The 144,179-nt window shown below is 43.7% G+C and overlaps 1 protein-coding gene and 1 non-coding gene across 2 annotated transcripts; both read left to right on the forward strand.

Moving 5' to 3' along the window:
* The first annotated feature begins 497 nt into the window (after positions 1–497).
* On the forward strand, positions 498–90,898 carry PLPP3 (phospholipid phosphatase 3). Its single transcript, XM_061121789.1, has 6 exons — positions 498–1,202; positions 46,832–46,989; positions 62,619–62,899; positions 63,302–63,359; positions 74,626–74,802; positions 88,947–90,898. The coding sequence occupies exons 1-6, from the start codon at positions 1,064–1,066 to the stop codon at positions 89,070–89,072; spliced, it is 939 nt and encodes a 312-aa protein (XP_060977772.1). The 5' UTR covers positions 498–1,063; the 3' UTR covers positions 89,073–90,898.
* Positions 90,899–123,828: 32,930 nt separating this feature from the next.
* TRNAW-CCA (transfer RNA tryptophan (anticodon CCA)) lies at positions 123,829–123,901 on the forward strand. Its single transcript has one exon. It is a non-coding gene; the product is annotated as a tRNA-Trp (tRNA).
* The last annotated feature ends 20,278 nt before the right edge of the window (positions 123,902–144,179 follow it).

Genomic DNA, 144,179 nt, shown 5'->3' on the forward strand with positions numbered 1-144,179 from the left:
TTCCATGGACAGAGGAGCCTGGCGGCTACAGTCCTGGGGTCCATACAGTCACAAAGAGTCAGACTCGATTGAGCACACATACACACACACACCCTCAGATTTTACCCGAGTAAAAAATCTGGTGCTGGGTGTCAAGATCTTAAAAACAATTTTAAAAAAAGATTTTTTTTCCTTTGAATATTTTTGGGATAATACGATTCAAATCAAAATAAAGGCATGAAAGCCCCAAACGTGTCATGGAGAAGAAACGCTTTTGAGCTGTACAGTCTAAACTTTTGCCTGACCCAAGGCCGGCAAGAAAATGTTTCTTTTTATGCTTTTTCCCCCTCTCCTTTTGTGACAGTTCAGTATTTCTGAACGCTAGGGGCTCCCGGATTCTCTGGTTTGAGAGTAACTTTTCCTTTTAGGATTTTTTTTTTTTTTTTGGAAGGGGGTGGGGGAAAATGTGGCCTTAATTATCCTACGTCTTAGGCTGCTTAAGGAAGGGGCTGTGCTTTCAGAATCCCTTCTGAGCCAAGTAAGGAGGTCCCTCTCTTTCCCTCTCTCTTTTTTAAAAGGACCTCGTGCAATAAAAGTGCTGAAAACAAACCCTGGTGATCACAGCGGCAGCCGCGGCGGCAGCAGCAGCAGCAGCAGAAAGAGGAGGAGGAGGAGAAAAGTTGGAGTCGCGGCAGCGCTCCGGGGTGGCTGGGCTCCGCTCAGCTCCGCTCCGCGCAGCTCCCATTCATTAAGCAACCAGGCGCGGAGGAAGGTGGCCGAGCGCCCGGGCTGCCCACTCGCGGCTTTGCGCACAGACACGCCAGCTCTGCGCGTTGCAACCAGCGCAGAGCTGCAGAACTTTCCCCTCGAGAAGTTGGCTCTTTTCACCCCGGACTTTCGAACGATTCGGGGTTGAGACAGGAAAAGCAGAGGAGCCTCAGGGGGAGCAGAAAGCACCACCGCCTGCCTTTGGAAGCGGGCAGCGGGACGGCACTCTCCCGCCGCGCCCCGAGCAGCCTCGGCCGGGAGGCGATCCGAGCGTCTGGGCGTGTGGTTGCTGTCGCCGGGCGTCTTGACCAGCGCCATGCAAAACTACAAGTACGACAAGGCGATCGTCGCGGAAAGCAAGAACGGCGGCAGCCCGGCGCTCAACAACAACCCGAGGAAGGGCGGCAGCAAGCGGGTGCTGCTCATCTGCCTGGACCTCTTCTGCCTCTTCATGGGTGAGCCCGGCCCCTCTGTCCCTCGGGCCCTCGGCGCCCGGCGTGCGTCCCAGCTCGACTCGGGCTGCGCGCGGGGCGGCGTCTCCCGGACGCGCCGCGCAGTCCGCCTCGGGGGCCCCTGCAGGCTTCTCGGGGAGCCTTCGTGCGGCTCTCGGCCCCGGGGTCCCCGCCCTCTCGGTTCCCGCCGCCTCCCCGGCCTGTGGAGGAGTGTCGGCGGCGCTGCGCTGTAAGCTTTCGCGGGCCACTTGGACACAGAGCCCTAAAAGCCGAGCCGCAGTTGGAAGCCCGGGCAGAATCCCACGAAAAGAGTGGGCTCGTCCCGTTAGGAAAGGGGAAGTCGATGGAACCGGGACCAGGAGCCGGCGTAGAGCTGGCTGGACATCCATCCAAGTAAGATGGATCTCCTGGAGCGCCGGGCTCCCGCCTGGAGAGCGCTGCCTTCTCCGGGCCGAATGTAAACATCCAGCCCTTCCGCTGAGACTGCCCTGGGCTTTTCACTTGCTGCTCTCCTGAACGCCCCCCAGGGGTTGGGAGGGTGCTCTCGAAGGGCTTGAAGCTTGGTGCCGACCCAACAGTCACTTTGAAAGCGTCTACTGTGTACCAGGTGATAGTTTTTACTGGCCCTCTCTGTGACTCGGTGCAGTACAAGCGAGGAGGTCCATTTCAGGGAGGAAACTGAGGCACTGGGAAAACTAGCCACTGTCCTGAATTGGGACCAGGATTAATTGTACTCCCGAAAAGTTGAGGCAGTAGCTTGCTTCTGTTTTCCAAACTCTTTGGAAGTTACAGCTAGGAGTATAGGCAGTGGAGTGGGAGGGTCAGGAGGATTTATGAACTGCCCCCGGGGCGAGGGGTGGATATTGACAAGAATCTACAGGAGTTCCAAGGTTGAAGTCAGCTTAGTTTTTTGTTTGTTTGTGTTTGTTTTAAAGCGAATCCTGGTGAAATGGAAAGCGTGCAGGACTTGTCATCGGAACAGGGCCTCTCTGCCATTTGCTGAGTGTGCCACCTAACTGCCTCTTTGGCCTCAGTTTCCTTATCAACTGAGTGAGTGGGTTGAACTAGTTGCTCTCTGAGGCCCCTTCCTGCATTAAGAACTCGGATTTGGTCCAGGGGCTGTTCTGCCAACTCTGCTAACTGAAGAAACATCTGTGTTCCCAATTTCGTTCCCTTAAAATAGAACTCCTGCGCAGAAGGTTCAAGTCCCCTTTGAATTGGATTTGTGCACGCAGAGTGTGCAAACCAGAGACTTCTCGGGCTGGAGTCCCAGGTCCCTGTGTTCATGACTCTGTAGCAGGGTCCTTAGTGAGGTCCATCTGTCTTGAGGTCGATTTGGCTTGACTGTCCATAGTGAATTTTCAGAGTCAAAGAAAGAAGAGACTCTTGGAGTTTAAATAGAAGAATGGCCTTTAGATACCGGAGACAGCTGAAGGTCAGTTGTGCTCTGTGGAAGGGAAGAAAGGTGCCTGTGGTTCAGGTGGCAAATCCCATTCTCACCTCTTCATGTAAATTCAACGTTAAGATGTTATGTAAAGGAGTTGTCACTGGGGGGCCCACCTTCCTGAAGGCAACTGACTTATGCACAGTGGGGAGATTAGCGCTTAAAGTCTCCTTGCCAAGCTATTGAATTTTTAAGAGATCCTCCCTGGTCCTGGGGGAGTACCTGGAACCCAGAAACACACTGAAGCTGTTTGCTGTAAACTTATCTGGGGGCTTCCAGTCTTCACTGGTGTGTTTTGTTGGTGGAAGGGTGAACTCTTTCTAGACTGTCTGTTGCCATGTACCCTCCTATCTCCTACTTGGTGGTTAGGGAAGCAGAGCTCAGACAGTTTTGTTACTCTTCCCTCTGCTTTCCACTGATTTCAGAAGGCAATCCCAAGAGATGGTGTGTCTTATCAAAGGAAAAAGTGTGAAGGAATTTGCAGAAAGACACACCTATCAGCTATAGGTTAGCCAGGGACACACAAATCCCAAGATACTGATATGCATCAAAGGTATGAGTAAGGTGTACATTTGTGCATTTCAGCTATTCATCTGCCCCAACTCTCCCTGTGTCCCTTCCAAAGCTAATATTCTATACCTAGCTGTTTGTTAAGTTTATTCACTCTTGGCCTGTTCCAGCAAATGGTTTTGTTTACTGTCAAAAATGTTTATAAGATAATAGGATCTTTTATTTTACCATAAGAATCATACAGCTATCCATTTTAAGGGTACATGCCTTGCCATTAACATCATGTCAACCAAGTCATTTAAAAAGTGTCTCCCCTGTGCATAGACCAAATGACAATATCACTAATTTGATGCCTCTTGGCCTTCTTTAATAGGAAACACTGCAAGTTAAACATTTATTTGAGAAATTTATACAGGAGAACTCCCTTTGACATCCAAAAGAAAATTATTAACACAACATGTGATTTTAATACTCCACACATCACAGTCCTAAAAAATTGTTTATACTTGGTTCACTTTTTGCCTGGGACTGTCAGTCATGATTTAATTTTTATATAGTCTATTGATCATGTGGTCCGGATTACAAAGCCCTAATATATGAAAAAGGGAGACACAGTTTCTGTTTATTCTCTCACAGGAATGTACACTAAGATTCCCCTCCTTGTGTCTGGAAAAAAATAAGAGGCAACGTGCAACATATGTGTTGTTACCTTTTTGGAATGTAAAATTCTTGGTGAAACAATAGAAGTCCACTTGCCTTTGAGGGCAAAAGGAATCTGGTGTCAGAGAATCACCTGTGGGAGTTTATATCGCAGAAAATAGCTATCTTTGTCAATTATTGCTTATAAATATGGTTATGAATCTTTGCATAGTAGTTTTTCTGAAATCTATTTTGTTTTCCTTTTGGTTGCATAATATGGATGGCCTTCTGTTTTTTTAATGCAATGCTTTTGCTGTACCAGATTACAAGAGAGCAGCAGAGACCATTCCTATGCAAGGAGGAAGGAGCATCTTTTCTTTCTAAGCTCTATTAGACTCTTTGTCAAGTAAATTAGTTACGTACTTTTCACTGCAACTGATGAAGAGACTATCTCCATTTTATAAATGAGAAAACTGAGATTCACACAAATCAATTTGAGTTGATCCCTAATCTTCAGCAGGCATGACTGGAGTTCATCCCCCTTCCCTCATCAGAAGAATCCTAAAACTCAGATTATTAGAAAATTTTTAAAGCTCTGTTGGCAGAAAGCCAGGATTTCTCTGGTGGTTCAGTTAATAAAGAATCTGCCTGCAATGCAGGAGACCAGGGTTTGATCCCTGGGCTGGAAAGATCCCCTGGAGAAGAAAATGTCAACCCACTCCAGTATTCTTGAGTGGGAAATCTCATGGACAGAAGGAGCCTGGTGAGCTACAGTCTATGGGGTTGCAAAAAGTTGGACACAGTGAGCAACTAACACACACACACACACACACACACACACACACTGCCCGTCCACATCTTCCAGCTAATTATTAGCAATGAAGCAGGTGGAGAAAGGTGGTTCAGCTCTTCTGGTCAATGAGATGGTCTCGTTGCCCTAAGGCATTGCTTTGATTTGGGGCTGTTCTAACACTGAGTAATTACCAAATTTTGAGGGTGCTTTTTTACCCCATGAGACAGTGGTTCCAAAGAAAGCACAAACAGCAGTGCATAACTGTAGTGCAGATGTGCGAATCTGGTAAATCTATGTGGAGCTTCTCTGCTTCATCTCATCTTTTCCATGTCTCTCTCCCCAGGTATTTACTGACTGCCTCCTCCCAGTCCGTGCATTTTGATAGGTGGGCAGAATCAGGTCTAGCTTTTTGTCACGGAGAAGGCAAAGGCACCCCACTCCAGTACTCTTGCCTGGTAAATCCCATGGACGGAGGAGCCTGGTAGGCTGCAGTCCACAGGGTCGCTAAGAGTCGGACACAACTGAACGACTTCACTTTCATTTTTCACTTTCATGCATTGGAGAAGGAAATGGCAACCTACTCCAGTATTCTTGCCTGGGGAATCCCAGGGACAGGGGAGCCTGGTGGGCTGCCGTCTATGGGGTCGCACAGAGTCGGACACGACTGAAGTGACTTAAGCAGTAGCAGTAGCAATAGCTTTTTGTCAAGGGCTCTGTTCAAGGTCCTTCATCTTCTGAGGTCAGTGAGCCCATCTGTGAGATGATGATCAGAGTAGCCACTCCATTATGTTACCATGAGCATCAGAGAAATATTGGATGTGAAAATTATTTGTCATCTCTCAATACTCGTGCAAATGCAAAGGATTTACGACCCAGACCCCTAGATGAACCTTTCGTGGCTATGTTTATATGCTGTGTTTGAGGATCATAGGTAGATGAGACCATGAAACAAAAACTCAATAACAATATTATATTGTTATTTGCTATAATAACAATATTATAACAAAGACCACAAAGCATCCACGTCCAAAAGGAGAAGTTCACACTGGCCTAGTAGGTTGAAGACAGATGATTTTCATTCGTTGTTGATCTAAACTTTAGCTGAGAACGCGACCCCTAAAATTTAGCAGTATTTTGAGCCATCACATGTTCATAGTATATTCTGATCATGCTTTAGAGAAGGTTCTTGGTTCATAATTTTGAGCATTACTTTGCTAGCAGGTGAAATGAGTGCAGTTATGCGGTAGTTTGAAGACTGTTCCTCCTTGGACTTTTGATACTAGAAGGTGGGGTAACTGAGTTTGTGGTGGGGGTGGGAGATCTTTGAAGGAGCAGGTGTGAAGACTGTGCCTCCTTTGACTTTTGATACTAGAAGGTGGGGTAACTGAGTTTATGGTGGGGGTGGGAGATCTTTGAAGGAGCAGGTGTGAAGACTGTTCCTCCTTTGACTTTTGATACTAGAAGGTGGGGTAACTGAGTTTATGGTGGGGGTGGGAGATCTTTGAAGGAGCAGGTGCTCAGGCAGGTTTGGTTTGAAAGGCTTGGCTCCTCTGCCATTCCTCACCAGGAAACATGGTTAGTGAGGCAAAGAGAAAGAAACTCAAATGGGTAAAAATAGAGAATTTGGATAGTCAGCAACTATGCTCTTAACTTAGTGGTTCTAGAATGTTTTTGGACATTTCTGGATTTGCAGATAAATGGCTGAAATAAAATTCTAGAACTGGCTCAGTCCATGGGATAAATAAAATTATCATGTATTATTAAACTCTTCTCTTTTAATAGTGAAAGGGAGGCAATGTGATGTAGTGAAGAGGATGGGAGACTTGGAGCCAGAAGTTCAGGTTCCAGGGTGGCCAGTGCCAGCAGCTAGTTGTGTGGTTGTGGCAAGTTACTTTTTAATGGGTCTCAGTTTTTTCCGACAGTGAAATGACTGGTTGGGCGGGATGATGTCTAATGTCAAAAGCTGTCTTGTGACATTCCAGGACCGATTTCTAGTAGAGAAGAATGACACTTGGGTTTATTGAATGTCTACCTGGTACCTGATACTTGTGCTCTACTTAGCTCTTGGTTGTATATTAGCTCAGGAAGTCACAAGAATAAGGGTCTAGGAATAGGAGCTCTGGTCTTTTACGGCTGTGTTGCTGTGTGACTTTGATAACCTTCCCTTGACTTTTGTGGGCTTGATTTCTTGATTATGATCACAAAAGAAAGGGATTAGATTATCTCTCAGACCCCTACTAGCACTAACGATTTTATGAATCTGTGCTGATAGATAACTGGTGTAGAAACCCAGAAACTGCTTCTCATAGATTATTTATCAACAGTTGAATTTTTATGTTTTTGTATCAAAGTATTGCTGACAATTAGCTTGAACTGGGGTTCATTCTGGAGGGATAAAGAGCATTATCTTTTCTTAGAGTTCATCCAATATGCTGAGAAACTGGCTAGTTTTTTTCCTGGCCAGATGCGTCCTTTCACCTGCTTCCTAAAATTTATAGGAATTACAAGCAAACAAGGAAGCAAGCCCAACAGGTTTTTCCTTCTATTTTTTTTTTTTTAACTCTGCTGTTATAGTCACTAAGTGTGTGCTTTTAATAATGCAGCAGATTTTGATAACTTAATCTACTACATGAACCAAAGAATTTAGAAATAGATTTTCACTTAATAACTAGTGAACCTTCTAGCCAAGAAGCATCCTGCACTGATTGGAATGAGAAGGGAGCCTCCATTTCGCAGGTAAGCCCTGCTGACTCTTCCAGGACAGTTGAAAACCTCTATATCTTCATTGTCTGGATTGGCTAGTTTTTTTTTTTTTTTTTCTCTTAGCTCTTTCATCCCTTTTTCTTGTACTTGATATATACTATAGGGGTATAGCTGTCTTTGTAGGAGACTGTTAAATTTAGAATTGGTGGCCTCTTCCACTTTTGATTTCCTGTCAATTTGAGATTCTTTCTTTTCCACTTCCCGTGCAGTTGTTTGGGCTGGCAAGCCCTGTTGTGCATCGCATGATGCTAATAGTGCCAAACCCCTGGGGCTACTTCCCTGTTTAAAAAGTTTTATTAATGGAGACTCGCTACCCTGGGTGTCAGTTCAACATGGTACACATTATTTGGGGAGTGATAACTGTCAGGATTCCTGCTATATCAGTACTTCATAGCCTCAGCTAATAAGGACACCTGTCTGGTGTGAAATATAGATTCTCAGGCTTCTTTCCAGAAGATTCAAATTCAGTATGCTCTGGACCACAGCCTAGGATTCTGTGTTTCATAAAAGCTTCTAGTGATTCTTATCAGGCTAGATTTGAGAATCACTATTGTTTAATAGCTAGTGTCTTAATGGTGATTGAGAAAAAGCTATTGGTTCATAGAGAAGGATTAAATGTTCTGGCACTTTTTAAATTGTTAGGTTGTTTTGTTTTTTTTTCTTTGTGGCCAGTACACCTGTCTTTTCCAATAAAAATGTTTAAGACGCCTAGAGATGATCATACTACGTGAAGTGAGTCACTAAATAACATATGATAGTTCTCAAATGTGGAATCTAATTTTAAAAAATGATACAAATGAACTTCTTGACAAAACAGAGACAAACTTGCAGATGTTGAAAACAAACTTACCAAAGGGGAACTGTCTGGGCAGCAGAAGGCAGGACAAATCAGGAGCTTGGGATGAACCTATACACACACTATAATATATGAGATAGATAACCAACAAGGACCAACTATATAGCACAGGAAACTCTACTCAATATTCTGTGATAACCTACATAAGAAAAGAGTCTAAAAAATGAATATGTATATATGTATAACTGAATCACTTTGCTGTACATCTGAAACTAGCACAATATTGTAAATCAACTATACTCCAATAAAATTAAGAAAAAGATATTCAAGATTTTTAGAATTCTTTCAAAAGGAAAAATTACCACTGGGTGCTTGCCTGAAAGTCTCCTGTGAATTTTAGTGCAAGGACTTGGTGAATGTGAAAGTGTCCAAGTCTATGCAACCCTATGGACTGTAGCCCACCAGGCTCCTCTGTCCATGGGCTTCTCCAGCAAGAGTACTGGAGTGGGTTGTCATTTCCTAATTTGGGGAATCTTCCCCATCCAGGGCTTGGTGGTGTCTCCTAATTGCTGAGAATCTTGGATTTTTACTTATTTTTAAACTGAGTTCTCTGTAGTGTACTTATTGAAGGCCAAGTAACCACTTTGGATAAATGAAGTGTAAACTCTATAAATATTTTCTTTTGAGATATTTAAGTTCGTTGTGTGTGAGTAAAAAGTAAAATGAATGAATTAGATTTCTAAAGAGAGCCTTTAAAAAATCAAAGTTGGCTTGGCAGAGTACTGGAGAAACAGTGCAAGCTTTGGATTCACCCAGAGCTGGGTGACAGAATCCTGACAGAATGTCATCTGCACATGTGACTTGGACAAAAACTGTTTAATCTTTCAGGCCTTAGTTTCCTTATCTGTAAAATACAAAAGCAAACCTCATGACACTCGTGTATGGTGCAGCTTAGATGATATCATAAATCTGAAACTACTTGGAAAAGTTTAAAAGCACTAAATCATTATTGGGTAGTATGTGGCTATTATTATTCATAGTAATAGAATTTTCCTTTTCTTCCCACTGTTCTTACTCCTCAATAGTTCTATGAAATCTTCTTTAATGTTTTGGTTGCAAAGTTGCCTGAAATATATTAGTGGAAACAATTGTGAAGAGAATCTAAGAAAAAGCCAGACAGGGAATACAAGTGTTTTCTATTAGCCAGAGGAGAGCAGTGGCAGGTTTGGGGAAAGTCAGTGTGTGGGAACCTCAAGAGCCTTTGGTGGTTACTTTCTTCTCCTCTGGAAGTGACATGGCCATATCACTTTAAGGGAAAGACAGATACACCTTAGGAAGGCTGGGACGAAGTTTGGACAAAGGGTCTGTTTTAGGGTTAACTCTTATATGTGTCTTTTGAAAGCCCAGGGGGGGAAAATCTAACTAAAAATAGCAGCTGTGTTTGAAAATAATAGAAATGCTTGTCGTCCAGGGCACTCTCCATGTCTCTTGAGGAAGGGAATAACTGTGATAATGATTATATTTATTGTTCATGCCAACCATGTGCTATAGATATTAGATACTTTTAGAAAGGAGGAAACTGCAGTTCAGAGAAGTTAAGTAACTTGAACAAGAGCACCCAGCTAAAAAGGAGTCACTAAATTTTCCAGAACTCTTGTCAGCTTACCTTGTTGCCCACTTTCCAATGCAGTTTATGCAATGAAGGCTCCCTCTTTCTATTCCATTCCATTTCATTTATGTCCATTTTATTGGGTCCACATATGTGCAAATGTGTTCTGCAGGCCCAATATTGCTTCTGTTTTATGTCTTAGTTCTTCAACCAGAAGGCATGTGGGATCTTATCTCCCCAACCAAGGACTGAACCTGTACCCTCTGCATTGGGAGGCAAAGCCTTAACCACTGGACCACCAGGGAAGTCCCAATATAGGACACAAATATGAGTCTTAATGCAAGGATCATGTTGGGCAGCAAAGAAGACAGAGTTATATAGAGATAGCTGCTGAACAGCTTGGCGTATGCTGACAAGCCTGTCTGTGGACATAAAGAAAATTCCATCAGAGCAATTTTTCAGTGCCTAGATTTGTGGACACTTTAGAATTTGAAAGTACCTTGAGGATTTCATTATCAACAATACTGAGATCATTTTTCTGTCTCAGTCAGAAAAATAGGCCTCTTTGAACAGGGGACAGGTAGGAGATCTGAGGAGGAAGCACAGGCTCTGGAGACAGACAGGTGGGAGAGTGCTTATGGTTATAAGCTGTACACCCTTGGGCAAGTTGTGACTGTCTCTGAGGTCTCTGCTTTCTCACCTGTGAATGGGATAGTATGCCCTGGGGACCTGCGAGGGGATGCCTGCTATAGTGCATGGCGCTGGGCACTCACAGCTGCGGTTGTCATTGTCACCACGTCCCAGTCAGTGCTCTTCACATAGGAAGACTTGGAGGCTTGGACTGGTTAGTAGTCGTGCAGTGAAGGAGCAGGGCCTGGAACCAGTGCCTTTTTACCATTTTGCTTTTCTTGTGTGTCCTTGTCAATTTGAAACTTGATATCATCTATGAGGTAGTTCTTCAGAGAGCTCTATTCTCATTTTTCTCTTCCCTGGGTCAATTAAAAGAGGAACAAGACAAACAGGTTTAACTTTTTAATCCAAATCAGAGGATGATAGTTGAGTGAGGCTAGAGACACGTGGTGCAGATTTGAAGGACTAGGCAATTTTTTTTTTTTTCATATATCACTTTTCTTCAAACTGGCCCTTGTTCTAGAAAGTGCTTATTACCAAAGATCACTGCTGACTGATTTGGGCTTGAACAGGCACCGTCTTTTTCAAATGATGTGTCTCAGGAAAGGAGAAAGAGAAGCCAATGTTTTCAAAGTGTTTGCTTTTGACTGAGGAGGAAACTGAGTCTCTGATGAAATAATTTCCTCAAGGTCATGCATGAGTTGATGGTCCCCACATTCAAAAGAAGGCTAGGTCAGTTTCTCTGACATCCTTGTAAAACTATTCTTCCCTTAAGTCCAAGTTAAATTATAAATGATCTGCATTAAAATTCCCAAATTTAAAACAAACTGAACCAAACAACACACATAAGATCCAACTGGCGACTTATGAAAGGAACTTGATGATTTCTGTGTGCTTTTAAACTATACATTGCAATCAGAGTATTGGTGGGAAGTGTGTTTTTGAGGTTTGTCACAAATTAACAAAATTATATGCCTAGAGAGTTTTACAGAGAAATGCAAATCAGTGTAAGCGCCTTGTCATAATAAGCAGTATGCTTTGGTTCCTGTTTATGTGTCCTTAAAGCATATAATACACGATTATTGACATGAAGGAAGCTGTTCTCATTGACGGTTTCTTTATATCTGGCCCCCAAATTAGTTTGTGGCATCAATCTGTATAATTTCTAGAGAACCTATTTAATTTTTCTGTTTATACTTGTCTTTCAAGTATGTCTTATCTTCTGCAGTTGTTTTCTGAGCATCCACTATGTGCAACCCCCCTCAGTCCCTTCTTCCTCTTGGTTTGGGTCAGGTAGTAGGGTTCCTTGCACTTCAAAAATTCCCAGATTGGGAATGAGTACAGACTTTTTCATAATTTCACACATTTAGTGCCACTGGCTTGGGAGTGGTAAGGGTGGGGCTATAGCTGCACAAGGAAAAGCAATGAATTTGCCTGAGGGCATGGAGCTGGGTCTTGCTAGAGAAATAATAGCTCACATTATACAGAGTAGAGAAGGAAATGGCAAAACCCACTCCAGTATTCTTGCCTGGAAAATCCCATGGACTGAGGAGCCTGGTGGGCTACAGTCCATGGGGTTGCAGAATTGGCCACAACTCAGTGACTGAGCACACATAGAGTGGGAGAGAGTAGCAGGGGAAGCAACGGATGCTGAGACTTGTTAACAGGAACATGTTTGGGAAGGGTGAGTGGTTGCAGGACAGAATGTAAGTGGTGTGTACTTGCATTGAGTTAGGGGAATAGAGGATGTTGGGGATGAGGCTGGAGAGATGGTTAGGAGCCAGATTAAAAAGGAGAGTTATAAATGGCAGGCTGCTAAAGGACTTGAACTTTATTTTGGAGGACCAGCAAATGAAGTCATATTTTTGTTTTCATTTTCTTTTTATTGTGGAAAATTTCATATAGAAGCCAAATTCAGTATATACCTAGGATCTGGGTCATAGGGCAACTCCATGTTTAACTTTTTAAGGACCTGCCAAACTGCTTTTCCATAGTAGCTGCATCAATTTAGAAGTATTGTAAGGTTAGTTAAAATGTGTAAGGAAAAAAAATTGCAAAAGTTTTACAGGCAACCTTTGGAATTAACATATTCATGAACAGTTTTTAAGAGGGGGTGAATTTACTCTGATTTGTGTTTGAGATCTTTGGATTTGAGGAGAGGGAAACTGGAGGCCAAGGAGGGAGATCAATTGAGAGACAGATGAATCTGAGTTACTGGGGACAGAGAGGAGAAGGACGGGTGAAGAAGGAGATTAAAGGAAATTGGGGAGGGGTAAGGTGGAAGGGGTGGGAGGATGGTGGTGGGGTTCCTGATCTCCTGGTTGGGAGCCTCTGAACCATGATAATGCCCCTCCCTCCACAAACACTTTAAATGCAGTGGTTGTAGAAGACTTATGAAGCCCATATTTTAATAGGATTAGTAAATGCTTCTTTATATTCATAGCCTTATTAAAAAGATGAGGCTATAAGATATATATATATATATATATATATAATTTTATTTATCTATTTGCTCTGGAATTTTTAAATTTCTCAAATGCCCCTTAAAGTAAATAGATCATTAGAAATCCTCTTGGTTTAGGGAAACAGTTTTCCATGGGTTATGTGGTATTTTTAAAAGTTTTACTGAGACCCAATTTACATACCATAACATTAATTCATTTAAAGTGTTCAATTCACTGGCTTTTAGTGTATATTCACAGAGTTAAGCAACCATCACCACAATAAATTTTAGAAATTTTTTTAAATCACTGCCACAAGAAACAAAAACTGTACCTGTTAGCTGTCACTCCACATTTACCCTCCTCCTTCCTCATCCCATAGCAACTGCTTATCAACTTTCTATTTCTTTGCCTTTCACTCAGCATAATATTTTCAAGGTTCATCCATATAGTGGCGTGTATGTTCAGCTTATATCAGTACTTCATCTACTTTTATTACCAAGTAACATTCCATTATATGGACATACCGCATTTGGTTTATACATCTGTTGGTTGCTGGAGCATTGGGTTATTTACCCTTTTTGGCTATTATGAATAGAGCTGTTATAAACATTCATATACAGATTTTTGTATAGACACAGAATTTCAATATTCATGGGTAAATGTACCTGGGAATAGATATGCAGGATGATACGGTAACTCTGTGTTTAACTTTTTGAGGAGCTGCCAAACTATTTTCCATAGTGGCTGTACCATTTTATCAATAGAGGTGTCTTAAGATTAATTAAGATATATATGGGAAAAAATGCAAACGTTTTACTGAAGACCTTTGGAATTAACATATTTATGAAAACCCTATAATGTTGCTTTGTATGTCAGAGAATTTTTCACAAAGTTTTCAACCAGTTTAGCAGTGTCACTGGTTTTAAGATGAGTGAATGAAGAATAATAAAACTGCTTGAGGAATAGCTGGGTGGTCAGCTAGACCCATTCACCCACTGAGTAACATACTTCCAGAAACTAGAGTGTGACAAGCAGATTCCTGCTTCAGTAAAATGAAAAGCAGCCTTGGATCTTCAGAGTACCCTGAAAACAGTTAAAAGTACAAATATTGAAATCTATATATTCCTTGGATTTGCTTTATGATATTTTTAGGACCATGAAATAGAACTGTAGGTCCTGATAAGACTGATTTCTTTTTTCCCATCCTTTCCCCACTGGAGATACAGCTGTATATGTGATTGTCTCTCAGAAACTAAAATTACAGTCCATCTTTTAGATTTATGTGCTGGACACTGGGTGATATTAGAGTATAAGACACAAGGACAAATCTTTAGAAATTGGTTGGAATTGAAAATTACAGTGCAGATTAAGCTATAAGTTAATAAAAAATTAAACCACATACAATTCAAAAGGGTGAGGAAAAGGCACTCAACCTTTAATATTAGGAACTTTAGATGGTATTTCACTTGATCTTTCCAATCACAGAATAAGGTAGATGTCAATAACTGGTTTTGCAACTCAGAGAGGGTAAATGATTTGCCCAAGTTCACACAACTAATATGTGTTAGACTTGGGGTTTGGACTCAAGCCTGACTAAATAATGACAGTTGCTAACATTTACTGAGTGGAAGTATGTACCTCTCACTGGGCTATGCAGGGTGCAGGCATTCTCTTATTTAATCCTCCCAGTATGCCTATGAAGTCTTTATTACTATTATCTGCATTCACAGAATTGAGGTTCAGAGATATTAGAAATAACTTAACAAAAGTTATGAGCAGATGAGTTTGAGTTGGGGTCAGACCTGAGAAGTCCACCTCATGAGGCCATTCTTAAACAATAGGTTCTCCTGCTTTTGTTCTTCTATTTCTGAAGCTCAAGTTTCCCCCACTGTTCCCTGCCAACTTTCATGTCAGTAACACATGAAGAATTGTCCAAAATGAATTAGTCTTGTGATCCTTACCCTGGGTTCTCTGGACCCGTCAAGGTCAATTAGGGCAATCACAGGGCATCTCGTGCTCTTTTCAGAACTTCAAAAATATCTAACATGTACTGCACATGTTTTTCAATGATTAACTTGCCTAGGTTAACTGAGAGCATTGGCCTCTGCCTGGACTGGTCAAAGCACTGGCTTTCTGTGCTTGTGATTTGAGTGTGGAATGACACCTGGCAGATCACTCTGGTCTTGTTGGTTATTTCCACTCTTTAGGAGATGTGATTGGCACTTCCCACGCTTTAATTAACAGAAGTAGAGAAATGACTTAAATGTAGTTTACCTGGTAAATAAGATGTCATAGAGAGTCATGGAAGAATGGCAAGGGATCTTTGGTGGTGAAAATGTTGAACATTCTAGAATGGACAGGCAGCTCTGTGGATAGTGGACACTGATTAAATGCCAGGTGTCTTCTTTTGAAGCAGCCGTTTGTATTGCTATCAGAGGGAGGAACTTCTGGCAGGCTGGGATTTTAAAATATTTCCAAAGGTGTCACCAACTTATAGTAGTCCTCCCTTAATCTGCTGTTTCCTTTTCCATGTTTTCGGTTACCCTTGGTCTGAAAATATTAAGTGGAAAATTCCAGAAATAACTCAAAAGTTTCAACTTGCACACAGTTTGAGTAGTGTGATCAAATCTCTCACTAGGATCCCCAGCTGTCAACATGGGCTGCTACTGACCTCCAGCCATTCATGTTGTTATGTCTTGATGATCCACAATCACCTGACGCAGATGGTCCTGCTCCTGACGTAAGACCAGAAGGTCAATAGTAGCTTAATACTGTGTCAAACTTTATCTTATCATGTAGGTGTTGTATCATCTTACATCATTGCAAGAAAAAGGGTGTCTACAGTACAAGCAGATATTTTGAGAGAGAGAGACCACATTCACATAACTTTTATTGTAATATATTATCATAATTGTTCTATTTTATTATGTTATTGTTGTTAATCTCGTCCTGTGCAAAATTTATAAATTAAACTTTCTCATAGCAAGGTATATACAGGAAAATTCATAGTACTTATATTATTCAGTACTGTCCACAGTTTCAGGGACCCACTGGACCATGCTAAATCGCTTCAGTTGTGTCTGACTCTTTGTGACCCTATGGACTGTAGCCCGCCAGGCTCCTCTGTCCATGGTTGCCATGCCCTTCTCCAGGGGATCTCCCCAACCCAGGGATCAAACCCAGGCCTCCCACATCGCAAGCAGACTCTTTACCCTCTGAGCCACCAGGGAAGCCCCAGAGGTCTCAGAAGTCTCCCCCCAAAATAGGAAGGCTACTGTACTGGAATCTTGTGTTAAGCAGGCTTCTCATTTAAATCTCTTTAAAGAGAGTGGCTTCAATGACACAGAAGGAGAGATGATGGTCCCACTCTTTGGATCATCTGTACTCTAGGCATGGCGTGAATGCAGACTTCTCTGGGGCCGGCTGGGAAATTAAAGTATACTTCTCGGGTCAAAGCATTCAAAATACAGAGTTTTCAATCTCAGGGGAAAATAAGCCCTCTTGATTTTAGGTTTAATTTTCCAAAGGCCAACTGATGGAGTTGAAGAACCTTTAATTATAATTTTGCTTTACATTTGTTTTTTGTAGTTGTGTTGGCCTCAGCTGTGAAATCCAAACATTTATTGTTAATTAATAATACCTTTCACTGAATAGTGCTACGAAATGATAATATGTGCATTAGATAATTTGAATGTAAATATTCTTTTTTGCCTCAGTTCATTTTTCTTTTTCTAGCTCTTAAGCTCCCCAGCCCTGTAAAGCCCACAGAAAAATATACCCAAACCACCCTACTGAGGAGGTCATTTTCCAGATGTCAACATGAAAAAGGCTGGGAAAGGAACATTTTTGAACCTTTCCACTATAGTCAGGCACATTCCCATATCTCATCAAAGTCTGCAATGGTGAAGGGAAGATATTACTGTAACTGATTTTACAGATGTGGCAGTTGCCCTTGGGAAAGGTCGAGGAGTTTGTTGGGGATCCTGTATTTAGAAAATGGTGGAACACCTGGGATAAGAACCAACCAACACCTATGTGGACTCTTTCCTCCTGTGGTGAAGACTGGCACTGAAATTTGCACTGGCTGCTATTTTCAATAATAAGCATATGAAGAGCCCACAAACCGGCCAGAAAGTTTTAAAGTGAAATGACCAGGCCTTGTGAAGTATTCAAGTATATTTGGGGGTTAAAACATTTTGCCCATTTTACTATTGTTTGTTTCTTTGTAAATTCCTGTAGAGATTAGACTCAAAAACCTCTGGGCTGGAAGTGGGAAGGGCATGAACTAAGAACATCTATCTCCATTGCAGGCAGTCATGCAAGGGGCTGGTTAACCTGCTTGAATTTCACAGCAGCCTATGGAGGAGGGTGTCGGAGTTCATTTCAGTTTTCTCAGAACCTGGTTAGCCCTACCTGTCTCAACTCTTTTTGGTGGGTGGTATATTAATAATTCAGCTAGTTCATCACTAGTGGAGATTGTTTACTGAGATTCCAGGGGAACTGCTTTGCTAGAATCTACTTGGAGCTGGTAGCTTGGACCATGTATCCACTTTGATTGAAAATATGTCACAGAGCATCCCAACTCCAGTTCTGCAGAACTTGTGACGAAAAGGGGAAAAGCCGTGGCAGGGGAATACTTTGCTGATTTTGTATAGGAAGGGAATGACTTTTCTTCATGCAGAGGGATAGGAACCTCAGATGATATTGTTAATTCTTCTTATTGGCCTTCTGCAAAGGAGTTAAAAAGGCCGAGAAATGCAACATTTTGAGTGCAGCAGCTTACACTTGGGTTAGAGGCTCTGTGTATTTCCCAGGCTATTGTAGGGCTCCTATTCAGCTGGGATTTGAATGGAGTGTGATTTGCATGAGAGCAAGTGTATAAAGTAGGTCTTTTTTTCCCTTTCCTCAAAGAAGTTTTGTGGCATTTCTTTTTCTGACAGAGTTGGCATGAAGCTTTGACAAACACAGAGCCATGGAAAAGTTAAACAGGACTGAGAGCAAGCCCATTTTGTACAGATCCTTCACACTTAGAATGCAGAGCAGCAGGCAGGAGGCAGCTCAGATCATAGGAGGCATGGCAGGGGCTGATCGACTGCTGTGAACTGGTGATGAATGGGAAGCGCTCGTAGGACCAATGGGAAAATGGATCATTGCCTATTTACCATTCTTTATGGTTGGGGTAAGCTACAGATGAGAACATTCCTGGGACTCAGCTGGCTATCTTATCTATCCTTCAGTATTTATTGAGATAAATACAAAGAGATAACAAAGAAATACTAAGAGGCGGATCCTGCCCTCAAGGGGTAGGTAAGAAGATGAGAAGGGAGACACACATTCATTCTTGGGGAATACATGACCAGTTGTCTTGAGCTGATCATTAAATGAAAGTTTAAAAATAGGAGGTCTATGAGGCAGCTCCATGCTGATCCTGGGCTGTGTTCCCAGCTTTGCTGTATTAGTTGGGTGATAGAATGGAGATGATGATTCATTCCTTGCCTACTTCATGAAGCTCTTGAGACCAGGAGTATGGTATCATGTTTATATAAGGAAAATGCTTTGAAACTGTAAAGTCATATTTGTACAATGGATATAAATGTATGTGCATGTGGCTTCCCTGGTGGCTCAGACAGGGAAACGTGGGTTCAACCCCTGGATTGGGAAGATCCCCTGGAGAAGGAAATGGCAACCCATAGTCTGAATCTGCTGTCCTCTATTCTCCCTGTTTCTATCCCATTTTATCTTTAATTAAAAAAAATATTTATTTGGCTGTTCTGGATCTTACTTGCACCATATGGGATCTAGTTTCCCAATCAGGGATCAAACCTGTGCCCTCTGCATTGGTAGTGCAGTCTTAGCCACTGAAACAGCAGGGAAGTCCCTATTCCATTTTAAATGAATTCCTTCACACACCTAGATATGAAAACATTCCTTTACAGGTTTTATTTCTGTACAAAGTGCTATGATCGCCTAAAGAAGAACAAATTCTGCCCAGAGGAAATTAGAAAGGGCTTCACAGATTGGCTCTCCCATATATTATTTATGCATTAACTATAAAGGAATAATTTCTCAAAACTGCAGTTTTAATCACATAGGTCCTTCTCTTCGGGATTTCTTTGACCACCACCGCCCCCCTGCCCCCAACCCCGGTTGACTATACTAAGACTCCTTAGTATATTTGAGACTCTTTAGAATCTGACCCCAACCAACCTGCTATTCCCTTTCTTCCCATCCTCCCCAATCCCCACTTCATGGCTTTGCCCAGATGTTTCCATTCTGTGACTATTCCAGGAACTTTCCCACCAAATCATTCTGTTTGTTCCATACATGTTATTCGCCTCTTATAATCAATTCAAGTGCCACCCAATCTGTGAAGCCCTTTCTGATTTCCTCTGGGCAGAATTTGTTGTTTTTTAGGTGATCATAGCACTTTGTATTGACCTTTCTTATGTCAGAATTTTTGGTTTGTTTTATAGTTTAGTACAGGTCTGTCTTAATAGACTATGACTCCCTTGTATAGAACAAATGCTTGAAAATTTTTATTAAAGTCGACACATTGAAGAAAGTGTCAATAAAAGGCTGTTTTGGTAAATATAAACAAGAAGCAAACAAAAATACAATTTTGTTGCCTATACTACACAATCTTAAAGCAGCTACTGGTACAATATCTCTTCTTTCTATAAATAGCTGAATTATTATTAAGTATAATTATAAAGCTAAACACTGGGTGCTTAATACATACTTCCTGCAAATCAGTGTGATGAAATGGAAAAAACCTTCACTTGCTAGAGTTTGTAATAGCCTATAATAAAGTATTAATTAACCTGAGAGATTGGGAGTATGTACTTAACTAAAGTCAGCTAGATATTTTAAGTTCAATTTTTACATTTATATAGTGTTTTGAACTTGGTCAACAGACTGAATTTGTACTAACCATGATAGCTTCCATTAAAAAAAAAAAAAAAGTCAAAGTTACCCTAAAAGCTAGGGCTATATTTTAGGATGATTGGTTTTTTTCCATCCTAGTCCTGCCCTATGGAGAGGCTCTGTGAATGAGCAGAGCAGAAGCCTCCTATCATAGAAAGATGCCCAAGCGGAAAGTTAAGAAATCTGGGTTTATGTTCTAACTTTCTTGTTAACTTACTGGATCACTTTAGCCAAACAACTTTCCTTCTCTGTGACTCTGTTGCCTCATCTGTGAAATGGGGCATGGAGAATTCTCTGGGCATTTCCTCTGAAATCTCTCTCTGTTCCATAAAATACCATGAAGTTCACATTGAAGGAAGAAGGGAAGACTTTTTTCCTCCTTTCAACTCTTTTCTGTTTTTTCATATTACTGTTCTGTTTATTTCTTCTGTCACATCAACAGTATTTGATTCATTGTTTTTACCCACTGGAAAAACTTTTAAAAACAATCTCTTAATATCCTAAGATACCACAATTTGTATGTTAGGTTACCTTTTTAGATATTTATCTGGGTTAATCTTGCTTCTCATAATTCTGAGAAGGCTGAGATTGAAGTACCAAAATGTCTGATTCAGAAGAGAAAGGAACTCATAGAACAGAGCACCTGATATGTTTTATTCAATCCTTATGATATCCTTGTGTAATGGATTATCACTCGAATTTTACAGATGATAAAACTGAGGCATGAAGAGGTTAGGTACTAGGAAGTAACCCCAGTATCTACCTTCCTATAATTTTAACCCAGCATCGGCTATGTTTGATTGTCATGCTGGTAAGTCATTATTAATGTTAATAATAATATCAATCAGTTTTATAATTAGAAGCCCCTGACTAATTGGTGGTGATGCATCACTTCAACCCACCTCCGTTGAGCACCTTTCATGTACCAAGTATGGTGCTTGCTGTCGACATCTAATGATGAATTGGATGTAGTCTTCTAAAGTCTTCTAGAATGGACACGGGGCAGTAGTCGTTCTAGAAATTCAACCTGGACACTGTATAGAGGTAGCAGAATGGAGCTGGGGGGGGTCTGGGGGCAGTAACATCACCACTTGTTTGGATGGTCAATTCAGGAGAATGCTCTTGTGCACTGTTGTTGAAAACGGCATTGCACTGAAGAACTTCATTGAGCTGAGTGATTCCTCTGCCTAAGTTCTAACCACTGGTACAGTGACCATCCTCCAGAATAATCTTAGAATGCAGGAATGGAGGGGCCCAAGGATCAACAGTTTCCCTTTGCCCACTCCCATCCCATAGGTGGGGAAACTAGGCTCAGAGAAGTTTACTCTCTTAAGAAAATGAGTAAAATCCAGAGCAAATAAAACCTTTACCTTGTGCAGGTTCAAGTTTAAATCCAATAAATACCTTATTTTAAAGCACCCCTTTATACCATGGATTTGGTTATTCTGTAAATCAGATAATGGTCCCATGTGTCATAATCTACAAAACCTTTCAAACCTTAACATAACATCCCAAAGCACAGTAATGCACTCTTATAGTAAAAATATTCCAAAAATATGATTATGTTAAAAGGGGATAACCCTCTCACTATCCCTCCAAATTCCATTCCCTGGAGGCATTACTGTTAACAGTTTGTAGTTCCTGCCAACCTTATTTTGAATGCACAGGTATTCTCAGTGGCATCCACCTTCATCCACATTGGTCTCATTTTTTTTTTCCTTGACACACCCCACAGATGTCTGCCTTCTGGTCTTGGATCATGTCTTTGCTCTTCAAAGCACCCTCCCCTTCTTCTCTGCCTATGGGAAACAGTATCCATCTCTAGGCTGGTTTCTGCACATCTCATGCCCTCACTAGTCCGACCTTAGGGAACTTTCACCTCCTCATTTAAGTGCTTCCAGCTGAAACTCTAGGTAGTGACCTTCAATCACTTATGTTCTATTGGTCTTTCCTTTCCTAAATAATGGGACAGGTGAGTGAGATGATCTTTAAGCTTTGCTGAGTTCATCAAATATAAAGGACTCCACATTTAGTACAGTGCTTCCTGCTTGGATATCTTGATCCATGTTGAATTGCTGAATCCTATCAGAGGGTTACGACATAAGAGGAGAGATGAAGAGAGTCACCCTCAGAAGTTCCCACAGTTTAAACTCAAGTCAGAAAGTTTTAAACTTTCGGAGGCCCCATGACATAATGGAAAGAGAATGTGTCCTTGGGGACAGTTCTGAACTCAAATCTTGGCTCCTCCATTTGCTAGCTTATAAGTGGAGGCCAGGGTTGTCACCTCTCTGAACTTCAGTTTCATCATGTGTAAAATGGGAAGAACAATTCCTGTCTGACAGAGCACCCCAAGATCAGGAGATACAGACAGTAGGCTCTTCCACATTAATCTCTACCCTCCTTCCTAAAATCTTTTTGTTTGGAAACTCTTATCTGTCAGAGTTGGCAAGCTTCACAAGGAATACGAGAGAGCGTTACCTGGATGTATAGCATATGCAGTGTACAGAGAATGGATGAGATGCAGTTTACCTGATCTGTGAAAAGTAAAACTTTGGAGTCCTTCCAGGGAGTCATCAAGCAGCTGCAGAGATGTAGTTACCTTTCCATCCGTGCTTGCTGAAGGAAGGTGTTTTCCCATTTGGAGAGAGCCTGTTGGAAATGTGTCTTTAATGCATTCCACTGTTCTGAGGCAAAACTTCCCAAGAGATTGAGCAGAGCCTATGAACCAATATCATTGAAAGTTGATTAAAACTATCTTCTTAATTAAATACAAGGGAACAAGAAGTTCTCAGTATTCTGGTAGCAATTAAAGACTAAAGAGTCAATTTGAAGTTGTTTTTGCAACTCTTAAAATAATACTCCCTCTCCCCCACCCCCCATGAAAAGAGTTTTTAGCTATAGACATGCCCTCACATTGAGGTTTTTGAAAGCTGTGAGGACCACAAACCTGCTGGCAAAGCCTTCTGCTGCCAAGACATCGAAGTTCTCAAAAGCAAGAGGGTTCAAGCTCAGGATACGCTGATTTGGAAAGAGAGTCCAAACAAAGGGCCTTTTGAGGCAGGAAACTGGGCTTCGGCTTCAGCACAGAGCAATGTGGGATTGGAAAAGTGCCCTGGGACTTGCTGAGGAGGAGAGGGACTATGAGATCGATGGAGGAAGTATAAAGTTTCTCCATACAGTGAGAGTTTCTTTCCAAACCCTCGAAAGTTGGTTTCAGAAGCTGTTATCTTTCCTCTGTCAGCTTCATCTGCATGCCTTTAAAATGTGGACTTCACAACATGGTATGTCTTTGAACAGAAAAGGGAAATGAGTCTCAAAGGTACTTGTGGATGTTCCCATTTTAGCATGACGCCTGACCTAAAGGCCAGTGGCTTTCTGTGAAAACCCAAAGCAACCACATTCATGAATTCATTCATTCACTCACTTAATTGCAGTATTTTCTGATCACCTGCTACATGCTAGGTTGATGGGGCTATAAAGTTAAATGGCACAATTCCTACTCACGAAGCTCAACATCTAATTAACCAAAACTTGAAGTATGTCCCACTGTGTTCCGTACACATGACTCTCCTCCCCTCCATCACCCAAATAGGGTTTTACGTGTGACCTTTCCTGAGGTGAAACTTGTAATGCTCACCTTTACAGGTGTTCTAAATAGCAGCACATTGACCAACAGGGCCAGTCCAGGCAGAGGTGCGCTATAAGCACAGGGGAAGGCTCAATGATGGAGATGAGGGAAGAAAAAATAAATTCTGATGGATTCTAGTCTTCATTTTTTTTTCCTGTTTTTCATTTTTATATGTCTAGATTCACCTGTCAACTGCTTGGTAAGATGGAGGGAGGGGAGTGGAAACAGAACAGTAGGAACAACAGAAGGAAAAGAGGTGGATTTGGAAGAACCACTGGCAAGAGAACTTGGTCTGGAGAGGCTGTCCGTGGAGTCTGTCCATCATTGTAGAAGAACAGTGACTTTGGATTATACATTTGGAAAACTGAGTTTTCCAGAGGACACAGAGGACTCAAAGATTTAAGGCAAAAAGGGATGACCTTTCATGTATTAGCGATCTTAAATGTTTACTCTGTGACCCAAATGTGTATTGATAACGTAGCCCATGCTTATGTGTCTTCCAAGAATCAAGTCTCCAAGCTTACCCAGTCTCTGCCTGGTAATGTTATGTGCCAGGTTACTATTAATTGTTTCTAAACAGTAGTTTTACCAACATATGCTCGATCAACAAACGCAAACATGCTTAAATTCGGAAGTGTAAGGGCCTTGAATTTGAGTAGAGGTTACCCTAATATTAGATGTTGTCCTGTGATATAGGGATGTCTTGATTCCTACTACAAGTGGTGCTTTTGATTACTGGACTTAATAAGAGAAGTTACAATGGCTGGTCAGTTGATTGAACAAGATTTAGGAGAAAACTTTCTGGTATGTTTGTCAGCCCTGGACCACACACATGGCTTTTCTCTTGCTCTTTGAATTAGAGCATTTGTATGGTAGATTAAAATTTTGGGAAAATACTGTCTTCCCTATGTACATGGAGAAATATAAAGAATAAGTGGGTTTATGTAGAACCTTGACAGTGAAATCTGAGGTGGGGACCTTCTTTTTCTTACTTTTCTATTTCTAGTGCCTAACTCAGGCCTGTACATATAAGTTGTTCAGTAAAAATTGAACAAAATAGAAAAACCCAAGTCAGTTTTGACACTCACATAAGTTCTATAGCCTTTTTTCTAAAGGTAAATTTGTCTGTCAACATTGATATGTTAAACTACATCACCTAAAATTTAGGAAAAAGAGGGAAGATCATGTATAATTCACCAACTTACACAAACATTATTACCGTTGGGCATAATTCCCTTTTAATCATTTTTTATTTAATTTTCTTTCAGTTACTTAGATTATTTCTGTGTTGCTAATAGTCACCATAATGTAAGTTGTTTTGTCTTTGCTTGATTGTATGACCCTTTACAATCATTCAGAATTAAGCATCATCCTTTAATCACACAAATTTCTCTTTTACCCTCTTTCTTTTTCCCTCATCCTGCTCCCTTAGACCAAAACTCTATTGGGGGAGGCACTATTGCCCCCAGTTTGCTTGGATGCCTGTGACAGTACCACACACTGGATGCCTTAAACAGCAGAAATATATTGTCAAGAGATATGGAGATAGAAGTCTGAAATCAGAGTGGTGCAGGGGATTCTTCCTGGGGGCCATGCAGGAGGGATCTGCTCCCAACCTCTCTCTTGCTTGTGGATGACTGTCTTCATGTTCACATGGCATTCTCCCTGTGTACCCAGTGTGCGTCTCTGGATCCAAATATCCCTTTTCCCGCAGGTCACCAATCATATTGGATTAGGACCCACCCTGCTGCTGTCGTTGTAACTTGATTTACCTCTCTAAAGACCCCCTTTCCAAATAAGACCACACTTGGAGATCCTGGGAGGTTAGAAATCCAATATATGAAATTTAGGGGAAGGCACAATTCAATCTCTAACACCTCCCATTTATATGTGAGAAAATTGAGGCCCAAGCCAAGTAGCTGGAGATTTGATTTTAGGCCTAAATGACTCTGAGATCATGTGCTATCATCACATCCTGTTTTCTCACCATGAATTGAGAATATCATGAAGAAAGAGGGAAAAAAAAAATCTTCCTTTATTTGAATTTATTTATCATGAGATAAGTTTGATGGTTATTAACTGATAAATTTAACTGAGTTTGACCAGTTGAAACTTGTATAAATCATGTTATTTAAAAATAAAGTCAAGTATAGCACATTATGCTTAGTTAAAATGTTTTATTGCTCTGAAGCATCTGCTAACCCTTTACACAGATTCTTCTGTTCTTATTTGAAAATACCAGGGAATACAATGACTGGTAGGCTTTATAGCATCCCAGTAATTGTCTGGCAATTGGACCACACTTTATAGCAAAATCAATCAATATTAGATATGGATCACCAATTTTTATCTTGTTTGTCTATCTTTTCTTTAGATTCCTTTTAGGTTTTTTATTTTCCTTCTCCTGGGTTAGTGACTTTGGCAAGCTACATGCGAACACACACAGACACACACACACACACACACACACACACACACACACAAGACACAAGTAGGCCCCACGGAAAACTAGGACCAGCATAACAATGATCAGCTAATGTAGCCCATCATGGTGCAGTTGGTCAGTGCATGGACACCTGTGTCCATTGAATGCACTTAGGCAAGTCACTACTACTCTTAATTTCCTCACATGAATTAAAAACAAACAACAAACACTTTGACTTAATGATCACTACATCACCCCAGTTGCTGTTTTCTGTGCTTTGTTCACTGTAGGTGCATAAAAATATTTACTGGGCAAAAATGATTGAAAAGAAAGTGAACGCATAGTCTCAATAGATGTGAACCAAGGAGGATCCAAGTGGCATTCCATACAAACCAGCATGAACTGCTGAGAAAATCCCGTTATTTTCTTTTAGCTGGAAATAATAAAACATTGAAAAGACATTGGTGTTTTAGAAAACTCTGCATATGCTGATGGTCTTGCCTGCTTTAAAGGAAAGTAAAGCTTGGAGAAGGCAATGGCACCCCACTCCAGTACTCTTGCCTGGAAAATCCCATGGACGGAGGAGCCTGGTAGGCTGCAGTCCATGGGGTTGGGAAGAGTCAGACATGACTGAGCGATTCACTTTCACTTTTCACTTTTATGCATTGGAGAAAGAAATGGCAACCCACTCCAGAATCCCAGGGATGGGGTCGCACAGAGTCGGACACGACTGAAGTGACTTAGCAGCAGCAGTAGCAGAGCTCCTACATAGAGACATAGGGCTACCCTCATCATCTTTCTTCGTTCTAATGTATTTTGTGGGGAGACCATGGGAATAACCATAGCTTCATGAATTGAGTGTACTCTGAGATGGTACTGTACCTCCAAACTTCACAGTAACCCCTCTACTGATCCCATTTTGCAGATTCCCTGGAGAGGTTAGCAGCTTATCCAGTGTCACAGGACTGAACAGAGACAGAGCTGAGCTTCAAATCTATTTGACCATAAACCCTGTGCTTTTCTTGATCATCTGTATTGTCAGTTACCCACCCCCATCTCATAAAAAAACCAGAGGCTTGGTGATTTTAAGATTCATGTTCAGTAACTGTATGTGAAGTGCATAATGCATTTAAAAAAATATTTATTTATTAATTTAGCTGAGCTGGGTCTTAGTTGCAGCACATGGAATCTTCAATCTTTGTTGTGGCACATAGGATCTTTAGTTGCAGCTTGTGGGACCTAGTTCCCTGACCAGGGATTGAACCCGGGTCCCCTGCACTGGGAGAGTAGAGCCTTAGGCACTGGACCACCAAAGTCCTCATAATGGATTTCTTAATGGGCCCAGGTGACACCTGTCTCGCTCCTTCTTAGAGAAGACACACCATCCCATATTCGTGATACCAGTAATATTAATTGAGCATTTTGGTGTGCCTGGCATTATATGAAGCATCTTTGCATATCATATCTTTTTCATGTCATATCCCTATGGAGAGTTAACTGACGTGTTTAAGGTAGAGGCAGGACTCAGGTGTGTCTGACTCCTAAATCCACACCATGCTACTCTTTGCCATGTTCTTCAGTAGCCAACAGATGGATTGGCACTCCCTTTAGCTGCATACTTCTTGTCTATACCTAGTTTTGTTCCTGAATAGTGCTGTGTGTTAAGATAACCTGAGAGAGTGATACTAGCAGTGAGTTTCATAGAGGTGTAGGAAACAAGGAGGGAAACGGCCCTGGCCACTCCTGGAGAGAAGGCAGTGATTATTTGGGTTGTGCTGTCTAGGACCTAGCTTGGCGTCAAGGCTTTAGTATCTCTTTTTAAGGGCTAATGGAGATGTGTTTAGAAAATACAGATTTTTCCTTGGGAAGATGCTGGGTCTTGGTCTAAAGCAGGGAGCTTTAGATATGAAGTCCTATGCTTCAACCCCTCTTCCCTGTGGCCACCAGGTGCTCTTTCTCAAACACAGCCTGGCCATGCTGTCTACCCCACACCTATCCCCTTATTTTGAGTCTCTGCAGTGCACCCAGCACTATATGATTGAATAGCATTACTGACTAATAGGATAGGATTAAAAAAATACTAATAAGATAAATAAAAAACACCATCCCTGATGGCTAGGAAATCAGTCTCATTTGAAAGCCATACCCTTAAAACATCATTTTGGAGCTGGTTAGAGATCATTCAGGCTAGCTTTTCTTAGAGAGGGCTCTGCAGAACTCTGGTTCTTCTAGGTTGTACATTTCCCTGTTGAAACTCAAAAGTGAACTCTGATGAAAGCTCCAAGGAAAACAGTTTGTGCCAAATATGCTTTGAGATATAACTGAGCAGTGCAGCCTCCTCTCCTTAATAGAAAAGGAGGCTTGGCGAAGAAAAGGGACTTTCTGAAGTCATGGAGGTATCCAATGTTGGACTCCAAGACCCAGCCCTGGGCTGCTTCTGCACAGAGCCCGCCTAACATTACTCTCCACTCTGTTTCTGTCTTTAGACCAGGCAGTCCTAAAGTATGTATTTTCTCTTGTATCTTGAAACCATATGTTTCTTAGGTTTTTTTCCTCCCCTCCCTTCCTAAGATAAGCCTCTGATGTTTGGTGTGTGAAATCATTCTGGGTTTTTTTCGGAGCCATTTCAGCAAAAACATTAGAAAGCTAGGTTTATGATGCGGCAGAAGAGAATGTGAGAGGAGGATTGCAGGTGTGGATTCTCCCAGGAGCTCTAGTAGGAAAGACAGGGTTTCTATGGGAATGTTGCTGCTGCTGCTAAGTCGCTTCAGTCGTGTCCGACTCTGTGCGACCCCAGAGACGGCAGCCCACCAGGCTCCGCCGTCCCTGGGATTCTCCAGGCAAGAACACTGGAGGGGGAATGTTACCGGCCCCCTAAATAGAGAGCTGACTGAGGGCAGGAACCCTGCTTTACTTGTTGTGATATTTCCCAGCCCCAGCACAGAACAGGTGCTCAGTAAACCTTTGATATTCGATATGGTTTAAAATTTTGTTTATGCTTTTTAGAGTAGTGATTCCCAGATTGCCTTGGGATAGAATCATCTTGAGGTCCTATTAATAAGGGGAACTTTCAGGCCCTTGCCCCTAGAAAGTCTGATTGAGTTATCAAGTGGGTTCTAGGCCGTGCCCAGAATGTGTTTTTTAATAAGTGTCCCTGATGGTTTGGATGATTGACCAAATCTGAGAGTCACTATCCAGAAGACAATCTTGTTTGATCCTCCATGTCATTCTTAAAGACAGACACGGAAATAAGCACTGACCTTCAGGCCTGGAACCTTCAAACAAACACACCCACAGAGAGGTGTGTGCAGAGGAATATGGAAAGGATGTATGCAGAACAATTGGCCAGTATAGCCTGGGTCAGATGAAGAGGGGCGATGGGCAGAAATGATTTGCAAGCCTAATTAGACCTGCTCCCCAGTTCTCAAACCTGCAGCTCTAAGCCTCCTGCTAATTGGCAGTCCCTTAATAGATTAGGACTTGGCATCAGGTCTGCATGTTATTATAAACCACACACAGAAAAACCCAGTGGCTGAGGAACTCCTGCCAAACCCAGGCCTGGGTTTTTTGTGAGGCTTTTGAAGTGCGCTGGCCTTTCAGTATTCTGTATAGTCCGTGTACTAAAAGGCATCCAACCATTCCTTTGGATGGGATTTGTGAAGGGCGAGTCTGTTGAATAATTAATTCCCCAAGACCCATTCTGTCACCTTGATGGACAGGCCAGAGCCCACATACACAGCTCTGCTCCGAGGTCCTTGGAGCACGATAGGAGAGACGATTTCCCACAGATCCCGTCCTTAGGAATCTGTCCCCCTCCCCTTTGTGCGCTTGCAGGATGGGGAAAAAGAAACATTAAGAGCCCATCTGCTGGAACCGGGCTGTGTGACACACCATCTCAGGAAATCCTCACAGCGGCCCTTCCGAACTGCCTCATCTGTTCTGCCAGGGAGGACGCAGATGTCCTGAGAACTCACGAGTCCAGGGTCACACTGCCACATGTGTCAGAGAGGGGTGGGACTCCTACCTGAGTCTGCTCCCTCCAAACTGCCACCAGACCACACCAAAGCCTGAAGACCCTTTTTATTTTTCTTGGTGTTCAGCTGGTTAATCTGGGCAGTGAAGGAAACTTTTCTGCAATTTACAGCACCTGCAGGCATACCTGTTTGCATACCTGGATAATATATGTCCTCTAAGTCCTCCCCTCCCCCCTCATGTTAGAGAGAGAATAGGGTCCCTGCCCAGAGGCGTGGTGCCTTTACACGGTGCCATGTTGTGCAGAGGGGCACAGTGGACAGAGAGGGGCTTTGCTGGAGTGCGAAGGCCTCCTACGGGCTGCCAAAGGCACACTCAAGTATTCCTGGGGCCTCCAAGCCATTCCATGGATCTTGCCCTCTGCTCTTGTCTGCCCAATTAGGTTTCTGTGGGGGCTCCTTCCATTTTTTTCCAAGTCCACTTCCACAAAGGGTGAGCTGTAGTGGAGGCTGAGATTTCCATGAAAACCTTCCATTTTTCAGGCAAACATACCAGGCAGCTCTCATGGCAGTACCATGGTGAAGGAGAATAATGTGATTTGGCATTTCGCCCTTTTAAGAAAGTGTATGTGTGTGTGTGTGTGTGTGTGGGGTGGTACAGCGGGGTGGGAGGGGGCGTGGGGTGTGTGTTGGGGGGACAGGCTGGGGGGGGAGGATGGGCAGAGAGAACAGTGGGGGCTTTGTAATTGACTGCAATAGAGAGGTCAGGTGGGCAGGGTCATGAGGAGAAGAGGGGAGCAGAGAAGGCCTGAACGCCCCACAACCCTTGGGCTTCAATACTCTCTACTCCCCCTTTTCCTGATACATTTTGAAAGGTTGTAAAGGGGACATTGACGAGTTCTTTTTATGTTTTTCTTTGGAAGAAGGACTCTAGACATTCTGTCCCTCTGAGAGAAGCTGGCTCCTTGCTGCTTTGCAAGGATTAAGGGCCTGGCTTCCAGAACCGTTGAAGAAACATCCCAGGAGCTACCCTTTTCTCTTCACAGCTGAAAAATGCATCATGGAGCAGTGGCTTCCTGGAGAGTTTTGGCACAAGAGCTTCCCTCTGGAACAATAGAGTTCCTATAGCAAGCCACCTAGGAGTTCTTTACTGCTGCTGGCTCTCCCACGTGTATCTGAATGCCCACATTTTGTTTCCCTGATCCTGGTGGGGGTGGGGATGGGGTGGGGCCAGAGCAGCGGAGGGTGGCCCCAGAGCACAAGGATTTCTAGCTGAGGAGGGCTGACCAGTTTATGAGAAGTACCCCTTTAGAGGTCCAGTCAAAGTCACCTATACATAGGAAATATGACGGCTGCAGGGCAGTGTGCAAAGCGCTTGACCCGGCAGCTTTCCTGCATTGCTGCTCTGTGGACTTCTCATCTTCAATTCCGGCCCTTGCAAAATCAAGCGGGTACTGTTTACTGGAGAGGATTATTGGATGAGTTAGATGGCTCAGACAGAAAAGAACCTGCCTACAATGCTGAGGACTCAGGTTCGATCCCTGGGTTGGGAAGATCCCCTGGAGAAGGAAATGGCAACCCACTCTGGTATTCTTTCTTGGAGAATTCCATGGACAGAGGAGCCTGGTGGGCTACAGTCCATGGGGCTGCAGACAGTTGGACACAATTGAGCAACTAACACTTTCACTTTCACAAATGAGAGGCAGCTCAAACTGCCCAGAATGGTATCCAGTTTGCAGGAGTAACTGATGCTAATTCCCCCCTCCTCTAACCCGCACTGAAATGTTGTGGATATCCACTTCTTTTACTGAGCCAAGAGCTGCCCATCTTGAGTTTGGTTTGTATCTGAAGATCGGCAGATTTGGGGATGTTTTCTGAGACTCTTTATTTTTATAAATGAGCATCTTTGAACCTTCACAAACTTAAAATAGCCTGGTCCCCAGTGACCCCAACTGGGATAATGGACAGGAGGTGATGCCCACCTGCTCTGTGAGGATGCCATGGGAACAAAGCCTTTGGTTTCTTAAAAAAATGCCTTGCACTCCTTGGATAAAGGTGACAGCTCCGGAAGGTCCATTAGACACCTGGTAGGACCACCTCTTTCATTTTACACTAGATATTGCATGCCTGTTGGCTGCCAAGTCATCTTCCATGCTCCCTGAATATTTTAGAAATGCCTCCGTCGAAGTTCCCATGAAGAAATAGAACCCAAGTGAGCTGAAGTGTGATGATATACAGTCAGCAGCAGAGTTAGTACTGATGAGTACAAGTTTTTATTGTTAGTTATCATTTGTTAGTATTTGTTTTTAAGGTGTTTTGAGCCTTAGCTGTGGCTCAAATGGTAAAGAATCCACCTGTGATACTGGAGACCCAGTTTTGATCTCTCAGTTGGGAAGATTCCCTGAAGATGGGAATGGCTACCCACTGCAGTATTCTTGCCTAGAGAATTCCATGGACAGAAGAACCTGGAGGGCTACAGTCCATAGGGTTGCAGAGAGTTGGATATGACTAAGCGACTACCACTTTAGCTAGAGAAACTTAAATTCACTTTTGCTGTCTTTTTACTACCAGGCATTACTCCACTGAATTGAAAACTAGTGTGGAGATCATTTTCCTTCCAGGATATTGGTCGAGCTGAGCCAGCTCAGACTACTCTAGACTCCTCCTTGCTCAGTAGGTGAAATTTACTCAGTAGGTTAATTTATTAGAACAGACACAAAGCTGAATGACTCTAATATACTGATCTACCTTCAACTTACTACAGTTTATAGTGATCCTAGTGATGAGAAGGAGGAGAAGGGGATGACAGAGTATGAGATGGTTGGATGGCATCACCGGCTCGATGGACATGAGTTTGAGTAAGCTCTGGGAGTTGGTGATAGACAGGGAAGTCTGGCGTGCTGCAGTCCATGGGGTCGCAAAGAGTCGGACGTGACTGAGCGACTGAACTGAACTAAACTGAGTGATGTTTAAGTTAGAAGCCTTTTTCCTCCAAGGAAGAGATTTTTTTCTGGAATGAATAACATTTTTAATTCTGTTTTTTCTCTTTTTGCATCTTTTCAGTATCTGAGTTTTAGGAATTAGGTGGGTTCCCTCACACTACTTTTCTCATTTTTTCTCAAGGGTAAAAGGTGGGTAGGAGATGTGGGTGAAACACTGAAGCAGTTTGTGGGGAGTGGGAGAGGCTTTCCTGTTCTGGATTTTTCTTTTCTTTTCTTTTTTGTATTGCCTTAAGTACGAAATTGGCATTGGAATGACAGCAAGGAATCTTTGAAATGCATTGACTGAGCTAGTCAATAAACCGGTATTACGTGCCTATTGGCTGCCAAGTCATGTGCTAAAGGGCGTCTCCCAAGCTCCCTGAATATTTTAGAAATGCCTCCGTGGAAGTTCCCGTCACGTGGCATCACGGGTAGTTGTCCCCAGAGTATGCCTTCTTAGAGGGCAGAGACCACTTCTTATTAATTTCTGTAGCTCATAATTCTCTCAGTGAGAAGTTCCCTCCTTCAAAGCAGGCTTTTTCTCCTTCACTTTCTTGCCACCCAGTGCAATTTGGAGAACTCAGTGAGGCGTGCACCAAGCCTCAGATGTCTGCGAGAGAAGTTTGACTTTACTTTAATCAGGTGTTGTGTAATGCCATTCACTCCCTGGATACGTCTAAAACGAAAATAGAGCCTAGAAGGACAGCACAGAGAGAGGAAATAAACTACAAATTAAAAAGTGATTAGTGAGTGTTTAGGCAGAAGGTCAAAGGGATTATTTTGGACTTCAAACTTTTCAGCTTTCAGGGCTTGTATTCAGTTACAAAATTACATCCTTGAATTATTTGTGCAGGTGGCAGCTGTCAGATTTGAAGAAGGTTTCTGTGTTTTACAAAAGGAACATTGACAGGGCCAGGAGTGGGGAGGGTGCTCCTGGGGTGAGGGCTGTCTTCTCAGCCACGCACTGGAATTGCTGTCATCTTGGGCAACCTGTGTGACAGTCCTTGTCTGAGCTGACACAGCCCTGTCCAGGTTAGTCCGGCCACCTTCTGGGGGAAACCAGTCAAGCTGGTTAATTGGTATCATGGAAACAGCCAGAGAGTAGATTTTTAGGACTGTGTTAAATATGAAGGTACATTTAATAAATACCTTTATTAAATATGGTATTTCATCCTCATGGCTCTTCAAAGTGGCTCTTGGCGTCCTTTTCTTTTTTTATAACTGGGCCTCAGCGAAGTTAAGCAATTTGCTGAAGATTGCGTAGATGATAAGTAGCAAAACTGGTTTTCAAATCCAGGTCTGTTGCTTTCCTGAAATCTGTGCTCTTCCTCTTACTGGGAACTTTCTTCAGGGCAGAAATTCCCAAGATCAGAGCAAATGGGTTAGGCCAAGGTGTGCTGAAGTTGATCCCTTAGCCCTGGCGGGGCAGGGTGGGCCAAGTGCTGAACCAGAGCAGCAGCCTGCTCACTTTACCCCTTCCCAGTATTTTCTGATCATTTAAGGCGTGAAACATCTGGGAAACTCCAAAGACTAATTGTCTTAAAGATTATCCAGTCTTATCACCCATCTGGTACTTGAAGCTGGTTAGGTTCTCCATAATTTATTCCTGGTACAGTCATCTGCACTTTATGAGGGTACTGTGTTGCTTTGGGAGATTGTGTTCAAAAAACAGGATTTAGGGATATGAAAGAGATTAGATTAAGTTCAGAAGCAAGAGAGCATGGGGGGCAGGGAGGATTCACAGATTATAAAGTGTGTTAGGGGTGGAGTCATTTCTTCTGAATTTTAGTCTGTTTCCCATACATCTATTCAGTACACGTTTGGTGAGCACCCACCAAGTGCCAGAAATTATTCTTTGTGCTGAGGATACAGAGATAAATAAAATAAGGACCCTTTTCTGAAGATATTTCCCAGAAAGGAGTAATGATGATGCTAGGGTGTGGTGGGTCTCAGTATTCCCATCTAGTAAATGGAATATACTATAAAGAAAGTTGAGCCCTGAAGAATTGATGCTTTTGAACGGTGGTATTGGAGAAGACTCTTGAGAGTACCTTGGACTGCAAGCAGATCCAACCAGTCCATCCTAAAGGAAATGAGTCCTGAATATTCATTGGAAGGACTGATACTGAAGCTGAAACTCCAATACTTTGGTCACCTGATGCAAAGAACTGACTCATTTGAAAAGGCCCTGATGCTGAGAAAGATTGAGGGTGGGAGTAGAAGGGGACAACAGAGGATGAGATGGTTGGATGGCATCACTGACTCAATGGACATGAGTTTGAGTAAACTCCTGGAGTTGGTGATGGACAGGGAGGCCTGGCGTGCTGCGATTCATGGGGTCGCGAACAGTCGGACACGACCGAGCGACTGAACTGAACTGAAATGGAATAACTGACGCCTTGGATCTCTTGTAGGTTCAAAACTTTATCAGCATATTACTGTAATGTTCCTGACTCCACTAGAGTAAGATTTGTAATTACCAGCAACTATTTGGTGGATTTTTATTTGTAAATTCCTTCTCACTTGGCTTTTACTTTTTAGAATGAATGAGCTTCTAATCAGAAAGAGGCTTTTTCTTTTTTTAAACACTATCACTTTGAAAAATAGAACTCTGATAACTTCACTTAGTACATCACATAGACATGTATAAGTTGTGTTTACTTCTTTCTTCTGAAGCATAACCATGTAATTTATTAACATGTACACATTGTTTAACTGACCAGTAAGGCAGATGCATTCTGGCTCCACTGCCACCCTCATTGAATAAACTTGCAAAGAACTTTGTTGTTCAACAAGCTTTGGCTTCCTACCTCATTCCTTTTACTCACCATGAGATCTTTGGCAAATCACTTAGCTTCTGAACTTCAGTTTCCTTATGTCTAACATGAAGATATTATTAACTGCCTTACAGTGGTGACTTGACACAATGCTTGGCTTTGAAAACATTGATAGGAGGCACAGTCTTTGGTTAAGTCTTTGACATACCCACGCACATACCCATCTACATGGGTCTAATATGGCCATCACTTACATGGAGGAGATGATAAGTTGAATCAAGTGTTCATTGTTTCTATTTTTATGGGTTCAACTAAGGACTTTATATTCTTGAGAGCAGGGATGGAAAAACCACACATCTCCAGGGATCCAATATTACTACTAACATAAATGACTGAAGTAGACCAGTTATAGGAAGACTGACAGTACAAACTCAGTGGGAATGGAACCAAGATGTAGCCTTGGTATCAGGGAGACAGAAGGGCATGGTAGTGCTTTGGAGAATCTGTGTAGCTAGTTACCACTACCTACATTGATTGCCACTGGACAGTAGAGCTGGCTTAAGATGCTGAAATCTGGGACTTCCTGGTGATCCAGTGGTTGGGGGTCTGCTGGCCAATGCAGGGGACACAGGTTCAGTTCCTGGTTGGGGAAGATTCCACATGCCGTGGAGCAACTAAGCCCATGAGCCACAACTACTGAGCCCTCGCGCCCCTAGATCCCATGCTCCTCAACAAGAGAAGCCAAGGCAGTGAGAAGCCTGAGCACCACAACTGGAGAAAACCCTTGTGCAGAATGAAGACCCAGTGAAGCCATAAATAAATAAATAAATAAATAAAAGAAGCTGAAATCTGAGTGTTGCGTAAGACTTCCTGTTATTAAATATTAATAATGAATTTTAAAATATCTTAAAAACGGGGTGGGCCAAACAGAACATCTGTGAAGGCTAGATTTGGCCTTGGGCTGCCAGTGTGTCAACCTTGACCTAGAACTTGGTAGGACTGTGTAGCTTGATGAGTTGGCTTGGAGTGCCCTGATGGCCTTGGGTTACCTGCCAGCATGTTTTTGTTCTTGCAAGGCCTCCAATAATGCTTCAGTTCTTCATTGTTGGCACTGCATCTGGCTCCAGCCTTGCTTTCTGACTATCTCTAACGTGTCTGACGTCCTGCCAGTCCCCATGCTGTTTATTGTACCACCTCGTGAACCTGGTGTTTGTATACACCTGCATAGCATGACTCTGATGAGAGCACACTGCTGACGAATGTATGTTTAACTGCTGGAAAAATAAGAAATGTTTTTCACCCTTATTACACCTCCCATTCAGCCTCCTGTGATCTTCAAGAATGTGGGGCAGGATGCCTGCTGTGATATTTTTTCTCTGTGTCAGGATGCCAGGTCCCGCTAACCCCTTCTGTTTACACAATCCCAAGAAGTCCATGGAATTAAAGGATTTTATGAGCATGCTTTTCCCGTGGGATCAGATTGCATTGGGAAAAGGGCTGGTGGGGCTGTGGTTCTTGACAGAACTCTGATCATATCTTGTCCCTGCTTAAAAGCTTTCTGTGGCTTTCTATCACATACAGAAGCAAGAAGTAACATTTACAGAGCCAAGTGACTACTGGATGCTTTATATATTGTCTCAGTTAGTCTTCCCAATCCACTCTGTATGTTAAGAACTATTGCACGATGATGGAAATGGAGTTCAGAGAGGTCAAGTGACATGCCCAAGGTCATACAGTAAGCATGATGGGTGATAGAAGAAGAATCCTGTCTGCCTGATTCCAAAATTTCTGGTTAAATTTGAAAAAAGTAACTCTGCCAGAGTGGGTTACATGGCTAAGTGGCTCCTTTGTAGAAAAGATATTCAGGTCTTGAATCAGAGTTTGCCAGTGATACTTTAATCCAGATGTTAAAAACATTACTTTCCAGAATTGTCAGGAAGATCAGAGGTGATCATTTACCTAAGAACTGTGAAACCACGCATGTGATTCTTACCATGTCCTAGTTCTGGGCAGTATATTGCAAATGAACATCTCATAAGAGAGACTGAGATAGGAGAGTAGCTGGATCTGTACAAATGCATCTCAACATCTAAGGCTTTACTTTTTAACCCTTGTTCAAGGTCAACCTCCACTTTCCAGAGTTTTGTAGCTTTGCAAATCATCTGCATAGACAGAGTTCATGTGTACTTAAGGGCAGGCTCACTGGCCCCATCTCTGAATGAACTTTAGAGTCAAAGTATTTGGTTACATACTCTGGTTACACCTCTTATCAGCAAAGTGGACACTGAGGCAAATTATGATCTCTGACCTTCTGTGCTTTGGTAATTAACTGATAATTTAGAGGATTGTTTTGAGAGTTAAACTAGTTTATATATCCAAACCTCCTGGCACACAATAAGTGCCCAATGAGTGTACGTGGACTCCCACCCTTATTTAAAGAGGCATCAAAAGAGAGAAAGGAGGTCTTGACCTATTTTTACCTGGAGGAGAGGAATCGTAAGTCCTTTGTGTAGTAGTAGAAATAAAGTATCCCATTTGTGAAATATGTAATGGCAACAAAAGAGGTCTGGAATTCTCTCAGTGAGAGGTATAATCACTGACTGTTGGTTGACCTGTTTTGTTTTTTTTTTTACTTCTTGGTGGATATGGCAGCCCTTTAAAATTCCAACTGCAAAAGCCAAAACTGCTAGAGCTAAGATGTTTAAGGTGGCTGATATTTATTCTAAAGGATAAGATGCTTTTATAATACTTTCAGTTCAGTTCAGTTCAGTTCAGTCGCTCAGTCGTGTCCGACTCTTTGCGACCCCATGAATCGCAGCACGCCAGGCACTTTAAGCACTTTCAAATACTTTAAGCACTTTCAAATTAGAAAGACCATTCAAAGTCCCTTTTCATACCCACAAAAAGACTAAGTCAGGCGTCTCTTTGTCATGGAACCTGAGACTTTCTGATGTTAAAGAACCCAAAAACAGTGCCCAGTGCTCAGGAACTGTCCATATGTGCTTGTGGAATCCAATTAAAGACCCAGGATTTAGACTCAAGAAACCCAGGATCCAGGGCTGGACCTGCCATTCCTTTCTTCATTTCTACCATGTGGTTGCTCTGGGTTCTGACAATCTTCTTTTTGTGAAAAAAAGGCCTGAACTTTCCAGGACCAAAGAATTGAGCATTTGTCAAAGAGAACCTCTAGACCAGAATACTGAATGTTCACACCAGCCAACAGCAAGTGTTTTTCATGGCAGCCTCTTTCAAAGGTGGGAAACGCCTTCATAGTAAACTTAGTTTTGTCTCATCTGGATTGTGTCCAGTCTAAAAATCTGGACAAATATCGTAAACCAAAGAAAGTTTGCACACTTCTAAGACCAGTAGCAATTAATTACTTTAAATAGAAACCCTGTCACTTACAAGCAACATAAATATTTGTATTTTGAACCTCTAAGTAGTAGTTGGGTTGACCATTCTGGCCTTAAGTGATTAAAAAAAAATCAGTTGGTCATATTTTAACAGGGAAGACATTTATAAAGAAAGGGAGGGTCAGGTCATGGAGTAAGAAAACATGAGCCAAAAGAAAGACAGACCTGAGTTCAAATCCCAGTGACCAGTTGACTCACTTGGGAACCTTGGCCACGTTATAAAAGTTCTGGCTTTAGTTTTCTGTTGGGTAAAAATGAAAATAAGAGCCTGTAAGTTTTCAGAGCTGTTGTGGAGATTAAAATACATTAATTCCTAATTAGGTTCTAAACTCTTTGAAATCAGAAACCTGGTGTGGTCCATTTGTATTTTTCTTCCTTTTTCTTAATATTTATTTATTTTGGGCTGCATTGGTCTTAGTTGTAGCAGCAGGATCTTTCGTTGTGGTGTGTGGGCTTCTCTCTTGTTGGGGCATGCAGGCTTCAGAGCACATGGGCTTTGTAGTTGGGACACACACTTTGCTGCCCCGTGGCATGTGGGATCTTAATTCCAGGACCAAAGATCCATCCTGTGTCCCCTGAGTTGACAGGTGGATTCTTTACTACTGGAAGTCCCCTGTCGCGCTCTACTTCTATGCTAGTCTGAATTGGTGCCATTTGCTCACTTTGACTTCAGATGAGCTTCTTAACCTTTCTGAGCCTTAATTTTCCATTTGCAAAGGGAGTAAAGCAATAAAATTGATAGAACTCTATACCCTAGCTAAGATGTATAAATTCCTGTCACAGAAGCATTAAACAACTAGACTTCACATGGGCTCTTTATCCAGTATTATTTTTTGATTTTCTGCAGGCATTAGTTGAATTAGTACTCGCACAGATGCTAGACTTGGCTCATTTTAGGGTGACTACAGTTTGGGTAAAGTGGAAAGTTGGACAGTTCTGGAAAAGGTCTACAGGAGTGATGGGAAAATCTCTCCCTGATGCTCTGATTTTGGTCATGCAAAAGTGCAAAAATTTCTCATTCACCCTCCCACCCCCACTCTTCTCCTACCCTCACAAACGCTTTCTAAAAATCACTTTGAGAACAGGAGGCTGTGTTTAATTTTGCACAAACTTGAAGCTGTTGCTGGAGGGAGCAGGGCTCTGGGGTTGGGTCACTTTGGTAACACTTCCCACATGACTTTATCAATGGGTGGGCCACGAAAACTTATCCCATGTTTTTTTACACCCCACCCCCAAACCGCCCAACCTGCCCAAGTGTTAGTTTTTCAAAGCCCAAGAACTTTCAAAGGCTGAACCCAACACAGGGGCTTTTCTTCATGCTTTGATTTTCTGCCCATTAAGTGTTTGTCAGTGAGTTCGTATTTCGCCTCCCCTGCAGCCTACACATCCCAAGAGGTCCCTGGAGGTTTAGGAAGTTAATTGATCCTTGATTAAAAGAAGGAGAAATGCTTGAGTCCAAGGTCTTAGAATCACCAGATGGGGGATGTGCGTGCGTGTGTGTGTGTGTGTGTGTGTGTGTGTATTCACTTACATTTTCATTCTGCTTTGCAAAAAGCTTATAACGTACCTTTCAGTATAGATAAATTTAATTCCAGGATATTGGCCTCAGAGTTTTAATAATATTAGATACTAACGTGTGTAGTACACGGTGAATGTTCAGGGAACAGGAGCCAGTGCTGTTGCCTTGACTGTTCCAAACAAAAAACTTTCTTCAAAGACCATGAGATTTGCTGAGCTTCAATTAATGCATTAATGCTCATAGCTGCTTCCTTCCCTCTATTTTAAGTGACTCATTTACTTTAGAATGTGCCCAGGAGTCAGAGCATTTGAACCCGTCTACCTCCACGGCTTTTCTGATCCAGTGACTCTGGTAAGTCACTTTAATCCCTTTGAACCTTAGGGTGACTTAATGTGTTAGCTTTTATGACTGCTTCTCCTATTGGCCTTTGGGCCACTGGAAGGCTGGGACTCCAACTCAGTAGTTCCATCAGTACTGAGAACTGAGAAAAGGCAGCAGGTTTGTCTGCCTTGCTGGTTTATGTGGGGATCCTCTGCACCTCGTGTATTTCTCCCAACCCTGTAGCCAGATTTAAAGTTGTATTTTCATCATAGCAGTGACCCTCATTTTGTTGATAGCCTATTGCAGTCCTTGTGCTCTCTGCTCGGTTGCTTAGTTGTATCTGACTCTTTGTGACCCCATGGATTGTAGCCCTCCCAGACTCCTCTGTCCATGGGATTTTCCAGGCAAGAATTCTGGCACTGTTTACCATTTCCTCCTCCAGAGGATTTTTCCTGACCCAGGGACGGAGCCTGTGTCTCTTGAGTCTCCTGCATTGGTAGACAGATTCTTTACCACTAGTGCCACCTAGGAAGCCCTATTGCAATCCCTAAGCTACACTGTTTTTATGAGTGTATTTAGGACCCCAGGGAGAAGGAAATAGCAACCCACTCCAGTATTCTTGCCTAGAAAACTCTGTGGACAGAGGAGCCTGGTGGGCTGCTGTCCTTGGGGTCGCACAGAGTCGGACATGACTGAAGTGAGTTGGCGTGTATTCCTGCATTAGGACCCCAGAAACCTACTCACATAAGTGTCAAACTAAACCTCCCCTCTGGACCATCTTTAGTGTCCCCTGTAGCGTGCTCTTTTGTGTGTTCATTGTACTTTCTACATCTGTCAGTCCTCACACTGTAAAAATATTTTAGTGCACTTGTTTTCATGACTTTTTTTACAACACCATGAGCTTCTTGAGGCCAGGTACTTTGATGTACTCTCACCTCAATTTCCAGTACCTATCACTAGGAATTTTCTTGGAATGAAACAGCCAGGAAATATAGTGATTGGTAATAAAGATAATGCCAACATTGGAAATGGACAGCCTGCTTTGGATTAGAATGGCCTCATCTCTGTGTCCTGGAGAGGCAAGGCATCATGTCACTTGAGGACTGGCTGCCCCATTGAGGGAGACATATTTACGCTTTTCCCATCAACTGAAGGGAATCTGAGGTTATTCTTTTCCTGGAGCCAAGTCAAGACTCGACTGGCATCACCCCCAATCATGCCACAAGTCTGTAGGGGAGACAGAAAAGGCCATTGGGTTTTCTCAATGCTGTCTCCATGCCTTTCAAGAAAATAAAACGAACCATATTCAGATCCAACTTCTTGTCTGCTTGTGGTCATCATCCATATTATTGGAACCGGAAACCCTCCCCAAGCCTTGGACAGGAAGGAAGGAAGAGGGTTTGGATGGCTCCCAGGGTGAGTGCAGAACTGACCAGACAGATCTTCTTTCCTAACCTTCTCTGTGGGACTTTCCCTTCCTTCTTCCTTACAGCATTTTTGAGTGTCCACGTGTGCACCGGACTCTCTGCTGACCCTTCCCCATGCTCTTGCCTGGTTTCTTCCAACTAAAACAACTGCCTGTACTGATTTCATTCCATGATCTGTGTCTTCCCCTACTAGACGATAAGCTTCCTGAGGGCAGGACTTATGTCATCTCTGTACTCCTTGTACTTCGTAGGCATATTTGAGACTCAATAAATACTTGTTGAATGAGTGAGTGAATGCATTAATGTATTATACCATCCCATCAATCTCAAAGCAAGTCTTCATCTTCCCATTGAGCAGATGAGAAGAGGGTCATGAGATGGGAAGTAACTTGCTCAAGTAGTGGTGCGCAGAGTTGAAATCATTAACCGAGTTCGGTCTGACTCCACAGCTCTTTTATATGTGTTTTATTGTCCTTAGAAACATATGTTTTACAGGCCTATCATGTGAACATTATTAAAAATAGAAGCTGGAGGCCTAAGAGTGGAGCACAAATGTAAGGAACTGGGGGTCTGTTCCCTTCCTGAGTTTATTAGCAACGCTTTGGCTCCTCGGCACCACAGAGGCTGTGGCCAGGCTCAGATGCGAAGCTAACAGTGTTGATCACGATGTGTGGAACTTTAAAAGCGGACTATTAATATCATACTGCTGGCTTTGCAGCTCCTTTTCATAGCCAACTTGGCCACATTTCAAAGTGTTCAGGCAGTGGAATGAAGATGGCTCAGGCCCACAGGATATCTTCTCTCTCCTAGCCCCCAACCCAAGAGGATCAGCTAACTGCACTTGCCACCACTAAGCCAGAACATGCATTCACTGTCTCCCCTTCCTCCTCCTTTTCTCCATCCTCGCAGAGACAGAATTTCAAGAGCTGTTGGTGATTGCCTTCCAGGGCCCCTCTGTGTTTACTTTCTGAAGGTCAGGCACAATGCTGTGGTGTGTGGCTGGGCTTTCTTTTCAAAGCACCAGTATGAATTTGGTAAAGTAAATTGTTGTTCTAGCAGGAAGCAGTTAGGGGTCACAAAATAAATAGCTGTAGAATTCAAATAAATCCGAAGAATAAAACCAAATAAATCCATGTGTGTATGCATAGTGATACATAAATACACTTTTTAGAAAGTGAGCATTTTTATCACTGCTGGCCTGGACCAGAGTCATTGAAAAACTGTGGTACTTTTTTTTTTTAAAGGCAGTCTAGGCCTTTGAGCAACATGACGTGAGCTTAATTCTTTTGGAAAAACATGAAAGTGGAATCTTATCTTTTAAATGGCTGCTTATCGTATTTTTTTCCCCCACTAATGAAATTCCTATATGGATGAAACCAATTTGTAAAGTTAAATTGGGGATTTAGGCACTTTGGAGGTGGACGAAGAGACGCTGAGTGAGCTAAACAGTCATTCTGAGCCTCTCTTTTCTCTACTGGGAGATGAGTGATAGTAATGCTTATGTGATTTTTAAATGACCACTCAGGGTTGTTGGAGGGTTCAATGCAAAAATGGATGCAAAGTGTCTTATACATTGTTGGCGCACATCAGCAGTGACTGTTATCATTGACCAGATGTTTTTCATGGTCTTCCTTAATCTAGACATGCATTGGCTCACTTTTCACTTTTTTTTAACCTTTTCCTCATCTTGGTGAGGTGGCAGTGGTGATTGGTGTTGAACTTGGAGCTGGGGGAGGAAGTGTCTTTCCAGCTTAAGAGGAGAGCATGAACTAAGACAGAGGTCCCGTGTCCCGTTTTGCTGGAGTGTGTATCAAGGAGGTTCGGGTTGTGGGGACTCCGGAGGTTGGACTTAGGGACGTCATCTTGTCCTCTGTGGTGGGGAACCATTGACAAACCTTGAGCATGGCCGTGACATGCTCGTGCTCAGGAAGTAAACGGGTGGGTGTGTGTAAGAGGCACAGAAGGCCAGGAGACCAATCTGGAGGCTGCTGCCTGGTCCAAGCAAGAGAGACTGTGGGCCTTCACTTTTTGCTTCAGGCTTATAAGGGCCTTTCCTGGCAGGTGATGAAATCTGTTTTCCATGACCTTTAAGAAAATGGCATCTGAACTGGACGCTGATAAACTAGCAGCAGCTGCGAGAGTGCCTTGCGGTGCTCCTGATGCCCTTGGGCTCTGCTCCAGGTCTGCAGGCAGCAGGGCCCAGCTCAGCTCTCCTCAGTCTTGTCAATGACTTGTTGAACAGTGAAAGAAAAGAATTGGAAATGCCGTTCACTGAGCAGCTTCTGTGTGCCAGCACTCTGCTGGGAGTTTTGAATGCTTTGATCCCTTTAGGCATCAGTACAACTAATTTGTGAGGGAACTGAGGCTCAGGAAGATGGAGAAAGAAGCAGAAGTCTCATTGCTAGGAAGTGGTGGATCTGGGGGTTCAAATTTAGGTTATCTTACTCCAGGGTCTTCAGAATTCCATGCCTGAGTGCCTTGAGGTGAGCTTTTCGAAGGGGAAATGGTTGGCTTAAGAGAGAAAGGCACTTGGAGGCATCATGAGACATCATTAGATTTGGAACTTTGTTAGTGATAATTATAAATTGTGCTGTGTCTTTAGCAGGATGACGTAAAGTAGTGGAAAAGCTCCTGCCCTGGTGCTTGCACTGTCTCCCTCTGTGCTCTTGGTCAAGACAAGAGGATCATTCTACACCTTCTTAGTCATGAGTAAAGGCAGGAAGGGGGTGCACATAGAGAAGGTTTTGTTGTTGTATAGTCACTTAGTCAGTGTTGTCCGACTCTTTTGCGACCCATGGACTGTAGCCCGCCAGGCTTCTCTGTCTATGGGATTTCCTAGGCAAGAATCCTGGAGTGAGCTGCCATTTCCTTCTTCGGGAGATTGTCCCAACCCAGGGATGGAACCCTGTCTCTCCTGCATTATAGTCGGATTCTTTACCACTGAGCCACCTGGGAAGCCCCAGAGAAGGCTGTTCAGTTCAGTTCAGTTCAGTCGCTCAGTCATGTCTGACTCTCTGCGACCCCATGAATGGCAGCACGCCAGGCCTCCCTGTCCATCACAAACTCCTGGAGTCTACTCAGACTCATGCCCATCAAGTCAGTGATGCCATCCAGCCATCTCATCCTCTGTCGTCCCCTTCCCCTCCTGCCCCCAATTCCTTCCAGGATCAAGGTCTTTTCCAATGAGTCAACTCTTTGCATGAGGTGGCCAAAGTATTGGAGTTTCAGCTTCAGCATCAGTCCTTCCAATGAACACCCAGGACTGATCTCCTTTAGGATGGACTGGTTGTATCTCTTTGCAGTCCAAGGGACTCTCAAGAGTCTTCTCCAACACCATAGTTCAAAAGCATCAATTTTTCGGTGCTCAGCTTTCTTCACAGTCCAACTCTCACATCCATACATGACCACTGGAAAAACCATAGCCTTTGACTAGACAGACCTTTGTTGGCAAAGTAATGTCTCTGCTTTTAAATATGCTATCTAGGTTGGTCATAACTTTCCTTCCAAGGAGTAAGCAAGCGTCTTTTAATTTCATGGCTGCAGTCACCATCTGCAGTGATTTTGGAGCCCCCCAAAATAAAATCTGACACTGTTTCCACTGTCTCCCATGAGGTAATGGGACCAGATGCCATGATCTTAGTTTTCTGAATGTTGAGTTTGAAGCCAACTTTTTCACTCTTCTCTTTCACTTTCATCAAGAGGCTTTTTAGTTCCTCTTCACTTTCTGCCATAAGGGTGGTGTCATCGGCATATCTGAGGTTATTGATATTTCTCCTGGCAATCTTGATTCCAGCTTGTGCTTCTTCCAGCCCAGCATTTCTCATGATGTACTCTGTATATAAGTTAAATATGCAGGGTGACACTATGCAGCCTTGACGTACTCCTTTTCCTATTTGGAACTAGTCTGTTGTTCCATGTCCAGTTCTAACTGTTGCTTCCTGACCTGCATACAGGTTTCTCAAGAGGCTGGTCAGGTGGTCTGGTATTCCCATCTCTTTCAGAATTTTCCACAGTTTATTGTCATCCACACAGTTGAAGGCTTTGGTGTAGTCAATAAAGCAGAAATAGATGTTTTTCTGGAACTCTCTAGCTTTTTTGATGATCCAGCAGATATTGGCAATTGAACTCTGGTTCCTCTGCCTTTTCTAAAACCAGCTTGAACATCTGGAAGTTCTTGGTTCACGTATTGCTGGAGCCTGGCTTGGAGAATTTTGAGCATTACTTTACTAGCGTGTGAGATGAGTGCAAATGTGCGGTAGTTTGAGCAATCTTTGGGATTGCCTTTCTTTGGGACTGGAATGAAAACTGACCTTTTCCAGTCCTGTGGCCACTGCTGAGTTTTCTAAATTTGCTGGCATATTGAGTGTGGCACTTTCACAGCATCATCTTTCAGGATTTGAAATAGCTCAACTGGAATTCCATCACATCCACTAGCTTTGTTCGTAGTGATACAGAAGGCTGTAGGTCACTACAAAGGCAAGGAATTGACATCACTATCGATGCTGTTATCTGGGGTGGTGTTTGCTGTAGGGCCTTCTTCTTTGACCTCTGCACTGATGTTTTCCCTCTGTCTTGTTTTCTCCCCTGTATATGGTGATGATGGTTCCATCTTGACCAGCGGGCCTACCTTTCATCATCATCGAGACAAGCACCATCAAGCCTTACCAACGGGGGTTTTACTGCAATGATGAGAGCATCAAGTATCCGCTGAAAACCGGGGAGACAATCAACGACGCTGTGCTCTGCGCTGTGGGGATTGTTATTGCCATCCTCGCGGTAAGCGCCCAGACTGTGGTGGGCAACCTATCTGACTCCCTGGTAGCATGTCAGGGTCTAAATGATATAGCAGAGGCTTAGAAGATTAAGTAGAATTTCACTTGATTAACACTATTTCATGCAGTTAATACTATTACTAAAAGTATTGGGTTGGCCAAAAAGTTCGTTTGGGATTTTCAAAACCCAAATGAGATTTTTGTCCAACTCAATATTTTAAAATAAAAAAAAATATATACACTGTAAGTATTATAAAAGTATGCTAAGCAACCTTCTAAAATACTTTGCATACATTATCTCTACAATAGTCAAAGTGTAGATATTGTCCTTATCTTTCTTCTACAAATTAAGAAATGGAGGTTCGCAGAGTAAAAATAATTTTCCCAAGGTCACTTGGTTCATGAGTGATAGAGTTGGGGTTTAAACCTAGTTGTCTTCCTTACCTCAGGCTTCCCAGGTGGTGCAAGTGGCAAAGAACCCGGCTGCCAATGCAGGAGATGTAAGTGATGTGGGTTTGATCCCTGGGTCAGGAAGATCCTTTGGAGGAGGTCACAACAACCCACTTCAGTATTCTTGCCTGGAGAATCTCATGGACCAAGAAGCCTGGCAAGGCTGCAGTCCGTGAGCTCACAAAGAGTTGGACACAACTGAGTGAGCACACATGCATGTCCCTTACCCCAGAGTCTGAGCTCTGAGCCACCATGCTATAAATCTGAGCCCCAGAGGACAGGAGAAATGCCTTACTGAATATCTTGGGCATTTTCTATATTTTTTCCACACTATTGTGCTGCTGCTCTGACAGTGATAATGCCGCTGGCATGATCTGGCATAGTGTTTAATTCTCTTACCTGGTAAATGAGACTTGCAGTCCAAAGACCTAGGTTCTAGACCTTGCCCTCCACTGCCAAGCTGTATATCATTAAAACCAAGGGTGACCATCTTGCTTCAAAGCTTTGCAGTGAGGAGTAAAAGAGATCATGAATATTGAAGTACTTGGTAAACTCTTAGTTGCTGACCCGTCGCTCATATGGTCGCTCATACCCGGAGGTAAAGTCTAGACTTATATCCAGATCTTCCCTTAGAGGATGAAGCCCTCAATGCAGGTGCAAAAATGTGCTACCAGCTTGACAAGGTCCAGAATTATTTTGAGCAGTGGCAGCCACATGGGAATTGGGGTATTGTCTATCTGGGCTGTGCTTAGATCACAGCCTTGTTTTAGATGTGTCCATTTAGAGCAGGGGAGAGGAAGAGTGAGGGAATCCAGTCTTATAATTTGTAGTTCATACATTTTCACAGCCATCCATTCCACATATCCGCTATTTTCAGTTTTTTCTTTGTCCTTGAACTCCAGCAACATGGGCAAAGGGCTAGGCATCACGTCCACCAAGATCAAAAATTCTCTCTTCTAGATTCTAAGTCGTCTTTGTGTTAATCCAAACATGGAAGCTTATCTTTGGCCTGTATTAGCAAGCCAAGAAGGGAGAAACTTAATGGACTTCTCCAGGCCAGAATACCGGAGTGGGTAGCCTTTCCCTTCTCCAGGGGATCTTCCCAACCCAGGTCTCTTGCCTTGCAGGTGGATTCTTTACCAGCTGAGTCACCAGGGAAACCCGAGAATATTGGAGTGGGTAGCCCATCCCTTCTCCAGCAGATCTTCCTGACCCAGGAATTGAGCTGGGGTCTCCTACATTGCAGGTGGATTCTTCACCCTCTGAGCCACCAGGGAAGCCCTGTGTATAAAATAAGAACACTGTGTATAAAATAGGGGCTTAGTATTCCCATCACTCAAATGGAAAATCTGAAGCTCGGAGGGGTTCAGTGATATGCTTAAAGTCAAAAGCAAGTAAAAATTGGGGTTCAAGTCTAAACCTGGTTATTCCAAAGCCCTCTGTCCGTGTTGCTGACTTGATTGTGGACAGGAGGTTGGCTGTCCTATTCAAGTGCTCAGTGGGATAGGCGGTTAGCTACTCTTGCCTTCTCTGCATCAAATATAAACAGCTGATGGTCCACAGAGTGCACTGCATGAAGTTTTTCTTTTGACTTCCCCACTCTGGGGGTGGGTTATAAACTTTGAGACCCCTCTTTGTTTTTTAATAACATCGTAAACCAGGCACACAATCAACAGTTTGACATTGGGGAGGGGGCAGGGAGGCAAGTAGAATTCTTTCCAACCTTTAAAAGAAAAACAGTCCATTTGGCAACTGTAGTAAAGGTGGACTAAGGATCTTTGTGTTCAGAAGCTGAGAAATACAAAATCTAATTTTACTCTTTGCTCCAAAGTTACATTTGGGGTTGAGTTCTTTAGGAAGAATGGCTTTGCCTGGAAAAAAGCGTTTGTAATGGAAGGTGAATACTTAACATGGTATCTGCTGCTCAGGTTTGAGCAGGTGTTTTTGACACTTGGAAGCTCAGTTAAATTGAATTCTTTTAGAAGCTGGCTCTAACTTGGGAGCTGTTGAGATAAGAATACCGCATGGACAGGGATGTTCAGACAGATGTGGCCTCTGCTCTCTTTACGTGCAGTTATTAGCAGCCTGCCTACTGGGCTGCTCCTGGGCACAGTGCTGGGGAGAGAGGCCTGGGGCCCCCTAGATTATGTGAATCAGGTAAATCCCTGGGCTTCCCTGCTGGCTCAGTCAGTAAAGAATCTGCCTGCAATGCAGGAGACCCTGGTTCCATCCCTGAGTCAGGAAGATTCCCCGGAGAAGAAAATGACTACCCACTCCAGTATTCTTGCTTGAGAAATTCCCATGGACAGAGAAGCCTGGTGGACGCCATACAGTCCATGGGGTCACAAGAGTCGGACGTGATTTAGCAACTAAACTTCTACCACCTGGGTTTTCTAGACCTCATTTTCCTCATCTGTAAAATGAGAGTACTGTTTGATTTCACACCTGGCGGGGGCACATCCTTGGCTGCAGTGGACTAGGAGGACACAGGGTGCTCATGTCACTTCTCCTGGGTCCTTGCTTCTTCCTTCCTCACTAAGAAAAGCCTGCTTCGAAGAACTTAGTTGTGGCTGGCCTCTCTCCTCATGTCATATGGAAGTTTTAATTAAAATGCTCCCTGACCTCCCAGGTTCCCTTGAAAGAGTCAGGCGCTGTGCCTTGGTTATGGGATGGGATGTGATGGGATGGGCAACAAGGACGTTTCCCCCACCCACACAGTGCCAGCAGACTAGGTCTGGATGGTGCTTCCCTTTGCTTCTGAGAAAGCCGTCCTTTGTCAGATGCTACTGTTGCGTCATGGAAACCTGGGGCCGTCTTCAAGCCTTTTGCACCCTCCCAACACACACACACACACACACACGAGTTTTCCGATGTCTCAGTTTCACATGGGGTTAAAAGTGTGGGCTCTGGTTCACCCCCAAGCTCCTCTGCTCTAGAACGTGTAGAAAATTAGTGAGCCTCCTTGCTCTCATCTATGAAGTGGAGATACTACGTCTACTTATGAAGGTCTTCAGAAATAAATGAGCTAATGTGTGGAAAGTAAATCAGTGCCTGACACAGGCAGTATCTTCAGCAAATGTTCACTGTTCTTATTGTGAGTAAACAGCATCAAAAAATGATGAAGTGAAAAAAATGGTGATGAAGTGACTTAGTCAAGACCTTTTACCTGGCAGAAGTAGAATTAGGAAAGGCCCTCCAGCCTTTGGACTCATCACATCTCCCGCTCTTCCCTTGTAGTTTATTCATGAGAACTCAGGTCTCTTGACTCTCGTGCCAATACTCTTTGCAAGAAAACTTTAGCCTCCTGATCCAGATGCCCCTGCATTTCAGCTGGAGGCTTATGTGAGATGTGGGCTCCTAATGAGGTATGCTCACCTACTTACCTGTCATTAATGACCAGAGTAATCATGAACAAGAGGAAAAGCAAAGACCTCGGAGGAAAAGTGAATAATTCCCATTAATACATATGATCAATTCTGGAAAAGCTATACAACTTGAATTCAACAACAACAACCCTCTCTCCCGTTGTGACTGGCCAGAGAGCCTTGCTGGCTCCATGCAGAATCTGCTTCTGATCAGAGGGCGTGAATGACAGTCAGGGAGGGTGAAGGGGGACCCGGAGCTGGAAATCTAATCAGCCTGCTACTTGCTGCCCTGGCCTCCTCCCGCCAAATGTCAGGTTTGTTTAAAACAACAAGAGAAGCCTTGACTGATCTGGGTGCCCCTGCTCCAGTCTGAATAGTCCCCACAACAAAGGCATGGCACACCAGTGGGGTTTCAAGATGCAAATTTCAGAAGTTATAGAGAAAGCAGACACCTTTTTATGGCAGGAGATGTGGAAAAATCAGGTCATTTTGACCTCTTTTTCAGATGTAGCTTAGATTTTGAAATTATAGCATAATAGGAATTCCTTCCAAATCCACAAGGCAATGGTTCCTATCCCTGCCTCCAAAGGGTTTAATGACTCTAGCAGCAGTTAGATTAGGAGCAAAAACAGTAAATATCATCTTTTATCTAGCCTTCTCTCCAATTGCCTTACACCATGCTGTGCAGAGAATTATGCGCAAAGATTTTAATATGGAAAAAATGCTTAGTATTCCTTTTAAATAAACATGGGCTCAAGTGCTTGCTTTGGTCAGACCCTGAAAGGGGTTTAATAAAGATTCTTAATATCTAGGAGATGAAGTATGATGAATCATGAGTGAATCCACTTCTCCCTCTGGCCATAAAAATGCTCCTTTTCCTCACATCCCATCCATTTTGAATCTCTGCTATGACATTCCTAACTAGAGATAAAGCTCAGATTTTGGCTTTGATTGAGGTTCATGGTCTAAAACTTCTGAGTTTCTTCATTCTGTGACTTGTCCTTCAACTTCTGTCAAGGCATTGACCCCTTTGGAAAAGAACTATACCTACATTTACTGTAAATTGGTGACAATAATTCACCAGCTCCTGGGAGTCAAATCAACTGACATTACATGTGTCAGCAGTGAGAACTGGCCTTTTCATTTCTATAGTGTTGTACAGTTTAGAAAGTGCCCTTCATGTGCACATTCTCTTATCTGCACTTGGTAGTGATTCTGTGATTCTCGGGGGTGGATTCGTATGGCTAAGGGAACTGGAGATCAAGAAATGAAGTGACTTTCCCATAATTAATGAGTGGCAGGGCCAGACCAGGAATCCTCTGATTCTAAGGCAAGGCTTTTTAAAATGAGACCACTGCTGCCTTCTAAAGCCTGCTTCCCTTCCACAATTACTTATCAAGTCCGCAGGGCATGGCAGGTGCTGGTGATCCAGGATTGAACCTTGGCCTAACAAGTTGTGTGTTGTCTTTTGTCACTAAACTGCCCGAAGCTGCCCCATCTCCAGCAGACAGATAGCACCTTCAATATATATCACCTTGTAATGTGATTTGTGTCCACTTCTCATCTCCCCAGCTAGATAATAGGTTCCGGCACGGCAGAGATCAGATCCTTCCCTCTTGCACATGGTAGGTACTAAATAAACACCAAGCCAATGTTGCCTTCTCCAGGAAGCATTCCTTGACTGCCTCCTCCCCCACCTTCCAAAGATCCCAGAGGTCCCTGGGCCCACCTCTGTCTTTGCAGTCACTGAATCGAACTATCTTGTCTGTTTACTTGACTATTTCCTGGTGATTCTGCTAGAGTAGGGATCGGTCTGATTTTGATTTTATATTGCTAGCATAAGGCACAAATTTGGGTACTCAATGTATACAATTGTAAAAATCATAGAAGAGGCCATACATTTCGAGCAGAAACTGACAAGCATTAGGTCAAAAGATGTTAGAGGACCTAGATGAGCAGGGACAAGTGTCCTATTTGTCTCCCTAAAATCTGGATGATGGCCTCTGATGTACATGGGAGCCTGCTCTGTACCATATGCACATTTCTGGCTGGAGAGACAAGAAGAAGAGCTTATACCTCCAAGACTTGTTTATTCAGGATCAGGCTTCGGTTTGCCCACATCTGGACTTCATTACTTCCTCCCCACCCCCAACTCTCTTTATCTGAGAGAGCACTGCCAAGAAAACAAGGTTCCCCAAGACTGCCTCCTCATTAAAGGTTAGTCGAGTCTTCAACTCTGAAAGAAAATGTGAAGTCAGGCTGGCCCAGAGGTGCCTTGGTGGGAGACCCAGTTCCCCCAGTTTACAATCCACTATATCTGTGCAATTACCAAGACCACCAACAGAGAATGATCATGTTAATCCTTCAACTGTGTCATCCCTGATCAGAGGGCTACAGAGTTCTTCAGACCTCCTTACTGCATGAGGAGGGGCGGGGGGAGGGGCTCTATTTGCAAGGTAACAAACACAGGCACTGAGATTAAGATTTAGGTTTTTCCCTGTCCCCACCCCTCAGCCCCACCACACACACACACTGTAGCAATTCTTCCTTAGTTAGTATCATTCTTAGGGGCTCAGGACTATTTGGAAAACCTATCTAATATGAAGGTGATGATATTCTCCACCTTAAGTGACAATTCTTAGCAGGCTGGGCAATCTGTTCATGTGAGTCAGTGTTAGGGGATGGGATAGACGATTAGATACCATTGGCCCACTATCTAGTGGGCTGGAAACTAATATGCCTTATCTTAAATCCTCTTCAGCATCTGCAGGGGATAGTTATTATTGAGCCTATTTTCCTAATGAGGGAGGGTCCTAAGGTTTACAAGGGGAGTGTGGCCAGTGTGAGGTTATTCTGCTTGGGGAACAGGGAGGAGGAATTGATACCAGGGCTGTCTGGCTTTAAAACCCAGCACAGGAGCTGACATTGAAGACCCACTGTGCGCTTGGGGCTATGCAGAGTGCTCTGTATTTAGTGAGCTAGAAAACCTGTAGTTCCTGGTTGTAAAGAGCTCTTTGTATGGAGGAGGACAAAACATCTAGGCCCTTGGGCAGATGATTACCCAAGACTGACTTGTGGGAGAGTGGGTTTTCTTTCTTTTTTTTTTTTTTTTAACAATTTTTTTGTTTGTTTTAAAATAGCTTTTAATTTAGTTATTACTCTCTCTTTATTTTATGTATTTATGTATTTATTTTTTGCCTTGCTGTGCGGCATGTGGGATCTTAATTCCCCAACCAGGGATCGAACCTGCAGTCCCTGCACTGAAAGTGCAAAGTCTTAACCACTGGACCACCGGGGAAGTCCCTGGGATAGTGTTGTGTAGGAAGTCGTTTGTTCAGAAAGTGAAAGCCTCTCTGAGAGAGACCTTCCTTAGAACATACAGGCAGCTTCTAGGCTTCCCCTTGGCCTAGAAGCTGAGATACAAGACATGGATACTGTCCTTGGAGCTTATGGAACAGGCCAAGTACATGACTGATTGTACCATTAGACCCTCAAGGAGACTAAAGAACTGGGAGCTAGAAGATAGCCAGGGCAGTGAAGGATAGTAAGCCCCAGAGAGCTTCAAGGACAAAACAAGAGAAATGCTGTAAATTAGCAGTCCCCAGCCTTTTTGGCACCAGGGGCGGGTTTTGTGGAAGACAATTTTTTCCACCCACCAGGGTGAGGGGGGGATAGTTTTGGGATGACTCGAGCACAATACATTTATTGTGCACTTTACTTCTATTATTACATCAGCTCTACCTCAGATCGTCAGGCATTAGATCCTAGAGGTTGGGGACTTCTGCTGTAGATGGTCTAAGGCAGAAATCAAGTACTGTGGGAGTTGAGAGGAAGATCACTGAAGGTCGTTTTCATTGGTGAAGACTTCATCATCATTATCATCATCATTCATGGAGCACTCCATTTAATTATCGCAACAACCCTTGAGCTCTTGGTAGTGCCATCATATCATCTCCCTTTGTACACAGAAGGAGACTGAGAGTCATAGAACTCAGCTGCCCAAGACTTTTGAGTAAAGGAGCCCAAACTCTAACCTGGTGCACCTAGCTGGCACTTGAGCTCTACTTTGAAACAGAGGTGAGACTTTCATCAGAGATCCTGATGTTCCAGACAGAGGGGATGGCTTCACCAAGACTGAAACAATAGGGCCTTTTCAGGAAATGTCAAGCAGACAGACCTGTTCAGCAAGAGAAATGGAGTATAAGGGAGAAGACAAAGATAAGGTAGGAAGAGACGACTGCAAGATTGTGAAACTCCTTGAGTGCTGAGGAGTTTTTACTCTCATTAATAGGCTAGAGATTGATGAAAGTATTTTCAGCTCACTTGGCCAACTGTTCAATGAAGGTTAAGGACGAGGTCTGAACTGCAGTGGTGGTAATGCAAAGAGAAGAGAAAGAATAGGATGGAAATGACATCCCACCTTGCAAACATGGGATGAACAGAAGTGGATGACAGTGGCGTAAAGGAGAGGGTGTGGTCTAAGACTTCCTGTCTTTGCAGTTCTGTGTTTGGTTGCATCTTGAGTAGGAATGGAGGGAAGAGAAGTGAAGTTTGGGGCAGATGCTGGAATGAGTGTGACTTGGTCAGGTGGGCATGCTGATGATACTGGTTTGATAACTAGTTGGAAGATTTGGCAGAAGATTGGAGTAAGACTGATGGGGTAAAGGGTGAGCTGAAACTAGAGAGCAAAGTAAATGCCCTTTTGAAGGTCATTTTCACAGGTGAAGTCACAGAGAAAAGGCAAGGATACAACCCTAGGAAGACTGACATTTATCTAACAGCATCCAGAAGTGGAGCCACTGGGAAGAGAAAGGTGTTTGAGAAATAGGAAGAAAAGCACAGTGGTGACATTAAGGATGGTAGGAAATTCAAGGTCAAAGGAGCGAGAGGTGGGCAGTAGGCAATGCTATAGAGAGAACTCTTGCATGGATAGGCAGAGCTGATCACCTAGGAGACTCATGCCTTTGAATCCCTGACTTTGGAAAATAGACTGCTTGATCTTTCAAGATGCCTCCTTTGTAAAGTTTGGGCTTTAAGGCTTAGGGCGGCCACTGTTGATTTCGACCATAAATAGCTTCTGTGACTTCTCTCTGGCTTCTTTGCTGTCCATATTCTAGACCTACCCATAAAGCCTAGAAACTCCACTGGTGGCCTTGGACAGATTTGGGTCCCATTGCCTTTCATGATCTGTGAGGCACTGATCTCCTACCAAGAGGTTAAAGACAACTGAGTGGGAGAAGGATGGGAGACTAAATTTCTCATCAGTTATTTCTAGTCACTGAAGATACTGCATTTCATTGTAGTAGATGAAGCAAAGCTCAAAGAAGATAGAGCAACACTTCTGTCTCCGTCCTTAGAAGCAGGACTTGGATATGTTACATTTCCCTTTCCCTTACTGAGAAATCAAGTGAGAAAAATGATTCTTCCTTCATTAATCTCCATCATTCAGTGCTTGTTGAATGAATGAACCTCTTCTGGATTGAAAGAAGTTCATTTATCCACAGAGCTGAGATGTGAAGGGGGAGCTTGGTGCTCTGTGGCTGATGGGGGTCTGGATGTACAGGTGCCTGACAGGGTGACATGACCTTCTTAGGTGCTCAGGGAATACCTGTCTCACTGGAGACTTCCATCCTGCCACCTGGTAGGGCTTCTAAGAGAAAGCCAGCTAGATGCCACTGGGCAGAACATGGGAGGCCCAGGCTGCAGCAAGCGCACGGACATTGTCCACTACCTTATCCCCAAGAGTGATGCAGTGGCCTCTCTGGCCTTCATCACACTCATTTATAAAGTATGGAGAATAATTTAGCAATTCTTAGCATGTTGTGAGAAGCAGGTAATGCAGTAGATAGGGAAAAGTTTTTTAAATTGTTACAGACTATGCAGATGTTATCATTGAAGCAGACCAGAATATCAGGGACATTTGGCAGCAGAAGATGAGTTCTCAGACTCTGTAAGAGGGATCGTTAGGACTCTGTGCAAAGTCTTACTTTTCTTGGGATAATCTATATAGTGGACAGTTAACAAATAACACGAACAATGCAGTAGGGTGGCCCTTGCTGCCTGGGATTTAGACTTTCTTTCTGCTTTGTTCCCCTGAAAAAGACATCCTAGATGAAATGGTCAAAACCAACATCTCCATACTCATATTTTTCTGGTTCTACCTTGGAGAGGTGGTACTTCCAAATTCTTTAGTGTGATATGTTCTTTTCCAGGGATCTCTTAGAACTATTTTGGAAAAGATGTTTTATACAAGTATAGACATTTCCTGGAGATATTGCACATTCAGTTTCAGATCATTGCAATAAAGCAAATATTGCAATAAAGTGAGTCATGGGTTTTTGGTTTCCCAGGGCATGTAAAAGTTACGTTTACACTAAACTGTAATCTGTTAAGTGTGCAATTGCATCATATCTAAGAAATAATGTTTATGCCTGAATTAAAAAATACTTTATTGCTAAAAAATGACCACTGATCATTGATTGTAACAAATATAATAACAATGAAAAATTAGAAATATTGAAAGTATTACAAATTTTAAAACATAGTACACATAGACATGAAGTGAGCAAGTGCTGTTGGAAAAATGTTGCCGATAGACTTGCTTGATGCAGGGTGGTCACAAACCTTCAATTTGTAAAAAACAACAACCACAACAACAGTATCTGCAAAGTGCAATAAAATGGTATGCCTGTGTTAATTTTTTGTTTCTTTGTTTCCAAGGGAAGGAAAAAAAAAAATTATTGTTTGCAGAGCTCTTCTGCTAGGTGCCAGGTATTTGATATATCATCTTCTTGATTCCCCTGGCAAGGATCTTGCCAGGTAGATTTTAATCCTTTTAAAATTTTTAATTTCTTTTTTTGTTCCTTTAAAATTTTTGTTTTATATTGGAGTATAGTTGATTAACAGTGTTGTGTTAGTTTCATATGTACCGAAAAGTGATTCAGTTATATATATACATGTATCAATTCTTTTTCAAACTCTTTTCTCATTTAGGTTATTATAGAATATTGAACAGAATTTCTGTTGCTATACAGTAGGTCCTTGTTGGTTGTTTTAAATATAGCAGTGTGTACTTGTCAAGATATTACTCTTATTTCATAGACAAGGAGACCTAAGCCCAGAGAGGTGAAGTCACTTGTCTAGGTTCACAGCAAGAGATGGGATATACAGATCAAGATTTTTCTGGCTCCAAAAGTCAGTGCTTCTTTCACCACCGTGTAATCTCTCCTTTCCAAAATGTGTCTCTTAATGTTTTTCCAAATTTCCTCTCCAGAGCAGCTGAATATTTGTGAATATGTGGGCAATTGAGCTCTTGCATACCAGAAAAGACTGGAAGAGGAGCTGTCTTAAGAGTTGGAGGCAACCTCCCTCCAAACTCAGCCATTCTCTGGCGAGGACTGATTGATCCCTTTCTGTCCCCTCATAGCGTAATTGCAATGCTTTCCTACTTTATTAGTTTCCAGATTTTGTGCCAAGTGCTTTAAAAGGCAGGTAGGGGAGAATTCTCCTCTGCTCGCCTGGCAGCCTGCCATGACCCCCAGAATTTGTTGCTTGATGTTTCAGAAAGGGATCGACATGCAAGGCATTTTTCTCAGCTGTGAAATTTACATATCACAACTTTGCTGACTGAAGCAGAAATGAGGGCTCCAGGGGCCAGAGTCTGCGAGTGGGGACAGAGCGTTTGTAGGGGGAGGGGGGGAGGGAAGAGCTTATTTTATTACCCGGGAATAAAAACATTGCGAGTAATGAATAAAGTCCGAAAGCAGTAAATCTGGAACTCCAGAGTTAGGTGTGTAACGTGTCGAAGAACAATTTAAGCCTTCGCCTCTTCTGCAGAAGTGAGGTATTTGGGCAGCCCGAATTTCATTAAATGGTCTTTTAAGGGTTAGGATTACAAGAAGCCAAACCTGGCCAGTTCATAATGATGATTTATGGCTGTATTGTCAACTCCCCGACCTTCTGTACAAGGGGATGGAGAAAATACATAATTTGTTGCTCATTAACTCCAAGATCTGTCAGGGCTGCCCCAGAAGCCATGTGGTCCTGGAGTCATATGTCTGCTAAATGGCTTCAGCCTGATCCTGTCCTTGAAAATACATAGTTGCTATTCTATAGTGGAAATTGTTTTTAATAACAGAAATAATAAAAATGATCTTGATGTAGTCTTCTGTGGGTCTTTGAGCTTGAAAGTTAGAATATCTGGGCTCTACTCTTAACTGTCAGCTTTCTAGCCTCAAATCCTTCAGATAAGTCACTATTTCTCAGTGCCCTAGTATTCCCATCAGTAAACTGGGTATATTGTCCTCACAGATTGCAGATTAAATGAAACTGTAAGTTGCAAAAGAAATATAAAAGATTGCTAGTATTATTAGAGTTGTTGTTGGGAATTTGAGGGGCCATCAGATGTTCTCTTTTTATCTTTATCTTCCCATGAGAGGAGGAAGCATTTTACTTAGCAGCTTGCTATTTGCAAGACTGTAGCATTGAAAACTGAAGTTTCAGAATGAAGGGTATCAGCGCTAAAATTGTCCTTGAGATGTAACCAGACCCTTTCTCCCTGAGATGACTGAAGCAGAGAGGTGACACCCCTGGGACTAATCAACCATGAAATGATGTAAGAGATGCTGATCTGCAGTGGGAACCCACCTGTTCTTTTTCAGCATCAAATTGGAAATCACACCCAAGACATGCCCATTTAGAAACAGTTTCTTATCTGTTTCAGTGGATGGTTCAAGGAACTCAGGAGTCATCCTAGGGCAGGAATTATGCATGGGGCCCTGATTCTGTTCTTGGCTTGTGTCATATCTGAGCAAGTATGCTTCCTTTCCTGCTGCTTATTATCTTTGCTTTGATGAGAGGCTCCTGGTGAAGGCAGCACTGGAGAGCTGGGAATAAATGCCACTGCAGTTATGAAGGAATTAATCACGGAGTCTGGGGCCTTCATTTTGCAAATGGACTCGAACTCTGGCCCCTTAACTCCTAGTTTAGTGCTTTTCCCCCCATGTCTAAAGTCAAGTGAGACTTTAAAAAAAAGAAGAATAAGAAAGAGAGAACATGATGGTGGTAATAAACATCTGGAACATATTAGCCCATAAGGTTACACAGGGTAAAAGTATAAACAGGTTCAAAAGGGGAATTAGACCATGAATGGTAGGAAAGAATGCTGGGTGGAGAATTAGAACACCTGGGTCTAATCTTTAGATGTGAGTTAATTTGAACTTCAGTTTCTTCCGTATATAATGGACCCTTTCATTTATGACTGGCTGGGCTTCTCAGATTTTAATCTCTGCAGCATGTTGTCAAAGGACTCTTGGTAATGTTTAGAGGACATTTCCAATTTTGCAATGAAAACAACCATGTGGACCACCATCTTGCCCCCTTTCATTCATTTATTCATTCATTTGATAGTCCTGCTGCTCTCCCAGAGAATGGCTAAGCCAGGATGCCAGACAGGGCTGGCCTTTGACCATCTCTCTAATGGAATCATATGATCTAGGAAATTCAATATGATCCAGGAAACCGAAGGGTAGCACTGAGAAATCACCAGCATTTATAAACACAGAATCACTGTATAAACGTTAGCAGCACTAGTAGCTGTTCTCACGGCTGCACCTGCTTGCCCCTGGGCCCAGCTGGCATTTCATGGCCATCCTCCCCTCCAGACTCGGGAGCCCTGCACTTGGATCAGACGCTCAGCCTGGATGCCTTGCCTAGCTAAAAAAGAATGAGGGGAGACTATGAGAAGAGTGCCCGGATGTGTCAGTCTATTGCTCCCCTTGTGGTTGTGAACATGCTCTCTGTTTCCTGAAAGGGCAAGTGTGGCCCATCAGCTTTCCCTGTGAGGAAGTGTGAAAAGGACTTTGTGGTGAGTGATGAGTTGAACATCACTGTCCCTGCACTGTGGCTGTGACCAGGAAGTGGCCAGGGCTGTTCTGTGGAGTTAAGTCAAGGGCAGCGGGCTGAGCAGTGGTAGATCACCAGTGCAGGACTTATCCTCAGCTGTGTAGGCATTTAAGGTGTTTACCCTACAGAGAGTCAGCTGACCCCCTTCCCTGCCCCAAGCCTCCACCATTCTTCACCTGCCTGTAAAAGCAGGCCGTTTCGGTTAGAGTGCTTTTCCTCTCTGAGTCTCAATCTATCTCCTGGTAGTTGTGGGGGTGTCATAAAGTACATAAAAAATAAAGACTGACATGCTGTTCATAATCAATCGTTGCTGGCTGTTTTTTCCCGCCCCTTTTTAAAGACGTGATGAATCTCCCCTAAACATTAAAGAATAGACACAGTGGGATGGAGGAAGGATATGAAAACCCAGACTGACTCACTGTCTTTCAGGATGAAGGAGACAATGCAGGCACCCTTGGGAATTCACAAACTCTGAAGGGCCTTGTATAAAAGTTTCTTGGTTTGTAAGCCAGTACTCTTTTCATCATGCCCTACTTCTTAAGAGTAAAATGAAAGAATCCCTTTCTGTGACCCAGGGCATTTCCACTAGTTGCCACATTTCTGACAGTACCTCTGTAGAGGTTTACGTTGTTTCTGGAGGACACCAGGTAGGTGACAGAGCCTGGATTCAAACCCAAAACCGAGTCAGGGAGCATTTACCCTTTTCCTGAAGAAACCTCAGCCAGGGCTCAGTGTGGCGCAGGTGAAGGCCCTGTGTAGAGTTTGATCATGGTTGGGGATTCGTGACCCCCAGTCCTAGAATCTGGAGATTTGCTCAGACCCTCTGACATCTTGTCCTGCTGTGCTGAGTCGCTTTAGTCACGTGTGACTCTGTGCGACCCTATGGACTATAGCTCTGGCTCCTCTGTCCATGGGATTCTCCAGGCAAGGATACTGGAGTGGGCTGCCATTTCCTCCTCTAGGGGATCTTCCCGACCCAGGGATCGAACCCATGCCTCTTACGTCTCCTGCATTGGCAGTCAGGTTCTTTACCAATAGCACCACCTTGGCCAGCTTTAATCATGATTTTGGTTCCTCAATAGCTAAGTCTTTGTTTGTCTCTCTCTGTGTTAATGTGTGTGTGTGTGTGTGTGCGTGCGCATGTGCGCGCGCGTGTGTGTGTGTGTATCAGGTTGGCCAAAAAGTTCATTCAGGTTTTTCCGTACAATGGTATGGAAAAACCCAAACTAACTTGGTATGGAAAAACCCAAACAAACTTTTTGGCCAACCCGATACACACACACACACACACACACACACACACACACACACACACACACACACACCTGGATATCTATAAAGTTCATTCAGATTTTTCCGTAAGATGGTATGGAAAATCCCAAACTAACTTTTTGGCCAGCCCAACACACACACACACACACACACACACACACACACACACACACCTGGATATCTATAAAGTTCATTCAGATTTTTCCGTAAGATGGTATGGAAAATCCCAAACTAACATTTTGGCCAACCCAACACACACACACACACACACACACACACACACACACACACATGTATGGATATCTATATCTTAATATATATATTAATATATATATTATATGTTATATATTTACATATGACTGTATTTGATCGCATATGTTTCTTCTTCCAAAGGTACTATATGGCCATGTAGGACTTTTTATATAAGGAAAAAATGACTGTGTTAGTACTGTTTAGTACTTCAGTCTTTTCTCCCATGCACATTGGTGTCTTATATACTTCTTGAATAGAAAATTGGGATTTTTCTAGATTATAACCTATAGCTATGTCCTGAATATCTTCTTATGCCGCTGAATATCCTTGCAGCCTCACTTTTGTTAACAGGTCCTGATGCTGCCTCACTTCCCTATCCGTTGTCTTTCAGATCATCACAGGGGAATTCTACCGCATCTATTACCTGAAGGAGAAGTCCCGCTCGACAATTCAGAATCCCTACGTGGCAGCCCTCTACAAGCAGGTGGGCTGCTTCCTCTTTGGCTGTGCCATCAGCCAGTCCTTCACAGACATTGCCAAGGTCTCCATAGGGCGCCTGCGTCCTCACTTCTTGAACGTCTGCAACCCTGATTTCAGTCAAATCAACTGCTCTGTGGGCTATATTCAAAACTACAGATGCAGAGGCGAAGACAGCAAAGTCCAGGAAGCCAGGTGAGACCCCACCTCCCATGGCACGAGGTTCACGCCTTTGCTGCAGGCAGTTCAGGGAGTACTTACTTAGTATCAAGCTCAGTGCTGGGGCCCTGGTTTAGATGGATAAATAAGGCAACGTCCCCCTTCTTAAGGAACTCACAGTCAAATAACTGATAGATCATAAAAACAATTACAATGGAGCTTTGGTAAGTCCATTCATTCATTTGTTTTTTCTTTCATTTACTTGTTCACTCATGGGTGCTTGCTACGTCGCAGGCAAGGTGTCCAAAGCACCACCACGGATGCAGGGATGAACAGGTGCTCCTCTCAGGGTCACCGTCCCGGGAGGGAAGACAGACCAACCAGCATGTAGTGGGGATGTGAATACGGCCCTTACACAGCCATCTGTTGCTCTTGCAGGAAGTCCTTCTTCTCCGGCCACGCCTCCTTCTCCATGTACACTATGCTGTATTTGGTGGTAAGTACTTTGTCTCTGATTCCAATGAAGTCCAACCCCAGCTTAAATCTTGTCTGTACAGAGAGCCCTCATAATGGTTAGGGGCAGACTTCACTGAGGAATCTTTGAAAAAGAGGTTGGCTAGAAGAATTAGCTTCTATTCTGAGCCCTGCCACTGCGTTAGCAGAAGTCATTTCCCATTTTTTAAATAAAAATAATATTTACCATGGCTGCTTGGTAAAGATTGAGCACCCATTTTGGAATGATTAAGTGATAAAGACACTGGTATAACATGTTGTGGTAACAAGCACCATTTTCTGAAAATCCATTAACTCAGTTGATCCTTCCAGGAACTTTGTTATAAGTAATATTATCTCTACTGTGGGAAAGGGTCACTAAGTAAGGCTCAGACAATTCAAGCAAAGTGCCAAAATTCACATAGACACAGAACTATCACTCAAATCCATGCCTTCTGATCAAATTCCTCATAATGTTCTCCATGCCATGTCCTCCTCCATTGTTTTCTGAATGGATAGGCTTTAAATGTCATTATCTGTCTACAGAGTGATTTTGAGTTTTACAGAATCCTTCTGCATCCATGAGCACAGGTGACCTCATAATAACACAATGAACTAGGAAATCCTTAGCCCCAGTGCTCAGGTCTAGAGACCAAGGCCCAGAGAGGATCACAGTGTGTTGGAGGGCCTTCAACTAGCGGTGGAGCCATGGTCTGAGGCCCCGTGTTGGCCTTACTGTGGCCATGCTTCCTGGAAATGCTGGGACGGCTGGTGCAGGTGAAGCACCCTATCCCCTCCGGCTGCCACACAGATAGACAGCTGTTGGTCTGTTTCTGCTCGTCAGTTAAATATGGCCCCCCTGCCTCTCCTCTCCCCTTGAATGAGGTTCCTGTGCCAAGGCACTTCCTGCTTTTGGCTGCTTTGATGGAGTTTAGAGCGAGAAGGCGCTGAGAGGTCAGACATAGCTCAGAGGAGCATAAAGTTGTTTGGAAAAAGAGCGTTTTGCTTTCGTATTTAAAAAACATAATTAAGAGTTGGAAAAAACAGCAGAGAGGTTTTTTTGTTTTGTTTCTTTCCCCCAGTCCTTTCCAAGTCTGGAGGCCTCCGGGCTTCCCGTTACCTAGGATACAGAGCTACAAGATGGGCCCCAACGTCTAAAAAATTAAACATGGATTTTTAAGTCATGGATAGCACTTCCCACCATACTTTATTTTTCTGTTGTTTTTGTTTTTGCTTTGCTCTGAGAAAGGACAGTTTAACAATGATATTTCATTTCCTGCTCCATTTGTATTTTACCCAGGTCTGGAAGCAATTTTACAAAATATAATTTCACTGTTTTGTAAAGTAAAAGTGCTGATAGGTTTCTGGTGCCTACTATGTGCCAGGCACTGTGTCGTGCTCATGCTACGACTTTGAGATTCTCTCAGTAACCCAACAAGATGTGTTTTGATTACACTATTTTCAGTTTCAGACACTGAAACAAACAAATCTGAATTTAAGAGGCAGGAAAGGTATTTGAAGGCTGGTCTTCATGACCCGAGCCTCGTTGTATGTTCTTTTCATGGTGCTGTGTGATAAAAAAAAATCAAACAAACCTCTGCAGGAAACTTACAGATACAAGCTCCAATGCTAATTCCAATGTCACTTGAAGGCAACCTGCTTTTCTTCAGATCTGCTCTAATGGTTGAGATGCCGCCTTACCCCCACCACCCATCACCTCCTGGCAGCTATGATTATAGCAAGAGCTCTCTACGAGGGTGTTGGGTAAAGCGTAGATTGTGACTGAGTGTTTATTTACATCTTTAAGGGAGGAAAAAACTACAGTGGCTTTATATTCCAAGGAGGAAGGACGGAAGGAAAGAAAGAGGAAGAAAGAAAAGAACCTCCTTAACCCTTCATCTCTGCAGCATATTTTTATACACTCTTTGGAGCCCCTGCACACACACATTCACAATTCACAGGCACCCACATATACAATGTGCAAACTCAGGACTCTCTTTTTAGCTCTAAGATTATCTTGTCTTAAAATAACCTCTGAAGGTAAGGGCTGAGAAGTAGGGAGGACAGTGTCCTTCACCATGGCTCCTTTTTATGTGATGTTACACAGAAATCTCAACCCTTTGAAAGTCCAATTTGCAAAGCTTTCAAAGGAAGTTCGAAGAACACTGTTGTCGCCTGTCTGGGGAAGTAGAAGATACTGCAGTCCATCAGAGAAGCTCCTCCCGCAGCTTTTATGTTGAGCTGCAGGAAGTGCCTGAGTTGGACACTTGAGATTCTGGCAGCCCCCGGAGTCCTGTGGGATTTTGTTCAGGCACCCTGGGCTCCACAGCTTCCTTAGAGCCTTGGGAATACTCCCATTTGGACTGGCTGAGTATGGCATTGACAGTGTTTGCCTTTAGAGTCAGACAGACCTGGGAGATTCTGGCCGTGCCAGTTACTAGCCGTAGAACTGTGAGTTGGTTTCTTAGGTTTTGAACCTCAGTGTACTGTCCTGTCAAGTGGAGACAGTCGTGTCTGTTTTTGGAAGCTGGTGCCACTTTTCTTCTCTAGGCTCTGCTTTCCCCAGCTGTCAAATGTCAGAGTGGAATTAGATGGTGTCTACCATCTAATTGATTTCTCAATCCCTCGTGGTTGTTTTTAAAAGAAGTTTGGATTAGGTGTTGAAAGGGAAGATGGGAAGCAGGCAGAGACAATTTTGTCCTGATTCCCATGGAGTTCAGAAAGCGGCGGACCGGAACACCAGCCGCACCTTTGCCAGGCTGCCATCTAGAGCCTCCCATGGCGTTGGAGGGCGCTCCATATTAGGTTTTGATTTGTAAAATGGATAGCTTGGAAAAACCATAGCTCCAAACACCAAATTATCTCTGGGCACAGAAGCTTAAGGATGAGGTTAAGGCTTGTCGGAGATTAATGCAGATACAAATCAGAGAAATCCCACAGCATATATAAACCTAAACGGTGCTCCCTACCCTTGAGCCCTGGTCTAAACTCCAGAGGACCACATCTGGATTGGCCCTGGACCTCCATGGTCAGGGATTGAGGATGACTGGCTGCCAGGATAAAATGCTAACACAGTTGGGGGAGGGCAGGGGGGCACCAATTCGCATAGCATATCTGTAGTTACCTCTGTTGTACCAGGCACGCTGCTGCCTTCTGGGGCTACTAGATTAATCAGCCCTGGGCCCTGCCCTCAAGGAACTCACCTATGCTTTCAACATTCATCATTCAGCACCAGTTTAGTGAGGAATTGCTTCCCAGGTAGAGCTAGTGGTAAAGAACCAGCCTGCCAATTCAGGAGACATAAGAGATGTGGGTTTGATCCCTCGGTCAGGAAGGTTCCCTAGAGGAGGAAATGACAACCCACTCCAGTATTCTTGCCTGGAGAATCCAACAGACAGAGGAGCCTGGTGGGGCTATAGTCCATGGGGTCGCAAAGAATTGGACATGACTGAAGCAACTTAGCACACACATAAGCATGCCCCATGCTAGAGGTGGGAAAGTAGTGATGGGCAGGGCATGGTCATGGCCCTCAGGGAGTTCAGTCTAGAGGAGCAGATGGACAATGATGATAGGCTGGTCCACGGTGCTGGAGGGACAGAGGTATATGTATAGGTTATTATGGAAACTCAGAATTGTGACACCCTCGCTAAATTGCAGAGGGGGGTGGAAGCCAAAGAGGGTGTCCTGTAGGGTAATCTCTTGATGGTGGGAGGTTAGAAGGACATGAGTACGGTGGTATGGGGTCTGCACATGTTCAGTTGAGCATGGCTTTGATGGCTGATAGGAAGCTGAGAGCTGAGAAGACCCAGTGAGCATCAGCCCTAGCTCCTCCTCCTGTTGCTCAGATCAGGCAGCAGCAAGTTTGAGTGAGGCCTTTCCTGGACTGCTGAGTTCCTCTCCCAGGAATCTGCACCTTGCCCCTCCACTTTCTCGGGACACTTTGTCAGAGAAGCCTTTCCTGGCTGCCCCATCTTATGCTCTCAAGCTTCCTTTGCAGCCTTATCTGCCCCCCCCCCCCCACCCAGTTTCTCATCATCTGATATAGCCTTTGTGTATCTCCACTAGATATCTTACAAGCTTCGTGGACTAGAGGTTTTTGTCTCTTGATTTATTGCAGTCTCTCACTTCCCCACTGTCTGACAATTAAGAATGCAATGAATGCTTGATGATTGAATGAATGGATGGACCCAAGTAGTGTCTGACAGTTAAGTATGCAGTGAATGTTAGATGAATGGATGGATGGATGAATCCTGTATCTTCTGACACTTCCAGGCCATGCTGCTTTCCGTTCCAATCAAAACTTTGTTCACCTCCTCATCACTGACTTATAGATCGTGAAGGGCCCATGTGACATAGGGAAGGCCTTTGCTGCCTCTGAAGTATTTACCTGTGGGCTCTTCACTGTGGCGCCCATGAGAATTGTTGATGTGTCCGAGGGTTTGTTGTCCAAGGAAACAGGGAAGTGGCCATGTTCTCCATCCTGTGGTTGTTAGTCATTGAGGTTTTGTTCAACATGTTTAGAATCCCAGGGCAGTGGGGTCTGGTATGTCCACGAGACATGCCCGCAGATCCTGGGAGTGTCTGGTGAAACCCCTGCCAGGAACAAGGTTGTTGTTTTCACTGGGGAATAAAGAAACCACTGGACCAGATGTTTTTCCTCTCCTTCCTCTCTGCTTCATCCATCCATCCAACCTTTTCTGAGTACATGTTCTGTGCCAACACCTGGGGACACCAAGAGAGCTCACGTTTTGTGAGGAAAGCTTGAAAAGTCAATAGTTGCAAAGCAGCAGGCTGAGTTCTCTGATTGGGGTGGACTGAGGGTTTGGAGGTCAGAGGAAAGGGCTCTGAGGCACGCTGAGTTAGTTCACAGGCTCTGTTGAACTTAAGATCAGGTCAGAGGCTCCTGTACCCTCACCCTTACAGAAGCTGTAAGAGTTTTCAGACATGCGCACTTAAAAGGTGTGACAGGTGAATTAGAGGAGCCTGAAGTTCTGAATGTCCCATTCAGGTTGTCCTTTAGTCCATGACACCTGTGTAGTCCCCTCAGATTGCTTCTCCAGAGACAGAAATCCAATACAAAGACCAATACTTGGCTCGCAGAGCACTCATTCCCAAAGGAAAGCCAGGTGGTTCTGTGATTAGAGCATGGGCCTAAAAGAGGCAGATCTTACTCAGTGTCAATCATGATCCACTGTTACCTTGAGCGGGTGGCATGGCCTCTTTTGGCCTTGATCTCTTCAACTGTAAAATGAGTACAATGGTGTCTGCTTATCAGGATGGTTGTAACGATTGTAGGGAATGTAATTTAAGGCCCCTTGCGCAGGGTCTAAATGCTGAGCAAACTGGTGGTTTCTTTTTCTCCCCCCCGATAGTGACAGAAAGCAAGACCTCTTTCCTTCTCAAGGAGGAGGAAAGTCAACTAAAAACTCGTCTTTGTCCTGAATGGAGTTGAGTAACTTCCCAGTTCTGTGCCGTGTAGACTCACCAGCTCTGTGAACGAGAGTCAAGCATGAGCTCTGGAGGAGAAGGGAGAAGGGAGAAAGTTTCTCCCTGTGGATGTCAGCGATCTAGACAGACTTCCAGGAAGAGAGTGGGCAGGGACAGAGGAAGGACAAAAGCCTCCTTCTCACTCTTAGCAGAGAGCTCCCAAGAGCGATGGAAATGAAGCCAGAGGACAGTACAGACCTGTTTCACCCGTATGCAAATCATGTAATGAAGCACAAATGACTTAGCAAGAACCAGTGAGACTCACCCAGGTCTGACTTGCTGGTTCAGCCCCGAGCCAGCTTGAACTCAGCCAGACTTTTCTAAGGAGGTTTTGTTGGAATTCCACAGGACCACAGTTTTGAAGCTCGAACCAGAAAGAAGAGAGCTCGGTTTTTGGAGTGAGTTCTGTGTGCTGAGGACTTTGCTGTACCTTGGGGTTGGGGGCAGACATATACTTTTCTACCGTAGTTTCCATATCTACAATCAGCAGTTTTATTTTAGCAATTGGAAGAACAATCTTAGCCCCAGGAAAGGACGGAAAGATTATATTCTTTTGTGTGTGTGTGAAGGAATTTGTTTCATTCGTGTCTGTGTCTTTCACAGAGTTTTGGACAGAATTGATGCTTAGAACACTTTTTTTAAATGAAAAAAATCTCCTTATGTTACATATGGGAAAGCAGAAATTCAGAGAAGCGGAGTGCTTTGTCCAGGTCAGACAGCTGGTATGTAGCCAAAAAAAAAAAAAAAAAAAGGATTCAAATCTGGTTGTTCTGTTTGCAAGTTAGGCACTTTTCTGTGGCATTGCACTGATGCCCAGGAAGTGGGTTCTCTGAGCCCAGAGGCCTTAACACCGGTGGGGAAATAAAGACAGAGAGCTCAGGACCTTGGGGTTGCTGACCCCCAGGAGAGGTCAGGCTGATTTAGGCTTTCTGGTTTTGTCCAGTTCTGCTCACCTCTTTCTAAACCACCCTTTTCAGGGGGCTTGGGACTTTGCTGAGGCCCCTGCAGGAGTTTTGATTCTTGGAAAGGTTCCGTGCTCTTTGGCCCATAACAGGACATTACATCCTTGTGGCTGGTATGTTTGACTCCGTCTCCTGGATAAGGGCTACCTGCCTCTATGGAGTATGGAACCTCCTGACCCACATAGCATTCCCAGGTGGAATTTCTAAGGGAGCAGGGCGCTCCAGAATGTACTTACAGATTCTGAGAAGGCCTGAGCCTCTGGCCCTGGAGTGAGTGGCTCGTATGAACTGGGCTTTGAACTGACAAAATCCAATCTGTTTAGCACTTAGATTGGGGTGGGGTAGAGGGTGTTATCAGATTCTTAAATAAACTTCAAAGCCTGCAGCCCTCAGCTGCCTTCTCATTTCTGAAGTAGTCACTGGGCTAAAGGTCATTGCACAATCTTTTTCTTCAGTGATTCACTTATTTTGGTGAAATCAGCTACAGTCATTTGAGTCAGTCTCATCTATCAAGGCGAATGGGTGGTGTTGATTTCTAAACAGTGGCTTCAGTCCCTGTCTTCTGCCAGGCAGGGTCCTGTGATGTCTCATTTGTTGCTGGCAACCCTGAGAGGAAGATCCTGTCCTTCCTGTTTCACAGAGAAGGAGACTGAGCCTTAGAGAAGTTAGTAAGGGACTGAAATAGGGGCCTGTTTAGATGCTAAGTCATGTCTGACTCTTTTGTGACCCCATGGACTGTAGCCCGCCAGGCTCCTTTGTCTTTCGCATTTCTTAGACAAGAAAACTGGAGTGAATTGCCATTTCCTTCTCCAGGAATCAGGGTAATCTCACCCCAGAATTCACTTGGTTACTCCTGTGCCGCAGCTGCGGACACCAGGCTTGATCCTGAGATCTCGAGACATTTCTCAATAAAAGTACTAGTTACCAGTGGATGTAGGGGAACAAGCTTCCATCTGCCCACTAATTCCATGTCTCTCTCTCTCTCTCTGTGTATGCTTAGTCATGTGTGACTCTTTGCTATCCCATGGACTGTAGCCCACCAGGTTCCTCTGTTCATGGAATTTTCCAGGCAATAATACTGGAGTGGGCTGCCATTTCTTTCCCAAGGGGATCTTCCCGACGCAGGGATCGAACTCATGTCTCCTGCATTGACAGGCACATTCTTTACCGACTTCCCCACCTGGGACTGCCTGCCAAAGGGATTCTAGCCCCATGGTGGCCCCCTCCTCCTTCCTAAGCACTCCCTTCCTGAAGCTATTCTGACGACATGTCTCTTCCTCCCTCCTCAAGCTCCTCTCACATATTTATTCTTTTCTTGCATTAAGCTCTAGTTTTCAGTATCTGAGTCGGTGGATGGGGAGATGTGTGCCTCGTCCAGTTGGGAAACCTGCCCTTCTTCTGCTCCACCTCCATCTCCAGGGCTGGTGACTTAAAGGCTATATGGAGTGGGGCAGGGAGATTTGGAGGATTTTTGAACAATCATTTCCTGAGGACCTGTAGATTTTTAAGTTGAGAGAAATGAGAAAATCTTGAGGTTATCAGGTCCAAATTAAGAAAAATAAAAGTGGTTAGAGAGTGAAATCATCTGTTTCTTTGAGCAGTATGTGGTGCCAGGCATTTATCACCAATCTGTGCTACAGTCTATGAGGTAGTTGTTACATTTATTTTGCATGGGAGAAAAGTGAGGCTCAGTGAGGTTTATCTGATGAAAACCTGTGCCGTTTCAGCTACCCCCTTCATCCCTGTTCCTTGCCAAGACTGGCTGGAAGAAGGCTGGACCATGGTGGTCACACTGCATATGGACTAGTCCTTCTTCCCTGAATTTGCCGTTGTCTTAAGGACCAGGTTGAGTTGGGGCTACCAACATCATTCCCATTATCGTTCTCAAAAGGAAGAGATTCCTTTGACTCATGATTGCAGAATCATGGGTTTGTTGGGTTATTTCACTAGAAATGAGGGAGTGGCCTTTGACCTGCACATTATTTGGGGGGAGGGGGGGAGGGGGGGTGGGTAATGAGTCTCTTACTTAAAAATAATTTGATTTTTTCACCATGGCTAACAGTAATATTTCCTGGTTGGGATTCAATAGGTAGATACTCTATAAAAATAATAAGTTTTATAAGTGATAAAAATAAGGATTAAGTATTTATCAACCTTTTTTTTTAAAAAGACCTTTGGAATGTTCCATGAAGTCTGGTTTGGGAAAGAAAGACTGACCTAAATAGAGGCCACATTCCTTTGACAGGCAACCCCCTTCATGAATTGCCCCTCTTGCCTCTGTAGCCCTGTGTCTCACACTCTGCCAACCCCACACCCCCACTGATTGCATATATACTTTTCTGTTATTACTGAACTTCCAGAAGTTCTTTTCAGCTCTGACTGTTGACTTCTAAGCCATTGAGCTTCCTGGGATACACACTTCTCAATACATCCCCTTAACTCCTAGCAAATACTTATGTATCTTTAGGATTCAAATCAAGTATGCATACCCCTTAGTAACTGACCCTGATTCCCCAGCTTCTTTCATAGTTTCTATAAAATCCATAAGTGCACTTAAACCTGTTTTCATATATTCATCTATATTTCAGTTCAGTTCAGTTCAGTCACTCAGTCGTGTCCGACTCTTTGCGACCCCATGAATCGCGGCACGCCAGGCCTCCCTGTCCATCACCAACTCCCGGAGTCTACCCAAACCCATGTCCATCGAGTCGGTGATGCCATCCAGCCATCTCATCCTCTGTTGTCCCCTTCTCCTCCTGCCCCCGACCCCTCCCAGCATCAGGGTCTTTTCCAATGAGTCAACTCTTTGCATGAGGTGGCTAAAGTATTGGAGTTTCAGCTTCAACATCAGTCCTTCCAATGAACACCCAGGACTGATCTCCTCTAGGATGGACTGGTTGGATCTTCTTGCAGTCCAAGGGACTCTCAAGAGTCTTCTCCAACACCACAGTTCAAAAGCATCAATTCTTCGGTGCTCAGCTTTCTTCACTGTCCAACTCTCACATCCATACATGACTACTGGAAAAACCATAGCCTTGACTAGATGGACATCTATATTTAATATATTTCATATATTGCCCCTCGTAGGGGAGGAATGATAACGTCTCATTTTTGTGTGCTTAGCACTTAGCATAGTGACTGGCTTATGTATTGATCTATTTGTGTGTGTTTGTGTGTGTGTGTGTGTATTTATTTATTTGACCTTTTAGGTTAATTTTATAATAATTTTTTAAAGCTTTTTCTCTAAACCTTTTTAGGATGTTCCTAGGAATCTGATTTAATTTACATATTATCTTTTGAGTTTATAAGTTGAGTGTTCTTAAAAATAAAAATTCTGTCTATTCAAATTGTCCTCCATGTCCTTTGTTTCATCCTGGCTCTATGCAGTTCTTGGTGAGCTAATTTCTGCTTATATCATCATCCCGGCTATTATGATGATTTTACCTCTTCTTTTAGATTACTTTTTATTTTTTAAATTGGCATATAATTGCTTTACCTCTTTTTGATATTTAGTGGGGTATTTTTAATATTTGAAAAATGACTGGTTTTTATCACTTGTTTAGCAGCCAACAACATCAGTGCATTGTCCTTTAAAATTTTTGATCTGTTGTTCTTAGATTTCTCCAAAATATATTTATGTAGTTTCATAATGATTATAAAGTTGCCTGCTGTTTTCCAGGTCTGGGTTTTTTGAAATTGTCTTCCAAGTAGTTGAGGAGTCAGTGTTAGGCATTCTTTCTACATGGGCAAGAATGATTCTGGAATCTTCCACTGTTCTGTCTCTCAGGTTTGCTGCTGGCTTGTCTTTCCTGACCACCCAGAGGAAGGGGTCCATTTGTCTCAGGAAGGGCAGTCACTCCCTTGCCGCTGCCCCAGGTCTATCTTTAGGCCGCCGCCCCACCCCTCCGCTCTCCTCCCCTTTCTCTGGTCTCCAAGCCCCTTGCTTTGATTTGTGTCGGAAGTTCCCCTTCGTCCTCTTGCCTCTTCCCCTTCATTTCCCAAGTTCCCACAGGAACCTGAGAAGTAAGTTGTGCCCAGAGGTTAGAACGGAAACTGCAGCAAGATAACTTCAAGGGACAATATCCAGTTGACGTCATTGCAACTTCTTTGCTTCGGCCAGAGTGGCTTTTTTCCTTCCATTTTCCTTCAGGTTACTTTTCTACCCCACCCAGTCCAGTCTCTGTCAACCTCTGTTTGAAAGATCTCTTGCATTGTCTGGTTGGTTTATGTGTTTCCTCATGTTGTGATGCAAAATCCATAGTTCCAGGTGGTGACTTAGAAATTTGTTCTTTGTTAGACTTGCTTTCATTTGAATCAGAAGCATTGCTTTGTGACTGTCATAATAACCTCCCCTGATCAGCATGCGTGAGTTTCCATGATGCTTCTGAGAGGTGGGAAGTGAAGGAATTGTGTAGCCATAATCTCTAGGAAAATACACACATGCATTGAATGAGTTGTCACTGAATATAAAAAAGAAACCGTTATGAACCCTGGTTAGTATTCTTTAATTGGTTTCAATCAAAAAATGAGAAAAGGAAACTCCCATTTATGGAATGTCAGGCAGCGTGCTAAGGCCATTCTCTTGAATTTTTTTCTTCAATTTTCTCTAGCTTAGCTTCCTAGAAAAGCTCCATTTTTTCCCTAGTTTTTAGTAGAGGAACTAAGGCTTAAGTTAAAACAAACAAAAAAATGGGCTTGAGGTCAAGTCCAATTTGAATGCTCTTTCTTGCGGATGATTTCATGCATGGGAATTGACCTGGGATTAGAATGCAGGTGAGTAGCCAGTCACTCGGTGTCTGTTGTTCTGTCTCCTCCCTCCAGCTGTACCTGCAGGCCCGCTTCACCTGGCGAGGGGCCCGCCTGCTCCGGCCCCTTCTGCAGTTCACCCTGATCATGATGGCCTTTTACACAGGACTGTCCCGCGTGTCTGACCACAAGCACCATCCCGGCGATGTCCTGGCGGGATTTGCTCAAGGAGCCCTGGTGGCCTGCTGCATAGTAAGTAGCCTCTGGTCCTCAGCACATGAGCAGGGTCATGAACAACTTGCTCATTAAATGTTTTTGGTTCACTGACCGGAGCCGGGGCAGTCTCAATCCTCTTCTCTGCCTGGTGTCCCTGGAGCCACCCTGCCCCGGGACCTCTTCAATGAACTGAGGATAATTCCTGCTTCTTTCCAACCTGGAAGTTTTATTTTATGTTTAAATTTTTATTGAGTTATAATTTACCTACCATACAATTCACTTGTTTTACTTGCATAATTCAGTGATTTTTGATATATTTACAGAGTTGTATAACTATTGCCACAGGCGTCAGATTTTTTCCCCACAAGGCATATGGGACCTTATCTCCCCAACATAAGGGGGATTTTATGCCCCCTACATCAGAAACACAGAGTCTTAACCTGTGGACTTCCAGGGAAGTCCCCATGGAAGTTTTAATCCAGCAGACTCTATAAATCCTCTTCTCCAGAAGGGTTAGGCTCATAGTTGCAATTGCAAGGTATCTTAGATAGTATCCTACTCACTTACTCTATTCATGAGGGCATTTAGGGTTCAGGAGGGGAAGAAACTTGTCCCAAGTCACATGTCAAGAGTCTAAGTCTGTGACTCATCTGTTGCTCACATGCTGCTTTGGTGATCACTTACTATTCAAAGGTACTTCCCAGTGTCCTGAAAACTTATACCCTTCCTACTGTGACCTTGGGCTTCCCTTGGCGCTCAGTCAGTAAAGAATCTGCCTGCAATGCAGGAGACCTGGGTTTGATTCCTGGGTCGGGAAGATCCCCTGGAGAAGGAAATGGCAACCCATTCCAGTATTCTTGCCTGGGGAATCCCATGAACAGAGGAGCCTGGCAGGCTACAGTCCATGGGGTCTCAAGAGTTGGACATGACTTAGTGACTAAACCAGCACCACCACCGTGACCTTCACTGGACTTAGTCAGACCCTTGACTAGGTGTTGGCTGGGTGAGAGAGAGCTTGGCGAAGGCTCAACCCTCTCCTAACCTGGGGGCTTTGTACATCAAACCACAGAGCTTCCTGGAGAATGGTCTTGAATGGATCACATTCTGATTTGCCCCAAATGGCAGGGCTACCCCTTAACATACCTCCTCCCTGACTCCTGGTGAGGGTGGGGTGAGGCATTCTACCTCTGAGCCTCTGTTTCTTCAGATATCTCTGCTTTTCTTGCCTGCAACAAGTTGTTTTTAAGAGTCAAAAAGAGAAACTTAAAAAAAAAAATCTGTACAACATTAAATTTTGTGCTGGAACCTTTGAGGGGCTTGTTCAGCCAACATAACTGAGCACCTCCTCTGACACCATGCTTTCCTGGTCTGTACTAAGGGGTACTTACCCCAGTCCAGCAGGAGTTCTAGAACAGAGTACTGGCTGGGTGTTCAAGAACTACACGCGTGGATCATGTTGTTAGTTTTAACCCTTGTTCATTCCCAATAAGAATCATGAGGTAGAGAGATCTAGACTAGCCCCTGGTCCTTTCCTGTGTACTCCACCTGGCTGACACCTGGTATCTCCCTGCACTAACCACCTTGTCTTCTGTATTCATCACTCTGTGTTGAAACTGTAGACATGTTTCTCCCTTTAGACTATTCCTCCCGGACAGGAACCCTAGTCAATATATATGTTATTCTCCCTATGTCACCAACGCCTCTCAGGGATGCTAGCTCAGACTAAGTGAATGGATGTGTAATCAACAAAGCTAGGATCCGTGAGTTGATCCACTTTTTCTTGAGAACATTGTTTTGAAGGCAGGGGGATGGATAAGGCACAGTCCTTGCTTTCAAGGCAATCCCAGTTCAGTTGCTCATTCCCAGGCCAGGCTCAGGAACTACAGTAGGATGAGGGGCCATCATGGAGACTGACCAGGGCACTTTAGCAGGCATGCAAGGTGAGAAGTGGGGCATGGAGTTAGGGCAACCAGAGTGGGCACCACGGAGAAAGTAGCATCTGAGCTGCCAGCCAGCCTTGGCCTGGAAACCCTAGCCTAGGGACTGTCTGTTTTGCGGGCTTTATTCTTTACTTTCTTAAGTATTTTTTTTTTTTCAGTCAAGGCCAGAAGGGAGAGAAATTGGGAGAGCACAGCGTTAATGAGAGCAGCTGTCACCGGGCAGCTTATTCTCTGCAGCCTGGCCCTTTAATGTGAAGTGACAGTGGGGGATGGGTGTTTGCACAACAGGGTAACCCTCTGCTGACCATGCTGTCTGGGCGTCACTCTAGGCAGGAGCTCGGCCCACGGGGGCCTGCTGTGGTGTTTCCTTTTTGGCGCTACTGCCCTAATTAAGATCTCCTGCACTCCCAATTAAAAAATTTGAAAGATCGGGGGTGGGGGTCCTTGATAGCCTTCCTGTCTTTTATAGAGCACGTTGTACTACGTACAATGGGACAAAGTGTATGGGAGGACCAGGGTTTATTTTCGAGAAGGGAAATGAGGGGTCTGACTTTTATCCTGTTTGGCTCTGGCAGGCTGGAGCACTGGATAGGAATTTGGTCCTAGTGTTTGTCAAGCACCTACTCTGTGTTGGCTCTGTTCTAGATTCTTTACTCATCGGCTCCTTTTAAGGCACATGAAGCCATTGGAGACTATAGCCATTTTACAGATGAGGTAACTGAGACTCAGAGAGATGACTCAGGTCATCCAAGATAAGAGCTCCCGGGGATGCTCAAGGCTGTGCCCTCTGGGCTTGGCAAGGAGGCGTGGTCACCTGAGCCAAAGTAGCCAGCATACACGGCTACTTCCAAAGCAGAATTTGAGGGTGTCAGGGGCCTTCCCAAGCCTTTAGGCTCCTGCAGTTGCTGCTTTGGGTTTGCTAGCCTGTTTTACAGTGTAAAGATAGCTTAGGAAAGGGTTGTAAGCATTTTTCCTTGTCCCACTTAGCTCTGAACATACAAGGGTAAGGACTCAATATTTATCATTCTTCTCCCAGCGCCTGACTCCCAGCTTAGTCCTCAGGAGCCCATGGTCCCAACTGGCTCAGGATTCCAGCACCGAGCGAGCCATTTCATGTAAGCTACTCAGAGGCCAGAGCAAGGTGTGGGATTAGCCGAGGAGCTTGAGAACGCCCAACTGGGGGAAAAGAAGGCAGTGTGTCATTTTCCATCGTAAGAAGTATGAGGAAGACAGAAACAAAACTCAAGACACCAGGATGAGCTGGAGATGGGTCTGGAGAACTAAGAAGAGGGGACAGGAAGGTGGATGAAAGAAGTCTGTCTTCTAGGTTTTGCCGCACCTCTTATCAGGTGCTTACTTGGAGTTGTACCAGGTAGCTTGCAGCCTAGGCAGGAGTCTGTGGCCTCTGCCCTGCTGTGTCTCATAGCAGAACTTGGTCCCAAGAAACAAGGCTACCCAGGCACATCCCAGGCAAAACCATATTCTCTTCTCACCCATGAATGTTGCTGGTATGAGTGAATCTTGACACAGTGCATCACCTGAGACTGGTTAGGAGGACCAAGAAGAGGCAACCCAATAAGGTACAAGGCCACTTCACAGGGGGCCAAGGACTGTATAAGCCATTTCCCACCCTTACCAATAATCTCCTGAGCCAAGCTTCAATGCACCCCCAGCGACATGGGCATCACATTTGCTAACATGCATGGAAAGCTCATGTACAGCTACTATGTTAAGTACTTTACACTGATCATCTCCAGTGCCCGGAAAAAACCCTACACCCTTCACTGTGCTCACTAAAGAGATGAGGAAATGGACAAGGAAGGATGAAGTAACACAGAGAAAGGGTAGAAAGTAGTGGGTCGACTCCAGGCGGTTCAGCAGGGCCAGCTCTGAAGATCCCAGCCTCTTGTAAGGCCTCATCTCCCACTCCTCTCACACCCGCTCACCTCCAGGCACAGCACTTGAAACAGGTTTTTCAGCACCCTGAGCTCCTGTCTTAGACAGCTGTTCCCTTTTGGTGGAGAACAGTTTCAGTTTCACTCCATCGCTGATGAAACCTGTGTTACTTTCGCATGTCGCTGCTCTAACAAATTGTCACAAACTTAGTAGCTTAGAACAGCACAGATGAATTTTCTTAGAGTTCTTGAGATCTGAATTCCACAATGCATCTCACTGGGCTAAAATCAACATGTTACAGAGCTGCATTCCTTCTGGAAGATCTGGGGAGAGTCTCAAATATCAATGATTGCTTGACATTTCCAGCTTCCAGAGGCTGCCTGCATTCTTTGGCTTGTGGTCACTTCCTCCATCTTCATAACCAGCAGCGTAGCATCTTCGTCTCTCTTTCAGACTCTCTGGCCTCTGATCCCATCAGCACATCTTCTGCGTTTCTGACTCTTCTGCCCTTCCTCTTTTGAGGGCCTCTGTGATTACATTGGACCCACCTGGATAATATAGGGTCATCTTCCCATCTTGATATCCTTAACTTAGTCACATCTGTGAAGTCCATTTTGCCATGTAAGGTAACGTATTTGCAGGTCCTGGGGATTAGGGACCTGGGCATTGTTGGGGGTGGCATTGTTTAGTTTGCCATGTCTTCTCTTCTGCCTTTTCTGAAGACAATTGCTTAACTTTCTTCTAATGGTGCCATGGCCCCTTGAATGTTTTCCATTATGACATTCAGCCTGGTTCTGTCATAACTGCTCAAATGTCTGTCTCCCCAGGTAGCCTTATGGGTTCCTTGATGGCAGAATCCATGGCTTAACCCACGGTTGTTCATTCTCAGTGCCTAGTGCTGTGGCTGACATGCAATAGCTGCTTGATAAGCATTGGTTAAAGAATAAGTGATGTTAGCTTGTGACTTTCGGCAAGATACTTCCTCCCTGAGCCTAGTTTCCTCATCTGTGAATTGATCGTGGAAGCCCTTTAGCTCCATGACCTTCTCCCACAGGGATTCCAAGGCTCAGCCAACTTTGGGCTTTGTAGTAACTGAGCTGGATTTGCCTTCTCGGGGTTTCCCAGGTGGCTCCATGGTAAAGAATCCACCTGCCAATGCAGGAGACACAGGAGATGTGAGTTCTATCCCTGGGTCGGGAAGATCCCCTGGAGAATGGCCATGGCAACCCACTTCAGTATTCGTGCCTAGAATATTTCATGGACAAAGGAGCCTGAGGGGCTGCAGTCCATGGGGTCTCAGAGTTGGACACGACTGAGCACACATGCAGAGAGAAACCTGCCTTCTCAGACAGAACCGTCTTTCTGCAATGTCTATGTAAGTGGCCTCTACTGGGGGCCACAGCATATCTTATAAGTCCCCAAGGGTTACAACGCATCACTCCAGAATGTTGGCTCAGCCACTGCCTTGGGCAATAGGCTATGACAGTCAAGCACTTTGACCTGGGTCTTGAGAGTAAGTCCTGTCACAGCAAAAAGATATGTCTAGACAAAAATCACATGCCAAACAGGAGAGGGTTCTGTTCTCTCCCCCACTGCTTGGTAGTTGAACTCTTTCCAGAGGAGGGGCAATGGTGCCCAACACAGACAAAAAACCTACACGGCATCGTGGACTCAACACAGAGATACAGTCACATGGGGTCCGAAGGGCAGGCACACTGATGTACACCTTCACACATGTGGATGCAGGTGCATGGCACAGAGGCACATGGTCAGACCCAGTTATACACAGACAGTCATCCGTCCTCTGTCACCAGCTCTCAGAACCACGGATACACAGATAAGCCAAGGCAAACATAGGCACATACTCACTGTACCCCCCGCCCCCCGACACACACACATAGTCACCCCTCCCAAGATTTGAACTCTACAGCTGGGCTCAGCATTCCCATCCTTGGAGTAACCCAGGGACCCGGATGAAGCGACAGACAGTGGGTTCATTTCCTGTCTGGTGACAACTTGCCTATCTGGCCACCTCCTCCCTGACCCTCAAACAGATGGCAAATTACGGGGCCCTGGGAGGGGTCAGGGCAGGGCCAGGCCGCCATTGCAGTGGTGCAGCAGAGGAAGCAGCTGCTCGTGAATTTCATAAACACGCGGCAGAGCCTTTCCTGGTTTTCCTCTCGTGGGGGGTGTGGCTCAGACAGCCGTCGCTCTTTTGTGTGGGGCTGTCTTCCTCCAGGATGTAGGGAAGGGCGAGGGTGTTCTTTGTCTCTGCCCCAGAGAGGTGACCTTGAGGGAGGAGACAAACGAGGATGTGAATGGGAGAAGAGTTCAGTGATGACAGCCCCCCAAGAGGAAACTGGGGTGCAGAGAGACAGTGAGACACACCTGAGGGCACATGGTGGCAGAGTAGGAACCAGATCCTGGCTCTCCTGATCTGATCTTATAAGATTAAACTAGGAAACCCCAACCATGTGCAATCTATACCATTTGTGGGATGATCTCCTTCTGTACCAGGAGATTCCCCTCTATTTCCACTGGATTTGTTCCACTGCTGCCCAGGCACAGGGAATGGATGAAATAACCTCCCGAATCTCTCTGGCCCTGCAAGAGCCTGGCTGTTTGTCCAGGAGCTCTGGGATGACCTCGCCACTCTGGGCCCCCATTCTCAGATGGGCAGGGGTGACAGGAGCATGGGTGTGAGAGAGAGAGAAGAAAGCAGAGTCAGAGGTAAGCTCTGCCCCTCAGTAGATCATGACAATTTGCAGAGTCATTCTATTGGGTTGGCTAACAAGTTCATTCAGGTTTTTCCATAAGATAAAATCTCCTTTCTTGTTCCCCTGCTGAGATGGATGGGATGGATGCAAGGCCTACTCAGAAGGGGGGAGTTGTATTCCCACCACTTACTTAGATATATTGGCCAAGTTACTTCCTCTCAGCTGCCTTTTCCCATCCCACCAGGTGGGGATGATGCGTCTTAACATACAACCCCATCTTTGGATTGAGGAGTCAATGAATTAAAGATGTGTCATGCTTGGCACATGCACCACATCGATTGAATGTGTATTCCATGTTAATTATGATGCTTCGTTTTAAATATTCACAAGCTAAAAAGAGTTGATCCTTAAAGAGCTTATGGTTCAGTGGTTTCCCAACCACAGTCCATAATAAGAAATACACCGTGCATCATAACCCATTAGAGGCAACTGTGCATGCATGCTCAGTTGTGTGTCCGACTGTTTGCGACCCCATGGACTGTAGCCCACCAGGCTCTTCTGTCCATGGAATTTTCCAGACAAGAATATTGGAGTGGGTAGCCATTCCCTCCTTCAGGGGATCTTCCTGACCCAGGGGTTGAACCCACGTCTCGTCTCCTGCATTGGCAGGCAGATTCTTTATCACTGAGCCACCTGGGAAGCCTAATAAAGGTACCGACACATAACTAAAATATTTCACAAAATAAGACTTACACTTACTGTAGGTGATATAGTCTAATGTTTTAAATTCAACCTTTAAAATGCTGGTAGTGACCACCTAATAAATTGATATTATAGCTTATTAATGACTTGTACTGTGCAGTTTGATAAACACTGCTCTAGTGGGAAGGACATGAAACACACAAGTGCAATAGACAGGCACAGCCACTAGGATGGGCTCCTGTGCTGGGGAGAGTGGGGCCAAGAGAAGGGGAGTGCTCCTTTTTCTTGAAGGTGATGGATGTCTGGAAAGAATTCTTACAGTAGGAGAATATTGAGCAATGTATGGGTATTTTCTCTGAGATACAAAAGATAACGAAGGGCATTTCATGTAGGAGGAATTACACAAAGACATGGGGATGGATGTGTATATGGCATGACTTGTGACCCTAAAAATTTCAAAATGATGGAACATGTGGGATGCTTGGGAGAAGTCGGTTATAGTAGCCTCCTTTACCCTTTCAACTTCAAAAGGTGGGATTTCTGGAAGTGGTCTCCTGCTTCGTCCAGTCTCTATAATTCTTGGGTACCATGTTCCTGAACTCTGGCTGATGCTGGATCTAGCATCCTAGTGACCGAGTGTCTGCTCTCTGGGTCCTCCTTACCAGCCACCCTCCTCTGTATTAACTGAGAAGTACCCTCCTGTGAGGCTCTTTGCAGAGTTCAGATGCCTGTTCTTCAGAATTGCCCATGACCTTCCTCTACTGCTCCAAACCCCCCTTCTTTTCATGGGACTGACTTCCTTCATGACCCTCAGTATTGATGATGGTCATGAAGGATGATGACTGAGTATTTGAAGAGCCTTTCATAGGTAAGAAGCATTTTTACATGAATCCTTCCATTTAAGCCTTACAGAAACTGTAGGAAGGTAGATTTGTAAATAGCCACAGCACACAAATGAAGGGCAGACCCATCATCTGAAATCACAAACCTCTTCATCTTGCACAAGTGCAAGCCTAGACAAGAGTGTGCATTGGCCTGGGTCACACAGCAGTCACAATTTGGGGACTAGATCCTGTAGCCTGGCTTCTTGTGTGACACTCTTTCTACCTCATCAAGTTCCCACTCAGATACACAAGGAAATTACTCAGTATGGACACTGGTAGTTTCCCAGGGCCAAACAATCACTGACACTGGCCTTATTAAGGTCAGAAAATAATCATTGTAATAAAGTAACTCCTATTTAGTCAAAAGACAGGACTGCCGAAGATGACTTTTCTTTGCATGTGTGCTCAGTCACTCAGTCATGTCAGACTCTTTTGTGACCCCATGGACTGTAGCCCATTAGACTCCTCTGTCCATGGGATTTTCCAGCCAAGAATACTGGAATGGGTTGCCATTTCCTCCTCCAGGGGAACTTCCGGACCCAGGGATCAAACTCTCGTGTCCTGCATTGGCAGGTGGACTTAAGGTGTGAGGGTGAGCCAAGACCCAAGGCAAGGAAAATTATTCTGTAATTGGTGAGATTGTTTCTTATGGTAGAGCAGGATGCCTGAAGGATATCCCAAGACCAAGGCATTGGGTAGGGGGGGCAGTATGCAACAGGGACAGCCCATGGTTTCTACCCTCACAAGGGGAGTGAGTGGACTAGATTTACTGAGGGTTATGCATGCTGGGCTCCAGTTCATTCCCTTGAGTAGCTTGTTGTCTAAAGGGAAATCATGACGTCATATTTAAAGCACTGCATCTGCACTAAAGTCTAGGCCTCATACTAATATGGAAGGTCATTAAAAGTTCAGTATGGGTACTGAAGAGAGCAGGTAAGAGCAGCTCAAGGAAGGGCTCATGGAGCCCCAGTGTACAGATAGCGGAGTTGCTCTCAAAGAGATTACAAAATGTCTAAGACACACAAGCCATTGAATGGCAGGTCTAGCAGCCCATCTGATCATCTGGAGATTGGTGAGCTGTAGGCAGGCATCTCCTCAGCTGGGTTGGGCTGTGTGCTCTGGGGAGTGGCGTATCAGAGCTGGTGAATGCCGGCAACACGACACTGGAAGCATCTTTCTTTTTGATTGGCTAACTCATTCCCCCCAAAAGCCCCAGAAATTATTGGCCTTAGAGAGCAGATCCTATGTGTCCTATGTAAAACTCCCATTTCATATAGTCTTCGTGTCTGACTTGAATCGATACAGGCTTTCACCTATTCATTCATATTCTTGATCATTTCTATTTCCTTCTAATTTTCCTTGTTTCTACTTTCTTCTCTTGTTTCTTTTCTTTCTACCCAAGAGGCTGGGGAAGAGGTGACTGGATGTGGGCAGGCATTGAACACACAAGCCAGTGATCATGGCTGTTTGCTATCAAGCCCCACTTGTGCCTTTTGTGACACCATGTATTCCTTAAGTAAGCCTGAGGTATTGTATCCCTCATTTAGGTATTTTTCTGAAAGTGGCAGAACTTAAGTTTGAAGACAATTTTGCCCTACTCCCAAGAGCAAAGCCTGTCACCGGTGCTGCATGTGTAGGATGGGAGCGGGAGATGGCGACCCATTGGCACAGTAATAAGAGTCAGCATTTATATAAGGAAAACTCCTGTACATTTCTCATCTCATCACCACCAGTGGGATTCCTCCAGCCTGGAGTTGTCGTGTTTGTGTGTAGCCTTGCTCTGGATGGAAGGACTACATTCTCCTGACGGCTTGCCTAAATCAGATCACTGTACCCTCAGGTTACAGATCCTCTCTGACTCAGGAGGTCAGAACCATATCTCTAAGCCAATGTTGGAGGGAGCTAGAATATTAGAAGGCAGAGGAAAGCAGAACTATAAATGCCCCCCCACCAGGATAGTTACCCAAACAGAGTTTTGATGGGAACAAGTGCAAGATTTCTAGAGTTGAAAAGACTAGAAAGAAACACAGGTCCCCCTGCGCACACATCCACCCACATACATATGCACACCTCTCTCAACCGCAGTTCTGGCCGCAACCTGTCAGAAACCCATCTCGTCTTCTTTGTCTTCACTGCGTGATGATTGCGCAGGACTCATCGTCTACTCTTCTGCAACAGTGTCCTGACCAGTACCCCTGCCTTCAGGTGCCCAGCTCCCTTTCTGATGCCTTCTTCTTAGATAATCGTGATCTTAAAGCAGGTCTCCCCACCATGCTGCTTTCCTGCTTCAGCCTTGACCATGGCTTCTCAGGCTGTGTCATCCTCCTTCTCAAGATCTGGCTCCCCCCTGCTGCCCCCGTCACCGCTCGCCTTCCCCACACTGAGCTTCCCGCAGCTCCTGTACTTGCTGGGCCTCCTCACTCTCCTTGCCTAGAACAACATTCCTGACATTCACCACCTGGCTCCCTCCTACTTATCCTTCAAAGCTAAACTCAAATAGACCTCCTCTGGGGGAAGCTTTCTCAGGCCCTCTTCCCTCCCCTTCATCCTGGGTTAGATGCCGTGTTCTCTGTACTGTTTTAACACCCTGGCTTCCCTCTATCATAATCCTAAACCACGCTATTGTATTGCTCTATTTACTTGAGCTATGAGGTATGACCTCATTGACCTATGAGCTCTTAGAGGGCAAAGAATTCTGTCTTCTGTATAGTTATCTTTATCATCTCAGGACTTGGAACAGGGCAGATGTTTAATAAGTGTTTACTGATTGTGCTTTTCCAAAAGGCAATTTATGAAATGCAGAGAAGAGGAGAATAGGAATTGAAAGCATATGCTCAGGGCGAGAGATCTTAGAACTCTTAGTGGTGCTTCGCACATCGATTTTGTGTTTGCTGAGACTGTTGCCTGCTGGTTCTTTCCCATGGCAGAGAAGTTCTGTGCAGTGGGCTATGGGCTGGGGTGGGGTGGGGGGTTTGTCCCACATACCTGGGGTAGTCACCTAATTTGTACAGACCCTTCACAGCCTGGGCTTCTGAGTTTTCTTTCTGGGTGGAAGTCATCTTTTGTGGAAAATAGAGCTGCTCCAGGAAAAAAAAAATTTTCAGTTTTTTTAGTTCTTTTTGTGTTCTGCTGTTCAAGCATGAAGAAGACAGAGGCTTGTTTGAGTCTCAACAGGATCATGTTTCATGATCCCCAAAAGTGTTTGTGTAACTTCAAGCCACGCGGAAGGTGAAATATAGCTTACAGGGGGATCCTGTTGGACCAGAGTCTACTTTTCATCTTGCTGTGGGGCTGTGTGCAGTTGGTGTGGGAGGATTCGATCCCCCTGAGGTCTGTAAGAGTTCTACATGGTGATAAGATCCAAGGCCAGAGTGCCTGCTTCCAGTAGAGAGAAGTGTAGAATTTCAACACCAAACATTTTATAAGCTCCTAGTATGTGCAAGGTTCAGTGCAAAGTGTGTAGGTGATGCAGGATGATCAGAATTGGACTCCATCCTTAAGAAGAAGGATGGGACTCGATCCCATCAGAAGAAAGGCTGATGAGCAAAGTTTTGCAGACATGAGAGCACATGGCTTACTCTAGGCCCAGACATGACTTTGGTTCCCAGACAAGGTACGCCTTTTATTGAACTATGTGCCAGACATAGGTTTAGAATTCTTATCAAGTACTTTCTCACCTTTAACCTTCATTTCATTCTTATCTCGCAGTTGGGAAACGGAAATTCTTAATATGTATTGGGTGTGAGCTCAGGAAATTAAATTGGGAAATCAGCCAGTAGACAGAGGTGGTATCAGGATCTTGAAGGGAGGGATGTTTGTTTGAGGGTGTCCTCTGCTCTCCTTGCTCTCAGTAGATGGCATGTAGGCTGGGAGAAAGATCTCTAAGAAATGAGATCAGTAAGAGCCTTTACTTGGTGGGGCTCGCTGCTGGGCTAGAGGAAGTGGAGTTGAGAGCCTGACTGAAACCTCTTCCTTGGGGACAGAGCAAAGGAGGAAGGAGAAGGTAATTTCCAGGTAGCGATGAGGACATATGTTCTGCACCTGTCAGAGAAGAGTTGAAAAGTTTTATTGATCTCTACATTCAGCTGTGTTTGTTCAGATTTCCTTATACTGAGGCATCTGAAACCCACTTCCCCACTTGTTGGTAAAGAGTTCCCAGGCAGGGCAGCCTCGGGCCTCCTGGCAGGACTGAACAGACCTTTTCTCCCCTGAGTTTCAACTTGTCCCTGGCTATGAGACAAACCTTCCTGTGTCACAGTTCTTGCTGTTCACACCTCCTTAGAAAATGAGACAAAAGGTTTAATTTTTTTCCTTTGCAAAGGGTCCATTCAATTGCACTCAGACTGTAAATGTTTTCAAATATTCCATTTCTTGACTAACATTTCACTTTTCTATTTTTTTTTTTCACTTTCTTATAACTTAGAAATTGCCTGGCCCTTCTTATTTTTTTTTTTTTTTTCAACAAAGGAATAATAATAAGATCTTTGAATAGGTCGTCTATGAAGTGGGTACAAAAACTCAAAAGGTACAAAGGATTTTGTGGTGGCTAGTAAGCCAATGCTTCCTTTGGCCTTCTGGTCACTGAGTTCTCCCAGGGTAACCAGCATCCAGTGATTTTGGGTGCATTTTGCTGATGACTATATCACTAGAGAGAACACTGTGGAAATTGGTTCAACAAAGGATACAAGTCCTTTCTGTGGCCAGGCTCTGGCTGTTAGAGGCTTGGTGTTGGTGCAGTCTTACTAAGAACTTCATTTTTTGTGTGTGTGTGTGCCTGTAATGTGTCCAGAATGAAGTCACAGGGCTGTGCTTATTAGTGAGTGCATTACCATCTGTAGGACAAAGATTCTTCCATCCAGAAAGCTGTTAGACATAGGAACTTTGAAGTGTTTTAGTCCCCATTTCGAAACCCAGCCTTATGTTTCCTATTAAATTACATGGCTGACAGCTGCCTCTTACAGTTACTTCGTACAAACTCCTGTTGCTAACTTGCTCAAATGGGGATCTGTGTATTTATTTTCCCACCTAATACAAAGCATAGATTTCTCTTATTTGGGTAACTGAGCAAGTTCTTGAATCTTTCATGATAAGCTAATTGAGGCAGAAACTCTGCCTGAGCCATCCTTATACACTTGCCAGTAAGCACTCAGTAAATGTTTCTCAATGATTCTAAGACAACTCAGTGAGGTCATATGCTCAGAAGGAGGAAGGAGGTTGGGGATGAGTGATAGGAGAGTTTTCATTGACCTTTCCTCTGGGTTAGTTGCTGACTCCTTCAGCCAAGAGACCCTGGCTTCTTGACCTCCATCAGCTTGTTGACATCACTGGGCTTTCAGGAAAAAGCGATCATGACTGCTTCCTTGCTCCAGTGCCTGCTGATAGGAATTCATATTGGCTGATCTCTTCTGGTTACACCCTAGATTCCTTTGTGAGGAAAGGGAAAGTATTGAGGACTAATGACGGTGACTAATGCTTCCTTTGTTTGAGAACTTATCTTTCACTGCTGCTCATTTACCTTGAGAAATAAGGAAGTGGGGCATGTAGATAGGGAGCACTGGACTGAGAGTCCATGGATATGAGGTCTGCTCCTACCCTGGCTGTTCAACTTTGGGCCTGTGACCACCCTTCTCTGGGCCTCAGTTTCCCTCTCTGTGCAGTAAGAATTGGACTCTGTGTTCTCCATGTTGTGCATTTAGTTGCTCAGTCATGTCCGACTCTCTGCAACCCTTTGGACTGTAGCCCCCTAGATGCCTCTGTCCATGGGGTTTTTCAGGCAAGAATACTGGGATGGGTTGCATTTTCCTCCTCCAGGGAATCGTCCTGACTCAGGGATCCAACCCACGTCTCCTGTGTCTCTTGCGTTGCAGGCAGATTCTTTACCTGCCTAGCCTTTGGGGAAGCCCATAGTCTCCGTGGTCCTTCCCTATTCAAAGTTTGGGGGCCCCCTTCCCTAAAGTCCACACTCCTACGATCTTCCCTTTGCCTGTCCCCAAGGCCCAAATGCTAATGACTGATTGGGATCTCTGATTTTATGCTTCTAGGTTTTCTTCGTGTCTGACCTCTTCAAGACCAAGACAACACTCTCCCTGCCTCCTTCTGCCATCAGGAAGGACATCCTTTCACCTGTGGACATTATCGACAGGAACAATCACCACAACATGGTGTAGGTGCCACCCACCTCCTGAGCTGTTTTTGGAAAATGACTGCTGACAGCAAGTTTTTGCTGCTCTCCAATCTCATCAGACAGTAGAATGTAGGGAAAAACTTTTTGCCCGACGATTTTTAATAAGGAAAAAAAAAAACAAAAAAAAAGTCTTACCTTGTGGCCTTCCAAAATAGGTAGCGTTCACCTATATGGAAACAACAGCAAACCAACAGCAAATGCGGGAATCCTGGATATGCAGTTGGTTTAAGTGTTCATGTTCTAGTGAACACGGGCTTGTTCTGGAACAAACACTAAGATGATCTGAGTAGAGTCTGCTGGTCACCTTTGTGACCTGAGGAATCCCAGGCCTGTTGGGAAAGCTCACATTCACCTTGTAGCACATGATGCCGGAAATAGCACTGAATCAGCAAACTAGCCATTGGGGGCTCCCCTCTCGTGTCTCTGTCCACACCACTCAATTCTCTACTGTGACTTTGGTTCAGGAACCTTATTTGTTTGTTTGTTTTTGCTTTTAAATATAAGAAAAGAGCAGGTTTGCTCAGTCCAGCGGTCAAATCCTGAATCCAGATTCCCAGTCATGCGGCCTCATCACTCACTTCCTCAGCCTATAGGCCAGCAACCACAGTCCCTCACTTATAGTGATTAGGTGACTCTTTGTGGATGAGTGAATTTCACAAATAGCACAATTTTGGAAGAGCTGGAGGGTTCGGGCCCTCCCATGTCTTCTCTTGACGCACCATCCTGTGATGCTGAAATGCCGATTACGGGATGCTGATGTTGTGTACAGCAATCACCCGGGCACTGGCACACTCAAGTAGTGATGATTAGCTTCGGCTACTGCTTTCTCCCTGGAGACCCTTGCTGGGTGCCCACCGGGATGGCCTCTGAGGGCCCGGAGACGAGCACAGAGGTGGTCTGCCATCAGCTGATGGAAAGCAGCCTTCCATGCAAGAGATGGAGGAAGGAAGGGGCAGAATGAAAAATGAAGCAACCCTTTGGCTACTCACAGTCTGAATGAGCCAGAGTAGCGGACGGTCTCACATCCCAGAGGCAGCCCTTCCAGATAACCGAGTTGACAGGGGCAGGGTCTCTGGGAGAGCCGCTCTTGCTAAGCTGTGTAAAGCACTATTGTCTTGGGGTTGATCTCTAGGGCAGTTCTTGGTAGGTTCTGCTGGGCAGAACACGTGGGTTAAATCTCCGTAGAGTTTCCTCATCCTCTCTCCATAAGTGTCCTTCCAAGCAAGGTCCCCACTTGAGGCAGCAGTCAGGGACCGCTTCTACTGAACCTTTGAGGAAAGGAGGAAGGAAGAAATGCTTTCAGATCTCGGATGCACACCTTTCAAAGGGCTAAATGTAACCACATGGGTCAACCACATGCACAGCCTTACTACAGAAGCCGTCCTGTCATTTCAACTTATAGCAAGCTATGATTTTTATATATAAATATTATATAAATAATGTATAAAACATTAAAAGTTAACTATGTAAAATATTATTTCTGAAACAATTTTAGCTATATCCACTATGATTATAAACTGTGTCTCGACCTGTGTTATTTACATTAGCTGCTTAAAAAAGCATGGAATTTTTTTTTTTAATATCAACTAAAATACCGTAGTTCTGTGGTAGATGTTTTTACAATGAAAGAAATAACTGCAACTAGAGAAAATTGTATAAAAACATTAAATTGCCAGTATTTTTGTAAGGTTCCATTTTGTAAAGAGAATAATATTCAAAGACTTTTGTAGAATACAAAGTGAAAACTTGTATCTGCGAAACTATACTTGTATTAAATGTGCTTTTTAAATAAAAGCTCATAACAACTAAGGAGGGAGCTGGAGACTTGGAATGGTTGAGGGGGTTGGTCTTGGTGGTTGGGGGGCTGGGAGGCTCCCTTGCCCCACAGGGCACCACTGTGGGATTCTCTCCCTGGGAAATATAGTGGCTGTGGTGTAGATACTGATGCCCTGAGCTCTTTCATCTCCAAGAGCCTGTTTGCAGAGTGACGCTCTGGTCCTGCTCTCCTCTCGGAGAGCTCCCCTCTTCTAAAGAGCTTTTGTATTCTAAAAGGGGGTTTCCCCAGGGAGGGGGGAGTTGTGGGTCCCCCAAAGGCAGATAAGGAGAAGGCTGTTGATGATAAGCTGTGCTTGGGAAGTTCACTGCAGCAATCCTTTACACAGCCAGCGACATCAAAGGCAGGAGGGTGCACTGCTAAGAATGGCATCTGGCTCCTGCTTTTCCTCTCTGATCCTCTGGAGAAGGGACGGCTATCCTGTCCAGTATTTTTGCCTGGAGAATGCCACAGACAGGGGAGCCTGGTGGGCTACAGTCCATGGGGTTGCAAACAGCTGGACACAGCTGAGCGAATTTCACTCACTCACTTTCTTCTCTGTGTTTCCCCAACCTGGAAGAGCAGGGGAAGCTGGACATCGTTTAAGCACCAGTGTGCCAGGCACTACAGCCTGTTTGTTGCTTTTGATCCTTCCAGGAGTTCTGATTTTGAGAAATAAGGAATATGAAGGAATGCAAAGATGATGTTTAAGATTGTGGAGGAGTAAACCACGGGCCAGAACTTGGATTCCTTTCCTATTGCTGCTGTAAAAAATTACCCACTAACTTATGGCTTAAAACAGCACAAGTGTATTACCTCCCAGTTCTGGAGGCTCTAGAGGCACTGTTTCCTGGTCTTTTCCAACTTGTGGAGGTCATCCACTTTCTTTGGTTTGTTTCCTCTCTTCAAAGCCAGCAATGTTGGACAGAGTCTTTCTCATTCTGTCATCTCGCTGATTCTCTTCTGCCACCCCTTCCACATTTAGGGCCCTGATGATGACAGTGGATCCACTCAGATAGTCCAGGATAATCTACCCAAGTTACAGTCAGCTGACTAGCAACCTTAATTCCATCTGCTACTTAATTCCCACTTTGTCATGTTTCACGGGTCCCAGGGATTAGGACGTGGACATCTTTGAGGGGACCATTATTCTGCCTACCTCTGGCTCCCAAAGATTTACATCCATCCCATATTCAAAGTACATTCATCCTATCCCAACATTCCCCAAAGTCTCAACACTTTATAACATCAGTTCAAAATCTTAAATCTCATCGTCCAAACTACATCATCTTAGTAAGGTAAGAATGAGGTTCTGGGTTTAATCCATCCTGAGGCACAATTGCTCTCCATCTATGAATCTAGGAATCTGTGAAACTTAAGAGATAAGTCATCTGCTATTCAAAAGAGAAAATGGAAGGGAAAAAAGGAGTCACTGGTCTCAAGCAATTTTAAAATCCAGCCAGACAAACTCCATTTGGTATCTCCACTCAGATACCTGTCCTGATTCAGCATTTTCTCGGCATTTTCCTATGAGTGGACATAACTTTGGGTCCCACAATGCAGAAAGGGAGATTCTTAAGGCCAGAGTCCAAAGTGTTCCCTTCAAATCTAGGGGAACAAAGGTCCAGATAGATAAAATAACTTGCTGGCAGGAGGAGAGGGAAACACAGCAAGTTAGTGGCGGAGCTGTGGAGATCAAGTCAGTGCATACTACTAGTCTCCCTGTCTTCCCCTTACACTTATCTAATAGTACTTGATGAATTAAACTAGTCTCAGTGAGAAATGGCACCATTTCATGGGCACTTAAGGAAAGAAGGGCTTCCTTTATGGCTCAGTTGGTAAAGAATCCGCTGCAATGGAGGAGACCCAGGTTTGATCTCTGGGTCGGGAAGATCCCCTGGAGAAGAGAATGGCTACCTTACCCAGTATTCTTGCCTGGAGAATTCCATGGGGTTGCAAAGAGTCAGACATGACTGTAAAAATAACACGTTCACTTAAGCAAAGATGGAGCCACACCATAATATAGGGCAGCTCTGGGATTCAGATTCAAATTATTTCAGTTATTGGTTGATTAATACTCATTAAGTACTCTGTACCAAGCACTGGTAAATCCATGAAGAACAGTGGGTTAAAGGGACGAGATCGCAGCTTCAAGGGACTTATGAGTTACAGAAGGATGCAAAAAGTCAAATTTAACCAGGTAATTAAGAACTAAGACGATTGTTACAAAGAAAGAATACAGGAAGTTAAGAGAGATATTAGCTGGAGGACCTATCCTGTCTGATGGTGGCTTTTCTGAGATCTACCAAGGGCCAAATCCTGTTTACACTATCCGCACCAATGACATGAATGGAAAGGGCTCTGCAAGATGTAGGTCTAGGAGAAGAGACAACCGAATGAGTAAGAGATTATGGTAGTATGCTAATGGGCGGAGGAGCCTGTGTGAAGTGTTGCAGGAGCGTAATGAGTAGAATGAGTTAGACTTTGATGTCCTCCCTGTGGACCCTCTCCCCATCTCTGGTAAGCATCCATTCTAGAATATCCAACCCGGAAAAAAATTCCAGCTTTTGGATGAACCCTTCCAATGACTCTCACTTTGCCTTCAACAGCCCACTGCAGTCTTTGGAAAACTTGAATGCACACATCACATTTGGATTCTCCTCACCTCCTTTGAAGAGAAGACAAGGCATAAATGGCCCAAGATATCAGAGGTGAATGTTAGAATCAGGGAGGTTTTGGTAATCTTCTTTTGATATCAGAATGGTTTGTAAATAATGATGAGTAAGAAAGAGAGAGACAATCCATTTTCAGAACTTTCTAACAGAGGGTATCTCCTCAGTGTTGCTCCAGCGCTGCACAGCCACCGCTCCAGTGCCTACTGTCTTGGTGGGGCTTCTCTGGCCTTGGACATGTGGTATCTCCTCAAAGTCACTCTAGGGCCGCGCAGCCCCCGCTCTAGGGCTGTGTACTGTCACCGTGCTTATTTAACTTATATGCAGAGAACATCATGAGAAATGCTGCGCTGGATGAAGCACAAGCTGGAATCAAGATTGCTGGAAGAAATATCAATAACCTTAGACATGCAGATGACACCACCCTTATGGCAGAAAGTGAAGAAGAACTAAAGAGCCTCTTGATGAAAGTGAAAGAGGAGAGTGAAGAAGTTGGCTTCAAACTCAACATTCAGAAAACTAAGATCATGGCATCTGGTCCCATCACTTCATGAGAAATAGATGGGGAAACAGTGGAAACAGTATCAGACTTTATTTTTGGGGGCTCCAAAATCACAGTAGATGGTGATTGCAACCATGAAATTAAAAGATGCTTACTCCTTGGAAGGAAAGTTATAACCAACCTAGGCAGCATATTAAAAAGCAGAGACATTACTTTGCAAACAAAGGTCCATCTAGTCAAAGTTTTGGTTTTTCCAGTGGTCATGTATGGATGTCAGAGCTGGACTATAAAGAAAGCTGAGTGCCAAAGAATTGATGCTTTTGAATTGTGGTGTTGGAGAAGACTCTTGAGAGTCCTTTGACTGCAAGGAGATCCAACCAGTCCATCCTAAAGATAATCAGTCCTGAATATTCATTGGAAGGACTGATACTGAAGCTGAAACTCCAATGCTTTGGCCACCTGATGTGAAGAACGTACTCATTTGAAAAGACCCTGATGCTGGGAAAGATTGAAGGTGGGAGGAGAAGGGGATGACAGAGGATGAGGTGGTTGGATGGCATCACCAATTCAATGGACATGAGTTTGAATAAACTCTGGTAGTTTGTGATGGACAGGGAGGCCTGGCATGCTGCAGCCCATGAGGCTGCAAAGAGTTGGATGTGACTGAGTGAACTGAACTGAACAGAGGGTACACAAATGGTGGATAAACATAGAAGTGTGCTCAGCTTTATTAGTCATAGGAAAATGCAAATTAAAATTACAGTGAGATATTGCTTCATACTTGTGACACCCTTGTCTAATTAAAAAAAAAACACTGGTAGTATGAAATGTTGTTGAAGAGGTAAAACAACTGAACTCTCATTCACTGCAAGCAGGGATGTAAATTGGTTCAGCCAGTTTAGAAAATGTTGGGAGTATCTACTAAAGCTAATAATATGGATACCCCATACCCCTGAAACTCCACTCCTACCTAAATATACACCCAAGAGAGGGATGTATATATTCTCACCAAAACTTGAAGCAACTCAAATCCACATCAACGATTGAGCCCATCATTAAATAATGAAATTAAACATTCACACGAGGATAGCATTTAGCAATGAAAATGAACAAACCCCTTCAATGCACAACAATACAAGTAAATTTCACATAAAGAATATTGAGTGAATGGAAACAGGCACAACAGAATACATATAGTATGAGTTCATTTTTATGAAGTTCAAAATAAGCAAACTCACAGCAAAAGAGACAATCAACAAAATGACAGTCTACTGAAAAGGGAAGATAAATATCTGCAGACTTTATATCCAATAAGGCATTAATATCCCTGAAATATAAAGAAATCATACAACTCAATAGCAAAGAACAAATAATCCAATTAAAAAATGGATAATGGTCCTAAGTAGACATTTTTCCAAAGTATACGGATGACCAACAGGTACTTGAAAAGATGCTGTACGTTACTAATCACTAGGGAATGCTAATCAACACCATAATGAGATATCACTTCATGCCTGTTAGAATGACTAACATCAAAAAACAAGATATAATAATTGCTGGTGAAAATGTGAAGTACAGGGAACCCTTGTGCAAGTGGTGGGATGTAAGCTGATACAGCCACTATGGATAAACAATATGGAGGTTCCTCAAAAAAAAAAAAAAAGTAGGATTATATGATCCAGCCATTCCACCTCTGGGTGTATATCTGGAGAGAGTGAAAACTTTGTGTTGAGATATCTGCACCCCCCCCCCCATGTTTTTAACAGCATTATTTACAACAGCCAAGACATGGAAATAACCTAAGTGTCCATCAACAGATGAATGGATAAAGAAGTTATGGAATATATTATACATGTAATGGAGTATTATTCCAGTATAAAAAAGAAATTCTAACATTTGCAACAGTGTGTATGTAACTGAAAGGCATTATACGAAGTGAAATAAGTCAGACAGAAGGAGGCAAATGTTGTGTGATCTCACTTATATGTGAATCATAAAAAACAAAAACCAAACTCTTATGCGCCAAGAGGGAAAATGATGCAAGATAAGTGGTTGGTGATTAATGGAATACAGTAGAGTCAAAATAACTAAATCTAGATTGTTTGTGCTCAGTTGTGTCTGACTCTTTGTGACCCTGTGGTTGTGGCCCACCAGGCTTCTCTGTCCATGGGATTTTCCAGGCAGGAATTTTGGAGTGGGTTGCCATTTCCTTCTCCAGAGGATCTTCCCAACCCAGGGATCAAACCCATGTCTCTTTCATCTCCTGCATTGGCAGGCCAGTACTTTACCACTGTGCCACCTGTGAAGCCCAACTAAATCTAGGTTACTAAATCCCAAAAGAACAAACACATCATGAGTGACACAAAAAGGGATTGTTATAAGCTTTCTCCAGTTCCTTTCATTACCTACTAGAAGATCCCTCCGAATATTGGGGTCTAATCCCTCTTTTTTACATTTTATATCCTCTAAGTCTGGGTTATCTAGGAATTAGCATAATTACGAAAATGGTAAAACTATATGAAAAGTCAGTTTCTTTCACTGGGGGTTTCAGGTCTAGACTCCTCCATTGGTCACTGAGAAATACATTTTCAAGAGTGGCTATTTGCTTGTTTCAATTTCTTTTATGTCCCAATAAACCAATTTATTTTTAAGATACACAATTTTTATAAATGAAAGAATATATGACAAACAGAGTTATAAATTACCAAAACAATGTGGGTTTAGAATGATGCTAAGAGGTAGTTTAGTTAAACTGACATTTTCATTTTTAGAACTAAGTTATTTTGGCAAGAACTAACATGACCCTTTCAACATGATATTCACATTTTTATGACAAATTTAAGAATGATTATCACTACTTTACCAGAAAAGATAATCTCTAGAGAAATGTTAATGCTTGCCCATTTTTTGCTGATATTTATTATATCCTGGGAATTTTAAATTTTATAGCAGAAATCAGGGAGAACAAGAATTTTAATATACATAATTTTGATTTAAGGATAATGTCCCTCTCAAATATGTTGGCTGGAAAATGTATATAAAATTTTAAATTTAACTGTCACCCTTATTTTATTGTATACTCCAACTCCATAGGGATTGTAAGTTCATTTGTTTAAGACAGCTTGTGATTTTATCTTAAAAAAGAAAAAACAAAAAACTGGAAACCAAGCTCAAAGAAAAAGAGATCAGATTTTTGGTTACTGGAGGCAGGGGCTGTAGGAAGGTGGAATTGGATGAAGGTGGTCAAAAGAGTTACAAGATAAGAACTAGGATGTAATGTACAACATGATGATGTAGTTAATACTGCTGTAGGGTATACATGGAAGTTGTTAAGAGAGTAAATCCTAAGAGTTCTCATCACAAGGAAAAAATATTTTTCTTAATCTTATTTTTTTGTATTACAAGAGGTGATGAATATTGACTAAACTCATTGTGGTAAACACTTCACAATATATGTAAGTCAAACATTATACTTTACACCTGAAATGTATATAGTGCTATATGTCAACTATATCTCAATAAAACTGAATAAAAAGAAAAAAACCCAAAAGGAGCAAGTAAAAACAAGGAGTTAGGTAAGAACAGAAAATTCCAAAGCAATGATGACACATTAGTCAGAAAAACTTTACACTTGAACCAAAAGTAAATATTTGTACTACTTGATTCCTAGTATTGAGTGGGCCTGGTAGGAAACCAAGGAAATTATTTGACTGTCATAATGATACCCAACCTTGTTTTTTCTACTCATTTCCCATCACGGATTCTCAAAATGGGGATCACTGACATTTCCAGCCTCCGAGAAGTTGATCACGTTCTATGTATTTGAGAAAACAGGAAAGCACTTGAGATGTCTCAGTAGCCTGGTTATTGCTGCGTCCTTCCTTCAACATTTTGTTGTGAGGGTATGATGTTTGGGGCTGTGGCAGCCATCTTGCCAGCCATAAAGGAAAAGTCAGAACTTCACAGAGTCATTGACCCAGTGCCCTGTGTGAATCAGCTCTGGAACCAACTGGCATCTAGACAACTCATTATGTGTGATAACTACTGTGTGTGTGTGAGGTCTGTTGTGTCCAGCGCTTTGTGAACCCATGGACGGTAGCCCACCAGGTTTCTCTGTCCATGGGATTCTCCAGGCAAGAATACTGGAGTGGGTTGCCATTTTCTCCTCCAGGGGATCTTCCCAACCCAGGGATCGAACCTGCATCTCCTGCGTCTCCTGCATTGGCAGGCGGATTCTTTACCACTCTGCCACCTGGGAAGCCATGATAACTTAATGCCTCTGTTACTTCAATAAATTCAAATCAATATTTTAAACAAACACAGAAAATTTATCTATAATGATAAATGTCAGGTTTGTGATGACCTTTAGGCACATATTGACTGGGAGAGGACTTAATGTGGGTGTTGGTCACTTTGTGAAAATGTATTAAGCAGCGTACTTTGATTCATGTATTTGTCTATTGCTGTGTCATACTTCAACTGAAAAAGGGAAAAGAGCAAAGTTTATTAAAAAACAAAACAAAACAAACCTCAATACCAAAGGAAAAAGATTGATAATATATTGGCAATTTTTACTTCATAAATAGCTTTCAGACTCGCCCCTCCCCTTTATTCCCTTCATTTGAGGCCTCATTAACTCTTCAAAATATTATTTATTTATTCATTTGGCTGTGCCAGGTCTGCTCTCTAGCTGTGGTGTGCAGACTCCAGAGTGCTTGGGCTCAGTAACTGTGGTCTGTGGGTTTAGTTGCTCTGTGGCATGTGGGATCTTAGTTCCCTGAACCTGTGCATCGCCTCCATTTCAAGGTGGATTTTAACCACTGGACCACCTGGGAAGTTCCTCATTAAGTATCTTTTAACCAACTCCAATAGCCTCTGGTAATCAGGTTTTCCCTGCCCGAGTCTACATTCTGGTAAGAACTCTTCTGCATCGGGGCTAAAGGGAGCCTTCCAAACAGCAATCTGACCATGTCACTCACCTTCTCAGGGAATACAATCCTTCACATAGTATTTATTCTTCTTTTTAAATTTGAATTCATTTCAAAAATGTAATATATACAGAGAATAACACAAGAACAGTGTGCCTACCACTCAACTATAAGAGATTAGCATATTGCCCTATTTGTTCCAATCAAATATTGTTGCTAAGAAAGAAGCAGTTAAGATACAATTTCAGCCCTGTCCCTTAATTCCACACAGTCCCTCCCCTTTATCCTGAATTTGGTGTGTATCTTTTCAAATCAGGTTTTCTTATTAACCCAACATAAGTATACATCCATGAACTCTATATAACTGTTTTGTGAGTTTAAAATATGTATATATGTAAATAGTATCAAAGTTGTTTTTTTTTTTTATATAACCTGTTCTGATCACTTAACATTGTGTTTTTACAATTTATACATGATGGCATATAGATCTACAATATTTGTTTAACATGCTATAGCATCACTTTATGGGTAAACCATACCTTTAGTTCAGTTCAGTCGCTCAGTCGTGTCTGAGTCTTTGCGATGAATCACAGCACGCCAGGCCTCCCTGTCCGTCACAAACTCCCGGAGTTTACCCAAACTCATGCCCATGAAGTCGGTGATGCCATCCAGCCATCTCATCCTCTGTCGTCCCCTTCCCCTCCTGCCCCCAGTTCCTTCCAGCATCAGGGTCTTTTCCAATGAGTCAGTTCTTTGCATCAGGTGGCTAAAGTATTGGAGTTTCAGCTTCAGCATCAGTCCTTCCAATGAATATTCAGGACTGGTCTCCTTTAGGATGGACTGGTTGGATCTCCTTGCAGTCCAAGGGACTCTCAAGAGTCTTCTCCAATACCACAGTTCAAAAGCATCAATTCTTCAGTGCTCAGCTTTCTTCACAGTCCAACTCTCACATCTATACATGACCACTGGAGAAACCATAGCCTTGACTAGATGGACCTTTGTTGGCAAAGTACTGTCTCTGCTTTTTAATATGCTATCTAGGTTGGTCATAACTTTCCTTCCAAGGAGTAAGCATCTTTTAATTTCATGGCTCAATCACCATCCACAGTGATTTTGGAGCCCCCAAAAATAAAATCTGATACTGTTTCCACTGTTTCCCCATCTATTTCCCATGGAGAGATTGGACCAGAAGCCATGATCTTAGTTTTCTGAATGTTGAGTTTGAAGCCAACTTTTTCACTCTCCTCTTTCACTTTCATCAAGAGGCTCTTTAGTTCTTCTTCACTTTCTGCCATAAGGGTGGTGTCATCTGTATGTCTAAGGTTATTGATATTTCTTCCAGCAATCTTGATTTCAGTTTATGCTTCTTCCAGCCCAGCGTTTCTCATGATGTACTCTGCATATAAGTTAAGTAAGCAGGGTGACAATATACAGCCTTGATGAACTCCTTTCCCGATTTGGAACCAGTCCATTGTTCATGTCCAATTCTAACTGTTGCTTCCTGACCTGCATACAGGTTTCTTAAGAGGCAGGTCAGATGGTCTGGTATTCCCATGTCTTTCAGAATTTTCCACAGTTTATTGTGATCCACACAGTCAAAGGCTTTGGCATAGTCAATAAAGCAGAAATAGATGTTTTTCTGGAACTCTCTTGCTTTTTTGATGATCCAGTGGATGTTGGCAATTTGATCTCTGGTTCCTCTGCCTTTTATAAAACCAGCTTGAATATCTGGAAGTTCATGGTTCACGTATTGCTGAAACCCAGCATAGAGAATTTTGAGCATTACTTTACTAGCGTGTGAGATGAGTGCAACTGTGCGGTAGTTTGAGCATTCTTTGGCATTGCTTTTCTTTGGGATTGGAATGAAAATGGACCTTTTCCAGTCCTGTGGCCACTGCTGAGTTTTCCAAATTTGCTGGCATATTGAGTGCAGCACTTTCACAGCATCATCTTTCAGGATTTGAAATAGCTCAACTGGAATTCCATCACTTCCACTAACTTTGTTCGTAGTGATGCTTTCTAAGGCCCACTTGACTTCACATTCCAGGATGTCTGGCTCTAGGTGAGTGAGCCACAATGGTGAGATAATCACCATTGTGATTATCTGGGTCATGAAGCTCTTTTTTGTACAGTTCTTCTGTGTATTCTTGCCGCATCTTCTTAATATCTTCTGCTTCTGTCAGGTCCATAGCGCTTCTGTCCTTTATTGAGCCCATCTTTGCGTGAAATGTTCCCTTGGTATCTCTAATTTTCTTGAAGAGACCTCTGGTCTTTCCCATTCTGTTGTTACTGATCTATTATAAAGTTGGTGAACATTTAGATATTTTCAGCTGTTTGCTATTACAAACAATGCAGAAATGGACTCCTTTATGTATTTCTTCCTTTAGTTCCAGTATACAAAGAAATGGAATTGCTAAATGGTAGGAATATATTATACCTCCACTTTAACAGATATTATTGCCAACATGCTCTTAGAAGTAGTTGTAAGAAATTTGTGCCATTATTATTAATAGCAGCATATGAAATTTTGCAATTGATTTCCATCCCCAACAACTGGTATTGTTAGAATTTTAAATTTTAACAATCTGGTAAGTATGAATATGTAAAATCCCTTTGAATTTTTATCTTCATTTTGCATACCAGATAGGTTAAGCTTGTGTGGTCTATAATTTTTTTATTGTGAGCTTATCTATAGCAGGGCTTATGTTTTCTGTGGGAATCCCATGCACCCTGGTCTCTAGAAAGCTGTTTTGTCTTTGTGCTGCTAGGAAGGAATCCCAGGGGGTTCATGGATCCTAGGCTATGCAAATCTAATTTTATTACTCTCTTTTTAAACTTTCTACAGAAAGATTTCAGAAAATTGTCCAGTTTCATTGGATGGATATGTAAGACTGCATGATTTGGCTTTTACACACTTCAACTTCAGCTTAGAAGCTTATTACCTTGATTTTATACTCTCCTTTTATTTCTGATATATGGAATGTCTGATCCATGCATCAGAGTTCATTTGATCTGTATTCAGTGGAGGGAGCTATTATATTTTATTCAGTATTTCTGTGTGTGCTTTTTTTTTTCTGGGACGGCAGTTCTATGTTAATGAAGTCTGCCATGTTGCTAGATTTGGAATTTCAGCATGGAATTCCTTTCATGAGTTCGTATTTCCCTATCCCTCTACCGCTATTTTTTTGTGATTCAGCTATCTTTCCCCTTGTCCTCTAAAATCCAGCTATGCAATTCTGCTTGCAATTCTCCCAAACTCATGTCACTTTGCTTTTGTATATGCAGCTACCTTTTCCTAGTCATTGCCAAGGATCAGACTTGCCTCTACCTCCCTGGAAAAACTCTGAGCTCAGAGGTTGGGCAGGATGGCTTTGCTGAACTTCCACTGTCTTGTGGCTCTGCAGTTGACTAGATGTCTATCTATTTTACCTATTGTCTGTGAACTCCTGCAGGCAATGACAATGTCTTACCTTTCTTTTCTTTAGGATGGAGCATAGTGGCTAATACAGAGTAAGTACTCAATTAATTATTTTTTGACTAAATAGATGCTTAGAGGGTGCCTTTTTTAGTATATGTGAAAGCATGGTTATGTGTTAATTATATGCAAGGATGTACATATAAATGCAAACACACGGTTGTGTATCTCTGAACATGCATGCAAGTGTATGTGTGTCTGAGTATATGCATGTATGCATATATTTGCTCTGCTACTTCTGACTGGGTGACACAAACTCTTAGGTGGCATTTGTGGGGATGCTAAGATGTTTGCGGTGACAGTGGAAAGAGGAAATAAAGGATAATTGCCACTTTGGAGACCAAACTGTGGAATATGTGGTCCAAGCAGCTCTCAGAAACTCATCCCATGGAGGGTGACTTTTATGGGGGTGGGGGTGGAATTCAATGTACCTAAGTAAACATTACATTGCTTTTGAAATCAGGGGTTTGAGAGGAAGGGTTGGAAGGAGTTTTGACATCAGTGGGATAGCCTCAGCAGACAAATCCTATGGACCTGATCTCTTTGATTCCAATTGAAGCTTTGTGCCAAATTTTCAATTTTCCTTTTCTTTTTAATCCTTTAGGGGCAGTTCCTGCCTCACACTGGAGCCTCTTTCCATCCCATTAAGCCTCTGCTTTCTATTTTTTGTTTCCTTTCCTCTCATTACTCTGGCATGTGTGGGCAAACAAACTTTCTACCGGCACTCCCAATCGACGTCTTTCTCTTTCTGCCGGATTCACAGGATGCTGTCTGGGGTCCACCTTGATTGGCAGAGGAGTTCTATGACCATGATGTCACCTCTGCTCAGTTGGCAAACCCCAGCATGAATCAAGACATCAGAAGAAATGAGTGGTGATCCCCCAAGGAGACAAGCTCATAAAGTCATCATCGGTGACAGCAAAGGAAATTAAGGAAAACTGAGGTCAGAGTTATAAGAGTACAACCAGTGTTTGTTTATTCATTCCTCATTCATTCAGTGACTATTCACTTTGTTCCTACACTGTGAGTTAGACATAGTTCCTGCCCTCACGGAATTTCCAGTCTAACAAGGAAGGCTGATTGGATGGACAAAGAGAAAGACAAAGGGAAGCCCAGGGTATTCTGAAAACCTATAAAAGAAGAATCTAAATGGCAGGATGGGGAAACAGTGGAAATAGTGACAGACTATTTTTCTGGGGCTCCAAAAAACACTGTAGATGGTGACCACAGCCATGAAATTAAAAAACACTTGCTCCTTGGAAGAAAAGTTATGACAATCCTAGACAGCATATTAAAAAGCAGAGACATTACTTTGCCAACAAAGGCCCGTCTAGTCAAAGGTATGGTTTTTCCTGTAGTGATGTATGGATATGAGAGTTGGACTATAAAGAAAGCTGAGTGCCAAAGAATTGATGTTTTTGAACTGTGGTGTTGGAGAAGACTCTTGAGAGTCCCTTGACTGCAAGGAGACCCAACCGGTCCACCCTAAAGGAAATCAGTCCTGAATATTCATTGGAAGGACTGGATGTTGAAGCTGAAACTTAAATGCTTTGGCCACCTGATGTGAAGCACTGACTCACTGGAAAAGACCCTGACGCTGGGAAAGATTGAAGGTGGGAGGAGAAGGGGATGACAGAGGATGAGATGGTTGGATGGCATCACCGACTCAATGGACATGAGTTAGAGTAATCTCCGGGAGTTTGTGATGGACAGGGAGGCCTGGCGTGCTGCAGTCCATGGTGTCTCAAAGAATCAGACATGACAGAGTAGCTGAACTGAACTGAAATGGCAGGAAGATCAGAGAAGAGACAAATTTTAGACACACTAATGAAAGAACATGGGCTTAGAGTCAGATAGACCTGGGTGTAAATCTCCACTCTGCCACGTAACTACAGAAGCCTGTCACTCCTTGAGCCTGTTTTTTCAGTTGATGTTGGAAATAAATACTTAGATAAAATGGTTGTGACTATTAAATGAAATGAAGTTTTTTCTTTAGCTTAGAGCCTGACTCACAGCAAGCATTTAAATGGAAGATATATTCTATCTTATATATATGATGCTTAAATTTTGAATCAACAAATAGAAGAAGGCTAGATGAAGAAAAGGGAACATGATGTTCTGGGCAGACAGTACAACTATGTCCAAAGGACTGACATATTTCATAAGCTGATATTAATATATAGTATGTTGTGGTTGAAATAAAGGGGTTACATGTGGGAGCAGTGGCGGATGAAGTCAGAGAGGTAAGTTGAGGCCAAACCATGTAGTCTTATAAATCTACCCAAGAAGTGTGAACTAGTTTCTGAGTTCTGTCTTTAGAGATTTTCAAAAGGGAATAACATGATTAAATTCATGTTTTAAAAAAGTTTCTCTGAGGTAACTTGACAAAAGTGTTAGAAGCCTTAAGCATGGCCATATAATTTGCTCTCATAATTTTATTTTAGGAATTTGTCATAAGGGAATAATCAGAAATAAAGACAAAAATTTATGTCCAAGAATGTGCACTGAAGACACATTAGTGAAACTGGAAAGAATCTAAATGCTGAATAATTAGAAAATGATTAAACAAATTATACTACATGCAACTGATGTGATATTTTAAAGCATTCAAGTCATCTGGCAACATTTCAAGGTATAGGGACACATGCATAATAAAATGCCAAGCCAAAAAGAAGAATGCATGATTCAGGTTTTGATTTAAAATAGACAAATAAATATGTGCACAGCAAAACCAGGAGGAACTGTACCAAAACCAAAAAATAACTATAGTTATCTCTGCATAGTGGAATTATTGGTGATTTCTGTTCTCTTTTTCAAGTTTTTCTGTACTTTCCATATCTTTAGAATGAAAATGCAGCTTTTACAATTTAAAATATATTTTAAAATGATCACTTGTAGAACAGAGTCTTATGTAGGAGAGACAGAAAGAAATGAGATAATTAGTTGACTCCTACAATAATTCAGGAGAGAAATGATAAGATTTTCAACCAAGGCAAACCCAGAAAGAATGTAGAAGTAGGGGGACAAATTCTAGAACAATAAAGAGTTAGAACTGAGAAGACTTCATTGCCCATTAGATATGGGTAAAAATAGAGAAAAGAAATCAAACACGGTGCCCAGGTTTCTGACTTGGGCACTGGAATGTGCACTGACCTCAGAGGGAGAGGAAACATGAAAAGGGCAATTGGGAGGAGAGAGTAGCAGAGATGAGGAATCCTGGGATATGCTGAATTTCAGGTGTTTGTGAGATGTTGAGATGGATGTGTCCAGTTAATAGTTGGATAGACAGTTCATTTAGTTGCTCATTCATTCATTTGACAAATGTTTATTCAGTAACTGCTGTGTGTAAGACAATGCTTTGGTTTTGGAGAGCTGGGTACAGACAATGCTTTGGTTTTGGAGACCTTGCATTCCAGTTGGGGACAAGGATCTGTAGCTCAGAATAGACATAACAGACATCTGGCCTGGGGGCAGACTTTCAGGAGTCAACAACCTGGATATGGTAGAGGTGGAGAAAGACACAAGAAGTGGATGAGATAGACGACCCAGTGGGAGAGGGTCAAATGAGAAGCGTGGTTTATTTCGGATCAAGTTCAGTCAGGATATTTCTGTTCTATGGCTTAGAGGATTGAACTGCTTTGGAAAATGTCTGCACACCACTTAAATATGATTACTTTCTGACTGTACCTAACTTCCAGTCTAGCTACCACTTCAGTGAGTGGTGGACAAGTCACTGAATCTTAGATTTGATGGTCTTATCTCTAGAAATATATCTCTAGAAATAATATAGCTTTAACCTGCATCAGTATTACTTTCTTGCTTCAGGACCTCTGCGGTCTCTGTTCCTTCTGTCCAGAATGTTCTTCCCCATGACGTTTCCCTGTTGGGTTCTTTCTTCTCATCAGATCTCTGACCCACTAACACTCCTGCAGAGAAGATGTCCCTGACCCTCCAGGATAAAGCAATATAAACTCTAGCCCTTGCCTGCTGTTTCTTTCGCTGTGCTTCACTCACTGTTGATTCTCTCACTCCCTAACCAGAATGTGTTAGAGTGTGAATAAAGTTTGCCTTGTTCTTTGCCATAGTCCTATCTCCTAGAACAGACTCTGGCACAGAGCAAGCAAGCAGTACTTTTTGATTTTTTTTTTTCCCAGTAAAAATGGGTTTATATGGAATCAGCCAAGAATTACACTCCAGAGTCTGTAACCACAGTGAGACTCAGGCAAGTCTCCCTGAATTATTTTGAATTTCAATTATTTGAATAGTTTAGAACAAATAAAGGATTTTCCAATTTTATCAGTAAATTAAAAAAAAACAACTATTGAACATTTCTATGTGCAAAGACTTCGTCAAAGTCCTGGGGATACATAACTAAACCTTTCTTGCTTCTTATTTGCAAACAGGTTTATAATCTCATCAGAGATACAGACGCTTACACAGCTATTATAAGGGAGTGAATAAAGATGGGGGCAGAGGTTTGGGTTGGGGTGAGGAAGGGTCTGGAGATGTGCTGCATGTGTGGAGGATGGAACTAGGTGGTCTCAGGGCTCCAAACTGGAATACTGGCATTATGATGCCATCTTGCTATTCTGACCCAAAAGGTTGATTGATGGATTAAAAGATAGGACAGGAGACTGAATCCACTTTCATCTACACTAGACTATGAAAATGAAAGTATTAGTCACCTAGTCATTATATCTGTTTGACTCACATGTACAACACATCCAGATGTATATACGCAAACATAGTAGGTGCTCGATAAATATTTTTGAATAAACAGAAGTCTCATTTCAATGTGGAATACAATTCACAGTTGGTGAATATGGAATGGAAAATGGAATCTCATTCAGCCTAACAAGGAAGGAAATTCCAACACACGCTGCAACATGGATGAATATTGAGGACATTTTACTAAATGAAGTAAGCCAGTCACAAAAAGACAAATACTGCATAACTTCACATATATGAGGTACCTGGAATAGTTAAAGAAATAAAAGTAGGAAGTAGAATAGCGGCTGCCAGGGACTACAGGGAGCGGGGAATGAATAGTTGTTTAATGGGTATAGAATTTCAGTTTTGCAAGATGAAAAAGTTCTGGCAATTGGTTGCACAAGAGTGTGACTATACTTAATGCTACTGAACTGTACACTGGTAGAACTGGTTAAGATGGCAAATTTTATGTTTTCTGTATTTTACTGCATTTAAAAATTAAAAAAAAATAGAACAGATAAAAATCAGAGTGTGATTAGTGATTCAGTCGCATCTGAATCTGTGTTATTCTAAGTTAAAGAATTCAAAAATTCTGCATTCCTAGCGAGAGTTCCTCCTGCTTTCAGAATGTGTGGACATGCGTGAAAGGGGCAATGGGAAACTGAAGCTCAGAGAGGTTTTATCATTTGTCCCAGGTCACACTGTCATTAGCGCTGGTCCCGTCATTAGAACCCAAGACAGGGGCAGTCTCTGCAGCTACCTCTCACATCCTGATCCTTCCTGGGGCACCCCTATTCTTTCCGCAGGACATACGCATCTTGACATTTTTGCATGAAAATCTAATAGGCACCTTGCAAATAGCTATGTGGAGCTCCGATTTAGTAGTTATCAGATAGTGTATTTTAAAAAATATTTTAAAATATTATTTATTTTTGGCTGTGCTGGGTCTTCATTGCTGCATGAGGGCGTTTTTCAAGGTACAGTGAGTGGGGGCTACTCACTAGTTCTTCTCAGGGCACTGGCCTCTCCTCTGGTGGAGCACCAGCTCTTGGGCACACAGACTTCAGTAGCTGCAGTTCCTGGTCACTAGAGTACAGGCTCAATAGTGTGGCTCATGGGCTTAGTTGTTCTGCAGCATGTGGGATCTTCCCGAACCAGGGATCAAGCCTGCGTCTTCTGCATTGGCAGGCAGATTCTTCACCACTGAGCCACCGGGGAAGCCCCCTTAAAAATAACTTTTGATGACAGTTCGCTATGTGATTTTTGGCATATAACTTAGAAAGAGTTCAAAGAATGAAGTCACATTTCTATAAACAAAACTCTTTTCCAGTGAACTGATTTTTGACACTAATTGCTCTCAGTGCTAACATCTGTAAATAAGAAAAATAGGACTAGAATTGATGCTTAATCCTCTGTCACTGCAGCAATAAATATTATATACCAGTGGATGTTGCATATTGTTTAGTCACTAAGTTGTGTCTGACTCTTTTTCGACTCCATGAACTGCAGCTTGCCAGGCTCCTCTGCACGTGGAATTTCCCAGGCAAGAATATTGGAATGAGTTGCCATTTCCTTCTCTAGGGAATCTTCCCAACCCAGAGATCAAACTCATGTCTTTTTACCACTGAGCCACCAGGGAAGCCCATATCAATGGACACATAAACTAATTAAAGAAAAATTTCAGATATCTCATTATGAGATAATTTCCTATAACACTTTATATGTTTAGGAATTATTTCTAAAAAACCATATTTGCTATTTTGATCAATCATGATAACTCAATGCAGATGGAATTTTTTAATGTTTACAACCATATGGTTAGAGGAAAGAAAACATTTTACATTTCCATTTATACACATTGTTAGATATAGATGACATGATCAATTAGAGACTTTCAATCTTACAATCTGTGTTAGGTTAAGATTTTAGAGGAGAGGTAAATAGAATGAAAACATGAGTTCAAGAAATAAAAGAAACTAAAATTTCTGATTGTTAAAAGGAGTTCTTTCATATGCTAATACTTTAAAAGTAAATGTAAATATCAGAATGCCATGATATTCACATTGAATTAGATTTTTTAAAAGAGGGACTTAGTATCTTCATTTCAAATTTTCAGTATTTACAAATTGTCATAAATTACCTCTTTTCAACGATTAAACTTACAATGAACAATTTTAGATGTCAGTTTGAAATGTGTGTTAGAGTACATAGTTTTCAAAATTCTTTTGTGGGTATGTAAACCAAACCAGTTTGAAAACCGCTGGCACAGACTGTCCTTGGTAAGTGGTACTGTAAAGGATACTCAGAAATGGGTAGGTAGCCAGAGGAAAATATGGAACCTAAAGAGACGCTTGATTTGTGTTTCCTCTTGTTTCTAAAGATGAGAGAAAATGCAGAATGTCTGTGCACGGAGGAAAATGATTTCGACAGGAAGGGAAAATTGAGGGTGCCGAAAGGTGGTTTGGGGCAGTGAAAGACGTGGGCACGGAGTACCAAAAGAGGTGAGGCCCTTGAAAGGGCAAGGCAGAGCGACACGGCAGCCTCGTCGCGGGGGCAGAGAAGCGCGAAGGGCAAGCGCGGATATCCATATGGGCTGGCGGGGAGCGGGTGGTGGCTGGGGGAAGCTGTGCTGGGATCCAGTCTATTTCCTCAATAAAACCGAAGCAAGATTAGCAGCTGTGAGGAAGGGTGGGGGAGAGGTGCTGGGGATGACACGAGAGAGACGTCGAATGGTCGTTTAGAGAAGTGGGATGGAATCCACTCGGGAAGTGTATTAGGACTTCGGGCTGGTTTCCGGAATTTGTTGAGAGGAGTCAGCCAGGGGATGTGCGCCGGGTGGCCGCACGTGAGGACGGACGGGAAAACTGCATTTAACCGGTTTGGCAGGTGCTCACACTGATGCGTGAGAGGTGAGGCCGAGTCATTAAAATGATGGAGTCTGGACTTGAAGTTGCGGGAGGGAAGGGACGGCATAAGGATGGGTGATACAATCCATGAATTACTAATTCCCTGGGGGGGGGGGGTCAACTGCTGCGTTTGGAGTTAGGGCTCTTTTTAAAATGTCAGCCGTCTTATTTTCTTTTTCCTAAGTGCAATGACTCTCCGATTCTCCTCTTCCTTCCTCAATACTTCTGCCGCCGGTTTCACAGGTGGAATATCTTCTAACATCTTGAAGGAAGTCAGTTGCGGTTTCTGGCAGCGTTACTTGGGCTGCCGGATTGGCCAGCCTTGTGCATTATCTCGGAACTCACTTTTCAGTTTGTTTTGATCCGGGGCTTTCTTCCCGCCGCAGAGCAATGGGGCGGTCCCTTTAGGGTCTGGGAAAGAAGGAAGCGCTGATTGGTTGCCCTGCGAACCGGGGCGGGGCTTGTCGTCAGGGGCAGAGAGGGCGGCCTAGAGGAGAGCCAGCCCCGGTGCTTCCTGGGCCGCTGGTCTCTCGCGATCCCAAGGTCCCGGGTCAGAGAGACAGGCGCCCGGGACCGGACTGCACGGGCCGCCTGGGACCTGATTCCTTGTTTTCTGCCTAGCTGGACGTTTTGGCATGCAATGCAGATGCTTTGGTAGCTGGGCATTTATCTGGGAGAGTTTGCGATGACATCACAGTTAAAGGTTTTTGTTTGGCCTGCCCCCTTCTCTGCCAGCCTCTTCGGGTGGGCAGGCACGGGCCCAATGGGGGCAGCCCAGGGCTTTCTGCCAGTATTCCTTTTGAAGGACACAGGGTCAGAAGGGCAGTTGAACATTAACTCTTTGTGGCGGCAGTTTATCTATCGGGAGGTCTGGCGGCTGGACGATTTGGACTTCCAAGCAGCTCTATACACAGAGTGCCATCCACCAACACTTTATTTCCTGCTTCCTTCATGCCATATCCTCGGGATGTTTCCAAAGAGAAAGGCAACTTCCAGCTCGTTCCAGTGACTCTCTCTAGTTCTCAAGTCCCAGTTCTTGGTGGTCCCTGCACTGAATTCTGACAGCCTGTGATGTCGACATTAGTCTCCCATTTTTCAGATGAGGCAGTTGGGTCTTAGAGAGTTGAAGTGACTTATCAATATCATCTAGATAGGCGGGCGGGACAGAATTTGGTTTGGCCCAGATCTGCCTTTAAAGCCCAAGTACTATCTATTATTCTGCTGGAGCCATGTTCTTCAGGGCTACTGGGTTTGCTGAGTGGGAGAGAAAAAGAGAAAGAATAAGTCAGAAGTGCTGAATCCGGGTGACTGTTAAAAGCAGGAAAAAGAAGATGATTTTCATCTTCTCTTCAGATCACACTGGACAATACGGCTTTCCCCATCCTTTCACACTAGAGAGTAATCCAGGATGTTTTCAGTATGACCCAGTAGAAACAGTGATAGTAGGGGTTAAGAGGGTTTGGGACTAGACCTGCCTTTACCATAACTAAATGTGTTATGAAGGGCAAGATACTTATTGCTATATCTCAGTGCCACGGTGTACAGTGGGGTGTGATAGGTTGTGGCACAGAATTAATGGAGATAGTAATAAAGTCACTATATAAACATGAGGAAAAAATAAAAGCAGAGAAAGTACTGTGACTTACTTTGATTGTTTGCTTTTTTTTCTGTGCCTATCATGGAAGTATGCTCGGAGGAAGTCCGTTTAACCTGGCCCTACATGATGGGCAGGGAGTTCCACGTGCGGACAATGGACATTTCAGACCCTGAAGAGTTCAAAGGGGCAGAGATTTGGGTACCCACAGAATGTAATGAGGGAAACCCTTAGGGAGGCCCCATCCCTTCATTTTACTGAGGGAATAAATGGAGGACCAGAGAGGGTATTTAATTATTTAAGATTAGGAAACAGGAGTGCCCAAACTGGAGCTGAAGCTCTGGGTCATTGTTGTTTAGTTGCTCAGTTGTGTCCAACTCTTTGTGACACTACAGGCTGTAGCCCGCCAGGCTCCTCTATTCATGGCATTTCCCAGGCAAGAATACTGGAGTGGGTTGCCATCTCCTCCAGGGGAATCTTCTCAACCCAGAGGTCAAACCCACATGTCCTGCATTGGCAGGTAGATTCTTTACCACTGAGCTAATCTATGGTCTGTTTTTATTAGTAACTTTGTAGTCAGACAGAATATAAGAGTTATTCACACTTGTTTGGCAGTTACTAAATAAGTATGTTATATGCATTCCTTTCTTTTAGCCTTGGGACAAACTCTGTGAGGTAGACAGTATTTTACAAGGAAGAAAGAGACTGAGAGAAGTAACTTGCTCAGGGTCACACTACAAGTCTAAGCCGGGAGCCCAGGCTCTAGTAGTTATAAGCAGATAAAGAAAGAAGGGTGGGACCCAAAAAACCCCTTTCAACGTATATATTTTTATCTTCCTTATTTATATGAAGAAACCAAGATTCAGAAACAGTCAGTGACTTGCCCAAGGTCACAGAGCAATAAAGCGGTGGAGTAGGCAGTGGTCTGGATCACATTATACCCAAAGACCAAAGTGCGAGACCATTCCTGGGTTCTCTACTCTTAGCACAGCCCCTGTCTTGCATAGAGAAGCAGTTAAAGCCCCTTGTCTCTTGCTCACCTTCAAATCTTCCAGGCAGCTCTGCCTTGGAATGTTTTCCTCTTTATGCAAAGTGGCTTTAGTCAAATCTCACTTTCCAATGAGGAGTTATTAATATTATGCTAACAGGAGAGTGACCCAGTTCTCCCAGCTGCCAACGTGGTGATTTTCTGCATTCCTCCTCACTTTTTCTTGCACAGCTTTGTTATCAGGGGGTCTGGGTCACATTATACCCAAAGTACCAAAGTGTGAGATGCTTTTAGCTCCACAACCCTTTGCAGAAGCCACTTGGTCAAGCCCCTTTGGTTTATGTTTGCAGGGTAAGCATCAGGGGACAAAGCCTGGTCAGGACAGTGGTGCTGGAGGCATAAGGCCTACTTGAAGTTCACTAGCACCTTTTAAATCTGGGTGAAGAGTGACAAGTAGACAGAATTATGAATTGGGGGTGGAAAAATGAGTCTTCTCCAACATTTCTGTTCATGAGTAACCTTCACTGACTGATTGAACAAGATGCATGCAAGGGTTCAAAATTAATTTGGCTCATCTGGCTTGTCTTCACTGCTAAATAAGGTATCTCTGAGGGCTTGGCTTCCAGAAGGGGTGTTTGGAAGGAGGGTTTCTACTGTAGAAGGAAGCTCTAGACCAGACCCCAGGAGGTTTGGGGGGCTTGAGCCAGTTCTGCCAATGGCTGACCGTGTCACCCTGGAAAAGGCAATTCACCTCTCTAAGCCCATCATTATTCATTCACGTTTCTAGAAGTGCTCCTGTGGGCCTGGCACTGTTGTAATGGTTGAGACAACTTCTAACAAGACAGCTGCTGCAGTGGAAGATCTCATGGCTTCTGTGGGGAAATGAGCAAGGCCAGAGATTGTGAGTGGATTCTATGCTGCTCTGGGCTATGGCCCAAGGAGCCCTGGAGGACCTGATATCAATAGGACCCTAGCCCTTATGGAAGCTGCGTGATAATTTAAAAAGTTGCTCCCTTTTTTCAGATAAATGCAGCCCCTAACTTGTCTGTACAGCTTGACAAGCAGAGCCCAGGCAGATCTTTGTGTCCCCAGTTGCCTCCTGGGCTGATCACTCTTTTTTTTTTTTAATTTAATTTTTATTTTATCTTGGAACGTAGTCACTTTATAATATTGTGTTAAGTTTCCAGATCACTCATGCCTGATGAACAACTTGCTTATCTGAACACGGCAGCCCTGAATGTCGACTGAGATAGAAAGGTCCTGTAGAGGAAAAGTTGGCAGAGGCCATTTCAGGCTGAGGAAAGAGCATGCACAAGCCCTGCTGGCTGGAGAGAGAGCTGCCTCAGCTTGGGGACCTGCCTGTGGTTCACTGTCTGGAAGGCTGAGTGGGTTGTGTCTTATTAGGGGGGTTGAAAAGAGATGAAGTTGGGAAGATTGGCAGAGGCTGTTTCTTCACTTATGAAGCAAATAGTGGGCATCAGTTCAAGTGTAGTATTTAAACACTAGGGAAATAGTGGACAAAAATCAACCTAATCCCCTTCCCTGGGGAAATTTACATTCTAGTGAGACCCTGATGGGCCTCCAGTGTCTCTGACGGTATCAAGAAGTCATATTGATTTCTGACCCACTTCCCCTCTAGCACTGAAAGAACCTCCAACTGAGATAATGTATGTAAAAGGCCTTTGGGAAGTGGGAACTTCCGGATCATTCCAATGAATAATCACTTTTAATGTTTTCTTTTTTTTTTTTTTGGTGTGTGCTGTACACCGTGTAGGATCTTAGTTCTCTGATTCTCTGATCAGGAATTGAACCCAGGCCATGGCAGTGAAAGCATCAAATCCTAGCCACTGGACTATCAGGGAATTTCCAATCACTTCTCCCCCCTACCCCATATTAAAAGTCTTTATTGAATTTGTTACAATATTGCTTCTATTTCATGTTTGTTTTTTTTTTTTTGCCAAGATGCATGTGAGATCTTAGCTCCCACCAGGGATTGAATCTGCACCTCTGGATCACCAGAGAATTCCCCCCAATCACTTTTAATATTGATCTGAGTGACCAATACTGGTGCTCAGGGATTTGGGGACCTGTTCCTGGCACCCACCTGATCCTCCCTTCTGGGAAGAAGACATCTTTGGTTGTGGTCATGATGTTACAGGAAATGTGATGCCTTCCTTTGCTCTGCTGTCAAGACCCATTCTGACCAGGAGAGATCCATCCCTCTGTGGGTCAGTTGAGCAGGCTGGACAGCATGTAACTTCCTGGGGCCAGTATCGGAATTCACTGGCTCGTTCTCAGGCTGTGAGCACCTGCTGTGGTCAAAGGTTCTTTCCCTTCTGGCTGAAGCACCCATGCAGATGAGAGAGTCACTTAAAAATCACAAAGGGAAACTCTGTCTCTGTGGTAAGAGAGGGTTGTCCCTGGGCTAGCAGTTGTGTCTGTCCTGATCAATAAATAGGTCTGGTTCAGGGAAAGAGGCTGATTCCTAGGCCTGGGAACTTGTCCTCTCCCTCACTGTGTGACTGTAGGCAAGTCAAGTCCCCTTTCTGGGTGCTAGTTCTTTCTTTTATTAACCAGGAAGTTGGACTTACTCAGGTTTGAGCACAGAATTATTTGAACTTTTCTGGGGAACCTCAGTATATAAAGCAGATAAGAGAAATGAAGGTGCAGTTGAGGCAGGTTCCTGGAGGTCTGCTGACCTCACCTCATCCTGTCTCATCCCCCCTGGACAGACTTCTCCCACTATTGCCCTGCAGTCATAGTGGAATTTGGTTTAAAAATAAATGGATTATATAATTTTCATTCTAACGGGGCCTTCTGGCCTCTAGGCTCAGGGTAGGGGGTGAGGGCAATTAAAAAGTCTTGTGATAACTTCTACAATTTTGTGTATACATGGAAATGGTTATTCAACCCTCTTTCTATTCGATATAAAGATAATTTGAATTATCTAGGGGACCCTCTATTTCCATGCATAGACATGAAGTTTCATTGGCCCCATTGACTTTGTATCTATGACTGTGACAATACCATGAACGTGTCTAAAATGTTTCCCATTTCACTTTCCATGCAGCATGTTTCCCAAATTGGACAATCTGTGATTTTTTTTTTTCCCCCATAAAAGGGATATATTTGCTAGAGGCCAGCAGCATAAACAAGATAGGAATTTATTTCTCTCTCACATATGAAGGTCAGGTAGATTATCAAGGGATAGAATGATGGCTTCTTTTTTCCCCACTTTATTTATTTTTTAATTGAAGGATAATTGCTTTACAGAATTTTGTGGTTTTCCATCTGTCATACAGCAACAAGAATCAGCCATAGGTACCCCCATATCTCCTCCCTCCCAAACCTCCCTCCCATCTCCCACCCCATCCCACCCTTCTAGATTGTCACAGAGCCCCTGTTTGAGTTCCTTGAGCCATACAGCAAATTCCCATTGGCTATCTATTTTGCATATTGTAATGTAAGTTTCCTTGTTACTCTCTCCAGACACATACATCTCACCCTCTCCCCCCTCCCCTCCCCCACTACCACGTCCATAGGTCTGTTCTCTATGTTTCTTCACTGCTGCCCTGCAAATTAATTCATCGGTACCACCTTTCTAGATTCTGTATAGAATGATAGAAGAACCCAAGTTCTTCCTATCGCTGCCTTATGGTCCTCATCATGTGCCTTCCATCCTATGATCCAGGATGGCAGTAGTTCCTGCCATCAAGTGTGCATTTCATCCAACAGGAAGAGGAAAAGAGGAACTGGGGAGAGCTTACCATTTCTTTTTCAGGGAAGAAGTTGCATATATCACTGTCTTTCATATTCCACTACCTATAATTTGATCATATGGTCGCCCTTACCTTTAAGTAAGGCCAAGAAATCACTTTACCTGGGTAGTCTTGTGACTAGATAAAAATTCTGTTATTATGCAAAAGAAGAGAACAAACAGATGGGCCAAGTGGAAATATCTACCAAGAGTCTAGCCATTTCTTGGGCATGAATTTTTACACTTTTTTTAGATGTGAAATTCTGTGATGTAAGTAGCATCTAAAAACTTCAGCCTGGACAGGTGCTCAAGATTTCAGCTAATCCAGTCTCTTTCATCAAATGATGATGATGTTATGAACCCATTTTACAGATAAGGCAGCAGAGAGATTAGGTGACCTGCTCAGAGTTAACTTTGTCAGTAGCCCAAGGAGAAATTCATGTTGTAGAGATAATCACAGAAATGGTGGGATTCCCTGAGCACCTGAAAGGGCCCTTTTCTCTGTGCTTTTTATTCCTCTTCCCATGACATCCTAGCTCTTCAGACCATACCTTACCACTGATGCTATACTTTGGGGGATAATGTGAACTCTGATCAGGGGACTGGGATGTCCTGAGGGAACCCGAGCTTTGCAGTCACATATAGCTGGCTTTCAATAGTAGTGTGCGTTTTATGACTGTGTTGCTGTGGGCAAGGCATTTTCTCTTGACTTTAGTTTCCTCTTGTTTAAAAAGAAGAGAGTATCCATCGCCAAGTTTTCTTCCCACCCTTCCTTCTTCCTTCCACCCTTTCTCACTGCCTTGTCCCCTTTCCTCTTTTCTTTTTTTCACTCACAGAATAAATATATAAAGGAATCTGGTCTGGGACATAGAACTTATAAGTGAAAACCAGTGGTTGTTTCCTACCTTTCTTCCTTCTTCTTTACACTTCTTTCACTTTCTTCCTCTTGTTTCAGTTTCATGTAATTTTAACATATTTTTTCCCACCAGGTTCATTAGAGGACCCAAAGGGCTTAGATTCTCTGGTGCCCAGAAATAGTTGCCCTGATGGGTGAACTTCTAGTTCCCTTTACCAGTTTTTTTTTTTTTTTTTTTTTCTTTCTGAATCAGACAAAGAGAACTTCAGTACCTCTTGGGTTTCCCCCTCTAATACCTTATCACTGTACCCTAACTTGGTAATCTCTTCCCTTCTTCTATGTGTCTTTTTGAATGCTTGAAAATGTCATGCTTTCTGTGGGGTTTTCTCTCCCTTGTATGTAGCTCTGGTTCTTTTTAAGCTCCTTGAGGACAGGGACTGACATCTGTGTATTCCCACCTTTATGTGTTACAGAAGTGAAAACAGAAGCCTGATTGGAGATGAACTTCCTCTGAGTGAGGACCCTGTGTTCTACTTCTTTGCAGTCATCCTTTGTTATGTGAAGAACAAAGGAAGAAAAGAGGAGTGAAGGGAAAGGGAAAGAAGGAAGGCTGGGGGAGAAGGGGGGAGGTTGGAAAGTGAAAATGCTAGTTGCTCAATTAGTGTCCTACTCTGTGACCCCATGGACTATATAGCCTACCAGGCTCCTCTGACCATGGAATTCTCCAGGCAAGAATACTGGTGTGGGTAGCCTCTCCCTTCTCCAGGGGATCTTCCTGATCTAGGGATTGAACTCAAGTCTCCTGCATTGCAGGCAGATTCTTTACTGTCTGAACCACCAGGGAAGCCAGAAGGAGGAAGGGAGAAGGTGGGAAATCAGCATTTATTAAGCACAAAAAGTACCAGCTTTTAAAAACATGCTGTCTTACTTAATCTTAACAGCACATATGTGAGACAGATTACAAAGGATAAGATTGAGGCCCAGAAAGGTGCTGTCACTTGTCCAAGTTCCCATAGCACATAGGAAGCAAAATGAGAAGAGGAAACAAGGTCTGTGAAGCTGAGGTCAGGCTCATAAGAGTCTTGAACCTTGAACCACAAGTCAGAGTTACTGACACAGTCAAGTGTGAGAATTAAATGGACTGTGTAGGAAGCCAGATCTGTCTCAGGGATTCCTTTTAACAATAGTAATAAGAAGTTCTGTGACCTTGACAAAGTCGCTGGCTGTCTTGGAACCTCAGTTTCCCCATCTGTCATGGAGGGGGCCCTCTGTAAGTGTGGGGGTCTCTCTCAGCTATTGTGTCTGGGCTGCAGCCTCTCTCCCTGAATTCCTCAACCATCAGTGTGAGCCATTTAAACATGATAGATTCTTCTAGGAGGAACCATGCCTCTTTAGCTAGGTCAGGCCAACTAAACTTATTTGGGGTTTTTGATGAGATTTCTCTTAATTGATTGGGGTGAGGAGTTCAGAGCTAAATTGGAAGACTAGCTTCTCAGCTCCGAGATGGAAGAGACTGGGGCCTGACATGACTTGAGGTTGTCTGCCCTTTTTGAAGGCTGATGAGGGAGCATTCTGCACCCAGCCACACCCCCTCCTTGCTGGAGAGCACAAGGGGAGCTGATGAACAATGAATAATAAATAAGCTATCTTGGTCCTGGAAGAAACGATGTCAAATTTCTGGGGCTTTCCTTTTTGCCTATCTCCATTGCCTGGACAGTTTTCAATGTTCTTTTGTTATATTTTGTCTATCTCTTTTTCTTTTCTTCTCTGCCTCCTCTCCTCCTTCTCTCTTTCCCTCTCTCAACTTTCTTTCTTCCTTCCAGATATTTTCTTATTCTAAGTTTCAAAACATTTAGGAGAATAAGAGATTTGAATGATAATGCTCTCCAGAGTCTAGTTTACAGTGATTTTTATGTCTTCTGATCGTTAGTATCTTCTGTCTCTTCCTTATTCATGTAACTAAAGATTCATTGATAGTAGCGATAGTTAAAACTGGGAGAACTTAACAATGGATACCAAGCACCATTCTTTCAGGTCCTACAAGGCACTACATTCTTTCACTCAACAAATATTTATGAAGCATCCAACCATTTCCAGGCTCCATCATGGAAAAGATTCAGCCACGACCAAGGCAGAGTCTCTTTTCCTAATGGAGTTTACATTGTAGTTGGAAGCAGACAATAGCAAGTAAACAAATATTTACTATATTTTCAGGTTATTTAATTACATCTTCAAAACAACCTCATGGCAGGTATTATAAGTTCATTTTACACATGCATAAACACTGAGGTGTGGATAATGAAATTATCTGTCCAAAATCAGATGAGAAGTTTGAATGCGCCCCAGCCCAGTGGTCTTTGTAGGACCCAATGAAACTTTTTATTATGTGCCCAGGGGCAGTAAACTGTGAAACTATGAAACTGAAGCTCCAGAGCTCTTCACTTGCATAGGCCCTTCCTCAAATCTCTTAGGACCTAAGTTTTAATCCCTTCCTTAGTGAGGGCCCTTCATATTTTATAAGCCTTGGGCTTCACAAAACCTGGACCAGTCTTCACTGACATGAGGATTCACAGACTTCTAGTTTTCTTCAAGAACTCAGAAGCCAATGGAGGAGAAAGACATGAAAAGAAAACATTGTAATACATAGAGATGAGCGCTATAATGGAGGTGTTATGGACTGAATTGTGCCCTTCAAATTCGTATGTTGAGACTCTAACCCTCAATGTGATGATTGTATTTAGAGATAGGGCTTTTAGGGGGGCAATTAAAGTTAAAGGAGTTCATAAGGGTGGGGCTTTTTATGAGGAGAAGAAGAGACAGCAGAGAGCTATCTCTCAGGGTGCACATACAGGGCAAAGCCCATGTGAACACTCAGAGAGAAGGCAGCGGTCTGTAAGCCGGAAAGAGAGCTCTCACCAGAAGCTGAGTTTGCTGACATCTTGGTCACGGATTCTAGCCTCCAGAACTCTGAGGAAACACATTTTCGTTGTTTACACCGCCCAGTCTGTGGAATTTTGCTGTGGTATCCCCGAGCAGACTTGTATAGGATGGATGTAGAAGGGAGATGGATTTGAGGATGGGAAAGCATTCCAGGCAAAGAAAACAGCTGAGTAAAAGGTGTGGAGACCTGAGAAGGCACAGCTTACTTGTCCCCAAGGCATGCATGTGTGCGTGTGTATTCAGTCACTAAGTCGTGTCTGACTCTTTGAGATCCCGTGAACTGTAGTGCACCAGGCTCCTCTGTCCATGGGATTTCCCAGGCAAGAATATTGGAGTGGCTTGCCATTTCCTCCTCCAGGGGATCTTCCCAACCCAGGGATTGAACTGGCCTCTCCTGTGTCTCCTGTAATGGCAGGTGGAGTCTTTACCACTGAGCCACCTGGGAAGCCCCAACATACCTGTAGAACCATAAATGGTAATTATGCATACTTATGGAGTACAGAGGCAGAGATCAACAATGGCAGGTGGGTGGGGGAAAATTGAAAACATGTGAGATGCCAGGCTCAAGACTGGGTTTTACTGATAGACGTGGGAGTGCCCCTGGTTTGCCCTTGAGCAGGGCAGAGTCAAAACCATCATGGTGGCAGGAGGAGGGAGATGGATGGGCAGGAGGGACACTAGTCAGGTGACTAGTGTAATAGCTCTGGTAAGAAAGGGTATAGCTCTAAAGTAGGTCAGTGGAGTTGGAGACAAGGACATGTTTTGGAACTGGGAGGAGAGAACGGGAGAGAGGAGGAGGAGCAAGAATCACACCTGAGTTTCTCACTTGGATGTCTGGTGCTTGGAATATTTTGGCCACATCGAAAGTGACTTGTGTATATACATAGATTTAATTTAATTATGAGAAAAAGGGTTTGGAGTTTTTATATTTCAAAGAAATATCAGGTGGAGGTGTGCTATGGTCCGAGATTTGCAGATTTGGTCAGCTGGATGCTCTGCTGTTTGGAAGCTAACAGAGTGGGGATAGGGTGTCCAGGAGGCATGTGAGTGGATCTACAGGCAGCCTTCATTAGCAGCATTATGCTTCTTGATAGGATGAGGGCCAAGGAGGTTGCAATGTTGTGGTGTCAGTGTCAAACTTGGTAACTGCTTGGCTTAGGACAAAGCGTCTGATAGGGTTCTGATCTTGACCTAACTTACTGTGTGCCTTTGGGTGGATCATTTACTGTCTCTAGGTCTCAGTCTCACCTTCTTAAAATTGAACCACTTGGGTTAAATGATCTTTAAATTCTGTTTTAGTGCTCACATTCTATATATCACTGTTTAACCAACATTATGTTTAAAAGTGTACATAAATCAAGAATTTGGGGGAAGATTAGGGTTTTATTTCCAAGGGCAATACGTAATTCAGTCCCCAAATAACAAGCTTTAACTCCTTTGTCATTTCATCTCAGCTGGACTCATAGAGGACTCTGGGGAGAAGAGATTATTTGGATACCATCTAACTCAGTTTCTTTATTCCACACTTAAAGGGAATGAGGAACAGCAAGAGCATCACCCAAGGTCATACAGCTGGTGAATAGCAGAGTCAGGAATTGAACCCAAGTCTCCCAAAGAGGGCCATGAGGGGCATATAACCACCAAGTTATGCACTGCATGACTTTGTAGACTCTGATGTGAGTGGTACCCCTGAAACTATGGAGGCAGAGATCCTGCTCTTGACCCCCTACTTTGCACTCCTCTCATTCTGTGTATCTAGTTGTTTAAAATGCCTCCTCACCCCCCTGGATACCCAGCACCTCTCTTCTTCCCTTTTCCTTGCCAGTTGGAATCCTATTCATCCTTTAAAACTCAGTACAAATATGACTTCTGTGGTCCCCTTTCTTCCCTTTTCACATACCCCTATGGCCATATATGGGACTTCCCAGGTGGTTCACTGGCAAAGAATCTGCCTGCCAATGCTGGAGATGCAGGAGACATGGGTTTGATCCCTGGGTCAGGAAGATCCCCTGGAGAAGGAAAAGGCAACCCACTCCAGTGTTCTTGCTTGGAAAATTCCATGGACAGAGGATCCTGGTAGTCTACCGTCCACGGGGTCACAAAGAGTTGGACATAACTGAGTGACTGGGCACTCATACATGCAATGGCCATTGATATATAACACATTACCTGGGAATAGTTTCTTCTTCAACTACAATGAACCCAAAAGGGTAGGAATTGTGTCTTATTCATCTTTGTACTTCTAACGTCTAGCCCACATGCTCAATTAATGTTCATGAAATGAATGAATACAAGGATAAATGAGGATGAGTGTAAAATGAGTTTTGCTGAAGAATATAGAATCAAACAGAAAAGCTTAGGAAGCCATGTCCCATGAGGTGTAAATGAGACTATGGTTTTCCTCTCATCTGGCTATTTCTTGGACCCACAGGTCATCACCCTCATTAATGACAGCTCCCCTAAGTTGTAAGCAGGAAATGCTTTGGTATCAGGCCTGATGGCCCATATTGAAGACATAATCCTTTGGCCCGTGACTCACCAATGGATTCCAGAAGGCTCAGTGTGGGTGGCCTTCCTCAATCAATCAATGGTTGGGCGTCCCAACTTGTGATTGAATCCAAGCCACCCAAGCGTAGAGGTCTCCCAGATGCAGCCTGTATGGAGCCCTCTGGCCATCAGGCCTGTGTAAGTTGTAGCCAGCCACCAGGAGATGCAGACAAGCATCCATAAAAGCCAGGTTTTATGACCACTGATACCCCCTTGAGTGTGGTCATTATGATTATTTAACATTTATGAGACACCCCTGGTGCAGTGGGGCTAAAGGAAAGCCAGTTTGGCAGTCTCAACACAAACGGATGTTTCTATATAACCGTACAAAGGTGATCCCTCCCACCCAGATTAGTTCATTTGCAACTATATTCAGGAGCTCATATACGCCAGGGCAAACCTCAGTGTATTCTGTATAGTATCAATCCAGGCATTAACCCAGGGAAACCTCAGTTAATCAAAACCCAGCAAAGGAAAATTCTCAACTCTGTTTTGATTTTTACACTGCCATTGATTTGTTCTCTGAGTGATGTTGATGTGCAAAGTCTTTTGTTCATTCTTTCTCATTCAATAAAACATATAAACTGCTGACCATGCCACATCATGTGCCTGCTCTTGACATTGTAAAGATAAATAAACAGCCTATGCCCCTAGACAAGGCAATCTTATGGGGAAGAGAGGCATGGAAATAGAAATATAGTCTTGCAGGTGATGTGTAAGAGCCAAGTTGATAGAAAAGTGGAGGGCTAGAGGAAGGAGTGGTTAAGAGGTTAGGCAAGCTTTACTGGAGGAAAAGTTCAAGATGGCATTTGATTGATGATGACAATTTCTGGTGGGTTCTGTGGAACCACACAGGAATGTGTGGACCTTACAGGAGAGGAAATGAATGAACAAATGAATGGGAAGTTAGAATGTCACAGAAGATTGAGAGAACCCTAAGATATGCAGAAGGGCTGAAATTTACAGTGTGAGGGGATGAGGTAGAAAATCTAGGCAAGGACTAGATTATAAAGGCCTTGCTCATTGTTTAAGAAGTGACTGCTGGAGGACTTTCTTGGTGGTCCAGTGGTTAAGACTCTGCACCCCAAATGCAGGGAGCCCAGGTTCGATCCCTGGTTGGGGAACTGATCCTACATGCTGCAACTAAGAGTTCCCATACCACAGCTAAGACCCAGCACAGCCAAGTAAACAAATAAATAAAAGAAGAAGTGACGGCTGCATTTGGAAACACTGGTCCCTTTGGAGTGCTCTCATCCCTTGATTTGGGTGGCATCACATTCTGATGGAGTGGCTCCTACCTCTTTGGCCACATCCCCTCTGTTATTTCAGAGAAGGCAATAGCACCCCACTCCAGTTCTCTTGCCTGGTAAATCCCATGTACGGAGGAGCCTGGTAGGCTGCAGTCCATGGGGTCGCTAAGAGTCCGACATGACTGAGCGACTTCACTTTCACTTTTCACTTTCATGCACTGAAGAAGGAAATGGCAACCCACTCCAGTGTTCTTGCCTGGAGAATCCCAGGGATGGGGGAGCCTGGTGGGCTGCCATTTATTGGGTCTCACAGAGTCGGACATGACTGAAGTGACTTAGCAGCAGCAGCAGCAGCCTCTGTTATTTACATGGAACTATCTTCCTTTGCCCATGCTTTAATGACAGTGTTCCTCAGGGTTCCTGCCCCTGTTTTTCTCACTCTAGATCCTTCTCTGAGCAATTTTGCTACTGCAGTGATTCCCCAAATGATATCCCTCATCCAGATGCAGTCTTTTCTGAACTCCATATAGGTACATAGATCTATATGTACCATATAGGTACATAGATCTAACTGCCTATGGGACATCTCTACCCAATGGGGCAGCCATCTACTCCTTAAACCTTCATTTGTTGTGTGTTCCCAGTCTTATGAAAAGTGTCAATACCTGGAACTCTCCTAGACTCTTTACTATCCCTCATTTGTTGTTGTTCGGTCACTCAGTTGTGTCTGACTCTTCAAATCAATTCCACCAACCATGCATTCATTCACCCATTAGGCATTTATGGAGTTCTTATGATTTTTCAGAGATTTGACCAGCATCTGGGGATGTGGAAATGAGTAAAACACAGCCCTGACCCTTGAGGAGGAGTCAGAAGAAAGGGACATGATTAGCTTTACTGTGGGTGTAGCAAGACAGGGCTGTGGGTGCAAGGTGAAGGCCCCTGTCCCAGCTGGGTGGCTGGGCTGGTATGAGGGACATCTGGCAAAGCCTCTTCAGGAGATGATGCCTCTGCTGGGTCTCAAAGACTGAGTAGCATTTGGGCAGTGCAATAAGAGGTGGGAGATGGTGAGGGGAGGGAGTTGTTCCAGGAAGAAGGGTCACAAGAGGAAGTGAATGGAGATGATACATGGCACAATGTGGCTGTAACTGCAAGCAGCTGAGAGCTGCTGGGGAGAAGAATGGGAGCCAGAGGTGGAAAGAGATAAGGAGCTGAGGTTGGGTTATATAGAGCCTGATGAAGAATTTGGGCATATATCAAGGGAAACTCTTGAGAGTCCCTTGTACAGCAAGGAGATCAAACCAGTCAAACCTAAAGGAAATCAACCTTGAATATCCATCAGAAGGACTGATGCTGAAGCTCCAAATACTTGGTCCACCTGATGCGAAGAGCTGACTTATTGGAAAAGACCTTGATGCTGGGAAAGATTGAGGGCAGGAGGAGAAGGCGGCAAGAGAGGATGAGATGTTTGGATGGCATCATTGACTCAATGGACATGAGTTTGAGCAAACTCCAGGAGATAGTGAAGAACAAGAAAGTCTGGTGTGTTGCAGTCCATGGGGTCAGAAAGAGTCAGACATGACTTAGTGACTGAACAACAACAACAAGGGAAATAGGAACCTGGCATTTGGAGCTGGGAACTGACCTGATCAGGTTAATTGTGCAGGAGAGCATGTCAACAGGTGGGGTAGGTTGTCAGGGGAGGGAGGGTCTGCTACAATAAGAAGGTCATGCAAGAGGTGATGAGGTCAGACCTGAGGTAGGTGCTCTAGGGATGGAGAGACAGTGATGCTGGGGAGACAGTTCTCAAGTTGGGTGAGCTGCCTTACTTATCATTTGACTGTGGGTATGATCCCAGGATAGAAGGAAGGGACTGAGGTTTCATCCTTGAATGAGAGGTGAATATTGCTTGTGTTTTTGGAACACAGTAGTGGAAGCAGGCTTCCAGCATAAAAACCTTCAACTTTAGACCAGATTTGAGATATTATATCCCCAAATGTGTTGCATGCTTGACTTTCTCCCTGTTCATGGGGAATGGGGGCAGACTGCAGCTCCTGGATCTGACCTTGACCCCTCTGGGTTGAATCCATAACCTTGAGCTGGACACAGAGATCCAGGGCAGAGCAGAGGGCTGCTGGGCCATGTGGATGGTGGGAGTGAAGTCACAGTCACCTTTGCTGCCCCGCAGACTGCTGGCTGTGGTGGGGCTCCTGTTCCCCTCCATTTCCCACTAGGAATGCTGGGTCCCTGGAGAAATCCAGCCATCCCTACCCATTCCAGAGAGGGAAAAACTCCATGAACCCTGTCCATCCCTGCCGCCATGCCCCTCTGCCTCCACAGTTCAGTTCAGTTCAGTCACTCAGTCGTTTCCAACTCTTTGCAACCCTATGAACCACAGCACGCCAGGCCTCCTGTCCATCACCAACTCCCGGAGTCCACCCAAACTCATGTCCATTGAGTTGGTGATGCCATCCAACCATCTCATCCTCTGTCATCCCCTTCTCCTCCTGCCCTCAATCTTTCCCAGCATCAGGGTCTTTTCCAATGAGTCAACTCTTCACATGAGGTGGCCAAATTATTGGAGTTTCAGCTTCAGCATCAGTCCTTCCAATGAACATCCAGGCTTGGTCTTCTTTAGGATGGACTGGTTGGATCTCCTTGCAGTCCAAGGGACTCTCAAGAGTCTTCCCCAACACCGCAGTTCAAAAGCATCAGTTCTTCACATGTTTCTCATTAAAGGGCTGATGGAGGGTCTGCTGTGGTTGGTGGATTTATCATCACTCTGTCCTCCTCCAATTTAATCCTCCAGAAAAGTTTATGGTCTTAAAGGGAAAGGGGCACTGAGGAAGAGGTTGCCATTCTCAGGGAAAAACGAGTTTTAGGGTTCTGTCTAGATGACAGTTTCCTTTTCTCTTTCTTTGTTTTGCTTTTTGTTCATTTTGTTACAAAGGGCAGTGCTTCCTGTTGTCTTTGAACAGAGTAGCATCCCTGTGGTACTTTCTTAGAGCAAGTGAAATGGGGTCAGTCCGAAGGAAGTATGGTGAGCATGGGGTTGCCAGCTCTGACCCTCTCCTTCCTCATCTATAAGAGGCTGGCCTAGATGAAGTCCATGTCCTCCTAGCTCTAAGCATCTAAGATATGGTTCCAAGGGTCAGTGAGTTGGGGCAACAGCACCACGAATGGAAAAACAGGGAGTCAGAAGTCCTCGCTCTGCTTGCTAGCTGTGAGAGCCTGGGCAATTCAGTTCACCCCCCTGACTCAGGATTTTCCTGTCTGTCAAATAAAGACAGTTATCCTGTTTATATATTTTCAGGCTATTGGGAGGAACAAATGGAAATGTCAGACTGTAATTTGTAAAGGGCTGTGCCCTTCAAGGAACTTGGGTCCAATGGGTGACTGCTCATCTAGGTCCTTCAACAATTTGGGCCAGTTGAATTGTGCCCTAGAACATGGTCAGTATGAATAGTGTGAATAGCCCAGATCCCTCCTCAGTGAGACCAAGATTTCCTCATCTGTATAATAAGTACAATAATAACTATCCCACAAGGTTGTAGTGAAGAATAAATAACATAATTCCATTCACTTCTTCTATCCATTCATCTGTCTATCAGTCCATCCATCCAACCATCTGTATAACAAATTTATCACACCTGTTTTTCACCAGATTCTTTGCTGACCTCTGGGGACACAGAAATGAATAGGACATGGTCCTGTCCTCTGTGAAAGCACAATTTAGGTAGAAAGACACAAAACTAACAAAAAAAAAATTATAAAACAAGTTGTTGAGGGATACTTGTACTCTAGGTGTTTGGGAGTCCATAGAAGGGCAGCATTTAGCTTAGCTTGGGGGTCAGTCAAGTCTCTTTGGAAGAGAGGGCATCTAAGCTGAGACTAGAATGAGTTAGCTGGTGCTTGGAGGGTTAGGAGAGGGGGCTGGCAAGGGGGACCACCATCCAGACAAAGGGGCCAACATGGAATATTCTATCTTCACAACTTCTCATGACTTACTCCCTCACGTCTTTCAGGCCTCTACTCAAAATATCCCCTCCTCACAGATACTTTCTCTGAGTACCTTGTTCACTGTCCATCCCTTTATCCTGCTTTAGTCTCCTTCACATCACTTACCATGACCTGAAGTTGCAGTGTATTTGATTTTGTATTCTTAGGGTATTCTCTACTGAGAGGTAAATTCAGCATAGGCGGGGACCTCATCTGTGTTGCTCAGTGCTGATTCCCATAACTTCATGTCTGATGCTGTATTAGTTTGTCAGTATTGCTGTAACAAGGTGTTATAGGCTGGGTGACTAAAGCAACAGAAATGTATTTTCTCACATTTCTGGAGGCTAGAGATCTGAGATCAAGGGGTCTGCAGACTTGGTTCCTTCTGAGGGCTATGAGAAAGAATCTACTTCATGTCTTTGTCCTAGCTCCTCGTGGTTTGCTGGCAGGCTTTGGTGGTTCTCATCTTGTAGACACATGCCCTTGCTCTCTGCCTTCATCTTCCTGTGGTATTACCCCTGTGTGTATGTGTGCAAATTGTCCCTGTTTATAAGGACACGATTCACCCTATTCCAGTGTGACTTCCTCTTAATTACATCTGCAATGACCCTATTTCCAAATCAGGTCACATTCCAAGGTATTGGAGGTTAGGACTTTAAGATATGAATTTTGGGAAGGGGGACACAATTCCCCTCACCAAAGACCCATAATAGATAGTTAGGATATCAATGTCGAATGAAGGAATACATGGATAAAGAGGCAAGAATTACCATAGTGCCTCTTGGGGGCTCTGGGTTGTTTGGGATTCTTGAAGCTTCAAGGGCAAGTCAGGGCCTGGTAAGCGCTGACACCCAGGAGGTATGTGTACCTGCTCGTTAGCACACAAGAGGCCTCCAGTCAGAGGTAGCTGCTACCATTCTAATTTCTACTGGTTGTTAGGTGGAATGCAGGTCCATCTCTGTGGCTATGCATCTCTGCTCTTAGAAGACCTCTTTCACATCATGGCAGAGACGAGTGTTAGCAGTTTGGGTCAACATCATCCTGATTGTTGTTGTTCAGTGACTAAGTCATGTCAAACTTTTTGCGACCCCATGGACTGAAGCATGGCAGGCTTCCTTGTCCTTCACTATCTTCCAGAGTTTGCTCAAACTCACGTGCATTGAGTCGATGATGCCATCCAACCATCTCATCCTCTGTCATCCCCTTCTGCTTCTGCCCCCAATCTTTCCCAGCATCAGGGTCTTTTCCAGTGAGTCGGCTCTTCACATCAAGTGGCCAAAGAATTGGAATTTCAGCTTCAGCATTGGTCCTTCCAGTGAATATTCAGCATTGATTTCTTTAGGATTGACTGGTTTGATCTCCTTGCTGTCCAAGGGAAAAGAGTCTTCTACAGCACCCCAGTTCAAAAGCATTAATTCTTTGTCAGTCAGTCTTCTTCATGGTACAACTCTCACATCCATACATGACTACTGGAAAAACCATAGCTTTGACTATGTGGGCCTTTGTCTCAGAGTAATGTCTCTGCTTTTTAATATGCTGCCTAGGTTTGTTTTAACTTTTCTTCTAAGGAGCAAGTGTCTTAGTTTTGTGGCTGAAGTCACCATCCGCAGTGATTTTGGAGCCTAAGAAAATATCCTGTTTACCAAGAACCATAGGCATATCAGCTTACTCAGCAGGTCCCAGAGACCCATGTCTTATATGAGGCCTTCTAACCTGGTCACCTTTTCTTTACGTCCCAACAATGGGCTGCCTTCTGCTCGCTGATAAACAGCCCATCATTCATGAGCTGAGATCAGGAATGGTTACAGAGGCTCTAATATATTTCCTTTAGGGTCATAACCGCTGAGAAACAGTTTCTGATTAATCAACCCTTGTGATAAAGCTTGGGAAAGGTAACAGGACATAAATAGCAAAGGAAACCAAGATTAATGTGGAAATGTCCTTGAGATATCAGGATAGGAAGTTGGGAAGGAGCCAAGGGGGCTCCTTAGAGAATAAGCCAGAGTCAGAGGGAGATAACCTCAGAGCAGAGTGAAAAGGGTGGTGACTGCCTGTCATGAATCCAGCCTCTGCCACCTACTTGCTCTAGAATCAGGGTGTAAGTCATCCTCCCACTTGAACCTCAGTTTCCCTAGCTCAAAGGCAAGGATCCTATGACCTGAGTCATTGTGAAAATGCTAGAGGGTGAATAAGAGTTTAACATAGAGCCTGGAATTTAACAAGATTTCAATGCATGGTAACAACTATAATATCACATACAAATTAAGTGCTTATAATGGTCAAGGCATTATTCTAAGTGATTTGGCCCTGTGAAGTGGGTACAATCATAAAACTCATTTTGCAGTTGAGAAAACTGATGTTCAGAGGGTTTAAGTAAATGCCCAAGGTCACATAGTTACTAATCAGTGAAACTGAGATTCACACTCAGGCCGTCTGTCCTGGACCCATGTTTTAATGGTTATGCTGTGTAACTCTTGGCCTAATTATAATTGATATTAGTGTCCTTTAGTTATATTATGAGAATTTAGGGCATTTTCAATCAAGAATACTGGAGGTAAGATAAATAACAAAAGTTATTAAATGATTCCTAGGTGCTGGGCAACAAAATACTTACATTGATTAACCCTCAGATGCAGTCTGGAAAAAATGCATTTGTCACCTACATTTTAGAAATAAGGAAATCATGACTCAGAATTATTGTATAGCTACGATTCAAACCTAAGTCTGTCTCAGTCCAAAGCCCAAGTTCTCTCCACCACTCCCTCTGCATCCGGGAAAATCACTGGACATACAGTGGAGGGGTGGCTTGACATCCAGAGCCCCATCTCTAAGGAGTGACTAAAACTGGGAAGCTATTCCTCACTTGCGTCAGAGCTGAGTAAGGTAAGGAAGACCATTATCAAGTTCACAAGGCACCAGGTCCAAAATGAGTAACAAGTCAGACTCCCAGGGGAAGTTAAGAGGGCAATAGGAAAAATACTGCTGAGTTTGGTAGTCCTTGAAAGCACAGAGGAAAATTCAGCCAGTAAGGAAGATGGATAGGAGAGCTTATAGTTAAAACTGGCTGGAGGTAAGGAAGGAAGTGATTGACCTAATTTTAGAAAGCCTCAGACTCTGAGGCTCCTAAGGTATGAGACAGGGAGTTTGGGTGAGGAATATTTGCCATTTATCATCCCTTGGCCTCTGCAGGAGGACTTAGGGATGATCCAGCTTGGAGACATCCTTCAGTGGGGAAGTAAAAGGATGAGCTTAGAAGTCAGGGAGAACTAGGGTTGAGCAGCAATGGTCAATACTAGAGATGAGGTGGGAAAGGCTTTCCAGGGATCATCAGTAGGGTCTCAACCAAAGATCTAATTTATTTAAGAATCTGAAAACATTCTGCAATGAAAACTGTTATTAGATGCAGCTTGTACTGTGCTATGGGCCATGCATATACTGCCATACTGTTTCCAGAAGACTTGAAATGCCAATAATAGCTTAAACACTGTACACTTGATGGAGAAGGAAGACAGTTTAATGTTTTATCTGGATCCAGAGATGTATCAACTTAAAAGATAACTCCAATCAACAAACATAATGATATCCAAGAAGAAATGGTTGGTGATGGACAATTCAGAAATGCTTGCCCGAAAGGTGAATGGTTCTTTCAAAAGTTTCAGGTCCTAACCCTTGTAGAAAACACTGACGCCCAGCATGGTAATTCTCAGTCCAAGAAACACGGGTCTTCCAGGTATTAAAAAAAAAAAATAATGGGACTTCCCTGGTGGTCCAGTGCTTAAGAATCCACCTGCTGATGCAGAGCACATGGATTGGATCCCTGGTTGGGGAAGTAGGATCCCCAAAGCAACGGAGCAGCTAAGCCTGTGTACCACAACTACTGAGTCTGCACTGTAAGCCTGCAAGCCACAACTACTGAAGCCCGTGCGCCCTAGATCCCGTGCTCTACAATGGGAGAAGCCACTGTGAGGAGAAGCCCATGCACCGCAACTAGAGAAAACTTGAGGCCCAAAAACTAAATAAGTGAAAATTTAAAGAGCAACCAAACAAAAACCCCAACTTCTTTCATCTCTCTGAGGCTTGTCTTCCTCATCTCTGAAACGGGACAAAAGTGTCTGCCTGCTAGACTTTTTGTGAGTGATTATATGAGAAAGGTTGAAAGGGCCTAATAAATTGCCTGGTCCATGGTGGGCTCTCAATTAATGTTCATTGGGTGAATCTCATGGGGAGATGAAATGTTTGTAAAAGGAAGTCTTCACTGAATCATGATAAAAGTGTCATCAGTAGATTTCTAGTTTCTTTAGATCAGAAAAGAAGTTTTCATGTCTTCTTTTTTGGCCTTTCTTTTGTTCAATACCTACTATGGTCTGAAAGTTTTAAGACTGCTTAATAACTGCATGAGCATAAATGAGTATACTCAAACCCTGGAGTACAGTATTGTTGCCAATACATAATGCTTGTTGAAGTTTACCTTATGGAACTTTAACGTCATTATCTCTTTTTTCTTCAAAATTGAGATATATTTATGGTTGCTTTCCTGATTTCAAAAATAATAAATATTGGTTGAAAATAATTTTATTAATTCAGGATGCTATGGAGAAGCAAGTAAAAGAATTCTCTCTAATTTGACTTTCCAGACATAACCATTTTTTAGTGTGTATATGTTTCTAGAGTTTATTCTATATGCTTATAAACCTATATGTTGCATTCTACACACACACACACACACACACACACACACACCCCTAGTGCAGAATTTTGATCTCCACCTGAGTACACTTCCACCTAGAATAAAGACTACATTGCCCAGCTTTTGTTCTAGCAAGATGTGTGCAGGGGATTAAGTTCTAGCCAATAGCTTATAAGCAGACAGGTTGTACAGCACCCAGAAGGTTGCTTAAGAGAGGCTGATGCAGGTGGGAGGCATGTTTTTTCAGCCTTCTTCCCTGACTCCTTCAGTTCAGTTCAGTCGCTCAGTTGTGTCCGACTCTTTGCTACCCCAAGGACTGCAGCACGCCAGGCTTCCCTGTCCATCAACAACTCCCAGAGCCTACTCAAACTCATGTCCATCATGTCGGTGATGCCATCCAACCATGTCATGCTCTGTTAACCCATTCTGTTCTCCTTCCGCCTTCAATCTTTCCCAGAATCAGGGTCTTTTCCAGTGAGTTGGTTCTTTGCATCAGGTGGCCAAAGGATTGGAGTTTCAGCTTCAGCATCAGTCCTTCCAATGAATATTCAGCACTGATTTCCTTTAGGATGGACTGGTTGGATCTCTTTGCAGTCCAAGGGACTCTCAAGAGTCTTTTCCAACACCACAATTCAAAAGCATCAATTCTTCAGTGTTCAGTTTTCTTTATAGTCCAACTCTCACATCCATACATGACTACTGGAAAAACCATAGCTTTGACTAGACTGACCTTTGTTGGTAAAGTAATGTCTCTGCTTTTTAATCTGCTGTCTAGGTTGGTCATAGCTTTTCTTCCAAGGAGCAAGTGTCTTTTAATTTCATGGCTGCAGTCACCATCTGCAGTGATTTTGGAGCCCCGAAAAATAAAGTCTCTCACTGTTTCCATTGTTTCACCATCTATTTGCCATGAAGTGCTGGGACTGGATGCCATGATCTTAGTTTTCTAAATGTTGAATTTGAAGCCAACTTTTTCACTCTCTTCTTTCAACTTTCATCAAGAGGCTCTTTAGTTCTTCGCTTTTTGCCATAAATGTGGTGCCATCAGCATATCTGAGGTTATTGATATTTCTCCCAGCAATCTTGATTCCAGCTTGTGCTTCACCCAGCCTGGCATTTTGCATGATGTACTCTGCATATAAGTTAAATAAGCAGGGTGACAATACACAGCCTTGACGTACTCCTTTCCCTATTTGGAACCAGTCTGTTGTTCTATGTCCAGTTCTAACTGTTGCTTCTTGACCTGCATGCCTGACTCCTTCTTAGCTACATACAGATATGAAGGTAGAGTTTCATAGTCATCTTAGGCCATGAAGGAACTCTGAGGATGGAATTTGCACACTGGGGACCAGAAGAGAAGAGCTGAAACATCAATAACTTAAAGGAATAGCCATACCACTCCCCTTCGTTCTGTTTCAGGCTTCTTTAACTTTGGAGAATAACTCCCTGTGATTTTAAGCCACTGTGATGAGGTCTTCTATGACTGGTTCCTGGACAGAATTTCTAAATGATACACCCTTCCACTTAACTTAATATTATATATATATATATATATATATATATATATATTTTTTTTTTTCCCTGTCAATGCATAAAAAATCTACTGTATTCTTTTTCCTGACTATATAACTATTCCATTGTAAGAGTATACCATCATTTCCTCAATTCCTTATTGATGAAACTTAAATTCTTTTCAATTTTTGGAAATGATACACAGTGTAGAACATAAATCTTTATGTAGATTTTAATATTTTCTTAGGATAAGGAAAGGAAATTTAGGGGTCTTCCCTGGTGGTCCAGTGGTTAAAACTGCATGCTTCCACTGCAGGGGGCATGGGTTTCATCCCTGGTCAGGGAACTAAGATTCTGCATACTGTGAGGTGTGGCCAAAAAAAGAAGAAGAGGAATTTTAGGGCTAAAAGATGTCTGCATTTTAAATTGGTAATTTAATTAATGAAATTAATGGCTTTGTGTATTGTAATTGATATGTATTGCCAAACTGTCCCTAGAAAAGAGACCAGTAGATTTAAATAAAATTTTGTTTTGTGAGATTTTTCATATATGCAAAGCACAGAGAAGAGCATGAAAAATCTACTTACATAACTATTCAGCTGAAGAAGTAGAACATTTCCACAATGGCCTGATGTGCCCTGTCTATCTCATTCCAATGAGACCATCCAACTAATCTCACCCAGCAGGCATCCCTAATCTTTCAACAACCCTGTGGCCAGTGGGTAAGTCCATACGATTCTTTTACTTGCAAGCCATAGACACTCTTCCCCACCCAAAAAGAATGCATTGGTGCATCCAACTTAAATGTGCGGGGTAGAGCTTGCTGGAGAGAGGGGTCAAACGATGTCATCAGGACTCCGTCTCTCTTCCCCTCTCAGGCCTCCTTTCCTCCACGCTGGCTTCATTCTCAGTTTCCGTATAGCGCTCCTCCAGGCCTTCATCCTTTAGGTTCACATCCTGAACCTGCAGGAAAAAATAGTACCTCTTCTCAATACCTCCCACCTAAGGCCTGGTTTCACTGATTAGATTAACCAAGGTGAGGTGCCCATTCTGACTGTATCTATTAATAGCTCCCATTATGGATTTCTCATCTGGAATCTCAAACCCTTCTGATGCTCATGAATATTTTTTGCCTGAGATGGGATAACAAGCCCCAGGGTTAAATACCTTTTTGGGAATGTGGCTCTTGGCAGAGGATACGAGGATAAGCAAAGCTAACAGTTACTGAGTGCTATAAAGTGCTAGGTCTTTAACTCATTCATCTGCAAGGTGGGTATAACACCTGTTTTGTGAATGAGGAAAGCAGAGGCTTTGAGAAGATGAATGGCTGCCCTGAGCTCACGTAGCTTGTGTGTTTTGGGGACTGAGGTTCGGCCCTAGGGTTCTCTCACTTCAGTGTCCAGAGGAAACGCAGCCAGGGCACACTGTCTCTTTTGCAATAGGTATGCGTTCACCTCACAAGGCTGTTGCAAAGTGTAACATGAAAACATTGTGTAAACTGAAGCGCTTCGCAAACATTAGCACATTGACCTCATTGTAATGTCCTAAATTTACCTCCTTCAGGCCTCCTGGGGGAGGGAAGGAGACAGCTTGGTAACTGGCCTGGTAATCTTGAGTAAACAGATTAAGTAAGCGCTGAGAGAGACGAGTTATTCCCTAAACTATTCTTTTTTTCTTTATTTCTACAAATATATTTCAAAAGGATATCCACAACTCTTTGAGATTTTGGGAGTCATTTAACACTTAGAGGAAAGACTTACTCTGGGTGTGCTGGGAGGACCCTACAAGGTATGATGAAAAGAAGCAGGGTTCAGGATGGACTGGTGGGATGTCTAGCCTGCCTCTGATCGTTGTTGGCCCTGCTGTGTAACGTGGAGCTGGTACCATCTCCTTGATGACCTCAATTTCCCCATTGGTTCCATGCGAGCTTAGGATAAAGACATTCCCATCCTAAAGCTTTTCATCCATAGAATAAGTGTGGGGTGAGGGTGATTAGGAGGTGTTGGTGACCCCCAGCTAGCCAAGTGTCATCCATGAGAGTCTTAGAAAGAAAAGGAAATTATCTTCCATTGGCTGCAGAGCAACCTTTTTGTGGGCCGAGGAGGAGCTGAGGAATGGGACCCTAGGGGTTTTCCTGCTTCTGGAAATATTTGGCATTGGTTATTCCCCAGCCAAAAACTTTGTGACCCCTGCAAGGAGTCACTTGGAGAACCTGGCCAAGCTCCAGTTTGAATGTGAGGAATATAGGTCATTAGCAAGAGACTTTAATGTCCCGTAAACTGGCTTCCTGGAGGGGAGAGCTCACCCGGCATAATCAAGCTTTTAGCGAGAAGCTCAGCCAGTTTCCAGCCTGGGGCACACGGGGCTTCTGGAGGATGGGCAGTGCCAGGAGGTGGGAGGAGCGCTGGACCAGGGGTGACGGGGTCTAGTCCAGGCTCTGCCGCTGACCTGGGAAGTCGCTCCCTCTCTCTAGGCCTCCTTCTCTTCATTTTCAGGATGAGGGGTGATTTTGGATGTGCTCTGGGGCTTTCCAGCTCAGACAAAAACCACACGAGGGGATGAAGAGAACAGACTGTGGAGTCGCCTCGCCTGTGTCCTGACACAGCCTTGCTGCTCACCGTCTTTGTGTCTGAGTTCATTTATTCAAACCCGCTTCTCAGGTTTCTCATCTGTAAACTGGAAATACTCAGTTTACACACTCCACTGGGTTTTGTGATGTTTCAAGGTAAAGCCCTTCAGATAGAGTCTGGCTCAAGTAAACTCCCTCCACCTATAAAATCTCACTGTGCGAGTGTGCTAAGCTTCTTCGGTCATGTCTGGCTCTTTGTGACCCTATGGACTATCGCCCGCTAGGCTCCTCTGTTCATGGGATTCTCCAGCAAGAATACTAGAGTGGATTGCCATACCCTCTTCCAGGAGATCTTCCTGACCCAGGGATTGAGCCTGCGTCTCTTATGCCTCCTGCATTGGCAGGCGGGTTCTTTACCACTAGCGCCACCTGGGAAGCCCACACCCTCACTGTGATCATCACTGAATCCACAGCAGTCAGCGCCCTCTCTTTAGGAGGGTGGGGTGAGCATACCTTCTGGGATTGGAACCTCAGGTCTGCAAGGATCTGGCAATGCATGAGGCTTCCTGTGGTCTTGAGAAGAGGCCTTTATGCCCAACTCAGTCTGCTGGGGACTCTGTAGGAATGAATGTCCTTCAGCAAGGAAACCCCTGGAGGGGTGGGGGTCAACGTGTAAGACTTAGAGGTGTCCTGCTGGGAAGAGGGGAGGGCAAGAGGAAGAAGGGAGAGAGGAGGTGGAAAGACAGGACCAGGCTGACTCGGGTTCAAGTCCTGGCTATGCTGCGTCCTTGCTGTGGGAGACTTGAATGAGTCACTAGATTCCTCTGAACTTCATGTCGCTCTTCTTAAGTGAACAGCATGGTGCCCAGATGGCGTATTTGTTCAGCATGTGAATGAAACAGTGGAGTGAGAACACCTGGCCTGGTGGTAGCTACACTAGGGATGCTCATCGACAGATGTGGGCTGAGTGGGAATCAGAGACCTGAAGGATGCAGCCTGTGATGGCAGCAGGGTGTGAGGGGTGGTGGCGGTGGTGTGTGCGTGTGTGTGCCCGTGCCAGTGTGTCACAGTTGGGGCTGGGAAGAGGAGGGAGAGGAGAGATCTGCCTCTTACCTAACGACTGTCCAAGTCTCTTTATTTGAAACACCACTGCTGTGGTTCCTGCCCACACCCCTCCCACTGAACATTGCCCTCCTACCGGACATCTGCCGCAGCCTTGACTGGCCACCCTGCCTCCAGTTCTTACATGCCGCTCATTTTCTTTCACCTGTAACCAGAACCTTCCTTCCAAAATAGAGATCTAGTGTCACTCATGACTCTTTGCTGTCCCTAGGATAAGTTAACAAAGCCCTGGCTAAGCATGTCTTCTGATTGTCCCCTGCAGGACCACCATGCTCCCTTCTTCTCCCTGGACCCTGATCTCTGACAGACCCATCATGTTCATGTTCCCAGCTTGGTTCAGCCAATGTAGCCCCGGAAGATGGGAAGGGAGGAGGAGCGCGATCAGAGCACTGACCTCCCACTTGCCTCCTGCGGGTTCCTGGGGAAGGTCATGTCTGTCTGCCAAAGACCGCAGCTTCCATCACATTCTTCCCAGTAACCCGCCTGCTCAGGTCCCTTCAGGCTTCATGGTGGGCCAGCTAGCAGCCTGTGAATGCTGCAGCATCCGTCATCACTTCTCCTGTTCCCCATCTACACTTTGTGTCAAATTTCTTACACTTTTCGTAAATCACTCAGGTAAGCGTGCCATCTTCGTCCTGCTGGGATGCTACCTGATAAATAAACACTGCTTACAAGGCCCCATATGATCTTCCCTAGCTGGTCTGGCCTCTGCATCCTATGTGTCCACTTCTCCCCATTAGTCACACCACTCAGCCTTTTTCTCACCCCAAGACTTTCCCACAATTGGAGCTTCTGTCAAGATCACATTGTTAGTCTGTATTGCTTCTTCCAAGAAGCCCTCCTTGATACCTGCAGGCTTGGTTGGAGCCCCGCTTCTGGCTCAGTGGTCCCTTTTTACTCCCTCTATCCCAGCATGAATCTTGATAGTGCAGTTGTCTGCTTACCTGTCTTTCTTTCCTACCAGACTGTGGACCCCATATCTCACTGGTGGAGAGTGAGGTAGAGGTTAGGGGCACAGAGGCTGGAGCTGTACCTCCTGGGTTCATTTCTAGCTCTGCACTTCTCAGCTGTGTCTATGGAGCCTTAAACAAGTCACTTAACCTTTGAACAGTTACCCTGTAGGTAAGATGGGGATATAGAAAATATCTAACTTTAGGGTTGTTCTGCGGAGAAGGCAATGGCACCCCACTCCAGTACTCTTGCCTGGAAAATCCCATGGACGAAGCAGCCTGGTAGGCTGCAGTTCATGGGGTTGCGAAGAGTCGGACACGACTAAAGTGACTTAGCAGCAGGGTTGTTCTGAGGATTACATTAGCTAATATATGTAAAACTAAATATTTTTGCAATTCCATATGTTAACTAAGTTTGAACATATATAACTGTTAATATTAACTCTTATCTCTAATATTTAGTTTTATACATATTAACTTAGTTAATATATGGAACTTGATATATGGAGTTATTAACTGATTTGGTTATAACTGGTACTCAGAAAACATTAGGTATATTTAAACAAATTTTGGCCGTGCCGTGTGGCATGTGAGATCTTAGTTCCCTGAGCAGGCCTCGAATCTGCAGCCCCTGCAATGGAAGCACAGAGTGTTAACCACTGGACAGCCAGAAAAGTCCCAATATTAGGTATTATGGTCCGTTGGTGAAACAAAGGGTCTGCTCATTGGAGAATGAATGGCTTCTCTGTGACAGGTGTGTCATTGCACAACACTGTACTTTCCCTTTTAGTTTTTACAACAAGCTTGGAGGAAGAGAAGCTAGCAGTTCTGTCCCCACCTGACAAATGAGAACACTGAACTTGGACAGACCTGCCCGGGGACCTCCAGCTGACGCCGAGCCGAGGGGCAGCGCAGCCTGGAGGTGGAGGCCCCTGGCTGGCCCCAGCGCAGCCTGGTGGGTGCTTTTGCCTTCGGCTGCCGCAGGCAGCGAGGTCTGTGTGCTTCAGCCCTGGCCGGGTCTGCCCAGGGAAGGGGCAGCTGCAGAGTGGGTGGAATCCGGGGGCTTTAGAGGCCTCAACTTTGGTCACTTTCCCTGAAAGTCTCTGAGTCACCTTTGGGATTTTCCAGGCTAGAAGATCCTGGAGGCTTAAAAAAAAAAAAAGCCCAACGTGTTGCAAGTTCTGAAACCAACTGCCAGTACAAGTTCTGTTGGCCCAGGCATCTCATCTGAGGAATACGGATGTTGAGGGAGAGCCCCAGGCCAGAGACGAGAGGGGAAATGAGCCTTCAATGTGCCAATGATTCTCCTAAGTTTCAGAAAAACATTAACCTAGTGCATCTGGGCAGCAAACAGTTCTCTGATAATTCTCGACATGCTGCCTTCTGATTGGCTGCATCTATCTTTTGTCCTTGACATTGGACATTCTCATTCAGCCCCCAAGCCCCAGACCCCAGCTCAGACACACCGAAGGAGCCGCGGCAGTGGCTGTGGATCGACCAGCTGAATATGGGGATGGATCTAGTTTTCTTGGTCCCCACACGACTCTGTTATACAGATAAGGTGACTGAGGTTCAAAGGGGTTAAGTGCTTTGACCAAGGCGACACTGTTAATAAAGGGAAAGACTGAAGAGTGCAGGCATTTCCTCTAGGAGGTGTAAATGCAGCCAAAGCGTTCAGGTCCAGCAGACCAGAGTTCATAGTTCCATTCTGCCAGCTACCTGCTGTGTGATTTGTATAAGGGACTCAATTTCTTTGAGCCTCAGGGGGCTGTGTTGATGGATACAGTAAAAGTAAATATTTTTTCGAGTTGTTAGGAGGATTAACACAATGTATGCAAAGGGACCGGCACATTGGCACAGAGAAAGAGCTCCCTAAGTGTCCTTGTTCTTATTGTCCTTATTCTCCTTTTTAAATTGCTGTTATTACTATTATGTTAAAAAAAAACAAAAAAACAACCACCTCAGAATTGGTTACTTCTATCATTGAATATATGCCTGATAGACAGATGACCTGAAACAAATTAGTTCCTTCCCTTTCTGGGGGTTAGTCTTTGGTAGCGTCTACTATGACTGGTAGTCCCAGGACTGAACGTTTGCCAGGGATTCGTGATGTCCAACTCAGGCACATTGTGGGGGTATGGACAAGAGATTGGAGGTAATGACCTCCAAGCACATTTGCTCTAGGCAGGTGGATATACCTCCTCCTTCTAAGTAAGAGCAGAATCACTTCACACAAGCCCCAGCTCACCCACACTGTTCCTGCCCTGCTTGCGTGAAGTGGCTTGGAGAGCTCTCGCAGGGACTTTCCAAGGATTTCTCTAAGCTTCTTGCTTCTCCCAACACTCCGATACCCGAGTCCCACTCCCAGCCTCTCCCTACTGGCTGGCATAAAGTCAGTGCCTTCTGAGGTATTTTCCTTCTACAAAGATAGCTCAAGGACCTGCTACTTAAACAATATTCATTTATAATCCAGCCAGCAGCCAGGTCATCTCTCCAACACACAGAATCTGTTCTGTGGGGTCTCCGTTGTCTCAATTTACAAACCTGAGAGGCATTGGAGGTCTTTTCACAATTCAGAAGAGGAAACTGAGGTTGAGAGAAGCAAGTAGTTTTCTCCAAATCACACACTGGTTAGTGGCAGGGCTGGGAAGAGACCCAGACTTTGAAGCTCATTGTCATTGAGGAGCATAAGTGGGTGGAAATTGAGCCTGGACTGTGGCCTGGTTTGGCTACTTACTGCCTGTGTGGCCTTGGCAAACACTCCCACACCCAGAACCTCTATTTTCTTACCTAGAAGTGGGTGTAATTATGCCTTCCTCACAGGAGTGATGGAAGGAGTAGAGGAGACCCTGAAGAGGATGTCACTTAGCACAGTGCTTGGCATAAAATAAGTCCCCTTCCCCTCCTACCTGCCTCTTCCTTCTGGACATGAACAAAGGCTTTGGAGTCAGACAGTCTTGGGCTTAACTGATGTGTGGACTTGAAGAAAGCATTCACTTTGGGGGTCTTGGTTTTTTCCTTATTTGTCAAATGGCAACAGGAATGACCATATTGAGGGGTCTTTGAGGAATTCAAAGTATGAAAACTGAGGAATTCAAAGAGATGATAAGTGTAATATAGGAGTCTTTCAAGAGAAAGCTGCTCTTTTTTCTCTTTCCCTCCATAGACTCACAGATTCGGGGCCCCCGTTTCCCAAGTTGCAGAAGCAGAAGAGTGTGTGAGTTTTTGCATCTTCCTCTGGGCACAGAGCGGGGCAGCTCTGGGCTCAAGCAGGCCCCAAGTTCAGCCAGCAGAGCGATGGCTCCAGGGACAGAAATGCTTCCTCTTGCCCAGTGTTCGGGCCACTTCAGGACAGGGATCCCTTGCAGGAGGGGGTGTCAAACCCAAACAGGGTCACTGCAGTGGCTTCCAAAGGGGGTGTTGGAGACCGGGACACATAAATAACCCTGAGGAGACAGCCCTTTGGCACCCCTTCCTGATCAGGAGTAAACATTACGTTATTCAGAGAGACACTTAAGTTTCAAACCACTTCATATTTAATCAGCAATCACGCTCCCTTCCGAAAGCCATTCCAGGATAAACATCAGTTGAGTTTTTGACAAGAAACAAAGCTTTCTGAAAACTTGTGCACACATCCCAGACCTCAAGGGACAAACTTGTGGCCCCATTTTAATCAATGGTGGCGCCGACCTAGGACACTGCGGCCCGGGTAGTACATAGCTGTCTAGTGTTCCCACTGTCCTGAGGAGTCGAGGTGGTTCAGGAACAGAGAGGCAGACGCGGACTGTGGAGACAACAGGCCTGCCTTTGAATCCCTTCTTCCTTCCATGCCTGTGGGCCCATCAGCAAGACTCGTAACCCCCAGGAGCCTTGTGTTCTTAAAGGTAAATCAGAAATAATTATGCCCACCTGGAAGGTTGTGCTGAGGTTTACATCACCTACACCCATGGATTAGGTTGAACCGTGTGAACCTGCCACTTCTGAAGGTCAAAAGGTGTTGCCTGTTGGCTTCAGGCTATCTTGTAAAGCGCATGGCACATTTGAATGGACCCTAAGTTGGGTTAAACATTTGCAAGTGTGTCTCAGAACTTAGTAAGCATAGGAAGTACAGAGAGGGCATGAGGCATGTGTGCAAAATGTCTGATTCAGAAGCTCCACCTGGGACCTGGGAATCTGCATTGAACAGGCTTGCAAACCCCCATTTCATGTGAAATGATTAAGGTGGTGCTTAGTGGTCAGCTGAACTAAGCTTTGAAAAGAGAAAAAATGAGAGAGGGGAGAAGATAGTAGAGAGAAATGACAATTCCCTCCCCAAACCCTTGTCACCTTTTTTTTTTTTGTTTGTCCAAGTAGATAACAGGTGATAGAAGCAAGGTCCGATGCTATAAAGAGCAATATTGCATAGGAACCTGGAATGTTAGGTCCATGAATCAAGGCAAATAGGAAGTGGTCAAACAGGAGACGGCAAGAGTGAACGTTGACATTCTAGAAATCAGCGAACTAAGATGGACTGAAATGGGTGAATTTAATTCAGATGACCATTATATCTACTACTGTAGCCATCATGGTCAACAAAAGAATCTTAAATGCAGTACTTGGATGCAATCTCAAAAATGACAGAATGATCTCTGTTTGTTTCCAAGGCAAACCATTCAATATCACAGTAATCCAAGCCTATGCCCCAACCAGTAACGCTGAAGAAGCTGAACTTGAACCATTCTATGAAGACCTACCAGACCTTTTAGAACTAACACCCCCAAAAGATGTCCTTTTCATTATAGGGGACTGGAACGCAAAAGTAGATAGTCAGGAAACACCTGGAGTAACATGCAAATTTGGCCTTGGAGTACGGAATGAAGCAGGGCAAAGGCTAATAGACTTTTGCCAAGAGAACGCACTGGTCATAGCAAACACCTTCTTCCAACAACACAAGAGAAGATTCTACACATGGACCTTACCAGGTAGTCAACACTGAAATCAGATTGATTATATTCTTTGCAGCCAAAGATGGAGAAGATCTATACAGTCAGCAAAAAACAAGACCAGGAGCTGGCTGTGGCTTAGGTCATGAACTCATTATTGCCAAATTCAGAGTTAAATTGAAGAAAGTAGGGAAAACCACTAGACCATTCAGATATGACCTAAATCAAATCCCTTACGATTATATAGTGGAAGCAAGAAATAGATTTAAGGGACTAGATCTGATAGACAGAGTGCCTGATGAACTATGGATGGAGGTTCGTGACATTGTACAGGAGACAGGGATTAAGACCATCCCCATGGAAAAGAAATGCAAAAAAGCAAAATGGCTGTCTG

Source organism: Dama dama, chromosome 20 (genome assembly GCF_033118175.1).
Source record: "Dama dama isolate Ldn47 chromosome 20, ASM3311817v1, whole genome shotgun sequence".
In the NCBI taxonomy this organism is placed as follows: domain Eukaryota; kingdom Metazoa; phylum Chordata; class Mammalia; order Artiodactyla; family Cervidae; genus Dama; species Dama dama.

Bases quoted from the DNA above. Each gene is read 5' to 3' on its own strand.
- PLPP3 (XM_061121789.1), top strand. From the start codon at position 1,064: ATGCAAAACTACAAGTACGACAAGGCGATCGTCGCGGAAAGCAAGAAC. The intron at 63,360-74,625 runs GTAAGTACTTTG...TCCTCCCTCCAG, and splicing joins ACACTATGCTGTATTTGGTG to CTGTACCTGCAGGCCCGCTT. The intron at 74,803-88,946 runs GTAAGTAGCCTC...TTATGCTTCTAG, and splicing joins CCCTGGTGGCCTGCTGCATA to GTTTTCTTCGTGTCTGACCT.